At 35.4% G+C, this 144,179-nt stretch overlaps 4 protein-coding genes across 4 annotated transcripts; 2 read left to right on the top strand and 2 right to left on the bottom strand.

The window, feature by feature from the left end:
* The first annotated feature begins 10,830 nt into the window (after positions 1 to 10,830).
* On the top strand, positions 10,831 to 14,013 carry LOC150035575 (uncharacterized). The gene is made up of 7 exons (XM_090314359.1): positions 10,831 to 10,986; positions 11,040 to 11,224; positions 11,400 to 11,813; positions 12,576 to 12,923; positions 13,033 to 13,154; positions 13,347 to 13,533; positions 13,884 to 14,013. Exons 1-7 carry the CDS (start codon positions 10,831 to 10,833, stop codon positions 14,011 to 14,013), a joined length of 1,542 nt encoding a protein of 513 aa, XP_090170485.1.
* Positions 14,014 to 39,268: 25,255 nt separating this feature from the next.
* On the bottom strand, positions 39,269 to 99,838 carry ILA (putative protein kinase regulator ILITHYIA). Its single transcript, XM_039035178.2, has 60 exons — positions 99,559 to 99,838; positions 92,418 to 92,794; positions 92,190 to 92,321; positions 91,691 to 92,072; positions 91,262 to 91,408; positions 90,898 to 91,082; positions 90,665 to 90,791; positions 87,630 to 87,703; positions 87,445 to 87,521; positions 87,313 to 87,349; positions 87,064 to 87,230; positions 86,662 to 86,845; positions 84,868 to 84,945; positions 82,883 to 83,002; positions 82,732 to 82,791; positions 74,361 to 74,450; positions 74,163 to 74,262; positions 73,824 to 73,993; positions 69,442 to 69,744; positions 69,243 to 69,359; positions 69,063 to 69,164; positions 68,836 to 68,985; positions 66,629 to 66,793; positions 66,374 to 66,550; positions 65,411 to 65,533; positions 65,182 to 65,262; positions 64,978 to 65,094; positions 64,032 to 64,204; positions 61,685 to 61,762; positions 61,458 to 61,605; positions 57,323 to 57,445; positions 57,155 to 57,211; positions 56,958 to 57,068; positions 56,658 to 56,849; positions 56,406 to 56,579; positions 52,946 to 53,056; positions 51,908 to 51,977; positions 51,735 to 51,813; positions 51,286 to 51,388; positions 51,049 to 51,219; positions 50,826 to 50,948; positions 50,639 to 50,752; positions 49,899 to 50,005; positions 49,767 to 49,818; positions 49,582 to 49,688; positions 47,594 to 47,653; positions 47,387 to 47,501; positions 47,165 to 47,275; positions 46,942 to 47,079; positions 46,739 to 46,861; positions 46,586 to 46,657; positions 43,633 to 43,745; positions 42,702 to 42,860; positions 42,301 to 42,397; positions 42,047 to 42,229; positions 40,648 to 40,839; positions 40,401 to 40,571; positions 40,166 to 40,298; positions 39,883 to 39,961; positions 39,269 to 39,632 (listed from the first exon to the last, which is right to left on the bottom strand). The coding sequence occupies exons 1-60, from the start codon at positions 99,671 to 99,673 to the stop codon at positions 39,590 to 39,592; spliced, it is 7,839 nt and encodes a 2,612-aa protein (XP_038891106.1). The 5' UTR covers positions 99,674 to 99,838; the 3' UTR covers positions 39,269 to 39,589.
* Positions 99,839 to 119,948: 20,110 nt separating this feature from the next.
* Positions 119,949 to 124,497, top strand: LOC120079191 (GDSL esterase/lipase At1g29670-like). The gene is made up of 5 exons (XM_039033356.2): positions 119,949 to 120,201; positions 120,677 to 120,801; positions 122,630 to 122,875; positions 123,211 to 123,457; positions 124,280 to 124,497. Exons 1-5 carry the CDS (start codon positions 119,949 to 119,951, stop codon positions 124,495 to 124,497), a joined length of 1,089 nt encoding a protein of 362 aa, XP_038889284.1.
* An 8,192-nt stretch (positions 124,498 to 132,689) lies between these two features.
* Positions 132,690 to 134,464, bottom strand: LOC120079342 (photosystem I reaction center subunit IV, chloroplastic-like). The gene is made up of 3 exons (XM_039033505.2): positions 134,151 to 134,464; positions 133,930 to 133,995; positions 132,690 to 132,885 (listed from the first exon to the last, which is right to left on the bottom strand). Exons 1-3 carry the CDS (start codon positions 134,412 to 134,414, stop codon positions 132,781 to 132,783), a joined length of 435 nt encoding a protein of 144 aa, XP_038889433.1. The 5' UTR covers positions 134,415 to 134,464; the 3' UTR covers positions 132,690 to 132,780.
* Between the last annotated feature and the right edge of the window lie 9,715 nt (positions 134,465 to 144,179).

The following is a 144,179-nucleotide window of genomic DNA, read 5'->3' as shown; positions in this document are numbered from 1 at the left end:
CTCGTAGTTTGTAAATTAATAAACATATTCTATTTTGTTTTTCGATAAAGTTGTTATTGAAATTATAAACTTGAATCCAATAAACTAAGGTCCTGAGGCTATTTAATATAGTTTGAACTTTATGTAGTGACATAAATGTGAATCAAGTTCAAATATATAGCCAAAATGGTCTATAGTATATGAATAAGGCTGAGCACCTTATTCTGGGGACACTATAGATGCAGCCCACTTTGTAGTTAGTACAAATGATGTGATCCTAAGTCATTCATATAGAGATATGTGAGTGAGGCTTCCTATGCAATGAGTTTGCATAAGACTGAACCATGAAATAGTCACTTTTTATATTCTAAATGTCGTTTTATGTATAAAACTGACTATTTCGTTAATTGATGACCTAGGTAACTTAATCTTAATCCTGAGCTAACTATGAACTCTTGTTCACTCGGAATTATCCTTAGATCTGCATAGGTGAGGGCAGCTCAATATCGCTGGCCCAATAAGCCTCCCATTTCAGGGGTAAGATCGGGTGGATAGCTGGGAATATAGGGTGCAAGACGGAATTCACTCCTACCCGTTATACGGATAGTAGATAGGTTGTTCCCTCAGTACTAAATCCAGGTCTTGAACAAGGGGCTTCACACCCTCCTTGGCCCGAGAGGGATTCGGTTTATAGGTTAGACCTTAAACCAATTGTTCATTAGAGGATCAGTGGAACTTAAGGAACAAGATGTAGTCTTGGGGGTAAAACGGTTTTTATGACCCAGCCGAGATTACAAACAACCTGTGAAGGATTAGCTTACTAATCATGGTTATATCAAATGGATACAAATATAACTATAGTTAGGGGAGTGCAACTACGGGACTATAGTGGAATGACTCGTTAGTTAATGAATGTTGATCAGCTCCATCTAAAGAGTTTAGCCAGCTAATCTCGAATCGTTGGAGTCTATGATCTATAGGTTCATTAGGTTCTCCTACTAGCTCATATGGAATAAACTTAGAACAGTATGATAGAATGATTCGAATTGTTCGAATTAGGTGAAGAGAGAGAAACCGATAAGTATATGTGATATAGTGGTTGGGTTTTTCAGTTTAGAGATACAGCTTTAATATTTAAATGTGATTTAAATATCAAGAATATGAATACGTTCATATTCGAAAGCTCGAAAATAATGGAAATGGTCAAAGATGTAAAAAGTCAAAAAATTGACTTTTGACTTTGAAAAGTCAAACTTTGACTGACCTTATATTCGAATGTGATTTGAATTTCGAGAAAATGAATGCGGATTCATGCTCGGGAGGTCAAAATTAGTCAACATGGAAAAAATCATAAAAAGTCAAAATGTTGACTTTTTGGTCAAAGTTTGACTTTGACAAAATGACTATTTTGCCATTTGAATAAAGTTAGTGGGAAAATCCAAACTTTTGTTGGATAATTCCAATAACAAAATAGTGGGCTAGGTGTTGGCTTATAGTGAAGACATTAAACCCACTTAGATAGTGGATTCTAGGTGTTGGGTTTTTATGGATTTGTTTCATGCAAATATTGCATGGTTTTTCTATAAAATGGGCTTTCAATTATGGATGAAAGACTTTTGGCCATTTTTCCACAATTGTATTCAAAATTGTGCTGGAAAAGAAAAAACCCAAACCCAAATTCATTCTTATTTTCCATCTCTTTCTCTCTCTCAGTTTTCTTCATTTATCGGGTCCCACAACCCGGTTCTGAGTCCAGAGGATAGTAGGTCCATTCTAGTGGTGGTTCGGAAGAGTTCGGGTCGAAATTCAGCGAGAAAAAGTATTTTTCGGGAGCTACAAAAGTTGTATTCCATCCCTTTTATTTACTGTTTTTTCCTTCATTTTACATGCTAATTTCCTTTTGATTAAAAGCAATTAGAGTGTAATTAGATCCTTATTCCGCTGCGTATGTCTCGTGTTTCATCACTATGTTCATCCAAGGATGCAAGAGTCTTATATAGACAGAATGAGCCATCCAATGATGAAGTTTATGGTTATGTAGATACAGATTATGCAGGGGATTTAGACTGAAGACGATCTCTATCAGGCTATGTTTTCCTATGGGGGAACAATTTGATGAGCTGGAAAGCAAGTTTGCAGCCTGTTTGTGGCCCTTTCCACAACAGAGGCTAAGTTCATCGCACTATCTAAGGCTGTGAAAGAAGGTTTGTGGCTAAAAGATTTACTAAAAGATTTCGGCATAACACACATAAAGGTCAAAATCTATTGTGATAACCAAAGCACAATATACCTATCTAAGAACGAACAGTTTCATAGCAGAACCAAGCACATTGATATTAAATATCATTTCATCATATAGGAGATTGATAAAGGGGAAGTCGAGGTAGTGAAGATTCATACCTCAGATAATACAGCTGATATGCTAACCAAAACTGTTCCATTAAACAAGCTTGGCTGATGCTTAGCCTTCTCGTGTTCGAGCTACCTGAAAAAGGTTAGCTCAAGTCAGCTCAATAAGCAAAGAGGAAAAGGTACTCTAGATGCTTACAAAGGTGGAGATTGTTACAGAAAAACTCGAAATCAAGAAGAACATCGTTTTAGGCAGTTGAACCGTTATCGACATCTTTCTGTTATGTGTTGTAACCACCAGAGCTTCATCGTTGACTATATCGCCTGCATATAAAAGGAAAATAAATGTAAGATTACTGTAAGAAGAAGAAGAAGAAGAAGAAGAAAAGGAATAAAAGAGAATAAGAAAACGAGAGAGAGTAAGGCATTCGTTTTGTAATACTTTGAAGAAGTAATAAAAGAAAACCTCCCGATTTGCACAGTGGACATAGGCCTTTCGCCGAAACACTTAAACTCCTATGTCCTTTCTTCTTATCTCTACGTTCGTTTATAATTTATTAAAGTATCATTTACACGATCGTGTAGTTCCTCTCGCATCGTGTACTCGATCGTTTAGTTTCGTGTCCAATCGTCTATACGATTGTTTAGTTCTCCAACTGTCATCTATACGATTGTTTAGCTCCAATCAACTATCGTCTACACGATCGTCTAGCGCTTCATCCTATCATTTACATAATTGACTTATCGTTTAGTTCTTGGAGTTTCGTCTATACTATTGAGCTGCCATTTGGTAAACAATAGAAGATCTTCAAGCCTCAGCATACTACCTCCCCTGACTCTTGAATTGTTATTGACCGTTAAATCTAAGTGATTTGTGATTGTGAACGTGAAGATCATATTCATCTGGGACAACATGCAGCGTGTGGAAGAAGGAGGGGAAAATATTGGGTTAGGCGGCTAGAGATGAAAAAATAAGGAGTGGGAAATTAGGGTTTTAAATCATCCTATCGCGGTGCTTTACATGGCATCGGGAGTAGTTGGTTCTCCCGACGATAGTGTAAACTACTGTCAGGATAGCCATAAAAAATAATATCAATTTTTTAAAACTCCCACCGGTTCCCGTCCATCATCGAGATAAATAATTTCTCTCAACATCTAGACCATACCATCGGAAGAGGTCTACAAAATACTTTTACGCCATTTTTTAGGTTCTGGTCTAAAAAATACTGTCAGGAATACTCGTTTTTCTCGACGCCATTTAAATTACCGTTGGCAAAGCTCATTTTTCCATACACCTGAAAAACCGTCGTGAAAAATTGATTTTCCCGAAGGTCTTTTTGGCGTCAAGAAAAAATTCATCGAGAATAACCTAATTTCTTGTAGTGATTTGATACCTAGAATTTCCAAATAGTACACTTATACCTAAGAATTATTATACACTACAAAAAATCTGAGCTTTGATGTCGATTGGAAAAACTTAAAATGGATGTACAATGTCGGTTTCTTAAAGAAAAAAAAAGTAGATCTTTAATGTCAGTTTTAAACCGACATTGTAGTCATACCTATAGTGTTGGTTTAAAAATGACATTATAGGTGATCTTCTAAAAAAAAAAAAATATATCTTTATTTTTTATTTTCCTCCTCCCTTTTCCATTTCCCTCTCAAATTTATTTCCTTTTAAATTTGGTTTTTGTTTTTTTAAAAGAAAAGAAAGGAAAAATAAAAAGGAAAAGTTAAACAAACCCTAGCCTCTCTCTCCTTTTTCCCTCTCTCACTCTTCCTCCCTCTCTCGCCACCGCAAAACAGCCCATTCCCCTCTCCTCCTCCCTCACCGTTCTCGCCGCTCAGTTTGTCTTCCGGCACCATTCCACCTATGATCTCGCCATTATAGCCCATGATCTCGCTGTTCTAGTGTATCTTCCAGCACCGTTACCCGTAGATCCTTGGCAGCACGAGCTCTAGTTCTACGGTGACAACGACCGCTTACAACTGATCCACACAATCCTGACGCGTCTTGTAGCGCAAGACGGCAGCAACCTCAACGTTTAGTTCCAAAGACGCTACTTTCTGGTTAGAGTTCCCTTTGCTCTTTGGCGCGAGCAGCTTCCATGCACGAACAGCAACGACCTTAAGCTCGCCAACTCCATGCATTTATTGGCTGGGTAGCGACTTTCAGCAACAACCCACTCCTTAATCTACTTCGATTCGGTTTGCCCGTATTCCGTAGGAGTCACATTGGTGACTTTCAACTCGATCACGTTCCAGCATAGATTCGAGTCCTTTTGGTAAAGTTTCATGGTTAAGTTTGCTCTAATTTGTTTTGTATTGAATTCATATGTTTGGTCAAGCTTGCTAGCATGTTATTTGGGTTGTTCAAATTCTTATTCAACAATTTATTTTATTGGTCATTTATTTTAAGCTTCTATCGTGATGATGTATTTAGATTGATTGTTGTGGGCTTCTTTTTCTTGTAGCTTGAAGTGTTTATTTACACTGTTCAGATTGAATTCAAAAGAACGCAATGGATGTGGGTCCTGTTTTGGTAAGTCTTAGTTATTGAAAACTCTTTTTAGACTCTTTTGGTTCTGTAAATTAGTCATTAATTCATGGATATGCTTTAATTATAGTTTAGACTTAGTTCTAGGTGTATGAATTGATGTTTAAAGTTGTTTTGGGTAAGATTACCCATTCCGAATACTTTTTGAGTCTTTGAATCAGGTTTCGAACTAAGTTCTAATATTGGTACTATGACTTTATTATTTTATGAGCCTTTTGATTATTTTAGAAGTGCTTTTTAGGTAAGTAGAATTCTAGACTACTCAACACATTCTAAGGTGTTCTTAGAATACTTTAATTGGTACTTTTCTTAGAAGGGTTTATAGGAAAAATTTTCACATAAAACAATACTTGTAAGTCATTTTAAACTCATTCTTAATTACTCTAAGGCTCATTTGTATTTTATATGCTTAAAATTCATAAGATTTCGATATTTATTTTACATTATCGTCATAGTTTATGTTTGGCAAGTTTGCATTTATTTGTTATCTCACTAGGTCTTATATTACTCTTCACTAAGGGTGATATTATGTTTTGCTTTTACTTATTTGTTCAAATTGTTGTTTTATCTACTTTGTAGGTAGGAGAATAGTCTCTAGGTTCCAAAAATTGACATCAGAGAAACTTTGGAAAACATAGTTGAACACTTTATTTATCTTCCACTTATTTTTAGTCATTTTAACCATTTTGTAATTCATTTATTTTGAACTCTATTCTTGTGTACAACTTGGCATGTATACTCTATTGTTCAATGTAGAATATATATGTATACTTCGTGGTTGATACGTAGGAATTTTCTGTCAAAATCATATGGAGTTTATTTGGATGAGAAATAGATTTTATCCTAGTTTTGGAGTTAAATTCTCATCCAGTTTTTCTTTTGTAACTTATTAGGGATTTATGAAAGCAATTAAGATTTTATTTTGTGCATGTAAAGGTAAAAGAGAAATATTATTGACCTCAACGTGCGTAAGAAAATAATATATATTATTTTTTTCAATGACAAAACGATGATAGATATTTAATATCGAACAATTACGGATGAAAAGTAGGTGAAAAATCGACATTGAAATCTTGGTAATCTATAATGTCGGTTTAAAACCGACATTAAAGACAACCAACATTAAAGATCTTTTATAATACAATTTTTTTTATGTCGGTTTTCAACCGATACTATATCCCTATAATGTCAGTTTTAAACCAACATTAAAACTTGATTTTGTAATAGTGTATAATACCATATTGTGTTATGGGACACTATTATGTTAGTCTGTTCTTCTAGGATAATTGTGTTGTCAAGTTTAAAAATCTGTGTAGGTAAATTCATTGCTATGTATATCTTCTGTACAATGTTTGGGTTCGAATTATGCTAATAAATCTATATAATTGAAAACATATAAAAGATGTTAGTTTAGAGTTGTTATCTCATTCAATAATAAATAACGGCTAGAAATATAATTAAAACTATCATCATGACTTCTGAGGCTAGGCCAAGGGAAGATGTCGTTTCATAATTGTCATCGATTCATGCATACATTGTCAATTTAAAACTGACTTATCATTGTCATTGTATATATGATGAGAATGCTAAACCATCCATCGTTGCAAATTGTCGTCGTCATAGTTATTATTCCAAACTTTAGAACTAACATGTGACTTTTAAACTGACATCGTAGCTAATCATCATCGTATATATGATGACAACTATTTTTAATGGTGATTTTGAATTGGCATTGGTGTACAATTATCATCATACTCTACAATGACACTTAGAGATATGGTAAGTTTTAAGACGATCATAATATATAGATAGAATAATGATGTAAAAATGAAATTGTAGGCCGAAACTGTCGTAGTGAACTTCATTAGTACTCAATTTTGCTCTTTGACGTTACTTTTAAATTAATTTAATTCAAAATAATTATAACGGGTGAATATTTTTAATTAATTTTAGTAGTGACGAAAAAGCAATAGAAACTAATTAAAGTAACATAAATAACTAAAAGTTAGTTTTATTGGACATTCTAAAGTAAAACTTATAAATCTTGAAACTTAAGACCAAATAAAAGTTAAATCTAAAAATCAAGGATAAAAATGTAACAAAATTAGGAACTAAATCAAAGCTGAGCTCATTGTTGAGTCTATTGTTGGTGGAATGAGGTGGATACGGCTTCAATATCTTTGTAATTGCTTGTTAATTGGTTTTCAACCAAATAAAAAATTAAGTTCAAAAGTCAAAGGTACAAGTATACTATTTTGAAATCTATAAATTAATTTAAATACAAATCATACAAAAAGTACATGGACAAAAAATATGATTTTTTAATTATAATCGGTATCACTTGAGACTAATAATTAGGTTATAAATACAGCAAAATCTATCCGTGATAGATTTTATCACTATAGACTACTATTAGCGATATAGTTTATCATTGATAGACTCAGAGAGCTTGATTTAAATTTTGTTACATTTATAATTTTTTACATTGTGATATATTTATAAATACTAAAAAAAAAACAAACAAATACCCATTGACTTTACACTCTTTTTAATCTTAATCTCTTTTGCATTTTCGTCCCTAAAACTCGGTCGATCACAATCTTCTTTTTCAATGAAATATGAATACTAATAAGTGAATCGTTGAGAGGTAAAGAATCCAACAAATTTATATTCTCTCTCATGGTTTCCATGTTGCCACTTCTTTGATCCATATTTTTTTTTTCTCACTCTTATTTTCTATTAGTTTAAGCACGAAGAAGAATAGACGACCATAATCTCTATTATTGCAAAAGTGAGGAATGTAACACAATTTATATAATATTTTCACCACGTTAAATAAGTCAAATAGGGGATATTCATCTATGAAAGAGATCAAGAATCAATATATTTTAAATATAGTTTGAAAATGATTTATGAAATATATGTAATCTTTAATCAAACATCATGTCTTTAGTATGATATTGACATCTTAATGGTAGTGGATGCAAGCATGGGAGAGATGGTTTGAAGAGAGAAAAAAAATAAAACAATTTGAAACTAGTTACATGAGTTGGTTGTCTTTGTTACAAGCAACATGTTGGACAGGTTTATTCCTTGGTTTGTCAAGAACATTATTATCGTTTGAGCGATCTTTGTCTGAAAAGATTTTTCATTCTTTGTCTGCCCAATTCGGAGCTGCTTTCCCTTCCTTTTGTCGATAAAGATTTTTTCCCTTCTGAAGTTAACTTCATGCTACTTCTATATATAAGATTGTTTACCTTCTTTTAGGGTTAGCCCCTTTCTTGTCTACATGTGAACGTGGTGTGAGAGTGTTATTGAAAAGAACTACCTTTGTGTGAACATCTCTGAGGGTGTTGCTAAATGTCTTGTCTTGGAGATTTGGCTGAAGATTTTTGTTCGAGTTGATTACTTCTTTGAGGAAGTTTGAAACTATTCATATTTAGAGGAGTCTAAGTTTCGTAATTTTGAGAGAACCTCATATTGAAGGTTGTTTCAAATAAGAAGTTGAAATAATGTTGGCGTAACTGGAGAGGGGGTTTCAAGATTAGGGGAAGCCTAGTTATTCACTAAGAGTAGGTTATATGAGAGTCATTGTTGAATCTCTAACATATCAACACTACCCCCATAAGTAGGGTGATATTGCACCAAATTGGGTTACAAATATTTGTGTCTTTATTTTTCTATTTTTGTTTCTCAATTGGCTTCTTTTCATTTTTATTGTTACAACATTGTGCATAACTTGTGTTGTTCCATATTAGACTCATCTATCTATTTTCCAATTTGTATTAAAGCAGACTCCTACCATTTTGACGTGTTTCGATCTCAAGTCTATCTCTCAGTCGAAGATTAACATGATCAAAGAAGGTGAATCTACTACTCGTCCTCCAATCTTGGATGGAACCAATTAAATGATGTCAACATTCCAACACTAGAAAAGACAGGATACAAAAAGAGAAGATGAAGCATCTCTAGGGAACTCATATGCTCTGAATGTTATATTCAATGATGTTGACAAAAATGTATTTCGTTTGATAAATACTTGAATTTTAGCCAAAGAAGCATTGGATATTCTATAAGTGACACATGAAATTACTTCAAAGGTAAATATGTTGAGGCTTCAACTGCTTACAATGAAATTTGAAAACCTTAGGATGCTCGAGGATGAAATCATAACTAAGTTTATTGTGTGTGGGTGCTTCATTGCTAACAAGAAAATCACTCTAGAATAAAAATTATATGAAGAAAAACATGTTAAAAAAATTCTTAGATCTCTATCTAAGAGGTTTGATATAAAAGTAACTGTTATAAAAGAAGCTTATGACATTGTCAAGATGAAAGTTGATGAACTCAATGGGTCTTTGCTTACTTTTGAAATGACTCTTGATGATAGACCTGAAAAGAAAACAAGGGCATTGGTCTATGATCGACCAAACATGTATATGAATGATGAAAATGTAATTTAAAGTGGTCCTAGTGAAAGCATACACTGTCAATTAGTAATAAATTGTCAATTAGTAATAAACTTGTCAGTATTCCAACTACCATATCTCATGAGACTAAGTGTTGGATGCGAATGCGATCAAAGTCCCACATTGGCTAAATAAGGGGATGATCATGGGTTTATAAGAGAGGACAACTATCTCCAATATTATGACCTTTTAGGGTGGTTCCAAAAGCAAAGCCATGAGGGTTTATACCCAAAGTGGACAATATCCTACCAATTTGTTAGAGATGAAGAAGTCATGCCTTATCAGTAAAATCCCTCAGATTTCGAACAAGATGTAGTCATGTTCAAAGTATCCTTTTGTGATTGAGCCCTTAGATGGGCAGTGTGCTCAAATGTAAAAATGGATTACTACTTCGTGGTTGTCGCATTTGGGCAGCGACAGCCCTCCACCTGCCTACATAAGCACTGAAACTTTCATCACCTTTCTGAATTAGAGCCTCAAGATCAGATCTTTTTGGTTTGACATCTAAGTTGTAGGAGTACTGATCGATGAACATTTGAGATAATTGCTCAAACGAGGCTAACTTAGAATGAGCTAGTGACGTAAACCATTTCAGTGCAGGGCCCGTAAGACTCTTCTGGAACAATCAACACAGAGATTAGATGACTGTTTGAAGGAATGCTTGGTAATCCTTTGTTCAAGGGGAGGATTGTTGGGTGGGAATGTGATCAAAGCCCCACATTGGTTAAATAAGGGATGATCATGGGTTTATAAGGGAGGACAAATATCTCCAATAGTATGAGGCCTTTTAGGGTGGTTCCAAAAGTAAAGCCATTTATACCTAAAGTAGACATATCATACTATTGTGGAGATATCTGGAGTTCCTTCGTCCCTAACAAACTGGTATCAGAGCCTTGTTAGGGTTTTTTTTTTCAAAATTTCGCATTTGTTCGAAAATTAAAGATGTATAGCTGAACGTAAAAATCGACAAATTTGCCAGGAGGGAAGTTTCGATTATGGTAGATCAAGATGCAATCCCTGCTAAAGCAGTAGGGCCTATGGGTGCCCTTGACTGATAAGTCAAAGAAGGTTGTCATGGATGATGAAGAATGGCAGACTCTTTAGAAGAAGGCTCATTTGATGATCATGCTATGTTTGGCTGATGATGTCATCATCAAGGTCGCAGATGAAGAAACTGTCGTTGGTCTTTAGTTGAAGTTAGATAGTCTTTACATGAAGAAATCTTTAACCAAGAAGTTATTTCTGAAGAAACATTTGTATCATCTACATATACAGGAAGGTACGTCTCTATGAGAATATCTTGATCAATTAAATAAAATCTTATTAGATCTGCGTAATGTAGAGGTTAAGGTTGAGAATGAGGATGTTTCCCTAATTTTTTTGACGTCTTTACCCCTATCGTATGAGACTTTCGTTAACTCGTATATTGGAGGGAAAGAAACTCTGACCTTAGAAGATACAAAGTCCACGTTGCTTATGAGAGAGGACCGTCAGAATGCAGGACATTCAGGTATAGAAAGTCAGGCATCTGGGTTAGCTGCAATAGGGAGCAAGGGACATAGGAATTCTGGTAAACAGAAGTCGAACCAGAATAATAAGTCTTTGAAGTCAAAGGGTTCTAGGTCAAATGATGTTTGTCCATATTGTAAAGAAAATCGAATGTCCTAAGATAAAAAAGGTATCAGGAAAAGAAGGAAAATAGTGACAAAAAGAAAGCATCTGCTTCTGTTGCACAAGTTGAGATTGATCCTGAAGAAGTCGAGATTGATTCTTCAAGAGATCTAGCTTTAGTTGTGAATGAGCATTCATATTCTGATGATGTGTGGGTTCTTGATTCTGGGGCATCTTATCATATGTGCCCAAATAGAGAGTAGTTATTAACGTATCAGGAAATAGACTTAGGGAATGTTAGTATGGTTAATGGTGCTGTGTGCAAGATAGTTGGAATCGGCTCAATCAAGATATGAACACATAATGGTGTCTTCTACACTTTGAAACGAGGTTAGGCATGTTCCATTAATGATGAAAAGTTTGATCTCCTTTAGTGTAGTCGATGGCAAGGGTTACAGTTTTAAAGGTAAATGCGGAGCAATGTATGTCTACAAGGATTATGAGGTAGATTTGAAAGTTATAAAATGTGGAACACTGTATTTCCTATCAAGTTCCACAATAACAAGTTATGTTGTTGTTGCATCGTCTGTCGTTCACAAGGATGATATGACTAAGTTATGGCATATGAGACTTGGTCATATGAGTGAAAAAGGGATGCAAATTCTATCAAAAAGAGATCTTCTATGTGGGCACAAGGTGCAGGATTTTAAATTCTATGAACATTGTGTATTTGGGAAGCTTCATCGTAGCAAGTTTCCAAGAGGTGATCATCATACAAAAGGGACATTCGATTATATTCATTTAGATTGTTGGGGATCTTCCAGAGTTGAACCTATTGAAGGCAGCAAGTATTTTATGTCTATAATTGATGATTACTCAAGAATGACTTGGGTTTTTATGATGAAACATAAAAGTGAAGCCTTCAAAAATTTCAAGTAGTGGAAGACATTGATTGAAAATCAAACTGGGAAGAAGATCAAAAGGTTGCGAAGTGATAATGGTTTGGAATTCTATGGATCTAAATTTAATGAGTTCTGTAAAGCTGAGGGGATTGTTCGCCTCACACTGTCAAGGATACTCCATAGCAAAATGGGTTTCAAAACGTATGAATCAGACGTTGTTGCAAAGAGCAAGATGCATGCTCTCTAATCCAGGGTTGGCCAGAAGGTTTTAGGTAGAAGCAGTAAATACATCATGTTATCTTATCAATCGTGGACCTCACACAGCTATTGATTGTAAAACACCTTACGAGGTGTGGTCTGGTAATCCTGCAAATTATTCTTTACTAAGAGTTTTTTGTTATACTATCTACTATCATGTTAACAAGGGTAAATTAGAACCAAGGGCTAAAAATGGTTTATTTGTGGGTTTTGAGGACAAAGTTAAGGGATATAGAGTCTGGTCACCTTCTGAGAATAGAGTTATACTTAGTAGGAATGTGATATGGCAGAAAGTAGTAGTGTTGCTAAATAGGTGGAGATGCAATTCACTTCAATTGTGAATGAATTACAACATCAATGTGGAGAAGTTCAACACTTACCTCAGAAACTTATGTGTAACCAGAAACTAATGTGCCTGAAACATCAGAAGTTGTTTCCTTGACATTCTAGCTCACAAGTAAATCAACCGAGTATAACTCGTGACAAAGCTAGAAGAGTTGGTGTTGAACCTTCTGTGAGGTATGGTTTTGAAGATATGATTACTTTTGCACTGCAGGCTGCTGAAGAGGTGGATCTTCATGAGCCATCTACCTATAGAGAAGCTATGTCATGTAGTGAGACTGCTCAATGGCTTACTGCTATGGTGGATGAAATGGAATTTCTTGACAAAAATTGGATTTGGGAATTAGTTAAACAATCTAAGGAGAGAATATTATCACTTGTAAATGGGTCTTCAAGAAAAATGAGGGAATATTACTCTCAGAGAGTATTAAATATAAAGTTTGAGTTGCTGCTAGAGTTAATTATAATGAGATCTTCTCACTAGTAGTCAGACATACTTCTATCAGAGGGATGGAGTTAATTATAATGAGATCTTCTCACTAGTAGTCTGACATACTTCTATCAGGGTGTTACTAGCTATAGTAGCACATCAGAATTTGGAACTTGAGCAACTAGATGTGAAGACAGCTTTCTTACATGGAGAGTTTAAGGGAGAGATTTATATGGCCCAGCTAGATGGGTTCCAGGGTCCAAATAAAGAAGATTATGTTTACAAGTTGAAGAAATTTTTGTATGGGTTAAAGTAGTCTCCAAGGTAGTGGTACAAACAATTTGACAACTATATGGTTGGACTTGGCTATAACAGAAGTCCGTATGATTATTGTGTAAATCACAACAAAGTTGTTGATGGTTCAATGATTTTTCTACTTTTATATGTAGATGATATGCTCATAGCTGCAAGGTCCAAGTCTGACATTCTGAAATTGAAGATTCTTCTCAATGCTAAGTTTGATATGAAGGATTTGGGTGCTGCTCAGAAAATTTTGGGTATGGAAATTTACATGGACAGAGATAAGAATAAGCTCTTCTTGTCACAGAAAAGTTATATTCATAAAATATTGTCCAGGTTTGGTATGTCATCAACTAAGCCTATAGATACTCTCAGTGCTACAAATGCTCATTTGTCATATGTGTTTTCACCACAGTTTGAAATTGAGAAGGAGTACATGTCTCGAGTTCCTTATGCTAGTGCAGTGAGAAGTTTGATGTATGTTATGGTATATACTAGGCCTAATCTTTCCCATGTTAATGTTGTTAGCAAGTTCATGAGTCAACCTGGGAAAGAGCATTAGCAAGCTGTTAAAAGGATTTTTCATTACCTTAGAGACACGTCTGGTGTTGGTCTTATTTATGGGAATGATAAAAATGTTTGGTGATCGGTTATTTTGATTCTAATTATGCTTGAGATGTTGACAGTAGAAGGTTTGTGACTGGCTATGTGTTCACTCTAGGTGGTTCTATTGTTAGTTGGAAGGCTACCTTACATCCTACAGTTACTTTGTCTATTACTGAAGCAAAGTACATTGCCTTGACAGAAGCTGCTTAAGAGGGAATATGGCCGAGGGGGATAGTTGGTAATCTTGGTTTGCATCATGACCAAGCTATTGTATATTGTGATAGTTTGAGTGCAATATGTGAAGGAAATCAAGCATGAGGATTTCCATGAGCAACAGAAGGGATTGTTCTAAATTCCATTAGAATTGAACATAAATAATTACAGTACAAGGGAAACTAACAAGCCATGCACAACAAGAAATTACAGCATGCTTCAATAGAATCAAGAGATAAAGTATGCATACCTTTTAAGAAACATTCTTCACGAATCCCTCGATCAGTCCAAAGCGTCCACAGCAACATAGCCCTCGAACGCAACATTCGGTACACAACACGAACAACACGAACAACCAACAGCTCCCCGAATCTAATCGAGTCTAACTCAATCCACGAATTGAGTGAGGACACCACCATAATGGTTACCTTGGTATTCTCGATGTGAGAATCCAGGAGATATGGGCTCTGTATGATCTTGGCTTGAGGAAGAGACTGGAGAACAACGATCGAGTAGACGATCCAGCAAGTGGGAGATATGACACTGTCTATCGTATAGACGATGTGCCCGATCGTTTAGTAAACAGCAACCTATCGTATAGACTTAGCCACTCGATCGTTTAGCTATGATCAACTGAACTACTATCGTATAGTCAAAGTTGCACGATCGTTTAGTCTCTCAACAGCTATCGCTTAGTGAAACTCTTTCACTTGATAGCTTATCCGTGAGTTCTTTCTGAATCAGTCAATTCTCCAAAAAAAATAGGAAAACATTTTTCTTTTTATCTCACGGTTACAATAAAACCACCAATAACCTCCCGCTCAATTGGTTATTAGAGAAAAAAAAGTTAATTATCACATAATTAATTTATTATAAATATATATGATAACCAACTTACCATATTATATTTATAATCTGTAGTTTTTAATATTTCATCTCATGAAATATATAAACCATAGTTCTTTTTCTATTTTATGGTACTTAATGTAAATCTCATTTATATTAATCCTCCACTTGATGTATGTCATACATCATACCAATTATATCATATATAATTGAATTTTCTCGTGTTAATTTGAACACTTCAAACTAACCCCAAGAACTGATTCTCAACTTGATCCATTGAGCTACTAAGGGGACCTTATGGACTTGTAGCTTGAAGCTCCAATGGTACGTGAATAACTGACTAAACTTTTTAGTCACGATATCCACCATCCGTTAACTGCCTGGCACTCCACTAAAGACCGATAACTGCACTCTTCTCATTAAAAATATATTTATGTTTTCATATTAACCAATCAATAGTGTGATAACCCTTCACAAATCGCTCATAAGTACAGCTAGGCCAATTTACCGTTTTGCCCCTATAGTTACATCTAACTCCTTAAGTACCACTAATTCTTCTAATGAACAATAAGTCATAGTCGTACTATGACTGGGTCCTCTCTTCCAAAGAGAGGATGTGGCCACTATGTTTAAGACCTGGAATCAGCCCTTAAGGGAGTAATCTATTACTTACCCCTACTTCGAGGAAGGAGTGAATTTCATCTTGTGTAACTGAGTTCTCAGCTCCCCAATCAGACGAATTCCCAAAAGGTAGGCTTTAAAGTTGGTAATCTGGCCACTCTAACCCATACTAATCAAACGATCGCCCTCATAGACAAGAGTTCCCAAAACACACAGGATTCAGGTCATGTCACCTATGGTTGTTATAGTGAGATGTAAGTCTCAATTATCAATGGCGTTATACAAAGAGATGAATCATCTCGTGGTCCAGTCTTATATAAACTCTTTGTATAGGACACCTCCGCTCGCATGTCTCTACATGAATGGTCAGGATCAGACCATCTGTAGTAGTTCATAACACCTGTAAACCTCTACAAAGCGGGTCGTATTCGTAGTGTCACTAGGATAAGATATCCCTCCTTAATCCGTATACAACAGACCTTTTAGGTTATTACTTAAGACATGATCCACTTGTATATCACATATACATGCTTAAGTTTATATAAAATAACCACGAATCTTTGTTTATTGGATATGAGTAAATGCAAATAAAATAATTCTTATTTTATTAACGACAATGTGTACAAAGTTTGAACTACGAGACTCCGAGAGAATTAGGACACCAATCCCAACAATCACCCACTTATCCTAATGCCTCGGGAGACAAATGTACAACACATGAAAAAACAAGTATAATATACAATAAACTAGGGCATACTCTATACCCCAGTATCATCTCTCATTTTCCCTAGACAAGATGTCGCATGTCCTGTAGACCCAAACTCTCCAGATGACCCTTAAACCTTTAGCCGTGAAAGCCTTTGTAAACGGATCAGCAACGTTGTGCTCCAACGCAATCTTCGTGACTATCACATCACCGTGATACACAATCTCCTTGATCAAATGATACTTCGTTCAATATGCTTGCCTCTACGATGACTCCGAGGTTCCTTTGAATTTGCCACAGCCTCGTTGTTATCACAATAGAGAGTGATCTGCAAAGACATATTTGGAACAACTTCCAAATCTGTAAGGAACTTCTTAAGCCAAACAGCCTCTTTAGCAGCTTCACAAGCAGCTACATATTCGGCTTCCATAGTGGAGTCCGTAATGCATCCTTGTTTGATGCTTCGCCAAACAACAGTCCCTTCATTCAAAGTGAACACTGACCTTGATGTCGATTTCCGAGAATCTCTATCAGTCTGAAAGCTAGAGTCTATGTATCCTGTAAGGATCAAATCCTTATCTCCATACACGAGCATGTAGTCCCTCATTCTCCGAAGATACTTGAGGATCATCATGACTGTCGTCCAGTGATCTAATCCTGGATTAGACTGATAATGACTGACAATCCCTACTGCATAGCAAATGTCATGTCTAGTACATAAAATTGCATACATTAAGCTTTCAACATTCGAAGCATAGAGAATCTGTCACATCTTCTCAACCTCTTGAGGTGTCTTAGGACATTGATCCTTAAATAAAAAAAAAATTCCATGCCTGAAGGGTAATAAACCCCTCTTGGAATCCTGCATCCTGTACCTGAGCAACATTTGATCAATGTACGATGCCTGAGACAAGGCCAACCTCTTGTTCTTACGATCCTGAATGATCTGAATCCCTAGAACATACTACGCCTCTCCCAAATATTTCATTTAGAATTGGGTGACTAGCCACTTTTTAGTGTCAGTCAGAAAGCCTACATCATTTCCAATGAGTAGGATATCATCCACATACTGTACCAAGAAAGCTATTGAGCTGTTAATGATTTTCTTGTAAACACAGGGCTCATCAGCATTTTTATCAAAGCCAAACGATTTGATCGCACTATCAAATCTAATGTTCCACGATCTAGACGCTTGTTTCAGCCCATAAATGGACCTATTAAACTTGCAAACTCTTTGCTCTTGATCTGGAATAGTGAATCCCTCTGGTTGAGCCATGTAGATGGTCTCCTCAAAGTACCATATCAGAAAAGTAGTCTTAACGTCTATTTGCTATATCTCATAATCATCAAATGTGGCTATGGACAGGAGTATCCTGATAGACTTTAACATGACAACAGGTGAGAAAATTTCTTCATAGTTCACTCCCTCAATCTGGGTATAACCCTTTGCCACAGGTTTAGCCTTAAAGGTCTGCACCTTTCCATCTACACCTCGTTTTCGCTTGTAGATCAATTTACACCCTATAGGTTTTACCCTATCAGGTAGATCCACAAGCTTCCATACATTATTGAAGTATATAGACTCCATTTTCTGGTTCATGGCTTTAATCCATTCATCTTTGTCAACATTCTCCATTGCTTGCTTATAAGACAATGGATCCTTGACCCCATCATCAAATATGATGTTTTGGGCTTCAGTCAAACCCAGTAGCGATCTGGTGGGTTCATAATCCTCCCACTACGTAGAGGACATCTCAACTCTTGAGATGGTTGACTAGATGAACCGATGTCAACAACTCTTGTTGATCTATCATTCTGTTCAATAACTCTTATTAAACCCTTAGTAGTCTCATTAGAAATCTCATGTAAAACAAGCTTGCTTTGTGGTTTATGATCCCTTATGTGGTCTTCTTCCAAGAAGATAACATTTGTCCATACAAACACTTTATTATCACTCGGATCATAGAAGTATCCACACCTCGTTTCCTTGAGGTAGCCTATAAAGAGGCAAACTTTTGAATGCGGTTCCAACTTCGGACATCCCCAAATCCTGAAGTGGCGTAAACTACCTTTACAGCCTATCCACAACTCAAAAGGTTTTTCAGATACACTTTTCGAGGGAACTTTATTCAAAATGTAACATGCAGTCTCCACTGCAAATTCCGAAAACGAGTCTAGAAGATGAGTATAACTCATCAAAGACTGAACCATGTCAAACAAGGTACTGTTTCTCCTTTATGATATACCATTCTGTTGAGGTGTACCTAGGGCCGAGAGTTGGGACATAATTGCATGTTCTATCATATAGTTCTGGAATTCGAGGTCTATATACTCTCCACCACGATCAGATCATGGTGTTTTTATCTTCTCACGATCAGATCATAGTGTTTTTATCTTCTTACCTAACAAGTTTTCAACTTCAGCCTTATACTCCTTGAACTTGTCAAAAGCTTTAGACTTACGTTGTATTAGGTATAGATACTTGTACCTTGAATAATCATCTATGAAAGAGCTGAAATATTCCTACCCACCTCGAGCTCTAACACTCATCGGACCAGAGAGTTCTGAATGTATAAGCTCCAAGGCTTCCTCAGCTCTATAACCTTTTCCAGTAAAAGGTCGTTTGGTCATCTTGCCTTCAAGGCATAATTCACATACCGGTAAGGAGTTTTCTTCTAAACTCTTTAGAAGTCCACATTTCACCAACTTCTCAATCCTATTGAGGTTGATGTGACCTAATCTTGATGCCAAAGATGATCATTTTCCTTAGGAGAAACCTTTAGTCTTTTGGCTGTTGTCACCGTACTGAAGATTTCAGTATTAAGTAAGGCTTTTATGACTAACGGCCTTAATACATACAAGTTATTTTCCATTGAACCAAAACCAATCTCCATACCATTCTTGAAAATAAAAACTTTACTCTCAGAAAAGGAGACGGTATAACCTTGTTCAATGAGACAAGAAACCGAGATTAAGTTCCTCTTGATATGAGGAACTACAAAAACATTATCCAGTAACAGATAGCGTATCTTATCCAAAAATAACTTCAGCCTACCCATAGTAACAACTGAAATAACCTTACCAATACTAATTCGAAGAGTCAACTCTCCCTGTGGCAACATTTGCCAGGAACTAAATCCTTGGTAAGAAGAACTAACGTGGTTAGTAGCACCTGAATCAAGTACCCAAGCAGAATCATCATTCTTTACTAAATACGTCTTCAAGACAAATAAATCACATTTACTGTCTTTTGACTTTTTCCTCTTTTCGAGAGTAGTGAGATCATTATTATAACCTAAATAAGCTCTAAGTTCCATTTCAGAGAACACTTCTCGTCGATGAACTTCATTAGAGTGAGCAACATTTGCTTTCTCTAACTGGATGTTATCTTGGAAACTGGCACTACTGGTTTCTTTTTCATCCATCCCTTTGTGCTCAAAAGTAAGAACAGGCGTTCAAACAATTCTTGCAATGAGTCCATGGTCTCATGTGTAATGACCATGTTCTCAATCGTTTTGGCCAAAGAATCAGGTATGCTAGCCAAAATGTGAAGTCGGTCTAATGAATTAGCTTTCATCCACACCTCATATGCAATATGAATATTTCACGATGCATCAAAGGTTGGGACTTGAGGACACTCCTCAACTATGACAAACTCGAGGTCATTTACCACGAAATATGTTTTAACGAACTCTTTCCACTGTATGTAGCCAGTCAAACTAGAGGCAATTAACGAAAAATAATTCAAGTTGCTAAAAAAAAAACATATTGACCTACATTAGGTTTTAGAAAATACTCGTTGAAAAAACAACATCTAATACGGTTTAGCAAAACTAAAATGAACCACGTATGACATTTAGTTTCGCAATGACACTTTAAAGGTTTAGGACAAAAGCCACCGAAGGGTAGTCAATTTATCCCTCCTCTGAATTGAGACATTCTCAATCAATCATTAATACCATAACAACTCTTGCTCCTATAACGACTAGCCATTATTGATTTGGTTAAGAAATCATTAACTTGCTTAACAATTTTCCGTAAGTGTGACCCTTTATTTTAGGCCTTAGAGTTCCGCCCCAAGCAGCCAATCTAATGGGAAAAAATCTTATTAGAGCAAAAACTAAAGTGACCCTATTCATTTCTAGAGTTCACCTTGATATTGACCAACTGCACAAAACCCATCCAAAGGGGGACGTTCCCAAGGCGCCACGAGGGAGTACAAGAAGATCTCACGGTGCAAACTAATGAAGGAGACCGTAGGACGTGTTAACACACACCCTTCACCCACTTACTATAAATACGTTCTCCGTCCACCTTGATATTAACTCATGCAAACACCTTCCGAAGGGAGATCCTCCCAGGGCACCACGAGACCAAGCATGAATCTCACGACGTGAACATTTAGGGAGAAACATGAGTGGAATCATTAACATATCATATATATCTCTTCCTCCCACTGAGTATTTTATAACCTAGGGTTTAGTTTACTTAGAAAAAACACGGCTAAGGATTTTAACTAAATGACTTTTTAGGTTTTCCAAAAAGTAACATTTACTTTGGAAAGTTGAACAACTTTTGATCATCATTCATTAAACTCTTTAACGAAGTCTTTGACCAACTGTCGCATGCTTGCAGAAAATTTATCTAATTCACCTTTCCAGATAGGTTCCTAGGTAGGGGTATTCCATTTCCGTCAGCTTAATTACCCCAGCCTAAACAGAACCCGCCTTAGACAAAAGGTCCCTTATAGATAGACTTTATATAAATTTAATCTTTTATGCCAATCAATTTAATCCTATTAAACCGATTCAAAATATTAAACTTAGGTATTTAATCGCATTAGAACCTTGAACTTAGGTCTATCTCAATCCAATTTTAAAACCCTTTTAAAACATGAGTTCACCTAAGTCCACATGCAACTCTTTCTTATCGATTTTAGTTCTAATTTCCATTATAACACTTATAACAAGAAACAACCAAAACCATACACAATGCGAAGCTACACATACAAGGCATTTATAACTCTTATAAACAAGCCTAAGTGTCATGTTTCTTGCATTGTTCATTTATTGCTACTTTTATATAACACTTATACAACCAAGCAATGAACCAAGCAAACATGCTTCAATTCACCCTTATACTATAACTCTTATAATATAAAGATGATGCGTGAATATGCTTAATGCATGCATAAATATAACTCTTATATTTCATGATGCATGCGCATGCTCTCATGTAATTTCATCATGCCAAAGACTATATTATAACTCTTATAATATATGATACATGAATTATTGCATAACCTAAGGTGTGTTTTAAAACTATATGTCATACACTATGGCATATAAACAAAATACATCTCATGTACATTAAATAAAAGTTGATGAACCAGGATAATTAGCCTTAAATCCTTAAAAAACCAAAGCTAACTATTAGAAAGCACAATGAGTCTCCGGTTCAAACAGGTGAACTGAGTCTTGAACCATCCAGGCGAAGAAATGCGTCTCCTTGATCGTGTACTAAATCCTTGCGATCGCCTACACAAAAGAGTAAACTCTTTACTCAATCGTTCATGAACACTTCCTATGCTTAAACGATCGTTTAGCAATGATCATGTACCTTTGACTATTCGATGAAGCATGAAGGCATGCGATCGTACAACACGCAACATGCAACGCAAGCCTTAAGCGATTAAATAAACGATAACGATGCGATGAAGCATAATCGTCTAAATGATTGCTGAGCAAGCGCCCAGGTATCGCACACCGAGTGATCGTGTAGTCAGTGATGAAGCACACTAACTACACGATCGTTTAGTCTGCGCGCCTTTTATTAAACGATGAGCATCAAATGCTCTATGCAATCGTTCCTTCAACATCCACGCGATCGAGCAAATAATGCTACGTGATAGAGTAAACGCTTTACCTCATCATTTAGCATTAGGCAAACAATCGTTTAGTAAATACTACAAGATCGCGCAGAACTTTTCTACACGATCGTTTAGCCAAATCTCAACAATCATTTACTTTAGGCTACACGATACGACCAACCGTTGGTCTTCTTACTTGATGAGAACCGCATCTCCATGCTTCGAAACTTCATCACGAACAACTCAAGAAACTCAAACACTTTGAATTACAGATCGATTGCTTGTTAATTATGCCGAAAAACGCAGGGGCCATTACAAATTAACACTTAGTAAACAAAAGAAAGCTTTAAATAGAAACAATTATTCCATAAACATTCATCAACATATCCACAAATGCATTTAACTCTTAAACGCAATGCAGAAACCTTAAAACCCACCACGACTATAAAAGAAGTTCAAAACCGAAGTGGTATGTGTTATATCAGAACAACTTAGCTTTGATACCAATTGAAGGAAATCAAGCATGAGGATTTCCATGAGCAACAGAAGGGATTGTTCCAAATTCCATTTGAATTGAACATAAATAATTACAGTACAAGAACGGAAACTAACAAATCATGCACAAAAAGAAATTAAAGCATGCTTCAATAGAATCAAGAGATAGAGTATGCATACCTTTGAAGAAACATTCTTCACGGATCCCTCGATCAGTCCAAAGCATCCACAACACTACAACCCTCGAACACAACGTCCGATACATAACACGAATAACACGAATAGGCAACAGTTCCTTGAACCCAATCAAGTCTAACTCGATCCACGAACTGAGTGAGGACACCATCACAATGGTTACCTTTGTATTCTCGGTGTGAAAATCCAGAAGATGTGGGATCTGTATGATCTTGGCTTCAAGAAGAGACTGAAGGACAACGATCGAGCAAGTGAAAGATATGACACTTTCTATCGTATAAACGATGTGCCCAATCATTTAGTAAACGGCAACCTATCGTATAGACTTAGCCACTCGATCGTTTAGCTACGATCAACTGAACGACTATCGTATAGTCAAAGCTACACAATCGTTTAGTCTCTCAACAGCTATCGCTTAGTGAAACTCTTTCACTTGATAGCTTATCCGTGAGTCCTTTCCGAATGAAGCAACTCTCCAAAAAATTAGGAAAACATTTTTCCTTTTATCTCACGACTACCATAAAACCACCAATAACCTCCCACTCAATTGGTTATTAGAGAAAAATAAGTTAATTATCACATAATTAATTTATTATAAAAAAATATGATAACCAACTTACTCTATTATATTTATAACCTATAGTTTTTAATATTTCATCTCATGAAACATATAAACCATAGTTCTTTTTCTATTTTATGGTACTTAATGTAAATCATATTTACATTAATTCCTCCACCTGATGTATCTAATATGTCATACCAATTATATCATATATAATTGAATTTTCTCGTGTTAATTTGAATACTTCAAACTAACCCCAAGAACTGATTCTCAAACTGAATCCATTGAGCTACCAAGGGGGCCTTATGGACCTGTAGCTTGAGCTCCAACGGTACATGAATAGCTGACTAAACTCTTTAGTCATAGCATCCACCATCCGTTAACTGTCGGGCACTCCACTAAAGACTGACAACTGCACTCTTCTCACAACAGATACATTTTTGTGTCTATATTAACATTCAACAGTGTGATAATACTTCACAGATCGCTCGTAAGTACAGCTGGGCCAATTTACCGCTTTGCCCTTGTAGTTACATCTACCTCCTTAAGTACCACTGATTTCTCTAATGAACAATAAGTCATAGTCCTACTATGATTGGGTTCTCTCTTCCAAAGAGAGGATATGGCCACTATGTTCAAGACTCGAAATCAGCCCTTAAGGGAGCAATCTATCTACTTACCCCTGCTTCGGGGAAGGAGTGAATTCCATCTTGTGTAACTGAGTTCCCAGCTCACAATTAAACAAATCTCCAAAAAGGTAGGCTTATTGAGTTTGCAATCTGGCCACTCTCACCTATACTAATCAAAAGACCACCTTCATAGGCTGGAGTTCTCAAAACACTTAGGATTAAGGTCATGTCACCTATGGTCGTTATAGTGAGATGTAAGTCTTAATTATCAACAGCGTTATACAAAGAGCCAAATCATCTCGTGGTCCGGTCTTATACAAACTCCTTGTATAGAACACCCCTACTCGCATGTCTCTACATGAATGGTTAGGATCGAACCATCTTTAGCAGTTCACAACACCTGTAAACCTCTACAAAGCGAGTCGTATCCGTAATGTCACCAGGATAAGGTTCCCTCATCAATTCTTATATTACAAACCTTTTAGGTTATTACTTAAGGCATGATCCACTTGTGTATCTCATATACATGCTTAAGTTTACATAAAATAACCACGAATCTTTATTTATTGGATATGAGCAAATGCAAATAAAATAACTCATATTTTATTAATAACAATGTGTACAAAGTTTACAAACTACGAGACTCCGGGAGAATTAGGACACCAATCCCAATAATATGCCTAGCCAAGGATCAAGTTCGTCATGAAAGAACTAAGCACATCGATATAAGATATCACTTCTCAGGAGGTGAGTAGAGAGTTAAAGTGATGAAAATTGGTATTGCTGATAACCCAGCTGATATGTTCACGAAACTGATTCCATAAGGCAAGTTCTAACATTGTTTGGTCTTGCTGAATGTTTTCAATTGTTAGTAGTCCCCTTTGTGGGACGTTTTTAGGCATGAGGGAGAAGTCTGGGTACATCTGACAATGTTGATTTATGTTGCATCTAGTACATCTGTTATTTGGGAGAGAATTCAAGTCAAGGTGGAGATTTTTTGGAATGCCTTGAATTTGTTTGTTAGTGCTTCGAACAACCAAGTACGGGGGTCTCGCTATATAAACTCTCTAACCTATTTAGAATTCGTATTTAGCATATTTATTTATTCGTAATTATTTACGATTATGACTCTAGGGTTTAGAGTAGTGTGCTATATAAACTCTCTAACCCTTAGAGACGTCGTTTGGTGTATTCAGAAAATATTCTCTCTAATAATATTGTTCTCTCTCTATTCCCTAGCTGTAGCTAACACACCGTTAGTGAACCACATATATCTATATGTTGATTCGTTTTCATTTTTTGTATTATTTAATTGTCGATTTCATAACACTAAGTGCAATTCAAATTTTCTTTAAACAATACTAATATTGCAAATGGAAGGTATAAACTGGGGGTGTTTGGCCGTTTAAGTAGAGTTGGGTTGGTGGGAAAAAAAAGCCAACCAAACGTTTGTCCCACTAATAATAAAAAATAGTGGGTTCAATAACCCACCAGTTTATCATCTCCCAAAATGTCGCATATTCACATTACTCCTCTCACCCATTTTCTCTCCGCTCATTTACTCCCCTCATACATTTCAACCATGGTGTTTCTCTCTCTCACACGTCTCTTCACATTACTCCTCTCACCTTCTCCCTAAAGAAAATCGAACATGAGGATTTCCATGAGCAGCAGAAGGATCTTCCCAAATTTCAAACGTATATGAACTTTACAATTACAATCACAAACGAAAACATACGGTTATGTGAAATACAGAAATTATAGCATGCTATATAAAAGATCAAGGGAATAATCAACAAACCTTTGTAGACTCATCTTCTAGTTCCTTGATCATGAACGCTTGATCACAGCAGCACAGCAACACATGAATGTTCGTCCAACACAACTGCTCCACTGCATGAACACCGCGCACTCAGGCGATCGCCAAGGTCACGACCACCCCTAACTCTGCGAACGGCCTCCATAGAACCTCGACAGTGTTGAGTTGAGTATGACACCACCAAGAAGGTTACCTTGGTATTCTCGGTGTGAGAATCAAGAGGGTGGGCTTTGTGTGAACTTGATTTCAGGAAGAAAATAGGAGGAAACACAATCGTGTAAACGATTGAGCAAGTGGGAGATGGAACAATCTACCATATAGGTCGATGCCCAATCGTTTAGGAAAAGCTATGCGATCGTCTAGCTCATCGCGTAACTGAGTGTCTATTGCGTAAGAACACTCCAAGCTCTCGCTTAGTAAATCTAATTTACTTGACAACTTTACCGTGAGAATTTTTCGAGAATGGAAATCTCAAGAACACAAATTCTTTTCTTATTAAAGTTAGGAAAACATTTTTCCTTTTATCTCACTATTACCATGAAACCACCAATAACCTCCCACTCAATTGCTTATTAGAGAAAAATAGATAATTATCCAATAATTAATATTATTATAAATATAAATGATAACTAACTTACCATAATATATTTATAACCTATAGTTTTAATATTTCATCTCATTAAACATATAAACCATAACTCTTTTTCTATTCCATGGCTCTTAATGTAAATCTCATTTACATTAATCCTCCACTTGATGTACCTCATACACCATACCAATCATATCATATATAATCTAATTACCTCTTGTAAATTTGAATATTTCAAATCAACACCAAGAACTGATCCTCAACTTGAATCCATTGAGCTACCAAGTGGACCTTATGGACCTGTAGCTCAAAGCTCCAATGGTACGTGAATAGCTAACTAAACTCTTTAGTCACAAGATCCACTATTCATTAACTTCCAGGCACTTCACTAAAGACCGACAGTTGAACTCTTCTTAGCACAGATATATTATGTGTTCATCTTAACCAATCAACAGTGCGACAACCCTTCACAAATGGCTCGTAAGTACAGCTCGGCCAATAACCGTTATGCCTCTATAGCTACATCTAACTCCTTAAGTACCACTGATCCCTCTAATGAACATAAATCATAGTCCTGCTATGATGAGTCCTCTCTTCCAAAGAGAAGTTGTGGCCACTATGTTCAAGCTCCAGAAATAGCCCTTAAGGGAGCAATCTATCTACTTACTTCTGCTTCGAGGAATGAGTGAATTACATCTATTGTAAGTGAGTTCCCAGCTCCCAGATCAGACAAATCCCTAAAAAGGGGCATGATGAGTTGGCAATTTGGCCACTCTCACCCATACTAATCAAAGAACTGCCCTCAAAGGCAGGAGTTCCCAAAACACCAAGATTGAAGTTGTGTCACCTATGGTCATTTTAGGTGAGATGTAAGTCTCCAGTATTAACGACATTATATACAGAGTCTAGTTATCTTGTGGTCCGATATTATACAAACTCTTTGTATAGGACACCCTCGCTCACATGTCTTCACATGAATGCTCAAGATCTACCATATGTAGTAGTTTACAACACTTACAAACCTCTACAAAGCGGGTCATATCCGTAGTGTCATAAGGATGAGGTATCCCACCTTAATCCTTATACTACAGACCTATCTAGGTTATCACTTAAGGCATGATCCACTTGTATATCACATATACATGCTTAAGTTTACATAAGATAACCATGGAACTTTGTTTATTGGATATGAGTAAATGCCAAAATGAAATAACAGTTATTTTATTCATAAAACAATGTGTATAATTACAAACAATGAGACTCCGGGAGAATTAGGACACCAATCCCAACAATCTCCCATTTGTCATAATGCCTTAGGAGACTAATGTACAATACAATATAAAACATGTACAATATACAATAAACTAGGGCATACCCCAGTATCATCTCCCACTTACCTTAGACAAGGTGTCGCATATCCCGCAGATCCAGACTCTCCAGGTGACCCTTGAACACTCTAGCCGTGAGAGCCTTTGTAAAGGGATCAACAACATTGTGCTCCGACACGATCTTCGTGACTATCACATCACCGCGATGCACAATCTCCCTAATCAAGTGGTATTTTCGCTCTATATGCTTACCTTGTCGATTATTCCAAGGCTACTTCGAATTTGTCACAGCCCCGTTGTTATCACAATAAAGAGTGATAGGCAAATCCATATTTGAAACAACTTCCAAATCTGAAATGAATTTCCTCAGTCAAAAAGCTTCCTTAGCTGCTTCACAAGCAACTACGTAATCGACTTCCATAGTGGAGTCCGCGATGCATCCTTGCTTGATACTTCGCCACACTACAACCCCTTCATTCAGAGTGAATACTGACCTTGATGTCAATTTATGAGAATCTCTATCGGTCTCAAAGTCAGAGTCTGTGTATCCTGTAAGAATCAGATCCTTATTTTCATACACGAACATGTAGTCTCTCGTTCTCTGGAGATACTTGAGGATTGTTTTGACCGCTGTCCAGTGATCAAATCTCGGATTGGACTGATACCGACTGACAATCCCTACTGCATAGCAAATGTCGGGTCTGGTACACAACATTGCATACATTAAGCTCCCTACAACTGAAGCATAGGGAATCTGTCTCATCTCCTCAACCTCTTGAGGTGTCTTAGGACAATTGTCCTTAGACAAAACGATTTCATGCCTGAAGGATAACAAACCCCTCTTGAAATCCTACATCCTGTACCTGATCAACATTTGATCGATTTACGATGCCTGAAACAAGGCTAACCGTTTGTTCTTACGATCCCGAATGATCTGGATCCCTAGAACATACTATGCCTCACCCAAATCTTTCATTTGAAATTGGGCAGCTAGCCATTTCTTAATGTCAGTAAGATACCATATATCGTTCCCAATGAGTAGGATATCATCCACATACAATACTAGGAAAGCTACTTAGTCGTTGATGATCTTCTTGTAGAAACAAGGCTCATAAACATTCTGATCAAAGCCAAACGACTTGACCACAGTGTCAAATCTGATATTCCATGATCTAGATGCTTGTTTCAGCACATAAATGGACCTATTAAGCTTGCAAACTTTTTGCTCTTGATCTGGAACTATGAACCCCTATGGTTGAGTCATATAGATGGTCTCCTCAAGATTACCATTAAGAAAAACAGTCTTAACGTCCATTTACCATATTTCATAATCATAAAATGTGGCTATGGACAAGAGTATCTTGATAGACTTGAGCATGACAACAGGTGAGAAAGTTTCCTCATAGTCAACTCCCTCAACTTGGGTATAACCCTTTACCACGAGTCGAGCCTTAAAGGTTTGCACCTTTCCATCTACACCTCTCTTTTGCTTATAGATCCACTTACACCCAATAGGTCTTACCCCATCAGACGGATCAACAACCTCCCAGACATTATTGAAGTACATAGACTCCATTTCCTTGTTCATGGCTTTAACTCATTCATCTTTGTCAACATCCTCCATCGCTTTCTTAAAAGACAATGGATCCTTGACCCCATCATTTGAAATGCAGTTTTAGGCTTTAGTCAAACCCATGTAGCGATCCGGTGGATTCATAACCCTCCCACTACGTCGAGGCAATCTCAACTCTTGAGCTGGTTGACTAGATGTTCCAACCTCAACAACTCTTGTTGATCTGTCAGCCTATTCAACAACTCTTGTTGAACCCTTAGTAGTCTCAGTCTCACTAGAAATCTCACGCAAAAAAGGTTTACTTCGTGGCTTATGATCCCAGATGTAGTTTTCTTCCAAGAAGATAGAATTTTTAGAAACAAACACTTTATTCTCACTCGGATCATAGAAGTATCCACCTCTCGTTTCCTTGGGGTAGCCTACAAAGAGGCAAACCTTTGAACGCGGTTCCAACTTCTTTGGCTTAGTCACTAGCACATGTGCCGGATAGCCCCAAATCCTGAAGTAGCGTAAACTACCTTTATGGCCTCTTCACAACTCAAAAGGTGTTTTAGAAATAATTTTCGAGGCAACGTTATTCAGGATATAGCATGCAATCTCCACTACAAAACCCCAAAAAGAGTCTGGAAGATGAGCATAACTTATCATAGATCAAACCATGTCCAACAAGGTTTTGTTTCTCCTTTTTGATACACCATTCTACTGAGGTGTACCAGGGGCCGAGAGTTGGGACGCAATCCCATGTTCTATCATATAGTTCTGGAATTGAAGGTCCATATACTCTCCACCATGATTAGATCGTAGTGTTTTTATCTTCTTACCTAATGAGTTTTCAACTTCAGCCTTATACTCCTTGAACTTGTCAAAGGTTTCAGACTTACGTTATATTAGGTAGAGATACCCGAATCTTGAATAATCATCTATGAAAGAGATGAAATATTCATACCCACCCCGAGCTCTAACATTCATTGGACCACAAAGGTCTGAATGTACAAGCTCCAAGGCTTCCTTGGCTTTGTAACCTTTTCCAGTAAAAGATCGTTTGGTCATCTTGCCTTCGAGGCATGATTCATACACCGGTAAGGAGTTTTCTTCTAAACTCTTTAGAAGTCCACTTTTCACCAACTTCTCAATCCTATTGAGGTTGATGTGGCCTAACCTTAGATGCCAAAGATGGGAGTTTTGCTTAGGAGAAACCTTTGGTCTTTTAACTATTGTTGTCGTGCTAAACATTTCAGTGTTAAACAGGAATTTTATGACTAACGGCCTTAGTACATATAAGTTAATTTCCATTGAACCATAACCAATCTCCATTCTATTCTTGAAAATAAACACTTTATTCTCAGAAAAGAAGACGGTATACCCTTGTTCAGTGAGACAAGAAACAGAGATTAAGTTCCTCTTAATATGAGGAACTACAAAAACATTATCCAGTAATAGATAACATTTCTTGTCAACAAATCACTTCAGCCTACCTACAGCTATAGTTGAAACAACCTCACCAGTGCCGACTTATAGAGTCATCTCTCCCTGTGACAACGTTTGCCAGGAACTGAATCCTTGGTAAGAGGAACTGACATGATTGGTAGCACCTGAATCTAAGATCAAGGCAAAATCATCATTCTCTACCAAACACGTCTCTAAGACCAATAATCAGATTTACTGTCTTTCCTCCTCTTTTTTAGAGTAGTGGGATTATTGTCAGAACAACTAACACTACTGGTTTCTTCATGTATCCCTTTATGCTTGAAAAGTAAGAATTGATGTTCAAACAAATCTTGCAACGAGTCCATGATCTCGCGTGCAATGACCATGTTCTCAACCCTTTTGGCCAAAACATCAGGTATGTTAACCAAAATGTGAAGTTAGGCCAACGAATTAGCCTTCATCCACAACTCATATGCATTGTGAACACTTCGTGGTGTATCAAAGGTCAGGACTTGAGAACATTCCTCAACCATGACAAATTTGAGGTCATTTGCCACAAAATATGTTTTACACAATTCTTTCCACTGTATGTAATCGGTCATATTAAAAGCACTAAATGGAAGTTGCTGAAAAGAAAAACACATTGACCTACGTTAAGTTTTAAGCAAATACCCGTAGTAAAACAAACAACATCCAATAAGGTTTTAGCAAAACTAATATGAACCCTGTGTGACATCTAGTTTTGCAATGACGCTTCAAAGGTTTAGGACAAAACCTGTCGAAGGGAGGTCAATTATCCCTCCTCTAAATTGAGAAGTTCTCAACCAGCCATTAATACTAGAACAACTCTTGCTCCTATAGGGGCAGTTTGGTTAGAGGGAAAAGGAGGTGGGAATGGGAATGGGTTTACAAAGCCCATGTTTGGTTGGTGGGATTTGTTTATTTATCCCCATACAAATAAAGGAATTGCATACCCATTGAAAAGTGTGGGTTTTCATTTCTTCTTCCGCTTCCTACCACGATTTTCCTTCCTTCCATCCATGAAATCATATAGCATTTTGTTACTCAGCGATCGTGTAGCATTTGGTAAGCGATCGTGTAGCATTTGATAAGTGATCGTATAGCATTTGGTAGGCAATCGTATAGCATTTGGTAGGCGATCATATAGAATTTTGTTACTCAATGATCGTGTAGCATTTGGTAAGCGATCACATAGCATTTGGTAGACGATCGTATAGTATTGGGTAGGTGATCGTTAGCATTTTGTTACTCAACGATCGTGTAGCATTTTGTAAGCGATCGTGTAGCATTTGGTAAGCGATCGTATAGCATTGGGTAGGTGATCGTATAGCATTGGGTAGGTGATCGTATAGCATTTTATTACTCAATGATCGTCTAGCAGAGCTCAGCGATCGTGTAGCAAAGCTAAGCGATCGTGTAGCCGAGCTCAGCGATTGTGAAGCATTTGGTAAGCGATCGTATAGCATTGGGTAGGCGATTGTATAGCATTTTGTTACTCAACAATCATGTAGCAGAGCTAAGTAATCGTGTAGCCGAGCTCAATGATCGTGTAGCATTTGGTAAGCGATCGTATAGCATTTGGTAGGCGATCGTATAGCATTGGGTAGGCGATCGTATAGCATTTTGTTACTCGACGATTGTGTAGCGGAGCTCAGCGATCGTATAGTATTTTGTAAACGATTGTGTAGCGGAGCTCAGCGATCGTGTAGATAATTTAAGTGATCGTATTGTTAGGAAATCGACATTAAAGAACACAAAAAAAAAAGGAATGTAGAGATGGAGAAGATCGATACACAGATATACGTGGTTCACTAACAGTGTGTTAGCTACGTCCATGGACAAAGGGAGAACAGTATTATTAAAGAGAATGTTTTCAGAAAATTACATCATAACGGGCAGAGCGAGACACCCGTACTTGGTTGTTCGGAGCACCAATAAACAGATTCAAGGCATTTCAACAAATGCTTGATAGGGACAAGACTCTCAAACTATATCCATAATGGTATGATATTGTCCACTTTGGGCATAAACCCTCATGGACTTGTTTTCACAGTCTCAATTTTTTTTTAATTCCCACATACTATTCCCACACATTGTTTTCCCATGCATAACCAAACATAGTCATCCTTGATTCCCAGTAATTTTATTCCCAAACATCCTTAATTCCTGGGCATTGAGAAAACCTCAGTCCAAATGGCCCTATAATGACTAGCCATCATTGATTTGGCCAAGAGATCATTAACTTACTTAACAATCTCCTGAAAGTGTGACCCGCCATTTTAGGCCCTAAAGATTAGCCCCAAGCAGCCAATCCGAAGGAAAAAAATCCAATTGGGGCAAAACCTAAAGCGACCCTATCCATTTATGGAGTTCACCTTGATCTTGACCAACTGCACAAAACCATTCGAAGGGGGACGCTCCCAGGGGCCATGAGGGAGTATAGAATGATCTCACGGTGTGAACCAATGACAGAGACCATAAGATGTGTGGACACACACCCTTCACCCACTTACTATAAACACTCTCTCTGTCCATCTTGATATTGACTCATGCAAACACCATCCGAAGGGGGATGCATCCAGGGTACCACGAGGCCAAGCATGAATCTCACGGTGTGAACAAATAGTGAGAAACGTGAGTAGAATCATAGACTTATCAGATACATCTCTTCCTCCCATTGAGTATTTTATAACCTAGAGTTTAGTTTACTTAGAAAAAAACATGGCTAAGGATTTTAAGTGACTTTTAGGTTTGCCCAAGAGTAACTTTTACCTTGGATAGTTAAACAACTTGTGGTCATCATCCATTAAACTCTTTAACGGAGTCTTTGATCAATTGTTGCATGTTTGTAGAAAATTTATCTAATTCACTTTTCCAGATAGGATCCTAGGTAGGGGTGTTCCATTTCCATCAGCTTAAGAACCCCAGCCTAGACAAAACCTGCCTTTGACAAAAGGTCCCTTATAGATAGATTTAAAATAAATTTAATCTTTTATGCCAATCAATTTAATCCTATTAAATCGATTTAAAAAGATTAATCTAGATTACTAAACTCTTTAGAACCATTTGAACTTAGGTCTATCTCAATCCAATTTTAAAACCCTTTTAAAAAACTTGAGTTCACCCTAAGGCCGCATGCAACTCTTTCTTATTGATTTTAGTTCTAATTTCCTTTATAACACTTATAAACAGAAACAACCAAAACCACAATGCTAAACTAACACAGACAAGGCTTTCATAACGATTATAAACAACCTAAGTATCATGCTCAATGCATTGTTCATTCATTGCTATTTCTTTTATATAATGCTTATACAAAACAGCAATGAAACAAGTAGAACATCCTTCCATTCACCCTTAGACTATAACACTTATAATAAAAGAAAGATGCATGATAATACTTACTGTATGAAAAATATAACTCTTATATTTCATGATGCATGCACATGCTTCCATGTAATTTCTTCATGCTAGATTATAACATTTATAATACAGGATGCATGAATAATTGCGTAACCTAAGGTGGGTTTTTAAACTATATGTCAAACACTTTGTCATATAAACACCATACATCTCATGTATAATAAACTATATGTCGAAGCTCCAATGGTACGTGAATAACTGACTAAACTCTTTAGTCACGGGATCCATCATCTGTTAACTGCCAGGCACTCCACGAAAGATTGAAACTCTCTTTACCACAAATATATATGTGTCCATCTTAACGAATCAACAGTGCGACAATCCTTCACAGATCACTCGTAAGTACAACTCGGCCAATAACCGTTATGTCCCTGTAGTTACATCTAACTTCTTATCTACCATTGAATCCTTTTATAAGTCATAGTCCTACTATGACTGAGTCCTCTCTTCCAAAGAGAAGTTATGGGCATTATGTTCAAGCCCCGGAAACAGCCCTTAAAGGAGTAATCTATCTACTTACCCCTGCTTCAGGAAAGGAGTGAATTCTATCTTGTGTAAGTGAGTTTCCAGCTCCCAAATCAGACAAGTTCCCAAAAAAGTAAGCATGTTGAGTTGGCAATCTGGCCACTCTTACCCATACTAATCAAAGAACCACCCTTAAAGGTAGGAGTTCCCAAAACACTCAGATTGAGGTCGTGTCACCTATAGTCGGTTTAGGTAAGATGTAGGTCTCCAGTATCAACAGCGTTATATACAGAGTCTAGTCATCTTGTGGTCCGGTCTTATACAAACTCTTTTTATAGGACATCCCCGCTCGCATGTCTCCACATGAATGGTCAGGATCTACCATCTATAGTAGTTTACAACACTTGCAAACCTCTACAAAGCGGGTCGTATCTGTAATGTCACCAGGATCAAGTATCTCACCTTAATCCTTATACTACAGACCTATCTAGGTTATCACTTAAGGCATGATCCACTTGTATATCATATATACATGCTTAAGTTTACATAAGATAACCATGGAGCTTTATTTATTAGATATGAATAAATGTCAGAATGAAATAACAGTTATTTTATTCATAATACAATGTGTATAATTACAAACAACAAGACTCCAGAAGAATTAGGACACCAATCCCAACCCTCCCATCTTCTCTCTTCTTTCACTCATCTGGTTCGTATTCCTTCATCCCCTCCAATTTCTTTTTCTCAGATTCTATCTTCTCTCTCGCTCTCTAGGCTATTAATTATGTTTTATTTTCTTGTTATCCATTGGAAATCTCTCTTTTCTCTAGTGTTATGGTGATTTTTTTGTGTTATTTGTTTTAGATCATTAGATATGTTATTGTTTTGTATATCTAAATATTTTTCCTCTTCCCCTTTTGTTTTGTTTGTTTAGATCTAAATTTTTTGCAGTTTCTATTGTATGTTTGGATCCACCTTCTATCATTTGGCTCCCTAATAAAAAAATGTTTGAACAAAAATATGGTTACAGAAAATGAGTTTGCACAAATATATATCCTTTCATTATATTAGTGTAAATGGTAAAGAATCAAATGTTTGCACAAAAAAAAAAAAAAAGAAAAGAAAAGAAAAGAAAAAAACCAATAACCAAAAAGATTATAATCCATATTTCACAAATAGGGAAAGAAACAAGATAAAAATTGGTTTTGAATTCAAAATTTGTGTTTAGTATATGAATATTTTGTAGGAATTTGTTATGTTTAGAGAAGGGGAAAAAATAAGCATCTCTTAGTGTTAAAAAAATTTGGAAAATGTGAGTATCGTTATAAATATTTTATTAAAAAATAGTAAGATAACATATATTTCATGACAAAATCAATTTCATTTGGAAAAACTACACTAGATACTCAAACTCAACTCAAGTCAACACCCCAAAGACAGACATTCCAACTCAATTCAACTCAACAAATAATTTAACTCCACAAATAATTCTTTGTACAACAAACACAGACAATTTAACTCCACAGATAATTTAACTTCCCAGATAATAGTTACTAACTCAACGCTACATGCCTAACTCCCCCTTCAAAGATGGTAATTTTGGAATGATTGAATGTGTGGAATTGAGCTTAACAATTAAAATTGATTTTTATTCAAGTACTAGAATCTAATTCAAAGTTTGTGGAAAGCTACAAAGGAGATTGTTTGCTTAGATTAATATTTGGACTCAACTTTGAGGTAAGTAATTTTACTACTGGAACTGTCTTTGTGCCGGACATAAAAATTAAAAGATAATTTGTTGGATCTAAGTTTGAAACGTAATGCATGGTTAGGAAGGATATATGAGCATGTGACCTTTCTATTCTAAGTATGTTATAAGGTTGAGCATGATCTTGTTTGATAATTTAGATTATAAAATTGTATAAGTATGATCTAGATGTTATTTGGAATGTTTGTGAATGTATGAGCAAAATTGCTATGCTTTAGGTGTGGGACCATACAACATGTACATGAGTTATATTGAGAAGTTATTGATACTAGGATAGATGACACGTGATGATAGTGTCAGATGCTCTCCTAACACAATTATATGATAGCACCTATATGACAGTTTCGTGAACTGATGAGTTCACAATTATATGACAGCTCTGTGAACCAACGAGTTCACAATCATATGATAGTTCCTATATGACAGCTCAGTGAACTGACGAGTTCACAATTATATGACAATTCTGTGAACTGACGAGTTCACAACTACATGACAGTTCTGTGAACTAACGAATTCACAACTATGTTACAGCTTCGTGGACTGACAGGTTCACAACCATGTTACAACTCTGTGTTCGGATGGGTTAAACCGATCACTAGACAACCATCTGTGGGTGGTTATTCATTATGTGTGTGTCCCACCTACATGTCTTTAGACTAGCGAGTGACAAATGAGACTGTGACAAAGCCATATAGGGACAAAAGGAATCGATTCCGCTCAGTTCATGTCTTTAGTCATTTGAATGTTTTGTGATTTTGAAATTTATTGTCGGACATAATATTTTGATGTTTCGAATATTTTTCTGTGAATATTTTTTTTTTTGGGACTCTGATTAAAAAATTTTACTTATTTATTTATTTATTTTCTAGTTTAATTTGGAAATTGTCTTTATTATTTTAACAAATTTTATGCTCAAAATATTTGGGGTTTATATGAGTAACGACCCTTGTCAGAGTACTCGAAAGGTCGGGTCATTACAATTACAGTGTTGGTTATACACTCCAAAACACTCGAAAAATGGATTCTTATCTATGTCAATCGCATGTGAAAGTTTTGATTTATATCCAGAATGCGTGCAAAAGTCAAATTCTCATTCCTTCCTCTCACTTCAGCTTTCTTCTTTTCGTTCTTCATCAGCACAGCTTCAATTTTTTTTTTTTTTTGATTTTTCCTTCATTTGAATTCTTCCCCTTGCTCGTTCATTTTAGATTTTCCTTCATTCGGCATTTCTTGGTATGTTTTTTTCATTTTGATTTTCCCTCCCACTTTCCTTCTCTCCCACTTTCCTTCTCCATTTCTTTCCACCGTAACACCATCATATCCTCTACCGTCCACACCTTCCAGAAACCTCGCAGCTTCCTTCCTTCTAGGCCTCTCCCTGATGCCCTCCCCGTCTCCCACACCGACTCCAGTGTTGCCCAAATCCTCTGGCGCTGATCTTCATAGAAATGTGCCCTTCCCTTTTCCCAACACAGTGTGGGTGTTTAAATAATAGACCCAGCTTTTTATCTTGTGGAGGTTTATGATTTACAACACTTCAACCCTGGAGAAATGGAGAATTCCAAAGACATAATTGTACAATAGACTCATTATCAAACTTTAAAATGGTTTTTGTTCCACTTTTTGAACGGATAACTCAAATTTTGGGAGAGAAATGAAATTTGTGCCGCTTTTTGAAAACGAGGTTTTTTTTACCCTTTGCCAATGTTAAATTCAGACGAAATTACCAGAATGAACTCACGTATGCAAAAAAGCCTATCTCGCTCTCGCCCTTCCTTTCTTTACTCACAGATCACTCTCCCCTCTCTCACTCTTTCACTCTATTCCTTTCCTATTCACAGATCCTCTCCTCTCACGCAAGTTCTTTTTTACTCTTTCGTTCCGACGTCGTCAAAGTTTGTCAGAGCTACTCTCTTCTCTCACAACCAGAGCTAGTGCGTGATTTCGCGAAAGCTGGTCGCACTGGAGGAGGAAAAAGGAAAAAAACAAAGGAACAAAAGTTTTTAAAAAATTTGTGGTCGTACTAGAGAAGGAAAGAGGAAACAAGAAAGAAAGAAACTTGAAAAAAGGGATTAGTTGACATTGTTTTTAAGAGGCTAGACATTTCTCGTTTGAGCCTGTAAATTACGTCAATTGTGCAATTTTCTCAAAATTTTGTCCCCTTATATCGCTTAATATTCTTTTCCTTATGCACTTCTCAATTTTTCGTCCTCCATTCACACCAACCATTCTCCACTTTTCATTTCTCCATTGGTTATTGGTCATCGAACCATTGAAAAGGTATCATCGTTTGCCATCAAAACAACGCTCGAAAGCAAGATGCAATGAGAATGCAGACAACGGGAGGAGATCAAAGAGTGGATGAGAGAGTGAAAATGAGAGAACAATAAAGAGCAAGATAACAAGACAACGAGAGAGAGCAAAGATGAGGAAAGAGAGAGAATAAGAGGTCGAGAGAATAAGGGGTGCAAAATAATGAGACCGCGAAGAACGAGAACTCTTGTGGACAAAGTTCCATTTTAGTAATTTTATGGTATTATGACGTCAGTAAAAGGGTAAAAAAAAAAAAAACTCTATTTCAAAATGTAGGTTAAATTTCATTTTTCCTCCCAATTGTGAGTCATACAGCCACCGGACCCAAATTTTGAAAGGGCAATAATATATCTTTAAACAGGATCAATGATGAGCGTCAGATAGCAGCGACGAAGATCAAGACAGGAGAAATGAAAAGGGTTAAAAACGTAAACACTGTTTTTAGTAGAGAGTTCGTACAAAAAACTTCGTCAATATGGGGAAAAAGTTACTACATAACTCAATAGGTAATATCAATAACTTCAGCAAAATTCATACAAAACATATCGAAAACATTTCAAGAAAGTTACAGAATTCATTACACAATAGATAGGAAAATATTAATTAAAACAATTTATTCCTTCAATTGAATTTAAAGCCTCGTTGTTTCACAAAAGCTATACCGAGTAAGAATCCCCCTGTGGTATATCAGCCAAAATTCGTAAAAAAAACTTTTGATTCCTCCCCCATTTTATACACATTACAACAGTACTTTTGTATTTGAGCTAATTACATCAGCATAAACTTTCACACCCAGACGACAAAAATGGGTGTTGGCCTTTACGTATAAATAAGAAAGCTTCCATAAAAACACCATCTGCTCATTAAAATTCAGGTCAACTAATTCTGTCCAATGGTAAAAGAAAATATTCGTCGACAAATCAGCCACTAGCGGATTCAGCTTCACTGTCTTCACTATCGTCACTGTGTCCATAAACATCAGCAAATATTGTAGCCCATTAGTTAGACCCCCAAGGATCATTTTATGATAATATCACAAGAATGCAAGAAACCAAAGAGATGAAAAAGATAGAATAAGAACTAAAATTTTCTTAATACTAAACTCCTATTTATCCAAATAAAATACAATATATATGCTTGATTCTGAACTTTTCAGTTGAATTTGACATTATCTAGAAAATGTGAAACGATTGAAATGTATGACAAGGTATACCTCTGCTCTGGTAACTTTGATAATCGTCTAGCTTCAAGGCCTGTGATAAACTTTTGCGCAGCCTGAACATTTTCGCTACCTTAAGAACATAAAAAAAAAAAAAAAAAAAAAAAAAAAAAAAAAAAAAGTGTAGAATATTAGATTGTCTCCAATTGCAGTTCTTGTTTCACAACCAACTTTTAACAGGTACATAGTTGAAGATTGAGACGTTGATGGATCATGGAGGGTTCTATGTATTGGATCATAAAAAAAGGGAATTGAAAAGCACAATACAGACAAATACCCTTTGTCAGCTGGAAGCAATGCAAAGCACATCTTTCTGCAGCTAGCCTTACAGGAGTACTACCGTCTCTCAAACACTCCGCGAGTGCTGGACCAATTAGTGAGGCATGAGTCACAGTAAACGAAGGATTTTCCTGCAATACATCACCATTTATAACACGACGAATGTACTATTAAATTATCATTCACCATAACTAACAACATTTTTCCTAAGACAGTAACAAAGAGTGACATACTTTTGCGACTGCTTTGATTGCAGATAAAGCCTTCCTTCTTACTTCACTGGAATCATCTTGAAGTGCTGACACCAGGGATGTCAGAATATCAAGATTTGTTGCCGAACTTCTTTGAACTTGATAAATCAGAAGCCTCCCCAATGCTTTAGTAGAAGTTTCTCGGATTGGGAACTGTGTCAAACAGAAGATTGTCAGCTAACTATAAACTAAAATTATACATGCACAGACAATGACAGAATGGGACTACCTTCTCATCTTTCAATGCGCTTTTAAGACAACCCAAAATAGATGAGAACATAGCAAACTGACAAACGGCAGAAGGTTTGTGCCTAAGCATGGATGAAATAGTCAGCATTGACCCATGCCTAGAATGCCAGCTAGAAGAGGCCATGTTTATGAGTTCCTCAAGCAAGTCGGTCAGCTCATTGTCCTCTAAGTACTGGAACACCAACAAAATATAGAAGTCACCAAGAACAATGGTTGTCAAGAACATACGATAAACTGCATATTATTAGGCAAGCTCATAGCACTTTTTCCAAACAAACCAAACAGAAGTAATAAAGGTCAATCAGTGTTTTAACAGCCGAGAACCACTAATGCCCTATGATACAGGTTGTTTGTAAGAGAAAAGGGATCAAATCAAAGGTGTAAATAATGAGCCGCAAAATCATTGCAAGGGAAGAAATACCTCACTCATGATTCGAGTGGCACATGCACACTCAAGTTAGTTAAAGGATGTGAAAAGCAAATGCTGACAAGCGAGACTTCAGTGAACAGATAGAATAAAAGCACATTGTAAAGGCATCGAAAATTTAAGGGGAGTAGGATAGAGAGTTGGGAAGTCCCCAGAACTTTGGACACTAACATATCAGGAACCCAAAGGTTCAACAGGTTTTCAAAATACATGAGATTATCCGCGTCATAAAGTGCCCCATACCAACTGGGAAATAAGTAACCAAAACTGTAAATTACTTAGCAGTCCAACAAAGAAACTAAAATAAAATCACTATCACATGAGCCAACCCGTGAGGCTTATCGTTTGTTCCCACTCTTAAAATACAACTTGATTATCCTGAGTTTGATAATGCATAAAATATTTTATGTTACATCTTAAATCACCAATTGATCCAAAAGCTTAAGCTAGTGGGTGAAGGCGAATTTAATTATATCATTTAACACTCCCTCTCACTTGTGGACTTGAAATATGAAGAGTGCCTGACAAGTGGAAATGGATTTTAATTGGGAAGAAAACAACAATGCAGGGGCTTGAATACAGGATCTCCCTAGAGCATATGTTCTTATACCATCTTAAATCACCGATTGACCCAAAAGGTTAAGCTAGTGGGTAAAGGCAAATTAAATTATATCATTTAACATTACAAATAAAAATGAATCACATTAAATTTGAAAAAAAAAATTAAAATCTTATAAAAGTATTTAAAATGAAAAAGATAAATATTAAAATCTTAGATGTAGGAAGGACTTTTAAAAAACTGGATAAGATTTTTAAAAAAAAATTAAAAAAATTAAAAAACAAACTAAAAATTGGAATTGAAATTTAGTATTTACAAAAGATATAAATAATAATAATAATAGATAAATAAATAACAATACATGTTCTTTAGTTCTTAGAAATTGCACAATACCTGAGATAAAATACCCAAAATACTCGCAGCTGATATGCGAACTTGGTCATCTTCGTGGTGAATCAAATCCTTCAGAGAAGTATAGACACGAGTTCTCACTGCACTACTTACAGTCTTCCCAGCATGCTTCACGACACCCTTTAAGGCAGTCAAGATTGCCTCACGAATACCACCATCAGATGCCTGAACAAAAAATTAGTAAGAAAGACCAATTTCAAGATTCACAAGCAGAAAGACACGGAGACAGAAGTCACCTGTAAACTGGAAAGCAGATCACCAACTAATGGATCAATTCTCGTGCTAAGAGCACTTAGCTTTCCAAGAGCAAGTGCAGCACTAGATCGCACAGTCCTGAACAGAGATCATCTTATAACTGTAAGTAAAATAAAATACAGCAAGCAAGCAAGTTATAGAGAAAAGATTCCTCCCACAATTAATTATTAATATGAATTTTCTATATCACCCATAAGCTCCAATGTCAACAGCTATTTTAAGGTGATGGAAAAAGAAAAGGTGAAAACTGAAAAATATATGGCTACTTACATAAATTTGTTAACTTTTCAAAATACATGAATGTGTAGTCAATGACCCTTACATCATATTGGAATGGCACTAAAGATGATCAATGATGATCAATAAGAATAAGCTCACCAACCTTGTATTATCTTGCAGACACTTGATAAACGTGGTTTGTAGTTGAGGAAGAAAAGGTTTTAAAGCCATTCCACCTTTTTTAATTATAATGCTCAAAGTAGATAGAATGGCACTCTTCACCTGCCATGGAAAGCGATCGCCTATAATCCGAATAAGAGGCCTGCGAATATACAAAAACATGATGACTGAAATCAGAATTTACCTCACATAATGGAAAGGAAAAATGGCAACTAGAAGAATTTGTAAACATCAGAAACCATCTCACTCCAAATAAAAAGAAAGATCATTGCTGACAATATTTCAGATAATAGTTGAAAAGTAAAGAGTTTTACTATAAGGAAGATCAAATATGATAAAAATTGTATATCCATTAACAATGATGGGAAAAGAAACAGTGAGATATAGTTCCTAATATAACACTGACTTGCTTATTTCACAAAAGTGATATTAAGTTGTCATACAAGTCACTATAAAAAAACAACGTACTTTCCAAACAAAATTTTCAGTTTATAGAAAAATACATTACAATTAGGAATATAATAATTTCACACGCACACAGAAGGAAATAAAATGTTCATAGATGCAAGGAGGAGATACAATGAAAGTTAACAACTCAACCTTGCCTTACATAAACAAAACAAGATGACTTTCATACCAAGAACAAATAGTAATCCGTAATTAATCCATCTGAAGTTTTATTTCTACAAAAGGCCCTAGAATATCTTAACTAAAAATGATAAGTTACATTAGTTGAACACGACATATATTTCATCCTAACAGCACCAAGGAATTTTTGCAAATAATTGTCGAGGTAAATTTTGAAAATGGATGTAAACATCAATTTAACCATTGAGTGACTAATACAAGTAATTTCAAACCTGAATATATTAATGTCATGATGATGATATCAGCGAAATTTAAATTGCAATTACCCAGTTATTTGGATGACAAACTCCTTCAAGGCTTGTTCACTAGTCATTTCAATCAGCTCGCCAAGGCCCAAAGCTGCTTGCTCTCTTGTTTCAGCAGATCCACTAATTAAGCCCTATACATTAGACATGCAATACAATTGATTGTAAGAACTTCAAGCATAAGACATAAAACGTCGAACATAGCCCATTGTCCAAAAAGAGAAACACTGAGTGGCCAGAAGAAAAAAAGAAAAAAAAGAACATGGCACCAGATGACACTTTAATATTGTATACATCTCTAATGATAATCCATGCTGACCAAGTATGCAAGGACAGTCAACACCACACTCAAAGCAATAAAACAGTTGAAAAACTAGGTATAAGCATTTGATTGCAGGTGCACTTATATATATCGCTAGGATCAGAAAGAAAAAATAAGAGTCGAGGTTACTGCATTCTGACACACGAAGGTTATCTCTCCTCTTTCAACAGTCATGATATTTTTAGTTTCAGGCTTCAGCTTTTGGCAAGGTTTTTGTCTGACAAAAGAGTGGTTGTTCTTCCTGTTCGTCTGGTCTTTGGAATCCTGAAAATTTTCAGCGACTCCTTTTTAAGCATTTGCCACCTATGATGCTATGAATAAGGTGTTTTATAAAGCCTTGTGGAAGTCAAAAGTTCAAAACGAATTTTCAGCAACTCCTTTTTAAGCATTTGCCACCAATTCTTGTTGGTGGCCATTGTTTTCTTTGTTCATCTTACAATAGGTGTTTGGTGAAATGTTCAAAGACAATGTCGTGCAGCTTATGGTTGGTCTGCATTTGAAGCCTAATTCTCAATTATTATGAATAAATGCAGTGAAAGCCTTCCTTACTGTTTTTTGGTTCCAGACAAATCAAAGAGTTTTCCAAGATAAATAATTTGAATGAGTTGATTGCTTCAAATTCAATCAGATTAATGCCTCCACTAGGTGTTCTATCTCTGTGTTCTTTGATGACTTTTCCATCCATAACTTATGCTTAATTTGGATTGGCTCTCTCCCTAGTTTTTTTAAATGTTTTCTTCCTAGTTTTTTTTTTTAAATGTTTTTGTTTCTTTGTATTTTGAGCATGGTCACTTATCATTTTTTATATCCTTTTCCAAAAAAAAAGAAAAGAAAAGAAAAAGAAAAACATATGACGGGGCATACAATAGGCAAATGATACCCTGCAGCCCGAAATTATGATACATCAATGTTGGAAAATTGGTGCCATTTTCAAAGTATTTTTTAATTAGTCTCCGGACATAGCATATAAGTGGAAAAATGCGCTCTAGTTAGAAATTACTGTCAGGAGGATAACCATCTTCAAATTATGGGACCTGATTGTTGAAAGGTCAAAAACTTGCAAAATAAGAGGATTCCCCCTTCCCAAAGGTGAAAAATCACTTCTGTCAACATGATTTTAACAAGTATACCTATATATAACCTTTCCATTTATTTTATTCTACAAAGATTAGCAAAGAAGTAGAAAAACTTGATCAGGATGTTTGTTTGGGAAGGATAGAGAGGAGGTAGCCACCTAGTTAGATGGGAAAAAGTCACAGATCCGAAGAGTTTGGGAGGATTAGGAGTGGATGATCTCCTCAGAAAGAAACACAAAGCACCACTAACCAAATGGTTATTGAGATACTTAATCGAATGACTCATCATGGAAATCCATTCTAAAAGATAAATATGGCCAAGCTAATAGTGATTGTAACAGCAAACGGATAGGAAGATACTCAAATGAAGCCGCCTCTTCATGAAAATCCATTATAATTATGACCAACCTAATAGTGATTGGGTCCCAAAAAGCACAAAAAGAAAGGCACTGGAGGATCCAGGAGATTTGCCATAAAAGGGCCCTTTTGAGGAGAATGTAAGCATCAAGCTCAGAGATGGCAAGTCAATTATATTTTGAGAGGACGCTAGGGTTCCCTCTCTGCCTTGAGTTCTATTTTCCCTTCCAACTCCACAGCCTACTCAAAGGCCCTAACCATACAAGTCTGCTGGTCTGACTCAAACAGAACCTGGGATCTAAGGCTAAGAAGAGGGCGTAGGGCAGAGAAATGGAAGTTGGAAAATTTGTCTTTGGTCCTACAAGATTTCCAGCTAAAGTACGGCTGTTCATCAATTCCTCCACTGTCATTTTGCAAGAAAACACTGAAGAAACTCTGAATCAACTTTGTCTTCCGTCCTACAAGATTTCCAGTTGGTCGGTCTTGAACAGAACCTGGGATCTAAGCCAATCATATGTCTGAATTTTAGGAAAAATGAAGTAACTCTGAATCGTCAATTCCTCACTGTCATTTAGCAAGAATAAGTCAGGAAATTTATCTGGTACCCTCCAAGAACCATGAAGGCTGGCTCAACTAGATTGCCTTGCAGGTGGTGGCTCAGAGAAAGATAAGGTCCTATGGAGCAACATGGTTTCCTTTGGCAGATTTGGAAAGAGATGAATTTGAAAGTATTTTCTTGAATACTCATCCCAAGACATTTCTTGACTTTTTTGTCTGGAAATATATCAATTACTTTTCAAAAAAAGAATATGTATACACTTTGATCCAAAATTATCATTTGGGGCTCAAACACCTCTGTTACTGTTTTCTAAGATAGCTTTTGACCAGAAGATGGAGAACTGCAGAATATAGTTAGTGTCAATGTAGTCAAAAGTGTGTCCACGATATTTCTAATTCCCCTAGCAGAAGTCTCCAAATGGGAGTTTCAGATAATGTTCGTGACAACCATAGGGCAAAATAATGCACATGGATGATGCAACCCACACTGTCTAAAGAATAGAAATAGAGAAGATGGAAACGGACAACTCCAAGACTACCAACTAATATGGACGATGCATCCTTCCTTACGTAAACATTGTCTAATGGGTACACAAGGATAAAGCATGCTGACAATGACCACCAATAAATATAGACCATATAGCAAAGTGAATATGAATACCTGGAGAAATATTGGAAGCAAAGGCTGAAGAGCTTTGGGGAGACATAACCCAGGTATTAGTATAGCTCCTCCCTGCATACCCATTAAATGGAACATTATATTGGAAAAGAAATAACAAATAATGAACTTCAAATTTCATAGTCCCAACAACACCTTTCTTTTCCTTCGCTCTTTATCTCTTGATGTAGACACAGCATCCCGCACAAGTTTAATATAGGACGGAAGTATTTCCTTGGGGATGGAACTGACAATCCTTGACAAGGCTTCCCATGCAACCTGTGAAGAGGTAAAGAATAAACATAAGTCCACAACATAAAGTTGGACAAAGAAAGTAAATAAATAAATATCAGACATACCACAACGGTGGCTGAATCTGAATCACTGAGCAAGACAATCAGCGTTGATATCAAATTTGGAGCTTCATCCACCAAGTACAATTTGCTATTTTTGAAGAAGTATCCTATCAAATAAGAAGAACTTCGTCTAATAGGGGCCTGAGACAAAACTCAACAAACAATGTTAAAGAAAACAGGCACACACACAGCAGAAAAAACACATAACAGATGTTTGTTAAAGTACCTGATTATCACTGACACCTTTAAGGAGCTCAGAGATTAGAAATTCAGCACCATCTTCATCTATAACCAGCACCACCATTTCTGCAGCTTCCTTTGCCAATTTCTGAACTTCCTGATTTAAAATCAATAAAACAAGTTGAGAATAAGTAAACAATGACTACAAAGAAAATGATTCAGTTTTAACGTATAAAAGTACAATCAATTTAGATTATAAATAGCTTACTTCATCATCACCGCCCATTGCTGAGAGTAAAGCAGGAAGGACAGTACCAAGGTGGATGTACAAACTTGGGCCAGCAACTTCTGCTAAGGCTCCAAGAGCATGTGCATTGAAGGCACTGTAAATTGGTATTCAATTTGATATTTAGTTGACATATAGTCGGGCAAACATCACAAGAATAAACACTGAACTAAAGAAAAAGGGACATACGAAAGAGGAGTATGGACCAGCTTCGGCAATATATGTGGCAGAACAGCTGTAGTTCTCACACTATCAGAGGAAGAACATCATCAATTAGTCTTTCAGCAAATGGAAAAGAAAAAGGTGGCATTTAGAATGTATAAATTTCATGTGGTGGCTTGGAATATAAAATTTCTAGTCTCAGCTTTTCCTCTACATGAACTTGACATGAGGGTTCTATACTTCCTAAGTTTTCCATTTTACTGTTTCTTCCTCCCTACCTTAAGGGATTTGAATTTGCGATGGTCATTATTTAATTAATTCAATGAAAAATTCAAGTAGACCTTCCAAACTATCAGTTGACAGCAAGTTATTTTACTTGTCTACAATAAGAGACACCACACATAAGCGATTCATTTTGACCCCATCCAGCAATACTGGGGTAAATAATTAGAAGTATATTCAACATTTCACCAATTGACCCAAAAGTCTAAGTTGATGGGCGAAGGTAAATTTAATATTATATCATCTAACACTCTCCCTCACTTGTGGACTTGAAATATGTAGAAGATCCAACAAAGTAGAAATCAATATTAATAGGAGGGAAATAAAATTGCACGGATTCAAACATAAGACTTCCTAGACCACTTGCTCTGCTACCATGTTAACTCACCAATTGACTCGAAAGCTTAAGCTAATAGGTGAAGGTAAATTTAATATTATATCATCTGACACTCCTCACTTGTGGACTTGAAATATGTAGAAGACCCAACGAGTTGTTTAAAAGGCACACTCGAGCGCAAGTTGCACATATGGTGCCTCGCCTCAAAGGAGCAAGGCACATGGAAGAAGGTGCGTGCCTTTGCGGGTCTATTAGGGCTTTTTATTTTTAAAAAGAAAACCCCTAAAATGCAGAAATTCTTGCATTTTAGGATTATTATTATAATAAAAAAATATATTGTTTAAACCTAATTCTTTTGACATCATTATACGTTTGTCATTTGGTATTCCATGCGGCAGTTTATGAATGCTTTTTACAATTCTTCTTCAAGAAAACAGTGGTAAATGCTTAATCTTCTTCTTCACCTCTCCTTTTTGATTCTTCTTCTTCACCACTCCTATTCGATTCTTCTTCTTCACCTCTCCTCTTCCATTCTTCTTCTTCACCTCTCCTCTTCCATTGTTCTTCTTCACCTCTCATCTCTTCTTCGATTCTTCTTCAACAGAGGAATATCAAACTACATTCTTCTTAATCTTAACCTCTCCCCTTCGGTTCTTCTTAAAAAACAGAGGAATATTTAATCAGATGAAATTCTCCATTTCTCACCTATCATCATTCTTCTTTTATTCTTATTTCAGGACTTTAGAATTGTATTTGTGATTGTTTTTGTGTTGTTTCATGTTTTTTTTTTGTAAGGTATTCTACTGACTTCACTTAACTTGGTGTTGAATGATTAATATTTAAACCTTATCTATTTTTTATTTTTATATATTTTTCTTTGGCCGTGTAAATATATATGTGTATATATATTTTTATATTTTTTAATATATAGTGCGCCTCACGAAAAAGAAAAAAAAAAGCCCACGCCTTTTTGTGCGCCTTGCACCTATGCTCCAGAGGGCCATTGCACCTTAGTGCACCTTGGGCATTTCCAAACACTGAACTCAACAAGTAGAAATCAATATTAATTGGAGAGGAAATAACGTTGTATGGGTTCAAACACATGACCTCCTAGACCACTTGCCCTAATGCCATATTAAATCACCAATTGACCCAAAAACTTAAGCTGATGAGTAAATTTAATATTATATCATCTAACAATTTTATATTGACCCAATCTTGCAATAATTACTAGATAAAGAACAATAATTAGAAAACAATTGATTTCAGCTCTCATCTTAACACACATGCCAAATGGTGTTTTCCAAGGATATATCAACATAATGCTGAATCTACTGCATGGAGGAGGAGAAGACAAGTAAATAAGATATATATGAGGGGTAAAAAGGGCCGCCACCTCAAGATTTGTTTAAGACCATCAAGGGCAGTGTCCGATGTATCCTCATCCTCCAATGCATGAAGGAGGGTAGGAATAATTTCATCAATTGCTTGCATTCCAGCACTCTATATACAATGTTAAAATCGTTAGTATTGAAAAATCAACATTGCAGTTATCAACTATGAATGAAATATATCACGTACCTTGTAAAGAGTGCTGAATGCTAAGCCTGCAGACTCACGAACCTCAGGCATGCTGATTAAAGATATCAGATTTTAAATATGCCATGAATTATCATAAAAAGAAAAGATTGAGATTAGACGGAAAGTTCAAACCTATCACAAAGGGCTGTTCGTATGGTAGGGATAAGCTCATCCATGAAGCTCAATAATTGACTTTTACCAGCACTTGTCATCACTTCACTGAGCCCAATGCATACACCCTGTCAAATTCAATTTTTTCAATTATACAAATAATCATTGTTTTCCTTAATTACACAGTAGGAGAGAGGAAGGCATGTCAAATGTTCAATTAGAAAATCAGGTAAATGGCATAACACCCTGAGGGCAAAAAAAATATAATAATAAATAAATAAATAAAACTTTGAAGTTCATGGTTATGCAGTATATTATAAAACTCTAATTTAATATGTGGTATTAAAGAAATAAACAATATTATTTGTTTCTATACATTTTAAAGGTTACAAATTCCACCTGCAGCAAACTCTGTTGGCCACTAAAAATCTTACCTTATTCCCCATTCCATATCATGATGAATTTTTTTTAATATGTTTTAGCCACTTCTAGAACAGTATCGAGAAAAAGAAATGTGATACACCCCCATCAGGAATGCGTGTGGAAGTGAGGGAAGGGGGGCCGAGAATGTAATTAGTTAGAAGCTACTTGTAACTAGATTTTAGGCTGACGTATGGGGGTGGGTCAGGTTACTAATAGGTAGTGAGAGCTACGAATTGTAAGCTTTTGGGAGAGAGAAATCTCTTGAATTCTTCCCTGTCCTCTGTACTCTGTTGAGAAAATTTGAAATAGAAGCGATAACATCTAAGTAAAGTTCTCACTTGTCTTCTGCTAGCGTTGGGATCTTTCAGGCCTTGAGATAGTATGGGAATGATCAAAGGCAGTACTCTTTCTCCGAGCTTTCTCACAAGCTCACCCAATGCTCGTCCAGCAACCTAAATGAGAACCAAATTAGAAATATACTTTTCTGACAGTAAAATGGAGATTATATGTACATGAGCAAAAAACCTGTCGCCTTTCAGAAGATAATGAAGCTAGAGAAGATATTAGAGTATTCATTAAGACTGGCATTATTTCCTTCAGAGTCTTTGGAGTATTTGCGACTATAGTTTTCCAAACATGCAGAGCAGCCTGACGGGATGAAATTTAATACATCGTTAGACCATGTAATTTCAACAGCTACAATTACATACACACACACACATACACCCAACTTATAATCCAGTATTACCTGTCGAACTGAAATGCTCACATCAGTTCTAACCATATATAGGGCAGAAAGTATTTCATCACGCTTTTCCCGACCAAGAACTTCAATAATAGCACGTCCATGGGCTTCAGTACTAGAACCTTCATCATCACTACCACCCTCAAGCAATGCTTTTCCAGAAGTTCCAGCAACCTGCAAAACAGAAATTAAGACACATGCATACACACACACATGCCACCAGCTTTAGATGTATGGTACCTTAAATAAGAGATCACCCAACAGTTCCACTGAACTCTGTCGTATACGCCAGCTGTCATTGAAAATACCATCTTCCACAGCAGGGAGGAGAAGTGGTAAAGAACTGAAAATAATTACAATTATTATTACTATTATTCTCACTTATTTAAGAAAGAGAGTAACAAACAAAGCAGCATATTGGCAAAAGTTAAAGACTTCAAGATATAACCACTGGTTACCCAAGAATAGATAAACAAATAATTCTACAATTTATATACAAATAACAAAGTATTTCTACTAGATAAAAATTAAGACTTCCATGGCAGAGTGAAGTGTCAGTTCTATTTCTTTCAATTCTCTTATGAAAGGAGAAAATAGCAAACATTAGATCATTTAACTGTCTATATCATTACTTTTGTGTGTGTGTGTGTGTACAGTGTGCAAGGCTTTAGAATTTGAATAGTAATTACGTGGCTGCATAATGTTCAACCAGAACATGCCCAGCACCTAATGCCGCATCCCGAACAGATTCATTCTCGTCAGCAAGACCTATAATGATGTTATAGGAAACAATAAGAGACAAATGCTTTTGCAAATAGGATTTCTTATGTATTGCCATAGCTGTATACTATGTGAAACTTACCGTCAAGAATTGCAGGCAACACCTGCTGCAAATAGTTCTGGAACTGAACACCCAATGACCTTGGCAAATACTGAAACCAATTTGACATAAAATTCAAATAGTGAAAAAATGAACAAATTTGAACAACCGAAGCATAGAGACGGATGGATATAAGACGAGGATGAATATTTTCAAATAGAATTTTGTTTTAGTTCCTGATAATCATATTAGGCATCTTGTCAATACTCAAGTAGATACTTTGTGCTTCCCAGCCATGTAAGCGTGTCTTTTAGAAATTTGGAAAGAAATCAACCTTAGAATATTCAAAAATATGATTAGAGAGTCAATAAACATATGGGATTTTTTCTTTAAAAATGGTTCAGATTCTATGATCCAAACAGTGCAAATTCCAATACAGCATTTTTATGTTTTTATTGTACCAGATTTTAAATATTAAATTTTAAAATGCAGAATCATATTAGACAAAGATATAAACATTTAGAACATAGCATGTCATGTTATATAAACTCAATTCATTTTTAAAAAATTAAAAAATGCATAATGTAATATTACGAAATAATAATTATACAAAAAATTAAATAAAACACATTCATAAATAAATTAATAATAGTTTATTGTCAAACACACTGAATCCTTTCTTTTATAATTTATAAATATAGTATCAATTACATTTTAAACGATTGTTTAAATTAGAATCTAATTTCTAAATTTGCTACCAAACACATATTGAAAATATGAAATACGACTCCATTTTCATTGAATCCTTCGTTTTCAAATTTCCTACCAAACAAGCCCTTACTTTTCCTTTATATTTCTTAAGTGTCGATTGATAAAAACAAAACAAAAAGAATCAATACTAAAAAACAATTATCAAAAAAATATCTAACATGTGTCAAATTAGTGTTTAAATTCAGAGAATAATTACAACCCTACTTTATTTTTCTGATTCATGCTTAGTACGAACACACGTCCAATGAGTACATAAGCAAACATCTACAATTGAGAACAATGAAAATCTTGAAAAGAAAATTGAATTACCTTGAAAAGCGTTAAATATCCATCACGGACAGGTGCTCTCTGATGAGAACAGTTTCTAATAATATCAGGAAGCACATGATCAAAGTAATCAATTCCAAGAGCAGCTAAAACCTAGAGAAAAATCGATAACATCCAAAAACATAAATTATTGAACAAAATAATTAAGTATTAGTAAATAGAAGCAAAAAGAGTGGAAGTAGTAATAATAATTCTAAATTATAAATATTGAAAGTTGTCAAGCGTAGATCAAGCTCCTCCATTTATGCTACATGACAAGTGATTAGCTCTTTCCTTTTTGGACAATTCAATAATCTTCATGGTACGAAAGGAATTATGAAGTTGGATAAGTTAAGGTTTTTTGCCCTTGACAATTGACGATGTCTTTGTCTTTAGTTCCCACATACTTTCTTTTTGTATCCTTTAAAATGATTTTCAATTTTCAGTGGAGAAGTACAGAAAGGCCAGAACCACACTAAGAATCTATTGAAGTTAAGAATTTCATGAAATTTTTTATTTTCTTTATAAGAAACGAAAGATATATTATGCACAGAAGGACCAAAAGTATAGCTTCAACGCGAGGAGGAAGAGAACCCCCTCCCGCAGAAAAAAAAAAAAAAAAAGAAAAAGAAAAAGAAAGAAAGAAAAAGCAAAGAAACAGCCAAACTAAATGAGAGCTTTCCAGTTCATTTGGATGACAAAAGATTTCCATGATGGGATATGAGATTTTTGTACTGATGGACTATTTTGAGAGACTCAAATTAAATTTGAGCTGACTTTTGAAAACTTAATTATTCTTTTTACTTTGCTTATGTAGTGTCAAATTACCCAAATGACCAATCGAATCACACAGATCGTCACTCTCACTACTTCATCTCAATTCTCTCTCCTCTTTCAAATTTTCTTTTGAGAAACTATCGAGTGATCTTCTTACTTTTTCAATTAATTTTGAAATTTTAGAATTGAAAAAGAATAAAAAGAAAGAGAGAGAGCGAAATGAAAAGAAAAAAATCAGAGGAGAAGAAAATGGGGAAGGAAAAGAAAAAAAACACTGGGTGAAAAGGAAATCCCATGAATCACATGAGAAAAAAGCCTCTCCAATAAAAGGGAAGTGAAGGAATAAACGATCGAAAGACTCTTCGGCTGCAGAACACAAGGTACAAACCGAGGGGGAAATAGACCAATTTGTAAATACAAACCGAGGGGGAAATAGACCAATTTGCACATTTTCTTTGGAATCTCATGAGTATTCAAACTTCCATCATCCATGAGCCAAGGACCAAAGGAAGACCTTAACCTTCTGAGGAGCACATTCTTCCAATTGCAAATAATCCGCTGAAAGGTGAGAATTTGATAGAGAGATCACTTGAGCAGGCACTTATTGATATTGCTAACCCTCCTTTTGAAACGTCTCTTATTGATTTTGAAATTTCCAAGCCCCAAGGTATTAAGAAGAGGAAGGAATAGTCTTATTCAAGCATCTCCTTTGTCTTTTCTTTTTTTCTTTTTTTTTTCTTTCTTAATTTTTTCTTTTGATAATAACAACTTTCATTGAGAAAAAATGAAAGAATATAAGGGCATACAAAAAAACAAGCCCACCAAAATACCCTTACTAAAGGAAGGGGTTCCAACTAAGTAAAATGTTACCCAGAGAATAGTTACAACAAAGCTTCTAAACCGAAGTCCAAAGGGACACATGGAATCTCACTAAAACACCCCTATTTCAAGCATCTCCTCTGTCTTATTCTTGTAAACAATGAGTTTTTTTCTTCATTCCAATTTTAAGAAACTTTTTTGAATTGAGACTCAAATTCAATTGAAGAAAGGAGTAAAACGCTTTTAGCACACTCTGATCAGAATGTCGTCTTTCTACCATGGCACCACCTATTACTTACCCCAAGGCCAAAAACAATCATATTGTCTTCCCAATATAGGTTTAACAAGAGCCGGTGTTCACTCTACAAAAGACACTACAGCTCGTGGTGTACATTGAGTAGTGTGGACTTAGTCATTCTGCCAATGGATCTCAGTATGGAATGTACTTGAAGATTACTTTTCTAAACTCTTTGGCTTGCCAATTCACAATTGTTACAAGACGACTCCTATTCCTTCATCAAGACCAGCCAAATTAAGCTCCACTGATAGAAGCCTGCAGTTCTGAATTTAGTGAAATGCTACTTTGGCTTAAGAAGAAAGTTGCATCATGGTTTACCTTTGCAAAGTTTCGTTTTTTCTTCTCTGAAGTCATTGGATTGACTTGCATGAAGAGAATTTTTTTTCTTCTTTGCTGGTGATGGTTCTTCCAAAACTTCTTTTTATGGGTTAGTTGTTCTTGAAAAGTTGAGGATTCTCGTGCATATTTGGCTTGATGTCTAGGAATTTGTTGGAATTGATTTATATACCTCAGATATTTGGCAAACAAAGAATCCTAAGAAGTGTCTGATGCCATTGATGCCATCAATATGTTGTTTTTCTCTTTCGGCTGAGGAAATGCTTCTTCATATCTTTCTTGATAGATCTTTTGCTTGAGAACTTTGGTCTCTTCTGTTTACAACATTTAACTCTCATTGGGTTTTCTCGAATATCTTTAGAACGAGAGTCTCAGCTTTGCTCAACGGGTCTTTGCTACATTCAAAATCTTTCAAAACTTTGGTTGGAAAAAAATCAACACATCTTCCATGAAAGGCTGATAGAAATCTATCATTGATAGAGACTGATAAAAGTCTATCATTGATAGAAGCTGATAAAAGTCTATTAGTGTCTGTCAGTGACAAAAACTGATATAAGTCTACAATTGACACTATATTGATAGAAATTAATACAAGCTAGACGCTGATAGAAGTCTATCAGTGTCTAACGGTAAACTTTTTTACAATTTCTGTAAATAGTTCGATATTTTTTCTACCTGTGAAAATTTTTCTTTCTTTTTTTTTACTTCTTTTTTTTTAAATAAAAATAAAACGTGAAATTTAAATAGTGCATAAAAAGTACATGACTAATCTTTTTTAAAGGCCATGAAAGAAACCCAATAATGGACAAAAGCCCAACTTTTAAGACCCTAACGCAACCTTCCCTCAGTTTTCACTTCTCACATCTCCTCCCCCCCAGTTATCTCTTCTTGTTCTCTCCAGCTTATAACTCCAAAGGTTTGAGTCTTTTAGGCAGGTCGCCCCATGTCTGTGGCGTGTTCCCCATGTCCAAAACTAAATAAATAAAGAAAAAAAGGACACACAATTTTACGTGTCACAGACACTTCCCAAAAATGAAGTGTTGTGCTTCCTAGATAAGCTGAAATTAAGAAAATAAAGATGGAAAAGCATGCATCCAGAATTCACATCTTTGAATGGTAACATCTCCTCAGTTACCACTGCGGATAGGGAATCATCCAAAATTAGGAATAACTGAAATACGGCTAAAAAATAGATGATTGAAAAATGAAGATGTTAGTCGTGAGAATTTTCACCTCACTCAATCCTTGGGCAGCACCAGAACGCTCAACATTACTATTTTCAGATTTAAGTGTATCGAACAACCATGGTACTAGATCAGGGAAGTTTTCCTCTCCCATTCCTCTGATAAGGGATCCAATTGCTCGAGCAGCAACTGACCGAACTTCTGGAATTGGATCGACTAGGACCTGTTCTTGCCACAAATTTTGAAATTAGAAAAAATAATATTAATATAATCCAAGAATAAATTAAATGAGCATGACTACCTTTTTTACTTCAGGAAGTAGCAGCCCAGTGTAAGGAATCATATCTTTTGGTTCCGTTACTAAGGAACACATATTACCAGCAATTTGCGCTGCTTTCTTTTTGGTCTCAGCACTCCTCTCCCTTAACCCTCTGTGCACTATGGGAACCAATAATGCAAGGGAAGGAGCATCAATTGAATTAATAAAAGTTGTCTGCAATAAGTTAATGAACATTTAGCTGGCGAAAACAGGCGAATAACTTCACTAATGTTAACTGAAATTTTGTCCTAAAGGCTAAATCTATTCATCGATCAATCTTACTTGTAGAAGAATGTCGAGAGAATATTTAGTATAGTCGTTCGGATCAGTAAGACCCATTAGAAGCGTAGGAACAAGAGCAGATATTTCTGGATTCTTTATGACACTTCCAACCTAAAAGAAGCCAATGATGAAGAATCTGATTAGAAAATTGGAAAAATAGAAAGATCGTGTGGCTTTAAATGGCTCAAAAATATTACTTGTTGAAGGGCTGTCTGTGCTGCTGACTGGACTTTGGGATGGGTATCTGTGAGAACCTGCAGTGTTTTGGGAGAAAAATCTCAAACCTAAATAAGCTTAAATGCTTAACCTTTTTTTCAATGGTCACATAATAAATCTAGAAGAGACACACAATTTGTAGCACATACCTCTGTCAACTTTGGCACTATCTTAGGAAGGCATTGAGACAACTGTTGCGGAGCACAATATGCCATAGCACCAAGCAACTGTACACTACTTTGCTTTGTTCTCCATGCTTTATCATCAAGACCCTACACAGAAAAATAAGAATAGAAAACTTAGGCACCAAAGGGAGATTAGAGAAGTACACCCTGATATAGAGAGGGTAAGAAAAATACAGAAAAAACTCCTGATAAAGACGTTGAAAAAAAATAGAAGAAACCCTACTCTCAGCTCATCTATGGACCTGTTTCTAATCCATCTACTAGCTTTCGTAAAGATGCATATTAAACAAACAAAATCGAAACAGCGTTTATGGATCTGCATTGGTTTGAGTAATTTTGTGGAAGATTTAGGATGAAAGAAATGCAAGAATCTTCCCAAAAAAAAAATAAATAATAAATAAAGCAAGAATATAGAAGACATTATCAATTCCGCCATCTTTAATGCTTTTTTTTTGTGAAGATACCAGCATTACAGAGCTATAGTTTTCCTTTTCTCACTACAAATTGGAAACATCTATTTTTTTTATATCAATTATTTTCATTGAGAAAAAAAAAAAATGAAAGAATACAAGAACATACAAAAAATAAGCCTACAAAATCCCAACTAAAGAAAGAGTTTCCAACTAGGTAAGATATGGCCTAGAGAGTAATTACAAAAAGTCTTTGAAACCGAAGCCCAAAGAAAAATATGAAACCTCTCCAAATACCAAACCAAACTATGGTCCCTCTCCACGATTCAAAAACACTCTGTTGTTCCTCTCCCCTAAAAGATCCCACAATAATGCGCACACTCCCGCTAACCAAAGAAAACGGCCTCTCTTTGAAAGGCGGATGGAGGAGAAACTCTCTGATTATCAACTGAACATCCCTTTGTTGAGCAAGTGTAAAGTCAAACTCCTACAAGAAGCAATTCCAAATAGGTCTCACAAAGTGATACTCCCACCAAAGATGATCAGGTTTTCCTCCGTCTTCCGACAAAGGATACAACAAAAAGGACCATTAACGAAGGCATCTTTCTCAAGATCCTATTCATCGTATTCACATGACAAAGCAAAACTTGCCAGAACTTAAATTTCTTAGGAATCTTAATACTCCATAAAACATCAAAGGCCAACTCGACAGTAGGTGAAGAATCCAAAAGAATCCTAAAAAACGACTTACTAGATAAACCCTCCAACGAATAAGGACTCCAGACACGAGCGTCCCTTCTCCTAATCCTAAAGTCAAAACACTCAATCATGGAAAGAAGGGAAGCCACCTCTGTCGTTTCCATATTGGACAACGATCAATGGAAACCAAAGGAGAAAGAAGTGGAGTTCCTCAACCAAACCACAAAGTCCAACACGAAACAATTTTTCAAAGATGACAACTGATACAGCCTAAGAAACACTGATGAGAGGGGTCTATCCCCACCCAAGGATCCTCCCAAAAGTACGTCTCCTTACCATCTCCCACAGCACTAAAAACATGATGGGAAAAAGAGGGGAGCTGAAGAGAAATGTTTTAATCGATGAAATTATTTCTTATCCAAAAAAAATGAAATTGTAACGCATTCCCAAGGATCCTTATTTCTGTTCGCTATGCTATTATTAGTTCGTCATTGTCCGTCTCAAACACGAACCTATTCCCAATCTATTAATGTTGATAGAGAGTTTTTTTTTCCCTTTTTCGAGAAATCATGCTTTCTTCCAAAGAATGAAAGAGCAAGGGCATAAAAGAATCAAGCCCTAACAAAAAACAAAGGTCTAGACACTAACTGCATAAACGAAGTCCAATACAGACGGAACCCTTCAAACATCCTATGCATGCCATAGAGAGGCATTATATTTAGCCACCTTCAAACATCCTCACCCAATCTCTCAACCTCTCTAATATTGCTCTCAATCCAAATGCTTTACAAAATTGCAAAGAAACTAGCCTGCCACAAAACATTGCCCTTCTTCGAAAAGGAAGAATTCAAAGCACCAACTCAACCTGACCATCTCTATGCATGCCATGCTCAACAAACACTAAACGTAAAAAATGCACCATCGCAGGAACAAGACAAAGGAAGAAAGTCTATGAACGTGATCTACAGTGCAGACTCTCCTCTGTGAAATCTACAACATAAATACCTTAACCTTCTTTGGATTGCTAACCTTTCAGAGAGAGCCAAATACAGGACAACAGAGAAGGGACAAAGGAAAGACAAAATATGAAAGAATGAATGACAAGAAAAACCTTAGAAGGTTGAGACCAAAACCTAACATCTCTTCTCCTTGGAACCACAAATTTGTCATGAAGGAAAGAAAGAAGACCTGCTGCATTCACTGTCTCTCTTTCCTGCTGCATTCACTGTCTCTCTATTAGTCCAAAGTCTTTGGAAACCCATCAAGAAAGAAGTACTTGATGAAGGCAACACAGAGGCCACAGCATGTAGCATCTTGTTCGAGAGGTATAACCTCTAAAGCACCGACACTCCTAAGATGGCCAAGTGTCGGTGTCGGACACTGACACGCTCCGACATGCCGCCGACACGTGTCCGACAAACCAACTGGCGTGTCAGGAATTTTATTATTATTTTTTTAATTTCCGACACGGCTGCGACACGTTCAGGACACGGCATCTACAAAATTAGAATGAAAAAAACAAGGAAACTGCCATGTTTAAGCCCAAAAGCCCAGCCCAAAACCTTATAATATCAGCCCAGCCCAAAAATTAGCTTTTAGGGTTATTGTGTTTTTTCTTTCAATTTCTCAAAATCTCAAATCGGATTCCACTTCTGCCCAGCCTTCATTCCATTCCTTCAACATTCCAGCCAACAATCTCCACACCTCCCACACCCAAAAGCACTCCACGCCCAAAACCTTCATTCCTTCAACCTTCCTTCGGCCTTCCACGCCCAAACGCACTCCATGAAGTCGGCCACACCTCCACGACCACACTTCCACACCCAAAAATTATCATTTTCATGAATTGTATGGTTGTTAATGATGTCTTTAAATGGAATATTTCACAATGTGTTTATTGCATGACATATTTAATTTTTTAACAAAAAAGAACATGTCCCCGACGTGTCATATCTACTTTTTTGAAAATCGGTGCATCGGTGTCTGTGCTTCTTAGAGTATAACTACATAAACAAAGCACAAAGAGGCTCCTCCAATACCACCGATCCCAAAAATAGGGAAAAATCCCTACGAGTCCAACATAAAAATATGTGAAGGGAGCCAAATGAGATAGTTTTCAAGAGGCTTTTTCAAGGACTTCTGGGCATACATCAAAAATGTTTTAGATATGATAACATTATTTAAAATGAAATTGTAGACCTATATAGCAGTCTGTGTGTATTTTTTTTTTTATTGTTGTTGTTGGGGGGGCCCGCTTGTATCTTTATAGAGTAACGAAGTTTTTAAGTTCACATTATTTTGAATGTTGAATTCAATTTTCATATACAATTTTTATTTAAAACTAAAGTTACTTATATCTATATTTAACTAATAAATAATTCAAATTATAAGACAAGAAAAGTGAATTTTAGGCTAACACACATTATAGTTTAAGAAATTAGTATTATAAAGGGTTAACATAAAATTAAATTTTAAAAAAATATGATTTTCAAACTAATCATATTCAAAGTAATAACTCTTCCAAACTTGATAGAATAAAATTAGTTTAACATGTAACATAAATATTTAGTATTTTTCACAAAAGAGCATGTATGATGTTCATTTTGAACGACAATATTAAAACAGCATAAATATATGATATTTTAAAGAATCTTAAAGTGAATTCAATCTTTTTGTATATTTTTTTTAAACACGAAGGTTCGCTGCCTATCAAAAATATTAAAGAAAATACATCATCAAATCTATAAAGGCCATTTTGTTAAGAATGTATGAGAAAATTCACATAAATAGGCCCCTCAATATCCAAATAAGTGTTCAAACATATCAACTAGGACATCTAGAACAACAAACAATGAAATGAAATAAAATGCAACGATTCAATGCATAAGATGCTAGACAATAAACAGTCACTTTCTTTCGACTAAAACAGAAACATGTAAGAATATCATAGGTCAAATAACCAGAATGGCTACAACAGATATAATTGTCACCTTCAAAAGAGAAGGCAAGACAAGCTTCACACCCTGAGCAGTAAGTTGAGACATCATTGCACGAGCGGCACATTCAGCAGCTTCACGAACTGCGACAACTTGATCAGAGAAAGATACTAAAAGCAGTGGTAACATCAAGATCACATACCTGGAAAATCACATATCAGTTCCATGAAGAGGAAAAAAAAAATAGATAAAGATATGTGAAGTCTAGGATATCTACTCACGGTTCAAATAGTCTTCCAAGTGTTTCACAAAGACATTCAAATGCCAGTAGAGCTCCTTCACGGCATTTCGCTGAATTCCTGCGGTTCACAATTTCACTTAAACCCCACCAAAACCACGCAAAGCATTACAAATAACTCTCTTGTTCTTTTGCATCATTATCGTTATTGTTCAAAACAATTCATATTTACATTCATCCGTTGCCCCACTATATTTATTTCTTCAAAAATGTAAATTTTTACATATTACTTGTAGGTACATACAGATACTAAGTGCTAACTTCCACAGGATATAACATATGTAACAAAAGATAGATATTTGAGAAAAGGAAATGGAAATAAAAATGCTTTTCAAATAGGTAAAAGAATTGTTGAAGAGTTTAATGTTGGGGGAAGTGTAAGGGCCTCAAATATCAGAGCATCAGTTCCTAACATTTTCTTTGGATTGCTATATGGTAGTTCAAGAGCTCCTTTGTTGCATGAAGAGTGCTTTAATTTTGGCACTGGGGATGATTTTTCGGATGGATAAAAAAGAGTCCATCCCCCATTTAATGTAAGCAAAAAGTCCGTGAGATTTTGTATCCAATTAATGAGGATTCTTTAGATACTTCAAGGAATTAAAGGATTGTATTATTGCAAAATATTCAAAATATTACACAAGGAAAGATCCCTCTGCCTCTTTGGCGCCAGAGTATTTAAATTTAGATTTTATTAATAGCTGCAAGATTCAAGTAGAAAAATCATACGGCCCAACCCTTATTCCACCTTTTCCTAAGCAATATTGTTGAAAAGGTGCTTCAACTCATGTATCCAAGGAAGAAGTTAACTCTTATCTCATTGAAGAAAGTGGTATTCATGTGCAAACTTTAGTTTCATCAAAGCTTAGTCTGAACTCTTCAAAGATTCATTCTCTTCCACAAGACTTTAGGCTTTCCCCTTTCTCTCTTCCAGCTTTGAAGCCTCGATTTATTTCGGGAGTGTCTTGACTTTCCATTCAAAGAGCCCCTCAATTCTGATGATTCGATTGTTAGTGTGAGCAGCGAAGAGCTTAATGATCACATTTTGGTTTCAAATTCAGAGGAAAAGTTTACTGATGATGATCATGGAGAAGCTTTTGCTCTCTTGTTTCCAAAGGTCTAATGAAGGGATGGATGATCAGGTTCCAAACATAAGTCTTGTCCCTTGTCTCCAACTCAAATTCCTTCCAAGTTCTCTTTCATTGTTGAAGTTTGTGGTCTACATTTATGTAAAGCTAACCATTCATCTCTTATTGTAAGTTGATTTTGTAAGGATAGAAAATATCTTTTGGAGTTGGTTTTCATCTTTAATTTGTTCAATGCTAGGTGGAGGTCAAAGGTATTTGGTTCGCCTATTGTGGATTCATTTGAAAAATCAGGTGGTCTTTTGGTATTGTTAGTTAAAAGCAAACTGCCCGTTTTAGAATCTTTTTAAGGGGATACTCATTATCAATAAAATTCACGAGTCGATACAAGAAAGCTTGTTTGCAAAGATTTTTCAAAATCTTAGTTCAGGTTTGGTTTTATTTCAAGAGATAAAGGGAGAAGTCTGGTGCAAGTTTCATCACATCCTTGTGGAAGCACAAGAAAATTGGATGGTCTTTTGTGGAGTTCTTTGACAAATCAGGAGGGCTTTTAACGAGAACTAGAAGATCCTTTGATTAAGTTTTCAGTGGTAGGAACTCGTAAAGGCTTGGGCTTTGGTCAAATGAAGTTTTCTGGCATGTTTTGATTTCTTTGTCAGATTATTGTGTTGCATCTCGGTACTTTGGAGTTGTCTTTAATCCTACTCGTTACACTAGTGAGCGTTCTCCATTTGAAAGGCCTTTGAAAGGAATGAAATTTTATTTAATCTTTGCTGACTTGGTTCTTGTTTCGCTGGACCAGTGAGCGTTCTCCTTGTTCCAATCATCGATCCTTGGGCTGCAGATTTTTCTGAGTTATTAATTGGTTGTATTTGGTTGGAGTTATTAATTGGTTGTATTTGGTTGTAATGGTTGTATTTGTACTTTGACCATTAGTCTCTTTTTATTGATAGAAAGCCATGTTTCCTTAAAAAAAACAAAAAACACCAAAAAAAAATAGTCATCTGAGTATGTTGGGATAAATAAAACTGTAATAGTGGTCTGAGTATGTATTTTATTAACTGTCAATTAAAAGTATTGTTTCCTTTTCAAAAAAAAAGACTACCATGCAGCTAGCATTTCTTTAATGCTGGCAGTGGAACCCAACTACTTTAAATCTCAAAACAGGCAATGATCAAGTCAGATTAAAAACTTGGCTTTAATGCTAAACTGGAATTGATTATGAGATTGGTTCATAATGAAACAAACCTGTCTGCAAGAGCATCACGCAATACAGAAACTATTCCATACTTCTTAAGGCTTGTGATTCCAAATCCCTTAACAACTCCAGCAAGTCCAAATGCTGCTCCTCGTCGTTCCCCATATTTTTCACTCTTCATCAGCTGATCCAAAAGCCTTGAAACAAGAGCTGGAGCATCATCCTAACGAAACAAAATACCAAAATAACAGACGAGAAAAAGAGAACCTATCAAATCAATATTCAAAATTACTTCACAAAAAAGTAAAAGCAAAAAAAATATAGGAACCTACACAAACTAAGGGGGGAAAAAAGATATCAAGTGAATATTTAAGTTACCCAACACCATTAAAAGAGGATATAGTAGAAACCATTCTCTGGCAGACGAAACTCTCCAAACCAACAAGATTCGAACTTCTCTCCTTGAAGGAAGATGGCTAAATCTCAAGTGGAATTCACTAATTTCACATCCAGCTACTTGTATGTTTTGCACTTTTGATGTTTTGGATTATGAATATTAAAAAAATGTTTTACTAACCATCATGGGTTGGCCTAGTGGTAAATAAAGAGCATCGAATTTGATAAAGGGCTATAAGAGGGATATATTCAATCCATGGTAACCACCTACCTAGAATTTAATATCCTACGAATTTCCTTGACACCTAAATGTTATAGAGTCAAGCAGGTTGTCCCGTAAGATTAGTCGAAGTGTGCGTAAACTGGCCCAAACAAACATGGATATAAAATAAAAAAAAAAAAAGAAAAAAGAAAAAAAATGTTTCTCATATTGAAAAGGGTGCATACATTTCCATTACCATACAAGAGGGAAATGTGACAAACCACCAAAACCAGCCAACAACATTAGAAACATCTGATTTAACATCATTAGGGCACTAATAGTAAAGTATCAAATACGACACTTGAAAGGAAACCTATCCAGCCAGGACGGTGACCAACCTGCTTTGATTGCATTAATGGAGACAAACATGTAGATACAGCACGTTGAACAGCTTCTGACGGAGTATTCAAAACATCCAACAATTTATCCACAACGGTATTGATCTTGGGATCATTCTGTTCAATCATTAAGATATTATATTTTAAATAAAAAAATAATGGAGGCATCAATATCGGCAATTGAATATTAGGAAAAAGCAATACCATTGCCAAATGTTTCGCCAATGCTCCAGTGAATATAACAACACCCTCACGAACCAAATCATATTTCTCTTCATCTGATGCCTAGAAAATTGGGAAAACAAGAATAATAGATAGATGGAAATTTTCAGCACACACTTTCAATCAGAGCAGAAACAAGTTTTGGACCTCATAAACTTAAAGCAAAAAGAAATTTAAGGAAAAAGAATCTCTCTAACATGAAAAGGAATACCTTTTTGTTTAAGTAGTTTTCAAAGATAGGAAACAGTAAGGAAACGCTCTCTCTCCCATGCTTATCAATAATCGTAATACCAGCGTTGATCATTCTTCCCCTAACATCAGCGTTGGGGTCAGCCTGCAAAATTAATTTGTGAATCAAAAAGATCTACGTTCAATTTTTCCTTGAAACAATTCATTTAAATTCAAAATGACTAACCCGGCATATTTTCCACATTGATAGAAAACATCAGGCGTATCAATTATTATGATATTTTCTTAGTATTTCTAATTATTTCAATTATTATTCTTATTTCAACATTTAAAATTTCCGGAGAGAAAAATGATACTACTATGATACTCATGTATCGTTCCAATTTTATCAGATATCCCTAGAGGAACAATACCCCTGTGGCATATAAATTAAATAAAATTTAGAACATTCTCTTCCACATTTCCAAACAATAAATAACAATTTCAGTCATTAAAAAAGCTGCCTTTATTCTAGAATTATTACAAAGTACCATAGCAAGAAAGCTTCCATCTCTGTTCAAAATTAAAAAAATATGCACATCAATAATAATAAAAAGAGCTTCCTGTCTTCTTTTCTCGTTAAAGAACTTCAAGTCATCAGTCTCCATGCATAATATCAATTTGCTATCTCGTTTTCACAAATAAGCATTCGCTTATACATTTAGTTCTACAATACCACGAGTAATGATAACGTAGGATAGTACTAATTTAACGCCTAATCTTACAAGAAACATTGATGAGAACAATAAAAGAAGTTTATCCTAAGAGTTACAGAAACACTATTTAAATCCACATCTAAAATACTTATGAAAGAAAATGAAAATTGACAAACAGGAAGTTCTGTTTTTTCTCCTTGTTCATATATGGATGAATATTTTTAGTAATAAAATTTTCTCATCTAAAAAAGCCAGGGTAATTGTACAGGCTAACGATATTAACAACATACCAAGGCTCTTGAAATGAGAAATGTCATAACAACTGGAAGATCTTTCGTTCTCAATACATCAGCAGCAGAATATAGTGCCAATGCTATCCCTTGACGTCCAAGCCAACCAGCATCTACAGTAGTCCCTCCAGGGCTGGTATCATGGATGTACATAGAAAATAATGTAGAAAGAGATTCCTGAAATTACAACCCAAAAATAAGAAAACTGCATTTCTAGAAATTGACTAACAATTGAATTCTAAGTTGAAGAAAAACCTGTATCGTATCAGGGTATTCATCCAAAATAGCAGCAAGTGCTTCCGATGCAGCCAACCGGACATTATAATTAGCATGAGAAAGTGCTTTAAAAAGCCCAGAATAATCAGTTCCAAAGTCATATCCATAGCGATCCCAAATATCCTCCGCAATTTCAGCTACAGACTGAGAATAAACATCAAGATGTGAAAGTGAGGCAACAAAGAAAGCATGAGAAAATAATTGGAAGCTATAAGACAGAGAACGTGGGTAAAAATGGACAAGGAGGTAATTCTTTCAGAAAGGCATATTACATTATACCTATAGTAGGGCATTGAGTTTGATAAAGGGCTAAGAGGGGATGGATACAATCTATGGTGGGCACCTACTTAGAATTTAATGTCTTACGAGGTTTCTTGATACCCATATGTTGTAAGATCAAGCAGGTTATCCTGTGAGATTATTCGAGATATGCATGAAGTGGCCCAGACACTCACGGATACCAAAAATAATAATAATAATAATAAAAGTTGCACATCTTGTGTATAAGAAGCAGATATTGTAATAAAAGTAGTACATCTTTTACAGATAGGTTAAAATTTTTATGTACTTTTTCTTAAACGTTCAAACTTCATCACCGAATCTCACATATTTTCAACCTTCGATTTATGTTCTACTTAAAATATGCAGCCTCCAGCATCTGCTTCTTATACACAAGATGTACTATCTTTTATAATTTTTATGTACTTTTTCTTAAACGTTCAAACTTCATCACTGAATCTCACATATTTTCAACCTTCGATTTATGTTCTTACTCCTCATTTAAAATATGCAGCCTCCAATATCTGCTTCTTATACACAAGATGTCCTAGATTTTGTATAGATTTGAAACAAAACCATGGGTCCCAGATTTTAAACCGAAATCACAAGTACAGAATATAACTATGGACGTTGTAAGAGATCGAAAATTCAACTTTTAATTATTCTTTTAAAAGAGAAAACAAGATGATTGATTGATATTAAAAAGAAAAAAGACTTAATACTCAAAATTACAACTCTCCGCGAAGGAAAAGGACAGCGAGTGAAATACAATGAAAACAAAATACCAAACAAAATACCAAAATAAAGGCCAAGAACCTAGAGCTCTCATAAGAAAACTAAGAATGGAGAAGACAGGGAAAACTAGGGAACAAGAGTCTTCCAAACCAACAAAATAAGAACCCAGCAGACTTCAACAGGTGCATTAACTGAATAGCGAATGACAGAAAGGCACTGAAAAAGATCTTCATAACAACTTAAAAAACAATCCTCAACCTCAAAACCTCTGAAAACTCAAGATCTACCCATTTTTAGAGCACAATTAAATCTTATTTGTGCTGACTGAGGCCTACGCCTAATCCCTTTCATCTATGAACCACAAACCTCAATTAGAGGATGAAATTTGTGAGGAATTGAAGAAAACTTTCCACTGATGCTGCCGAGTGCAAAATCTCATTCAAAATTTTCCTATCATCAACTGAAAAAAGACTTTCAAAAGATTATACCTTTGTTGTAATCTAGTCATAACTTTTAATTGAAGTAATATGATCATCTCAACAGTATAAATCATACCATTTGTTGTAGATCAAGATTTACAGCACATTTGGAACGATCTAGAAGATGTGATTACCATATTCCAAAAGGGTTATTTATCCAACTTCATAATTAACAAATGATCCATCAAACATCTTGAAAATGTTAAAGACAGAAGTAAAATATGCATCAGAAACTGTGTACAAAACAGAGACCCCATACTTTTTTTTGGTGGTAATAAAACTCTTTCATTAACAAAAATGAAAGGGGAAAAACGACCGACAGAAGGCATAAAATATAAATACAAGAGCTCCAATGAAAATCCCATAAAGATTATGAAGCAATAAGGCCAAGAGCAAGTTAAAAGGACAAGATTATGGGCATCCTCCTCCCAAGCACCTTTTACACCCACAAAGACTTTTATTCCTTACAAGCAAAGTATAGAACAGGAGTGTCCAATATATCATAAAATCTCAACATCCTTCACACCTAGTGATGCACAAACTAATCATAAAAATGTATAGAAATTTCAAGTATGGAGTTAGATAAATATCCTCTTTACAGAGAAGTTCCAGAGTTTCCACTAAAGAAGGATTTTCTAACCCTCAAATTATGACCAAGAAATATAACATTTTCAGAAGGAAAGATTGAAGAACCTTTTCTGGGTCATGTAAAGCCATCCAGATACTTGTAGCAACCTCCACATTTTCAGGAAGAGACCGGCTGGCAACAGCTGGGATGCATTTTACAGCTTTCAGACAAGCAATCCTTACGTGAACATCTTTTGCAAAGACTCCATTTAGAGCCTGAAGAATAACTATTAATGATATGTGATATCCCAAACACAGTTGTTTAAAAATTAAAAGATTAGGAAAGAACATACAGATGCAATTTCATCAGGTCGAAGACCAAGACATAACTCATTCAGTGCAGGTCCAACGGATGCTTGAAAAGCTGGAACAACACCAAGAACATGATAAAGAACCTGCAACACAGAGACCCGTTATCAAGGACAAAAGAAATGCAATTTTACCCATAGCCCAAATATGGAATGAAATATTACTGATAGCATCCGCAGCCTAGGAAGAGGTAGTAAGGGATCCATGTGCAAATAAAGAACACGAAGAACATCGTCATGGAGTCCTGTCTTCTTGGAGGATAATAGAATTTTCTCCATGATCTGCAATATAGCGAGAAGAGAGAACATTTGTATACACCAAACATCACAAATAGAGAGAGCCCAGTGAAAATTATATACATACCGGGAAAATGAAGGTAAACGTGTCTATAGGAAGAGATCCTGATCTACAAGCAACAGATAGAGCAGTTACTATTCTCTCGAGAATACCCAAGGATGGTCTTCCATTAGCTTCTGCTTCACCAACCAATGGGGTCAAATCAAGAAGAAGATGGTCACCATCCGTTGCTATCATGCGTAATGCAGTGGCAATGTCAAGAGCAGAATTACATAGCGGTGGAGCAAGACATCTAGAAAGTTTTACCAAGGCTTCGTAAGCCACATCATTTACAATTGGTGACCTTAATAACGGATCAACAAATTTCACCTGATACAAGAAAAAAAAGAAAAAGAAAACTGGTTGAAAGCCAAATAAACTGAAAGTGAAGCCAACATCAACTGAAAGTATCTTCCTTATATAAGTTGTTTAAGTGCTTCAATCTAGCAAAATCAAACCAAGATCATAATTACAAAAAGACCTAGTGACAAGCACCCAAAGGGATACATTAAATCTAACCAACTCTCAAACCCTGCCAAACGACCTCTCAACTTGTCTGGAAACCCTATTATTACACTCATAAATACCCCAAATGATGGCGAAGAAGCTGGCATGGTATAAGACTCTGCCTTTATTGCAAGAACCAGAAGACAAACAAAAGGTCACCTTCTCAACTGTGGCAAAAAAGACTATTCCAGACCCAACAAAACTCAAAAGAATTCAGCCTAAGAACCCAAAGAGACTGATTGAATGACAATCCTACAACATATGTTCAAGGTCTTCAACCCGACGTTTACGAGAATGCACCATTGCAAGAAAAACATCAAGGAAGAGTGACATTTGAACACGGTCCAAAGAGTTGATTCTCTCATGTAAAATCTACCATGCACAAAAAAATTACCTTCCTACAGACTCTAATCTTCTAGAGCAAGGAGAAAGTGGAGGCAGGATGGGTGGGGAAGGGACAGATAGCTTATGGAAAAAGGAATAAAGAAGCCCATTGAAACATCAGGGAACCAAAATCTGATGTCCCTTTGCCCACAAGACACATGTTGATAATGAAGCTCCGCCACATCTAATACCAGAGAGCGAGAATCTCAAAGACCACAAAGAGGAAGGAGCAAAGGCCAGTAAGAGAAAAAAAAACACAAAATTAAACTTCTAACTCGAAATGTGATAAAACCAGGAAGATTAATGAAAAGAGACCAATGCTCATCATACAAACATAGAAATAATCATTTCGATTAGAACACTCTCTAAAATGGCTATTCATAGTCTTAAAAGAAAATAAGACAATTAACTAATTAATTCTAAAATACTAATTAAATATTAATTAATATAAATTAACAACTAAACTAAGTATTAACTAAAATATACTAACTATCCTAATTCTCCTCACCATTCAAGCCAACTTAAAAAAAAAAGGACTCGTCCTCAAGATCGAGGTGATAAAGTGAAGCTTCCTTCTCTCAACTCTTTGAGTGTGGTAGACTCCAACTGAAAAATCTCGATGCAAAATTTCTCATATCCAAATTTGAATTAAAATCATGCTCCATAAAATCTCTTCAAAATGAAATGGAAAATGGGTTTTAACCAATCTATTAAAAGACCCGAGCTTGATAGATGCCCCATTAGGCCCAATTCCTACCTCATCAGGGCTGCCTTTAACTTTAGGGTCTTTGGACAAATTACCAACTTTGTTCCCTATCTTGATTTTGGTTTCTTCCCCAGCATGAACATGTGCAGCCGCCAGCCATGATTTTCTTGCTTCTTCGATTTGCATCAGCAACTATTTTCTCTCCAACGAGTCATCGCTGATCGGTGTTTTTCTCGTAGTTGTTGAGTCCTTTGCGACGATGCTTCGGCCCTGTGCTTAGTAGCAACGTCAACACATCAAAAAACGGCAAATTGATCTCCTTCTAGTGACATCAAACTTTGACCCCCTCCAATGACATCGTGAATCTCGCCTCTCTGTCTTGCGACTATATCCTCCGACAAATCGGTCTCCAATGACGAAGCGTCTTCTTCTTCATCACCGATTTTCTCCCATTGCATCGTTTTCTTCAATTTCTTTTTTCGAAGATACAAGAGGGAGCATTTTGTGTGACGACTCTCCAACTAAACAACCTTCTCAGATGAAGGTGCAAACTCTGGGGTCACATTTCCATTTTCTGCTTCTTCTCTTGGTTCAAATTTGCGAAAATATTTTGAATTTCTTGTGAGATTTGAAGTAAACGCCCACTGATCTGATTTTGGTTCCCTATAAGGTTGGAAGTATAATAGATCATACATACAGCCACATCACCTAACTATAAGGTTGGAAGTATAAATCTCACAACACAAAATAAAACTTCTAACTCAAAATGCATCAACAAGTATAAATATCATACATACAGCCACATCACCTATAAGGTTGGAAGTATAATAGATCCATCTTTTTGGAATGATCTTTGGATCGTCAGCGGCCTCTGCCTCTAACAGAAGCCTTCCCTAGACTCTACCATCCATCACTAAAGGATGCAAATATCAAAAAATCTTGGAACATGGAAGGCGTTACATGGAACTTAAGCCTCAGAAGAAATATCAATGATGTGGAAATAGACAACTGGATCATTCTTATCATCTATTGACTTAACTGAATCAAAGGACTATTGGCCACGGAAATTTGATAAATCTGGAACTTTCTCCAAATCCCTTTAGAATAGTCTTGCTTCTAAGGGGATTAAAGGGAAAGAGGATCTTTACCATACTGTTTGGAAAGGGAGAAACCCAAAAAAGGTGAAATTCTTCCCATGGAAGCTAAGTCACTCTTGCATAGGCACACATAACCTAAGAAGCACAAATACTTTAGTTTGACTAGTATGTCCGTACACTTGGACACTCCCAATACTTGTTGGACACGTTAGTGCAACAAATGTGTTAGACATGCATAGAACACTTGTTGTGTAGACTAAAAAGACACATATATTATGACAATTATAATAACTTTTGAGAGTGAAATACATCAAGCTAAGTTTTTTAAGCATATAAATGCATCAACCCATTTACTTTGATTTTCTTTTGGTATAAAAATGATATATATTTCAAAAAATCTATATTTTAATGAATGTGTCCTTACCATATTGTGTCCTAGATAGTTAAAATAGGGTGTGTCCATGTGTCCGTATTGTGTCATATATGTGTTCGTATCCATATCTGTGCTTCTTAGCACATAATAAACTACAAAGAGAACACTCCAGATTTTTCCTCTCTCCCAGCAGCTGTTCAATGTGTAAAAGAGATGCAGAGACTCTTATCCACCTCTTTATCAACTGTTCAATGTGTAGACAAGACCTTTGATTTCACCTCTTTATCAACTGTTCCTTTGCCACTACCTTTTCGTTCAATGTTTAACAAATGTGTTTGGGTGGCCGCAATTCTTCCAGCTACTGTTGTGTGTTTTGGAAGGTAAAAAACCATCGCAGCTACCTGATAATAGGCTCTGGTCATTGGACTCATTTGGCAAATACACTATTAAATCTCTATCAAAACACCTGAACACTTCAGCTCCACTGGAAAAGGATCTGTTCAAAGCTCTATGGAAATCCAAAAGTCCCAAAAGGGTTAACATTGATTTGGGTTATGATATTTGGTCCTCAATTGCTTGGCCATCCTCCAGCAAAAGCTCCAGGACCACTACTTATCCCCAACTGTCCCTTTTGTTTAGCAAGCAGTTAAGATCTCACTTGTTTTTTGACCGTCCCTTCTCTAGAAATTGCTGGTGAAAAATTTTTCATACTTTAATGTGGTATGGGTCTTTGGTCATTCATTCTGTGATAATGTCTCCCAAGTGTTGAGAGGGCCCTCATTATCATCCAAAGCTCAAATACTACGGTTAAATGCAATTAAAGCTATGCTATCAAAACTTTGGTTCAAATGCAACCAAAAGTCTTCCACAACAAAGCCTTAGATTGGACAGACAGATTTGGGTCAGCACGCTTCTTGCTTCCTCGTGGTGCTCACAATCCAAGTTCTTCGATGATTACTCCATCCAAGACATATACTCAAATTGGAATGCTTTTATCTCTTCAGTTTACTAGCATCTTAATGTATTATGATGTATTAGTCAAAGAAATAAATTATTTGATTAGGATGTTATTTGGCGTGGATATGATGAAGGCGCTACGGTGGTGTCGACCTCGTTGAGATCGATGCACCTGTTGATCCTAGTTTTGATCTACATGTCTCATTGTATGTTTCTTTGCCCTTTGAGCTATTGCTCTTTTCATTATATCAACGAAAATTTCATTTCCATTTCTGAAAAACTCTCATATGAATTGTATATTTGTTAGTGAAAAAAGATTAAAATATTAGATAGAACGTAGAAGCTAATTTAATCATTAGAGTAGGAATATAGAAAAAGTACAAACCAATGACGATAGTTGACTGTGTGCAAATATAGTATTAGAAATGGCCAACTCTCCAAGAGCCCTCAGCATCAATGATAAGCTTTTCTGTATTTTCCGGACCTTTTCCCGTATAAATGCCTCCTCCCTAAGTAACAATTCACGTGCTTCTTCTTTTGCTGTCTTTCCTTTATCTGGGGGTAGGGGAAAACATACAAGGAGCATCATCAACAAATAATAAATAATATTTTTAAATTAAAAAAACAATATTATTTTAGGTTAACCGCCAAAAATTAACAAATAATTTTAAAAATAAAACAGAAACAAATTAAATTGCAAAGAAAAAGCACAGAAGTGACGTGCCAGGCTTTTTTGCAAACTTTCCAGCATCCTTCTTGCCCAGGCCAGAAGATTCTCTACTAGCTGGTTCCCTTCTAATTGAGTTATTAGAACTTGAATTTTTCTGACAAAATGATAGACACAAGTTAAAAGTTATTTTCAGGTTATAATAACTACACATAACTAAACAAATAGACGTGTGAAAATAGAAATTAAAACTACCTTGGATTCTTTAGGGATGCTTGAAGGAATAGACTCTGCCACATAAACACCTTGCTCACCGGACAACATCCCTTCTGGAGTATGAAAAATCTGAAGTAACAGGAAGAAGGAATATATACAAGAACATGCCATGCCAAAAATCAGAATAATAATTCATAATTTTCCAAAGAATATTCTTCTAACATATTGCAGAGAAAAAAAATAGAGGATCTTCTATTTCACATTAGAAATTAAAAGCCAGAAACAAGTGTAACTTATAAATTATCACACATTGTAACACCAAGTAAGAAGAAAAAGAGTTCTTGACATACTCTGTTTCAAACTTCTATAGGTAGGCATACAAATTAATTACTGTTTAATTGATTGATAGACTTGAAAACTGTTCATCTATATATACCCAGAGAATGTCGGCCAGCTTATGACTAGTGACCACATCCACTAATTCCATGGGGCATTTGAATTCATCTACAACATTTGGTTCAAGAAAATATTCAAATTTTAATATCATAATCAGGTTGCTAAGAATTTTTCAAACTCCTTTGGGTCTAAGTTATCTCAAGGTTTACACTTTTGCCAAATGAAAGATGTTAGTTCCGTTCCTATCCCCACCACTAAGTCAAAGACGATCTTGAAGCCAAAGCCAAAGTCAGAGTTGAAGGAGAAACTCTTGTGAGCTTCGATACTCCTAGTGTTGCAGCCGCTCCCAAGCCAAAAATCAAAAGGGAAATGACTCGACTAATATTTTGAAGGCTGCTTCTTGGGTGCATTGGAGGCTTCTCACATTATCGTCGTCAAGGAGATTTGGTCCTACATCAAGCTCCATAACCTTCAGGATTCTAGCTTCTTTCAACTACTATCTCTGTATTCAATCACATAGACTATTGTGTAGGTGAGAACCATTGTGGTTTCTAGGGCATTGGGTTCTTTCAACTATTATCTCTGTATTCAATCACATAGACTATTGTGTAGGTGAGAACCATTGTGGTTTCTAGGGCATTGGGTGTTGTCTACGATATTTGTTGAATCCCTTGTTCGTTCTATTGATTTTGGAGTCCGTATGAAGAGAAATTTTATCACAGTGAAGAAACTACTTTCCTCGACTGGTGCTTCCTTTTTCTTTTTCCATCCATTGCAAGTAAATTTAGGTTTTGTTTCGTAGAAAATCTAGATTTTGTTTTATGTTTTCAGATTCACTAAAATTCAACAAATATATGTTTGGTAGACAACTCGAATTTTATTTCTGAAAATTATTTCCGGATTCAGTGATCCAAACAGTGCAAATTCTGAAAACAACATTTTTTATGTTTTCATTGTATCAAGATTTTGAATTTTAAATTTTAAAATTCATAATCATATTAAATAAAAATAAAAACATTTAGAAATACAATATGTCAGGTTATAAACTCAATTCATGTTTTAAAAAATATAATATGTACTATGTAATGTATTAAAAACTATATAATATTACAAAATAATAATTATATAATTTTTTTTTTAAATAAATCATATTAAAAATGAATTAATAATAGTTTATTGTCAACTATATATTAGTGGGTAACTACAACTAGTTTTATGATGTATAAATATATCCTATCAAACACATTTTAAACAATTGTTTAAATTAGAATTCAATTTCTGAATTTGCTACCAAACACATATCTGCAAACATGAAACACAACTTTGTTTCCATTGAATCCCCCTTGTTTCCAAATTTCTGCTTCTAAAATCTCTACCAAACAGGCTCTTAGGAACTCGTATACTGTATGGAAAATGGGTTTCTGCCTTGTCCTAGTTTCTTAGAAATGAGGAAGATTATAGCTAATGAACCAGAAAATGTTTAGTGGCATAGAAAAATGGCCACTTAAATAGGCTTACAAATTATAATGCACGGCCGATTTAGAAAGTAACTGCATCTCTCAATGGACACTATTACCTACAAAAAGAGATGGAATCTTCATGGGAAATACTGCATCTCCAATTTAATTAGATGTCTTGCACCGAAAAGCTTGAAGAAAAAGTTAAAAGGTGACTCTATTAGGTGTAATGATAATTTGATAACGACCTTTTCAATCTTAGTTTAAGTAAAAAATTAAAGGAGATGAAATTGTACTCTATTTTTTTTTTTTTATTGAAACAACGGATTTCATTGAGAAAAAATGAAATACAAGGACATATAAAAAACCAAGCCCACGAAAACCCCACTAAAGAAAGGGTTTCCAACTAGGAAAAATAAGGCCTAAAGTGTAATTACAAAATGCCTTCGAAACCGAAGCCCAAAGAGAAACATGAAATCTCACTAACGACCAAACATCACTAATTCCTCCCCACTCCCCAGAACACTTTTGTTCCTCTTCCCCCAAATATCTCACAATAAAGCACACACCCCAGTAGACCAAAGAAACATTTTCTGGATTTGCATAATGATCTTTATGTTTATGAGTTCATGGATTTGCATTCGGTTGAAAATAGTTAATTTAACCTAGGGGTATTTTTGTACTTTATCACACCCCTAGGGTTTCTTACTGTCTATTTATTTTTGCCTTCTCCTTGTATTCTGTGTATCAATCAATAATAAAAAATCAGTCTCCATTGTGGTTTTTTCTCCCTGGTCTAGGGTTTTCCACGTAAACTTTGGGTTCTTTTCCTTCTCTCTTTTTCATCATGGTATCAGAGCATGGCGACGAAACCTTAACCGTCATCGATGAGAATAGACTAGAGTCTCCATTAGCAACCTAAATTGGAATTGGTGGAGCCGTAAATGCCGATATCACCGCGGCAATACGAGAAGCCATTGAACATTATCTCCAAGCCGCACTACCCCAAATTCTTCAATCAGTGTCGGATCTCAACCCTAACCATCCTATCTCCAGTCACTCGGCCCCAGTCGAATCAACCCAGCAGGCATTGGCGTTTCAGAGGCAACCAGCAGCAGTTCCGATGCAGCAATCGGCAGAGATCCCAACGTAGCAGTTGACCCAATCCGTGGCACTTCAGTCGGTCGAGCCGTCCCGCATGCAAATGGCGCAGCTCCTGAATTCGGTCGATCCTCGCGCACGGGACTCCTTCCCGAATGCGCAGCCAGCCGAATCTGCACAAACAACTCAACGAACCTTCATAACCGATCCTCGTGCGCTGGTTTCCTTCCCGAATGCGCAATCGGCCGAATCTGCGCAGACAGCTCAGCAATCCTTCATATCCTCGCACGATGATGAGCTCTCCTCCAATGGTGCAGCCGACCAATTCGGCTTTCAACCCAACAGCCGGCTTCGGTTCCATAAATCTGGGCCGAGGGTCCATGGACGATCAAGGTATTCCAACCACTACAATGGCTCATGGCCCTAACGATCTCCAACGACGTTTTGTCCATCTCCACTAGCAGATTGCAGATTTCGGAACAGTTCTTGGGACAAATTCTCAACCAGTCCAACCAAAATTCTCTGCCAACCTACCAATATATTCTAAGAACCCGGTAAATTCTTTCCCTATTTTACCCAATACAAATATTCTGTCTGGATCCATGGGAAATTTTGCAGGATTTCTTACTAGAGAAAAGCTGAATGGCCAGAACTATTTTTCCTGGTCTCAATCAATCAGAATGGCCTTGGAAGGACGCCATAAATTTGGGTACTTGACGGGAGAGATACCTAAGCCTAAACCAAGAGACCCTCAGGAACGTATCTGAAAAGGGGAAGATTCGTTGTTGAGATTTGTTCTGATTAATAGTATGGAATCCCAAATTGGTAGACTGTTACTCTATGTTGCAACTGCCAAAAATATTTGAGATGCTGTGCAAAACCTTTATTCAAAGAGGCAAAATGCGTCCCGGCTCTATACATTACGAAAGCAGGCCCATGAATGTAAGCAGGGAACTATGGACGTAACGTCCTATTTCAATAAAATGTCTCTTCTATGGCAAGAGATGGATCTGTGTAGGGAAATAGTCCAGAAGTGTGCGCATCATGGAGCTCGGTATGCAAAGATTGAGGAAGTTGATCGTGTCTATGACTTCCTTGCTGGGCTAAATTCGAAGTTCGATGCCGTTCGGAGTCGAGTTTTGAGGCAACGTCCTATACCCTCTCTCACGGAAGTTTGCTCAGAAATACGTTTGGAAGAGGACAAGTCAAGTGCAATGAATAATCCAATAATTATCTCTACTGATGTTGCTGCCTTTGCCACTAAGTCCTCTGGGTCTGATGGCGATAAGAAATCACCCCCGATTTGTGAACACTGCAAAAAACCATGGCATACAAAAGACCAGTGCTGGAAGCTCCATGGGAAACCTCCCAATAGCAAACGACGTCAGTCACATGACAAATCAACCTCTGAACGTGCTTTGGTGAGTGAGTCAACAAGCAAGAATCCCAGCAACAATCTCCAGCAGATAGTAAGAATAATCTGAGTGTAATTAGGGTCAGTGCTATTGTGCAGTCAGGTTCACCTCAGTCTTTTGGCCTTATTAGTGTTAATGGTAAAAAACCATGTGGATTGTTGACTCAAGGGCTACAGATCATCTTACAGGCTCATCTGACTAGTTTATTTCCTACTGTTCGAATGCTGGTAATGAACGGATTAGAATTACAGATGGATCGTTTGCCTCTATTGCTGGAAAAGGGCACCTCTCTTCGTTCGAGGGTTTGGTGCTGCGTGATATGTTGCATGTCCCGAAGATTTCATATAATTTGTTGTCTATCAATAAAATTGATAGAGATCTGAGTTGTTAGGCGGTTTTCCAACCCGACTCTGTTTTGTTTCAAGATCTGAGCTCAGGGACGACGATTGGCACTGCCCGCACGATAAGGGGCTCTACTTCCTGACTGATGATACTTCCTCTAGGGGTGATTATAGGACCAGTTTTATTTCTTTAAATATTTCTACTTCTAAGAATGACTTTATGTTATGGCACTTTCGCTTAGGGCATCCGAATTTTCAATACATGAAATATTTATTTCCTCATTTGTTTCGCAATATTAATATATCTTCGTTAAATTGTGATGTTTGTATTCGGGTCAAACAAAGTCGTGTCTCCTTTCATTCTCAACCTTACAAACCGTCCAAACCCTTTAGCCTCATTCATAGTGATGTCTGGGGTCCCTCACCAACCACCACCTCCACAGGTAAACGCTAGTTTGTCACGTTTATAAACGACCACACTCGGCTTACATGGGTGTTTCTTCTCACTGATAAGTCCAAGGTGTCGTCCGTATCCCAGCAATTCTATACTATGGAAACTTAATTTAATGCGAAAACTGGAATTCTAAGAAGTGACAATGGGCGAGAGTTTTTTAATAGCTCCTTCCGAGACTTCCTTGCGTCTAAGGGGATTATCCACCAAAGCTCTTATGCCTATACCCTTCAACAGAATGGAGTAGCCGAGCAGAAAATTCGGCATTTGGTGGAAGTCGCCCGCTCCCTGATGTTGTCCACTTCTCTTCCATCCTACCTATTGGGGGATGTTATTCTTACTGTCGCCCACCTAATCAATCGCATGCCTTCTCGTGTCCTCAATTTTCAAAACCCTTTAGACTGCTTTAAAGAGTCATATCCAACCACCCGCTTGATCTTAGATGTACCTCTCCGGGTGTTTGGTTGTGTTTCCTTTGTTCATTCCCACGGTCCAAATCGCACAAAATTTACACCTCGTGCCCAAAAGTGTGTCTTCGTCGGATATCTACTTCACCAACGTGGATACAAGTGTTACCACTCGTCTTCTCGTAAATATTTCATTTTCATGGATATCACCATTCTTGAGGATCAACCGTTCTTCCCCATTAGTCATCTTTAGGAGGAGAATCCAAGTGAAGAGACTAACTGGTCCACATATGTTGTTCCTTAGAGTCAACTCCTACTCCTGAGCATGTCAGTCCTGTTCTTCCTACCAACCAAGTCTCGTGGATAACATACTATAGGAAGAAAACAGTGTTGCCTATCGTATCTCCGACTCCGGTCCATGATTCGGACCCAACATTAGATCCAGGTACGTGTGTTCCTGAAATTAATGATATTGAAACTGGTGTTGAGACTGACACTTGCAAGAAAGAAAAGGGCGAAAGGCGGTGACAATACCGCCAAGGAAACTATGGCAGATGGGGAGACAGTTGAAAATGATAATGGTGAAAAAACAGTTCCACAGAAAGAGAAGGATACTAGAGAAGAGGATGATGTGGAAGGTACCTCTGAAGTTGCACCCCCGGCTGAGCAAACGTCCAATTACAGTGGGAAACTTGACAGGATGGAGAGTTATGATGCTTCGCTTAATCTCCCTATAGCCTTGAGAAAAGGCACTCGGTCATGTACAAAGTACCCCATGCACAGTTACATGATGTACAATAACTTATCAATTGAGTTCAAGGCTCTTACCACGAGCCTAGATACAGTGATGATACCGAGCAGCATACATGTTGCAATGGAAACTCCTAAATGGAAGGCTGCAGTTAGGGAAGAAATGAGGGCCCTTGAGAAAAACGAGACATGGGACCAGGTTGTTCTTCCTAAAGAGCACAAGACGGTTGGGTGCAAATGGATTTTTACCATAAAGTACAAGACTGATGGAACAATTGACTGATACAAGGCCAGACTAGTTGCCAAAGGCTTTACTCAGACCTTTGGAGTGAATTACTCTAAGACGTTCTCTTCTATAGCCAAGCTTAATACTATCCGGGTGGTGTTGTCAGTGGCAGTGAACAGAGATTGGCCCCTTCACTAACTGGATGTAAAAAATGCATTCAATGAGGAACTTGAAGAGGAAGTTTATATGAGTCCCCCGGGTTTCGAAAGTCAGTTCAAACACCGGGTATGCGGACTAAAGAAGTCTCTATATGGGTTAAAACAGTCCCCGAGGGCTTGGTTTGATAGATTCACCACCTTTGTCAAAGCACAAGGGTATAATCAAGGGCACTCAGATCACACATTGTTTACAAAGAAGTCAATTTCAGGAAAGATTGCAGTCCTAATTGTTTATGTCGATGATATTGTACTATCTGCTGATGATGATGCTGAGATGGTGAGACTTAAGATAAAAATGGCAGAAGAGTTCGAGATTAAAGACCTTGGGAAGCTGAGATATTTCCTCGGGATGGAAGTGGCCCAGTCAAAAGAAGGTATTTCAGTGTCTCAACGGAAGTACACTCTGGACTTACTCAAAGGAACAAATATGACTGGGTGTAAACCCGTTGAGTATAATTCAAAGCTTGATAATACAGATAACAAGGTTCCTATCAACAAAGAAAAATATCAGCGATTGGTTGGGAAGTTAATCTACTTATCTCACATGAGACCTGATATATCCTATGCGGTAAGTGTTGTCAGTCAGTTTATGCAGGCTCCCTATGAGGAGCATATGACAGCTGTTGAGCGGATTCTACGATACTTGAAGGAAACTCCTGATAAAGGCTTGATGTTAAAAGGTGCATTGAAGCTTACACTGATTCTGGCTGGGCAAGTACTGTGGTTGATAGGAAGTCGACATCTGAGTACTGCACGTTTGTCTAGGGTAATCTGGTTACTTTGAGAAGTAAAAAACAGGGAGTTGTAGCCAGAAGCAGCACGGAAGTTGAGTACAAGGCTATGAGTTTAGGGATATGCGAAGAGATTTGGTTGAAGAAAGTGTTGTCAGACCTTCACCAAGACAATGAGCTTCCAATGAAACTATTTTGTGACAATAAAGCAACAAATAATCCAGTTCAGCATGATAGAACGAAACATGTAGAGATTGACAGACATTTCATCAAGGAGAGACTGGATAATGGAAGCATATGCATTCCCTATATTCCATCAAATTAGCAAGTTGTAAATGTGCTCACAAAAGGATTGCTCAGACAAAGTTTTGATTATTGTATCAACAAGTGGGCCTGATTGATATTTATGCCCCAACTTGAAGGGGAATGTTGAAAATAGTTAATTTAACCAGGGCATTTTTGTACTTTACCACACCCTTAGGGTTTCCTACTACCTATTTATTTGTGCCTTCTCCTTGTATTTTGTGTATCAATCAATAATAAAAAATTAGTCTCTATCGTAGTTTTTTCTCCATGATCTAGGGTTTTCCACGTAAACTTTGGGTTCTTTTCCTTCTCTCTTTTTCATCACATTCTAATCAACATTTTCTGATGCTTAAGGTTTTTCTCATTGCCTTTTAAATAATAATAATGATAACATAGGTTTAAGAAGAAAAAGAAGAAAGAATTAACATCAACGACAGCTGCACTTAAGGCCACCTTTTTGGCCTTCTAAAATATTGCACCACACCTCCTAACGAGTAAAAGTTAAAAGCCATAAAGTGATTGAATCCAAACTGTCAGTTAAGCTTTCTTCAAACAAGTTAACATGAAGTAACATTATCAGTCGCCTAAATATAATTGGGCCAGGTATGTACCTGAATGTCATTTTCTGAAAGCATATCGTGTGAATGACGGTCTGACATATTCTCAAAGTGCTGGCATGGTGAACATATTCCAGTTAGCACTAAATGAATGTGAAATAATCAAGCTAGAAACTCAGTAATAATAACATCAAGAATAATAAACCTTCTCAAATTCTGTGTAAACTTCTTTTGGAGCAATAGTCATCAAAGTGGACAATGAATAAATTGCTGCTTCCCGTCTATCAGTCGCAGTGTTCATCAATCCTTGTGGTCCGAGGATGCCCTGAAGAAAATATTCATGCTTTAAAAAGCTAAAAAATATATACAAGTCTAAGAAAAGCCAGCATTTCGTATCAGTAAAAAAATAAATAAACAAATAAATAAGGGAGGTAGAAGATCTCCGAACTAAACTATTGAAATTCTTTTTACATATATATATTCCATAGATGACATATACAAAAAGAAGGAAACGAACCCCAACCAACAGAAAGTTACGTAAAAGCCTCCAATAAGCCAAAACATCAACCAAACTGTAATTCCTTTAACTGGGGGAAAAACACACACACATGACACAATGCATGCAACTTCATAAAACTGATAGAACACCACTATGTAGCATCAAACAGGGCATATTAAGTTATATTAGCTTTTAATTTATAAGGCTATATAATCAGCCACTAAATTGGAATGAATTAGTTTCCTACTAATTAGTCATATTTAGTTACTGTTGTAACTCAAAAGATTGGACATGTTGAGCACTTGTTCTAGCTCATTCCAAAAAGTCATTCATGATTCTAGTGGACGTATCCAGAATACCAATTCCCAAAAAATTGTTCATGATTCAAGTGGGTGCATACAGAATGGGTGTACTAGTACGGTACCCAACCAAAAGATGAACCTATAAAACTTCCAAAAAGAACAAAGGAGAAAAAAATAGGTGTAGAGCATATGTGACGAGGAGGGAGGTATACATAAGCTTGAAATTAAAACAACATACAGATGCTACTTAAATGGATGGAGCACTATGTAAATTGACCTCATATCTTTGGGATGCCTAAACTCCCAAAAGATCAACTCTGAGATGCATGCTTGTTATCTCTCTTAAATCTACCCATGAAAACATAAAGTGGGAGCACCAAAAGAGTAGCAAATTTGTTAAGGAAACAAGGCCTTCCTGACTAAATGCTTGCAGAGTTTTCCTCGTGAGTCCCATACCTTATGGTATAAGGTCAACGTGAGCAAGTATGGGCAACTTAGTGGATCTAAAGCAGGGTAAAGGGCCTCCATAAACCCTCAAAAGATATTTTCAGTGAGCTTTCCTTTTTTTCTCATTTGTTCCATGTTTGGTAGGCAACGGAGTAGATACCTACTTTTGGGTGGACAAATGGTCCGGGGATAGACCCTCTACTCTTTGTTTCACCATTTTTAACATCTTTTCTCTTTTAGAAATAATTTAGTGGAAGTTGTCCTTTTTAGTTCCGGGAACACATTTGCCCCTTCTCTTAGCTTCTGCAATACTTTGTCCGAAAGAAAAACGAAAAGTATCATGACTTATTATTCTTGATCGGGACTTTTGTTCTAGTCCAACAAGAAGGGATACTAATATCTGTCATCCTAGTCCTATTCATCCATGGAATCCTAGTCCTTCTAAAGGTTTTTCGTGAAGTTCCTTTTCTCGATGTCTAGCGATCCTCCTCAATCCTCCATTTCATGAGGGGAGGTTTTTCTGACAAGTATTTGGTTGTGCAATTTTGATGAAGTTTGTGAAGGTGACAAATAATAGGACCATTAGATAGCTTGATGGGGATTCAAGTGATGTTTTGAACACGCGACAACTTTTCATTGATGACTTGGTGTAAATGTTGTACTTTTTATAGATCTTATTCTCTCACCTCACCTTGACCAATTGGAGAAATCTTGTCTAACTCTTTCGGTTTGGGCATGAGCCCTTCTTTTGTAAATTCCATACATTTATATATTGTCATCTTCGAAAAAACCTACCTGCTAGAAACTAAAATTGCATCATGGATAACAATATTGCAGAAATACAACATTCAAAAATAAACAAAAACAGAAAAAAAGAAAAGAGAAGGGAAAAAATAACATCCTGCATATTCCAAAATTCAAATCAACAGAGATATCACTTACTTTGCACAAATTTTCTACATTAGCAGCAATAATTCCAGTGAAGCTTAATCCATGAGCCTGCAAGCATTTATTGACCCGCTGAAGAGTAAACAAAAAGATAAATGAGTTAAAATCATCCCAAATTATTCTATTAAAGGAAACAACCAAGAGCACACACCAACTAGCAACATCTATAGAACATTGTTAACTTCTAAAAGAGCTCTTGGGATCAGAAACACAGATTGGAAAATAATTACAGAAAGGAGATAAGGAGACTAGAAACTATGCATCCAACCCACAAATCTCGAGGATATGGATATGCCTATGGAGGTAAAAACACGCCTGGGCAAAGAGTAAAATAAACTGCTGGACATGGATTAAGCTTGGGTCCATTTTACAGTTAGTGTTGAGATCCATTTTTGTGGGTTTGTTTTTTGTATGCCTTGTCCATTCTTTCATTTTTCTCAATGAAAGTTCAGTTTCTTAAAAATAAAACATAAATAATGAAAAAGGTGATTAGTGTAGTTCATAGGGGGAAATGACAAGGATATGTGATAGCAAGTAATCAAAATCTAAGTGGCAGCCCAATAAGCACGCCCTCTCTTTTTTTCTTTTTTTTCCCTTTCCTTTGGGACAAAAGTGAATTTTTCATTGATGTAATGGAAAATTACAAACAAGAAAGGTCTAAGATGGAAATTTCTTCAACCAGCCCATTAGGTTTAGAACCTTATTTAAGTATATTAAATCAATTATTGGATGCTTATGAACAGGTCCCAAGAGTTCCTATCCAATTGGAGTTTGTATCCCAGATTGAAGTTTGTCGATCATTTTATTTTGTTTCTTCTTTCACTCTTTTCTTATAAGAAACTTCACGCTAACTCTTTTTTGCAGTTTATTTATATCTCTGGAGCATTAATATCATTTTACTTTCCATTGAGATATTTTGTTCTTTTTTTAAAAAAGGAAACAAGATCTTTTCATTGATTAAATGAAAAGAGACTAGCGCTCAAAATACAAAGAAACAGAAAAAAAGAAAATATTGCAATTACAACCAATGCGGACAAATACAACAAAAAAGAGAAGACAACACTAATTGATCTCAAACTAAAAATCAAAAGAGCAACTAATCTTGAAAGATTCAAATGGTTCTTCGAATGCAAAAATCCTCAAAGTAAACAAACACCACCAGTGGACAAAACAACTGAGGGAAAAACTTCTAAAGAGCCCAACCAAACTGGAAACTGTAGGCCTTAAACGAGCTAACGAAAACCCCTGAGAGTGATGAAAAGAGAAACAATGCCCAATACTATAGCATCCACCCAAATCCTCAATTAAGTCTTAATTTGTGGTGACTAAGGTTTGATTTCTATCTGTAAACCACACACCTCAATTAAGGAATGAAAATTGGAAGGGATCGAGGAGAGTTATTTTGTTTCTTATTAAGAAAACAAAAAAAAAAAAAAAAAAAAAAAAAAAATTATCCAATTATGTAACACAAACTTTTCATTTGACATTTATCATTCGCTAAGTATGAACACTAACAATATTACCGTGTGAATGTTGAAACCAAAAAAAAATTAAAGAGCGATACTTAGGCGCATCCTTGTTGCACCCATTTCTTTTGCAGCTCACTCCAACCACATAGCAGAAAAAACTAAAAAAAATATGTTAAAAAAAAAAAGAAAAGAAAAAGAAAAGAAAAAGAAAAAAGAGTTTGCCACGTGGAAAATTGTGGTTAGACTATTGAGCTGGGTTGTAAATAATGGGTGCAGCCTAGGCATAGGATGCATGCAAGTATTTCCAAAATAAAATTACCTTCCAAATATTATCTCGTTTTACAGTGCCGACTAAGCTCGGATGATGTGAGCATAACATTATTAAGAAAGAATCCCTAGAAGTAGTAGTTGTGGCCGCTCTTGAGATCACGAACAATGACTTAACCAGAACCTCGGTAGATAGAAGGTGTGGAATTTGAGAGTCCAATGAATACTCTATGTCACTGCAGACAAAAAGATTGCATCACCTCAGTATAAAAATCGGGGAAAAAAATTAGGAACAAAAAGTACTAACTGGACCACAATAATTGATTATGATGGAAGAAAATAATTACAAAATGTTTTGACCAGTAATTACAATAGATTGCAGAAACAGTATCAACTATCATATGACTGCATCCATTAATCAAATCACTCATAAAACTGTAAATAATAGACCGACCTTATCTTTGAAAAATGAAGTTTCTCTCCTACTAAAGAAAGGAAATTTGCAAATTCAAGTAAAAGAGCTTCACTCAGCTCTGGAGCACCAGTAACAAGCTTTCCAATAGCACTGCAAGCGAAACTTCGAACTTCCCAACTTGGATGGCACAAAAAGAACAATAATGGCTGCAAGAGTTTAACTACTCAGTGGCCAAAAACTTATATTGTTGGAAGACTGAAATGATAATTTATTTTGTAAAGAAGTCACCTGCGAGAGCAATTTGACTGAAAAGGTGTCTACCACTCTACAAAAAAAAAAACACAGAGCAGCTGTGGAAATTAGTATTATTATTTCAATCAATTCAAGAATTGTTGATGATATCGCTAATCAGAATATGACCTGCGTGAGTGTTCCACAAGAAGCACCTCAAGAAGATCAAGACATGCAACGCAATCTTCAATTGACAGTTTGGACGCCTGTGCACAGCAATAGAAAAAATTGCCCACATAAATAGTAAGTTGTCTTTTGCTAATTAACTTACAGAGACTTAAATGGGCAGCAAAAACAGGGTTCCAAAAAGCTACCATTGAAACTGGTACGATTGAAGGTTCATTTTGAGATACCAAAGACCAGATCTTTTCCTTGCTAACAATCTCCTCTGAAAACATAGGATATTATTACTATAAATTTAGCAATAAGCCCAACAGAGGACATCAGAGATTTTTGGGATAACTTTTCTGAACAAGAAACAACTTTTTTTAAAAACAAAAAAACTTCTTATTGATATAATGAAAAGAAATAAATCTTCGGGGGATTTTTTGAATAAGAAAAAACACCCTTTGCAACTAAAGTATGCAAACAAAATAAGAAAGGATAATTTCATTAAAAAAATAATAAGAAAGGGGAAAACATAAAAGGCACCAAAGAGCAAAGGAGATAACAAAAGAACCTCAGTCAGCAGCAATTAAAAAAGAGAAAAAAGATTGGTTGCAAGATTGTTTAAGCCTTTTAAGGTTGGTTCGAAAGAAGTAGCCTTGTCTCATCTTTAGTTTGTTGATGATACGATGTTGATCTACTTTGGCAATGATAATTGTAACCAGGATAAGCTTAAGAGATGAGCAGAGGTGATTGATTGCGAGGTTGGTTTCTATCCCTCTTCCTACCTTGGCCTTCCTCTAGGTGGAAACCTGAGGCAATGTCTTTTTGGAACCCCATTTTTTAAATGACTTGCAAAAGGTTGGCCTTGTGGAAGAAAGGCTTTTTTCTCCAAAGCTAATAAACTTACTCTGATCAGACCAATGTTGAGCGGTATCCCCATCTGTTACTTCTCTTTGTTTCGTGCTCCTAGTCTGATTTGCAAGAGCCTCGAGAAGTATATGAAAGACTTTCTTTTGGGAAGGGGTGGATGAGGGGAAGGGTTCTCATCTCGTTAGCTGGGAGGCTGTTGGGCGTTCCGTAACAAAGCTCTGTTGGCTAAGTGGCTTTGGCATCTTTCCTTGAACCTGAATCTTTATGGCATTGGATCATTGAGAGTAAGCATGGCACCCATCCCTTTGATTGGGCAGCTAAGGAAGGCACACACCGAAATCCTTGGAAAGATATCGCTTGAGCTTCCCTCTTTTTCCCTTTTGGTCTGTTCCATTATGGGGATGGTAGGGATATGTTCTGAGAAGATCAATGGGTAAGGGATAGACCTCCCTGCTCTGTGTTTCCTCATCCTTACCACCTGTCTTCCTTAAGAAATCATCTGATCTCCATTTGTTGGTCTGGTCAAGAAGCTCTGACCTTTTCTTTCGAGTTTCGTCATCATTTATCTAATATGGAAACGACGGAGATTGTCTCTCTTCTTTCTCTGTTGGAAGAGTGCAGTTTTAAGGTAGGGAGAAGGAATGTTTGTGTCTGGAGCTCTGACCCTTTGGAAGGAGTTGCAAGTCTTTCTTTAGGTTGATGGTGGACCTTGCCCTTGTAAGTGAGTTGGTCTTTTATGTGGTCTGGAGGATTAAGATTTCAAAGAAATTCAAGTTCTTTACTTGTCAAGTTTTGCTAGGTCATATGAACATTTTGGATAGACTTGCTAGGAAGATGACCTCGTTAATGGGTCCTTTCTGGTGTATTTTGTGCGAGAAGGCGGAGGAAGACCTGGATCACCTTCTTTGGAATTGTGAGGTCTGTGTGGAGTTGCTTCCTATAGGAGTTTGATGTTCAGATAGCCGGGCAGAGGGAAATTAGTGTGACAATCGGGGAGTTCCTTCTCATCCCCCTTTCAAGGAGAAAGTCAATTTTTTGTGGTCTGTTAGGATATGTGTTGTGCTGTGGGATATTTGGGGAGAAAGAAACATTAGTGTTCAGAGGCATAGATAGGGACCCTAGTGAGGTTTGGCCTTTAATGAGGGGCTTTGGTATCGAAGCTTTTTTGTAATTATTCTCTAGGTAACATCTTACTTAATTGGAATCCCTTTCTTTAGAGAAAATGTTACGTGGGCTTATTATGCTCTATGCCCTTGGATTCTTTCATTTTTTTCTCAATGGAAGTTTTTCTATAAGAATTTCTAGATGAAAGTTGTTGATTCTAAAAAAGAAAAAGAAAAAGAAAAAGAACACCCATAAAGAGAGTTTTCATCTAGAAAGCAGAAAACAAGTTCAACGGCAAGTGCTAGATGAACATGTCTAGTCTTAGCATAAATCTCTTATTGCTAACTAAAAATACATCCACAATCTTCATTGCATCTCTTGCCTTTTTGTAATTTCATACTATCAATGAAATTGTGTTGGAAAGTTTCTTATGAAAAAAAAGGAAAAAAAATGCTATTCCTAGAATAAAAAGTTCTCATATTCCCTCCAGACAAAAATTCTAACATTTTTTTTTTTTTTTTTGAAAAGGAAACAAGGCTTTTCATCAATGAAATGAAAATAGTCTAATGTTCTATATACAAATAAACAAAATAAGCAAAATAACGAACATACAATGAAGCTAGGGTTGTTTCAAATGTAGGAAAATGAGTCAACTTATTTACAAATATAGCAAAATGTCATTGTTTATCACTAATAGACATTTATTAGAGACACTAATATATATCTATAAGTGTCTATCACTGTCTATCACTGATAAACAGTGACATTTTACTTTATTTGAAAATATTTCCAACAGTTTTATCATTTAAAACAATAATCTATGAAGTTAACTGGACAAAGCCATAAAAGAAAAGCAAATACAACCAAATACATCCCATATCATAATAAATTGTCTCTTGAACGAAAACCACCAAATCCAACAAAAATTCTCAACTCATAGCAGAGATCACAAAACACCAGAAAGCCTTAGCTTTACAGGTGAAAACATAACCCCTAAAAAGTAAGATATGCAGAAAGATTAACACTGACTTACACTATCACACGTACATATTAAAAACCCCAAACACATGATAATCAATATTAAATGAAAGCTGACAAGTACGAAAGAAAGTATTTTTTTTCATTTATCAATGGAAAGTTTGATTCTTGTTTATAAAAAAAAAAAATGAAAGCTGACAAGTAAAAAGAGGGTGTTTTGTATAATCTGGCAAACATGATGATTCAAATCTCATATATAATAGAAAACATGATTAATTGTGATAAACACCTGCTTTAATATCGACAGCCATAATCTTTCCAACTAAAAGCAAAGCATATATTCCATCCAACCGCTGCACTGCTTTTGTAAAACCAGTTTTCACAAGTTGGATAAGAGGCACCAAAAGACCTGATATCTGCAATTGATTTTTCACAAGAAACAAAATTATATGAATTCAATATGATGAAACTTAAAACCAAATGGAGGGAGGGAAGAAAATCCACAAAATTCAGCATTCTAACCCTTGCAATCACATCAGGATTTTTAGAGATAACACGTAGACAACGAAGGTGTCCCCTCCTTAATGTTTCCTTCTCCTTGAGGCCAGATGCAAAAAGTGAAAGAAGCTCTGGTTGAATGGAATCAGAAGATCTTGCAGCCCAAGCAGCTAGAGCGGACAAAATTGCAAGTTTTACCTCTTCATTCCCTACAATTAGTACAATAAATAATTAGCGTCAATGTGGAGATCAAAAAGGAAGATGAAACCATTTAAACAACATAAACTTAACTTGGGGATTTGATAGAGCCGTTGAAAATAACCCAAGAGAAAGTAACTTATGCCGACTTTAAAACAATTATCAGGACCAACAATAGATAGACTGTTACCTTCACTCCTATAACATGACAAAAGAAAGCTGCATATTAATTGTGAAAGACTGCAAATACTTTTTCCTTCTGGAGCATGAGCCAACTCTTGCACCATGTTGAACATACCAATCCGCTGGTAAGGGAATGCCAGTCTTCCTTCTGAGCCTGCAAGAATGGAACCACATAGCCCAGAAGTTAGGCAGAAGAATAATCACCAATACCTTAAAATTCAGAACATATCACCCTTGGTTAACAGGCATCAAAACAAACAACTTGGTCCAATGGGGTGTATAAAATAGCAAAAAGAAGCAGCGAAGCACCAATCACTTTTTTTGTACAAGAAACTAAGTGTATTAATGATCTCCTAAAGGAAATACATAAACAACATAAGGTTCATTAGCTCAACCAATTAAAAATATAAACATAATAAAAAACATAAAGGCAAACCTCCAATAACAGCTTTAATATTATTGAACATTGCTTCCAGAGTATCAGGATTACTTGATTTCCCAGTCAAACATCTAACGATAGCCAATGCTCCAATCCTTCTATTTTCATCTGTGTGTCGAGCCTGTGGTGATACCACTGAAAGAATTTCTATTGCATACTTACTTAAATCAAGGGTGACCGATTGCAAACAGAATGACACTGAATCCAACACAATCTCAGGGTTGCGTTTAAGCATTTTGACAGAAGACGGCACCACAACACTCTGGAGATCATCATGTAACATATGTCCAAAAAGAGGACGAAACGCTTCACTAAGATTCTTCGTAGGCTTTTCCCTGGCATTTAAAACTGACTTGACATAGAGATCAAGAAATGTTGGCTGTACAACACACACACACACAATCAAAGATGCTAAGTGAGAACATGATCAAATCAAACTTAACAATAAGAAGATCTCCAACATTGTGCAAATTCAAAAAAAAAATTAACTACTGACCTTGAATTTTTCAAATAAGGGAGGCAGAGTATTTGAAAACTCCAATAACAGAGTCAATAACTCCGGAGCGTCTTTGTATGGTATGCGTGCATCATTTAGTTCGTCAATGTACATTCTGCAAATGTCTGCTGACTGCACAAGTAGAACAAAAATTTGCAAAAATAATCAAAATTGAGTTAATAACATGTAGCGTCTCATTATTTATGAAAAAGGGTACACAGAGTAAACCTGAGATAATAAATTAAAAAATGTTTGCTTGCAAGCCCTTCGCTCTCGGAAAGACCCCTCCATAAGAATGTGGATTAAATTCGCTTGAGCTGATGCTAATCTAGAAAAGGCATTCTTTGAAATGGTGGAAAACTGACTATAAACAAGAAGAAGACATGACCACTTGAGAAGTCTATAGCACCCTACACATGTGTGAAACTTTGACTGCTTTTCCATGGACTGTACAAGGGCTGCTGCAAAACTTTTCATGAATGTTATCTCATCTAAAGCTTTTATAATTACATTATCCACAGCTTCCCTTGATCCACGATCGTCATAAATAAATAGTGTACTAAATATTATGTCAACCAACTGCAAAGCGAATTCCTCATATGCCTCTGCATAGTTAAAAGAGTGTTGATATTCAGATCAGCCTAAACATGAGAGGTTGCTAAAAGAAATCAATCAAAACAAAATCCTGTTTGCAAAAAACCAGAGCAACTGACAAGGGAAAAACATCTGGATCTAAAACATAGCTGGTGTCGTACATATTCCATAAGTAATATGTCCATATAATTCCGAAAATAGAACAGCTTTCATTGAGAAAAAATTAAAGAATACAGGAGTGATCATCAAAAACACACCCACCAAAAAAAACCCCACCTAAAGGGGTTCCAACTAAGTAAAATGTTTCCTATAGAATAGTTACAAAATAGCTTCAAAACCAAAACCCAAAGGGACACATGAAATCTCACCAAAGACCACACCTCACAAAGTTCCATGTCCCTCACTCTAAACATTCTATCATTCCTCTCCCCCCAAACATCCCAAACAACCGCACACACCCCAACAAGCCACAAAAAACAGTTTTTCTCCGTAAAGACAGATGGAGGAGGAACTCCTCGATCATCATACAAACGTCTATCTAACCAGCAATGCTCAAATCAAACTCCTGCAAAAAGAAACTCCATATAGTCCTCACATACTGGCAGTCCCAAAGGAGATGATCCAGATCTTCCTCCACCTTCCGACAAAGGATACAGCAAAAGGGTCCCACAAGCGAAGTTCTTCTCCTAACTATCGAAAGTGTTTACATGACCAAGCAAGACTTGCCAAATAAAGAACCTGACTTTCTTAGGTATCTAAATCCTCCAAATCACATCGAACATAGACACTCCACCTCGCTAACATACCCTCTTAACCTAGCCACGAGAGATAAAAAAAAATCTTCTAATTCCATCTAAACATTTCCCCGTGAGAAACATTGCAAACTTTCTCCATTCAAACAACCATTATTATAACTTTCAGCTCATATGATGTAGTAGGATTAGTGATAATCTAGTTGTTTTGGTTTTAGATTGTTTGTCTGTCTATTTGACTTTTTATATTTCATCACATCAATCAAATATCTTTTCTCACCCAAAAATAATAATAATAATTAAATGTACTAATTAAAGTTACATAGACAACCATTCCGAGATGGGAAAAACAACAACAGAATTCCAAAAAGGATAAAAATAAAATGTCACTATCTAATCCAAATGCTACAACTTAAACAAAAACAAAAACAAAAAAGAGCTTTCCAATGTAACCGGAAAGAAGCCATCTAAAATGTGGAACACCTTCAGCAGCATAGGAGTTTCTTCTAAAAAGAAAGGTCAAACTACAATTTCATTCTTGAACTTTCAAGTTTGTGTCAAATAGGTCCCAACTCTTGAGAGTAATAGGTTCCTAAACTTTTAAAGAAATGTATAATAAGTCTCTAAACATATAAGTCCTTGAGGTTCATGTCTAATAGGCCCTTTAACACATTTGAAAATTTTTTTAATTAATGAATTTATTGGACACAAAATTGAAAATTGAAGGTTTATTAGACACAAAATTCAATCCTTTTTTAAGTGAGAAACTGAGCATTACTCTTGTATTTTTGTTTGTCTCATGACTTCTTTTGAATATTTTGTTTCCTTGTATTTTGAGGACTAGTCTCTTTTCATGAAATTAATGAAAGATTTCTTTTAAAAAAAAAAAAAAAAGAAACTGAACTTTTTTTAAAAGAAAGATATAAAACTTTTCATTAAGAGAATGAAAATAGACTAATGCTCTTAGAAACTGAACATTTATTGAAAAAAAATTTGAAAGAATACAAAGGATACAAAAATAGAGAAGCCCACAAAAAAGCCCCAAACGACCAATTTACAAAAAGGGGCTCCAATCCCAGAAAAAAGGACCTAACAAGAAATCACGAAAAGATTTAATCACCGACGTCTAGATAAACATAAAACCTAACAAGGGATGAAACTTCGATAAAATACATCTATTGCCCCCGAAAGATTCTATTGTTTCTCTCACAGCAAAGACCCCACAAAATGAACCAAACCCTAGTCTACCACAAAAACAACCTCTTTCCTTGAAAAGAACGATAAAAAAATGTGGAATAGGACCCTATTAGTCTACTGCCCTATAGAATAGATTTGTTGGTTTTAAAGTTGTGTTGAATATGTTGCTAAGACCTATTAGATACAACATTGAAAGTTCATGACCTACTTAACATTTTTAAAGTTCAACAACATATTAGACATAAGTTTGGAAGTTCAATGACTTTAACTTTTAACATTAAATTTTCGATAAATAGTTAAAGGAAATCCCCTCTCCCTAAAAATTTCAACTCTCCCCAACCATTAGCCTCCATCAATCATCGACCCTTAGCCTCTCTCCACCCTCCTGTTTGTCGAACATTTGGTTTGCGTCCATTGTCGCTCGTTAGCCTTCTTCATCATGCCCATTTTCAACGGCTTGTCCACCACTCATCTGCGACCCAATCATTTGAGCCTATGGAGGTTGATTCATGATTTAGGGTTGAAATACAAAGGAAAGTCTCTTCAAGAAGCTCCCTGACTTTTTCCCTCTCCTCTCCAAGCACTTGACTTCCTTCGTCCAACCTCAAATTACCACCTCTGTCTCTTAAATGTGGAATGCTCCTCGTCAGTTCCATTGCTAAAAACCCCTAAAGTTGGATTTTTCAGCTTTTTCACTCTTTTTTTGCCTCTCTTCTCCACACGTTCATTTCAAAATCTTTTGCCTCCATAGATATGAGAAAGTTGATGCGTTCGGAATATTTTCTTCAATATTTGGGGTGGAAAACAGGAAGTAATCATCACGTTTTCACTTTCAGTTCCTCTACTCCATTGGTTTAAATGTGCCATGGTTGAATTACTGCAAAATCCAGTTCATCCATTCTTTTGTAAGAAATTAAGGATGATTTCGAGGTAATCTGTTTATCTAAATTCATATCATATTTTGGTTGACATTTTGAAATGTTCTGTTATGCCTTTCTCAAGGGGAAGAAATATTGTGCAAGTTCCACGTTGGATTGAGATTGATAAAAAAAGGATTGATGGTCTTCTGGGAAATGGTAAATGATTTCCAACTTTTGAGAATAAGATACAATCATAGTACGAAATTTCTCTTCAGCAAATGGTAGTAGGAAATTCTCAAGATGGATTGATTACTCACAAGAAATTTTCAAGAAGTTATGTGGTAGTGATCAAGCATAATTCAAGTTATTTCTAGAATCATAACTCGTCAAACCTAACAACCAAAGTTCACTACACTAAGGTTTCTTTTTTTGGGTAAGGAAGTGGTGGAATTGAAATTTAACTCCATTTTGGTGGTATATCCATTTTGAAAAGAAAAGGAAGTAGTGGACCTGAAAATTTAACTCCATTTGGTGGTATCTCGGTTGCTTGCACACTACTCTTGGAAGGAAGTTCAAAATTCCTTAAAGGATTATCTTCAGTCCAAAGATTCGACTAATCCTTTAATCGAGGCTGAGTGAAGATTGATGAAGATTTTTTAGAATTAATTTTCGATGGTAATTGGAGGCTTTTCAATGACCTTCATTTGAAACTTGAGCATTAATCTAATAAGAATCACTCTCGTCTGGAGTTTACTAAAAGTTATGGAGGTTGGATAGCAATTAAAAACTTGCCTTTGGAATACTGGAAACTATAAGGCAAAATTTAGGTGGTCTGGTCAGCATTACTTATCAAACCCTTAATTTCATTGATTGTTTCGTTGCCCTATTTGAAGTTGAGAAGAACATTTGTGGCTTCATTCCAGCAAAAATTGTTGTTAAGGGCGGTAATAATAGAAGTTTCTCTTAGATTTGATTATATAGTTTCGGTTGACACTTCAAGTTAAGTATTTTACTTCATGGTGATTTCATCGTTCAAAGACTTCTCAAATTCAGTGGATTTTTAAGTAGGATAAAAAAGGTTGTGGAAGATGGAAATTTTATTGTGTCAAATGAAGATGAGTTGAATGATGTAGTTGTTTGTTATCTGTTTCTTAATATGATATACTTTGATGTTTTTGTTAATCATGATGGTATTACTGTTCGATCATGTCTTCTATTGGTGATACTTTCCCACAAAAAAAGCCAAAAGAAGAAAATAAGCAGTCGAGGACTCTTCTGAATTTTTCATCTTTTATAACTACAATGGGTACAAATGAGGTGAAGCCAAGATTTCTCAGAGGTTCCTCTTTTCATTATTTTTCTAAAAAAGAAGCCCTTGTTATCTGCAAACACTCAAAGATTAATTTTGATACTGTAGAGGAATTTTGTACTTGTTTATTGATTTCCTCTTCATATTTGATAGGCTGTCATCTATGAACAACATATACTTCAAGGGAGGAGGATAGGAATCGATTTTTCTCTCCTTGAGAAAACCTATCCCTGAGGAGGGGAAAAAAATAGCTGCCTTCCTTCTAACACTGGACCATCATCATTTCTCAGTCCAGCCTCCGACCACCATCATCAGTCACAGAAGCCTCTGGTCACCTACCGCCACCACCCTTGGCCGTCGATCCTTGTCATCAATTGATGGTTTTTACCTTCTTTTAGGTCATCATCTTCCTCTTTTCTTCATTCTTTCAGTGGGCATTGCTCTGCATTCCACCGTAGCCTCCACCGACAGCTACAAACATCTTTGACCACCTACCCCCAACACCCTAGTCGTTTTTCTATCGTCAATCATTATGCCCAAAACCCTAGATCCCCTTCAAGTCTTTTTTCTTATGGAAGGTGATGTAATAGGTTTGGGATACTTTGATAAAATCAAGTTAATCTTGGTTAATCATTAATTACATTTCAATTACCAAATTAGTTTTCAACCTCTTTTAGTTATCTTTTTAGGACACCTGAGGACATTTGTAATTCACTATAAATAGAGTCTCCCCCCTTGTATTTGATATCTTCTCATTCATAATAAAGACTTTGTTGGTTCTTGGAGATTTCTCCCCTTTTAGTATTTACGCTACATCAATTTGGTATCAAAGCATCCGTCTGAGCCAAGCTAACTGCTGCCGGTGGAAGTCCGAGAAACTCTTGGCGATACTGATTGCAAGAGGGAGCTTTATGACTTGTGCTCGTTGCCGAACAACACACACCTAACTAGGAGGAACCCTTTAAATTCAAGAAAATTGAGAAGAAATTTGGAGAGTCATCCAAGAATGACATTTTAGAGAAGTTTTAATGCATTTTGGGACAGAAATGATCATTTGTGCTATGAAGAACGACCAAAAAAGATCAAAACACGTTCGAGAAAAATTCAAGAATCGGTCCTACAACAATTGTGATGAAGAAACCCTTAAAAAAAAAAATACTTCAAACTATGCTTAGAATTGGTATCTGATACAAATTTGTCCGGATATGTGGCAAATACATGAATTAAAATATCTGAATTTTTATTAGATATGTTTGCCCCCTTCCAAACGCGAAGGGAACATGTTGCTTAATTTTTATTGGATATGTTTGCCCCCTTCCAAACGCGAAGGGAACATGTTGCAATAATTTTTTTTTTGAAAATTTAAGCCCAACCGCAGCCACCCTTTATCCCACTAGCTTATTTGTTTTAAAGACCCTTAAACTTGGCAGCCCAAGACAAAATCAACTAAAAGTAATAGAAAAAAAAAGGATAGGATCATAGGATTAAAAGAAAAAACCTATAAATTCTGAATTGATAATCAGATACTATCTCATTCTCAACTAAGCTCTATGATTTTCAATTTGCAATTCACAGTTCCCTCAATTCATCTTCTACTTCTTCATTCCCCTACCATTCACGCCCAAACACCACTCCTCAACCTCATCACCGCCAACCAACCACAGCCACAACTCCTAATGAAAATATAGAAATTATCAATTCATTAAAGAGACTTCGTCTTCTACATCATTTATAGAAATTATCATACCTGTATCACATTATTCGTGTTTGTGCTTCTTAACCCATTAAATATACTACACCTATCAATTCATTAAAGAGACTTCATTTTACCATGCTTTCAACTTCTGATGGTCCAAACTCCAAGCATAATTCCCAACTCCTCACTCTTACAAATTATAACATGAACCCTTTTAACCTCTCTACAGCTCAGGCGGTCCACGATGCCTCAATATCGTGACAGTATTTTCTACTTAGGAGAATGGAGCCACTTAAGTAGGAAACTAATCATAATCCTAATTAACAAAGAAAATGATCATAGTCCTAATTAACTAAGAAAATAATGCTAATTCTAATTCTAATTAATTAAGAAAACTAATCCTAATCCTAATCCTAATCTTTACTAATTAAGAAAACTAATCCTAATCCTAATCAATTAAAAATTTGACCAAGATACTCCATTTTACCTTATCCTATTACATCAAGAAGAGCTGTCACTTCGAATAGCTGTCACTTCGAATGTGTTTTTGCTCCCTCGATAATTCACAAAATGTAAAATGTATTTAACCATGAAAAATACTAAATTAAGTACTAATAGAGGTGGTGGAATGTGGAGTATAGTGCAACGTAAATACACGATTACATAAAGCATGGCTTTTTAACAAAAATATATAGACATATACACTTATAGAATAAAGATAAACCCAGCAAAAGAAACTTAAAATCACATGAAAAACAAAATTCCTAGAGAAATACCACAACATGAACGCTAAAACATAGGGCAATGCTCGTAATCCATAAGAAGAGAGAGTGTGAAACCCATAACCAAAATCCAACAAGATGTTGACAATGATTGAATTACACACAAGCATCGATGTCCCAAAAGGGAAAAAACCAAAAAAGAATAATATAAACAATGACTGAAGAAAAACCAAGCTAACCAGAATTCTCGAAAATGGCAGGGATTTGGCTTCGGAAGATCTGGATCCGTTTCTTGGTGGATGGAGTGGACACCAACCCAGAAATTGAGTTGAGAAGGTCCAATGAATCCGCCATTGGTAGAAACGAATATCTTCCGATTGGGAATTCGCGGCCTCAAATACGTAAGTTGAAAATGGTGAGACGAAGAGCCTGACGCTGCTGCATATAAGAAGAGCTTTGCAGAGGTTTCAACCTTAGTTTTAGGGTTTTAGGAACTACAAGAAGAATGGATGGACACTCATTCTTTAAATACAAATTATTTACCTTTTTAACTTTGAATTTAGCATAAGTGAATGTCTTCTTATTTTTTCGTCTATGCCTCAATAGTTCTCCAATTTTGTTTCTACGTGTTTGCCATGTGGTATGTAAAGATAAATACTTTGTAGTATTTAAAAATGCTACAGAAATGTACTAGTATTCTCACAATCAATGCGTGGAGAAAAAAAAAACTATCGTTGTAATTGCTAGTTTGATCATCTTTAGTATTAGGAAATCGAAAATCTCTATCCTTCATTTATAGAGTTCCTTTTGGCCTCTCGTTTTGATTGTTGTCTTAGTCTGTCTCTTATTATGGGTAGACTACTATCCATCCGAGGAGTATGTCCACTAGGACTTTGTCTTATATAGGTCAATTACAGCTTTATTCAATCTGTTCTACAGAGTTTTCAAGTATATTGAGCTAACATGTTTGTTCTGACGACAAAAGTTGTTCAAGACTTACATCGCTTACTTGGCTCCTATCTTTGGAGAGGGAAGCTAGACAGTGTTGATGAGGATAAATTTGTTTAGCTGATGTATGTTCTCTGTGTTATGATGATGGTTTTGGAATCTGTCATCTTGTTTCTTGAAATGTTGTTGTTGTCGTGAAGTTGTTGTTTCCTATCTTGATCCCTTGTGGGTTGTCTAGGTAGATACTTATAGTTTACACGATTGGAGTATCGATCGTTACTTTAATTCTTTGTGTTTGGTGTTGGTGGACTATCATTCATGTTTGGGATAGTTTGCAGCCCCTTGGTTTTTTTTTTTTTTTTTTTTTACTGGAGATAGACATTGTTGTTTGGTTTGATTTGACTATTGATTAGAAGGGACCCTATCTTTAACAACAGTTTAGTACAACAACTATTTTAAATATGAATAGTTCCCTTCAAGCTACTCCTTCATCTGTATGGGAATTTGAGTCTGGCCCTCTAATTTTAAAGACCTAGTGGAACTCTTGTAGCAAGTACAATCAATAGTGGTTAAGGTTGGAGGCAGTCAAACCACTTGTAACAAGTACAATCAACAATTGTCGAACCACACTTGTTTAAAAGTTGTTCTTCAATCTTTACAAGATCTTAGAAGTTGTTCTTGAACCATTTTTCAATATTTAGTAGGTTAGGTCATCTATGCATCACTTCAAAACACACGCAACCTTAAGATGCCTTTTAAACTTATTTTTGTCCATAAAAAAATATCCTTGAGTTTATGGAGAAAATTAATCTAACTAACTATTTTGTAAAAAATTTTACATGATTGAACTCTATTCATTATCTGCTATGTAGCTTCTTGGGTTTTTGTCTCCTCTAGCATCGGTTTTAGGTCACTTTTAGCTCGTTTTGACCTCTTTCGTGCCTAAGGACTATTTTTCCCTTCCTGAGGCTTTTTTCATCAAATTATCTTCAAATCTCTTCATATTTGCTCATTCGATTCCAATAATTCAATATAGAATAAGTACCAGAGAACACATTTTCCATATAAAAACCAACAAAAACCTAAGCCAAAGAAATCGCCTTTTTAGTGATTTTCATAAAACGTTCTAAAGTAGAGTCTCAACGTTATCTGCATAAATCTTCTAGCTTAATAAGCATCGTCAGTAGCATTCCAATGCTTCTAATAAGGTTGAGACGTTGTTCTTTCGGGTCAAATGACTTAGACTTCATCTATCCTTCTTTGAAGGGTTCTTTAAGTTGGCCTAGACATGGACTGAGACCGAGCATCATGGCACGAGCTTAAGCCCATAACACTTTCTTTTCTTAGGGCTTACTTTGCTTTAAGCTTTTCTCGTTTGATATTTTGCTAGGGTCAGCTGAAGCCCAAGTCGAGGTCAAACACTTTATCTTGGCCATATTCTAGGCCTAAGATGATCCTTAGGTCAGGGCATGTACAAGACATGCCCCATTAGGTATTTTGTGAGGCTTGTGGTCCGACTTGTGGTGGAACGTACAAGACATGCCCCATTAGTTTACGTCACTTCTGCTTTGGGGTTGTCCTGCACATGTGCTTGAGGCTAATCCCAAAAAATTGGAACCACGATCGAGTTTATGCCTCTTTGTAGGCTGCCCCAAAGGTACATGAGGGGGTTATTTTTATGATCCAACGGAAAATAGGGTGTTTATTTTAACGAACGCTACTTTCCTAGAGGAGGATCATATAAGGGAGCACAGTCCACGAAGTAAAGTCGTATTGCGTGAGCTTTCCAATGAAACTACTGAAATTTCAACAAGGGTTGTTGAAGAGCCTGCTACATCAACAAGAGTTGTTGATGGGAGTTCATCTAATAGGTCAGTTCCATTTCAAGAATTGAGGGAACCTCGACGTAGTGGGAGGGTTGCGAACCCACCCGTTCGCTATCTGGGTTTCACGGAAATCCTTGTTATGGTAGCAAATGGCGACGTTGAGGATCCGTTGTCTTATCAAAAGGCAATGGAGGATGTTGACTGAGATGAATGGGTCAAGGCTATGGATCTTTAGATGGAGTCGATGTACTTCAACTCAATATGAGATTTTGTAGATCAGCCTGATGGGGTAAGACCTATAGCTTGTAAATAGATCTACAAGCGCAAACGGGGTGCTGATGGGAAGGTACAGACCTTCAAGGCTTGACTTGTGGCAAAGGGTTATACCCAGGTAGAGGGAGTCGACTATGAGGAGACTTTCTTGCCTGTTTCCATGTTAAAGTCGATCCGCATCCTTCTGTCTATTGCAGCTTATTATAATTATGAGATCTGGCAAATGGACGTCAAAACGGCCTTTCTGAATGGCAATCTTGAGGAGACCATTTACATGGTGCAACTCAAGGGATTCATAGCCCAAGGTCAAGAGCAAAAGGTTTACAAACTGAATCGGTTCATTTATGGACTGAAACAGGCGTCTCGATCTTAGAACATACGGTTTGATACTACGATCAAGTCGTATGGCTTTGACCAAAACATTTATGAACCTTGTGTCTACAAGAAGATCATCAACGTTGTAGTAGTCTTCTTAGTGTTGTACGTAGATGATATCCTACTCATTGGGAATGATGTAGGTCTACTGACTGTAGTTAAGAACTGGCTAGCGACCCAATTCCAAATGAAAGATTTGGGAGAGGCTCAGTTTGTTCTAGGTATACAAATCTTTCGGGATCGTAAGAATAAAGTGCTAGCACTGTCTCAGACATCGTACATTGGCAAGATGTTGCTCAAGTACTCGATGCAGGACTCCAAGAGGGGCATACTATCATTCAGGCATGGAGTCACTTTGTCTAAGGACATGTGTCCTAAGACACCTCAAGAGGTTGAGAAGATGAGACGAGTCTCATGCGTCTGCCGTTGGCAATTTGATGTACGCTATACTCTGTACTCGTTCAGAAATCTGCTACGCTGTGGGCATAGTCAGTAGGAATAAGTCTAACCCAGGCCAGGGTCACTGGACCACAGTGAAGAATATCCTCAAGTAAATTCGGAAAACGAGGAACTACATGCTCGTGTATGGATTTAGGGATTTGATCCTTACTAGATACACAGATTCTGACTTTCAGACTGATAAGGACTCTCGAAAGTCCACATCAGGGTCAGTCTTTACTCTTAACGGGGGAGCTATAGTGTGGCGAAGCACTAAGCAAGGGTGCATCGCCGACTCCACTATGGAGGCGGAGTACGTAGCGACTTGCGAAGCTGCTAAAGAGGTTGTCTGGCTTAAGAAGTTCTTGACAGAACTAGAAGTTGTTCCAAATATGTCTAGGCCCATTACCCTATATTGTGATAATAGTGGGGCATTGGCGAACTCCAAGGAGCCTAGAAGTCACAGGTGTGACAAACACATAGAACGGAAGTATCACCTGATTCGCGAGATAGTGCATCGAGGAGACGTGATTGTCACGAAGATCGCTTTGGAGCACAATGTTGCTGACACGTTTACGAAGGCACTCACGGCTACGATGTGGTCACCTTCAGAGCATGGGTCTACAGGATCACCCACAACTAAACTAGGGTAAGTGGGATATTTTATTGTACTGGGCTTTTATGTCATAGTTTATTGTTTTGTACTAGTTTTATGTACACCCCACTTCCCTTTAGGACAAGTGGGAGATTGTTAGGATTGATGCCCTAAAGTCTCGTATCCTGTAGTTTGTAAACAGTTTGTACGAACGCTTGTGTTGTATAATATATGATATTTATTTCACATCTTGTTTTTGCTCAGTTGTATGTTTTATTTGCTTTACCACAAACCAATAAACATAAAATCCCTGGTTATTTGTATGTAACTCAAGCATATATGTGGTGACATACAAGTGGATCATGTCTTGAGTGATAACCCAAATTGTCTGTAGTATATGGATATAGGAGGGAAACCTTATCCTAGTAACGCTACGGATGCGACCCGCTTTGTGGAATGGTCATAAGTGTTATGACTTGTTAATGTTTGGTTTTATGATGTGGAATTATGGATGAAATGCAATGATGGAATTGTATTGAGCACTCAAGTTTTCTCAGTGGAATCCAAGCGTAAATCCCACTGAGTTCCTGGTAAGTTCAGGGTCGAACTTAGGGACTTGTGAAAATAGGTTGCGGTGGTAATTTTTAGAAAACTTTGCGTTAACTGGTAACTCAATTAATTGTTGCTTTGTTTGTTGATTGTGGTAATGAAAAATAAATAAATGCAGCGGATTTGAGAAAAGTCTGATTGTGTGATAGATGCACTGAGTATGTGGATGAACGGGTTGAGAAGGTCTCTAGCTAGCGTTACATGGGAATGCGTCAAACTATACGATCATGTTACAACCATGCACAGCAAGTCATTTTCCAATGCAAATGCGATGCTTCTAAGTCTAGGACGCATGTGTTTAATGCAAAAGTGTCCATAGAGCTTATTCCTAAGTCTTTGCTCTTTTTCTATGCGATGATGCAAGATGCACAAAGGCAAGGTGACCGCACACAATCATATCCTATCTCTAGGATGCATGCGATGTGTTAATAGCAAACAATGCTTATTCTTAAGCTCTTATCTCTTGATTATGCATTCTAATCTGACTCTTCCGAGCCTAGATTTTAATCTGACCTTCCTAAGCCTAGATCCTATCCTTAGACTATCCTCCCGAGTATCTCTAATGGACGAATGAAGCATACATAATACAAGATAATCGCACAGAATGAAGATCCCCAGTTAAGCTAGCTAAGTGCTTTTCAACCCGTTCAACAAATTTAGCTACTCATGCGTGAATAAGAAGAGTGAACAGATATAGAGAAGTAAATTCCATTTTTATAAATAAGTTTGAATACAAAATAACAATGGAAGTTAAAGGTAGAGAGCTTGGTAGCAATCCCTTGCTGCCCAAGGCTTTTACACTAGCAACTTTATTCGGTTTAAAAGATATCCCTACTTCCGTAGAAGTCGGCCTTCTCTCTGATCTTGAAGCTTCCGGCGCTCTCCCAAGCTTATCGAAACGATCTGTCGGCACAACCTCCTTCTCTTCCCTCCGCCTTAAAGTAAAAGAAAATCTAAGAATAAAGCTAAACTATGAACAGAACTTGTGAACTCGTCAACCTCTTTCCTGAAGAATGCCTTCGGTATTTATAGAGCTTTCAGGATGAAAGGTGGCTTCTCTCTTATGATTGCACAGATGGGATGACTTTAATTCCCTGACTGATGTGCCGAATATTTGTCACCGAAAAGCTGAATGTACTTGTTATCGTTAGCGGTTGTCAATTTAATTCAGATTCGACTGTCATCAACTTTCTGTCCCATCGTGATTAATTATGCCTTTCACCAAGATGTGCCCACCAAGTTGCGCCAACCAAGTTGCGGCAATCCTTCTTGAGCAAATGTTTGCAAACACAATCACCGTAAAGCCTTGCTTGTGGTGATGCTGCGCTCGACCAATGATTTGCTATGATTGCAATTTCTACCTTGCGTCAACACATATTCTGCATAAAAAAAACAAAAATCAATTGTTCCTATGCGATGAACGCATGCGACCGCAATATTATAGATTTGATGCTTTTTGGACGCAATCTAACATATTTTATCAACGCAAGCCAGCATTGTTTAAGAACTTAGCACTATGATAACGTGCATTTATGCCCGTTATCACTTATCACAGATGGTCTGATCCTGATCATTTATGTAGGGGACGTACAAGCGGGGGCGTCCTATACAAAGAGTTTGTATAAGACTTGACCACGAAGTGTTAACGTCTCATTATATAACACCGTCCATGAAAAAGACTTCACTTCACTAGGATGACCATAGGTAACATGACCTCAATCCTGAATGAGTTAGGAACTCCTACCATTGAGGGCGGTTCTTTGATTTTTATGGGTGCGAGTGGCTAGATCGCCGATTCAAACCTACCATTTTGGGGATTCTTCTGATTTGGGAGCTGGGAACTCAGCTACACAAGATGGAATTCACTCCTTCCCCGAGGTAGGGGTAAGTAGATAGATAACTCTCTTAAGGGCTGATTTCAGAGCTTGAACGATGTGACACCACACACCTTCTCTTGGTCCGAGAGGTGTTCACGCATAGTTGGACTATGTTGGATTGTTCATTAGAGGAATCAGTGGTACTTAAGGAGTGAGATGTAACTATAAGGGTAAAACGGTAAATTGGCTCAGCTGTACTTACGAGCATCTGTGAAGGGTCATCATACTGATGATTGGTTATATCCGATGGACACAAAAATATATTTGTGGTAAGAAGAGTTCATTTGTTGGTCTTTAGTGGAATGCTTGGCAGTTAACGGATGGTGGATCTCGTGGTTAAAGAGTTTAGTCAGCTATTCACGTACCATTAGAGCTTCGAGCCACAGGTCCATTAGGTCCCTAGGTAGCTTGGATAAAGTCGAGAATCAGTATTTGGGTCAGTTTGAAATGTTCAAATTGACAAGAGGGAGTTCGATTATATAGGATATAATTGAACTGGTTAATTATATATGATATAATTGCCTAAATGTATGAGATACATTATTTTGGAGGAAATTATATATAAATATGATTTATATCAAGTGGAGGAGAAATTACTATAGTAGATATATGATATCAAACTATAGGGTAAGAATATAATATGATTATATTCATTTATTATTAAATTGGTTAATTATGAGTTAATTGGCCGAATTATTCTTCTCAATCGTGTGTTAGTGGGAGTAGTTGTGTTCGGATATGGTAACTGAAGAATAAAATGAAAATTTGTTTCATTTGGCAAAGAAGTTTGAAAAAAATCGCAATCGGTGTGAAAACATCTTGATCGCTTACCCGAGAGCCTATACGATAGAGTATCGTCGTCTAAACGATCGCACACGTCGCGTCTAAACGATCGCATGCCTTTCCCTAAACAATTGCTTAGCTTTCCTTAACAATCGCCTAGCGTGCCGCGTTTTCTAAACGATTGTATACCTTTTACTAGACGATCGCTTAGTAAAACCTACACGATCGTGTAGCTTTGTATAAACGATAAGCACTTTGCTATACGATAGTTGTCTCTCCCACTTGCTTATCGTCTACCCGATCAGTTTTTTCTCCTACCTCTACCAAATTCAACAAAGATCACACTTTGGATTCTCGAGAATACCAAGGGTCCCATTGGTGGTGTCGTCCCCACTTCTTACTTGTTCGTGCTTGTTTTTGTTGCTGCCATTCATGTAGACGACCGTGCTGTGGCAACTGACTGATTTGCTGAGCGATAGAGTGCGTAGAAGTTCTTCCGCTGCATTTGAGTTCGAGTTTGAAGAGATTCTTGAAATGGTATGAGAACTCATTCCCTTATATTTAATTTATCAAAGCATGTCGTTAATTAGTGTTGAATTGCATAACTGTCTGTTAGAATGTATGTGTTGTATTTCGGTCACAATGAAATCGAAAAGATCTGAACGCGCTCATGGATGCTCTTTGTTAAGAGTTCCTTCAATTGGGAGTATGTCCCTGATTTTCATTACACTTTAGTGGGCATATGAATGCATTATTTTTATGTTGTACCTACTTTGCTAGTGTTGGTATAAACCATATTGAACTTGACTCTTCTGAGATCATTCTCGGATCATTGGCCATTCTAGGAATTTCCTTAAGCCCATTAAAAATCCTTGATCTTTGATTTTTGAAGTATTTTCTTATAATTGTCGTGTTTATTGAAGAAAAACGGTGCAAATTTTAGAATTGTAATTTATAATGCAATTTCATAACAAAGTAGCTAGGTAGATCTTTAGAAAAGAAAATAATATCAAAAGTGTAGTAGTTGCAGAAAGAATTCTTTAACGAATGATGTCCCAATTTTCTAAAATTTTATTCTAAAAAATATCTGAACAAACCTGGCATGGAGGCTATAACAAGGGCATGAAATTTAGGATTCAAGACATGAATCACGACGAATAATTCCTCGTTTTTTCTTTGCATTCAGATTTCTATTTTCCCAACATTTTTTGATTCTTTTGTCTTTGTAATCTTTTTTAGTTCTTTCTACTCTTTAGTCAGTCCACCATCATCAAAAGATTTAAAGCGTTGAGGCCCAACTGTTATGAAATACTAGCATGCATCGAAAGCAAACAACATGAATAAGCACTCTAATTACATTTAATTTGAGTTCTAAACGCATGCTTAAACAGAAACCTCAGAAGAGGGTTTCTAAACTACATACCTTTGATGAATTCTCCCAATTTCAAGTTGCTCTTCACGTGATTCTAGCTTCAATTAAACAGTAAACCACTAAGAGATCTTCTCTACTATTCTCGGTCTTGAATTTAAGTGGTGGAACTAAAAAATGGAGTGAACTTGTGAAGGGAATCAGATGAGTTTTCAAGTGAAGATGAAAGTTGCAGCAGAAACCATTTCCAGTAACCTTAACTTCTCTTCAACAAAATTGGAGAGCTTTTTATCAACTCCCTATATGCAAGCATTGATGGACCATCTGAATGCCAGCACTGAAGTTGATTGTTCAAGTGGATAGGTGGTGTGATTAGAATGAAACAACTTATCCAAATTGATTTTATGGGAAAATCTCACTAAACCATTCATTTCCAATTTTGTTTTTCAAAATCAAATTTTAATTAATTTCAAAATTAACCAAAATTTAATTTAATTAATTCATAATTAATTAGATTTAAAACATAAAAATTCAATTTCTCAAATTGAATTGAAATTGAAAATTAATTTGATTTTTAATGAATTAAATAACAATTTAATATCAAATATTAAATTAATCACACATCTAATTTAATTAAATAACAATTTAATATCAAATATTAAATTAATCACACATCTAATTTTAAACATGAATCCTATTCATGTAATTAATATTTAAATATTATAAACTCTCCAATTTCGTTTAATTTCAATAAATTAAATATTAATTAATTATATCAAATATATATAATTATGCAAACCCTAATTTGAATTTTGAACTATTTAAATTCAAATCCTAATTTCAATTTGAACATTTTCAAACTGAAATTCAATTTGAACACTTCAAATTGATATCATTCTAAATTCACTCAATTCATTAATTCAAGGTGTTCATGTTTTACGAGCAAGTAGAGGGACCTTATAGACCTACAGATCATGAACTTAAACGATTTGGGATTAATTGGCTAAAACTCTTTAGACCAAATTAATCAGTATTCATTAACTATCAAGTCACACCACTATAGCTTGATAGTTGCACTCTCTTCACTGTAGATATATTTGTATCCACTTGATTTAACCATAATCAGTAAGTCGATCCTTCATAGGTTGTTCGTAATAACAACCCGGTCAATATGTTGTTTTACCCCCAATATTACATCTTGCTCATTAAGTTCCACTGATCCTCTAATGAACAATTGGTTTGTGATCCAATCACTAAATCGGGTCCCTCTCGGGCCAATGAGAGGGTTAGGCCTTTTGTTCAAGACCAGGATTCAGTACTTAAGAGAACAACCTTTCTTCTATCCCTAAATTGAGTAGGCGTGAATTCCTTTTTATACCCTATGTCCCCCAACTATCTACATGGTCTTACCCTTAAAATGAGAGGCTTATTGAGCAGACGCTGTTGAACCAATCCTTACCTATGCAAATCTAAGAATAATCCCGAATAAACAAGAGTTCATAGTTTGATCAGAATTAAGATCGAGTTACCTAGGTCATCTAAGCAAAATAGTCAGTCTTAAACAGTAAACAACATTATAAAGTAAAAGTGACTTCTTGGTCCGATCTTACGCAAACTCGTTGCATAGGACGCCCCCACTTCTCATGTCAATACATGAACGAATCAGGATCACTTCATCTGTAGCACCTTTACAACAACTTATAACAACTACAGAGTGAGCCGCATCCGATAATGTTACCACAATAAGGCACTCAACATTATTCGTATACTATAGATCATTTTGACTATTTACTTGAACTTGATCCACTTTTATGTCTTCACATAAAATTCAAGAATTTATATAATAGTCATGGATCTTATTTTATTGGATTTAGACTTTATAAGTGCAATTTATAGATTCAATAATAACTTTACTAAAGTAATGTCGAATGACATCTTTATTGATAATAGAATATGTTTAACTTTACAAATGGTGAGTTTTAGAACATACAACCCAACATCAACTATCCTTGAAAAAGGAATGGTAGTAACCTTTTCGAAAGTGCTCTTTGCTTTCAATTGTAATTTTAATTCTTACACATTATGATTCCAACACTGTTTTAAATCAAGTATTTCATATTTCACTTCACATTTTCTTTACAGAATTACTAAATTTCTCTCCAGAACAAGTTCTTTACTTTCTTTTCATTAATTTAATACAAGTTCATCATTGATTTTTTCATTCTTTCCAGTCTTTCTTTTAATATGTTCTCCTATTCAATTACTGTTTTTCTTTTTTTCATTATGAGATAAACTCTCCCTTGGAATCAAACATATAAATACCCCACGGAAGAAAAACAAATCTCTTGTGCACAAAAAATAACTTTGCTCATTAAATAACATGGTTTGCTTTTATTGAGCTTATCTCCATTCATAATCTAGATTGGTCACCTGAATTAGTATATACAAGTTGAATTTAATATTGAAAGGGTTGAATAAAACTTGGTTTTCACAAAAGCAATCTAGGAAAAGAACTTAAACATAAGACTTTGTTTTTTTACCCTAAACATAGAGCAAAATTTTTAAAATATTGGATAATGTTTTATTTATCTAAATTCTAATTAACCATAGACATATAGGTTTAATGCATTTCCCTCTTAAAGATACTTCATAAAAGGTCGAATAGGTGTTGAATCCGATTCACCATGCTAAATTCTGAATCATATTTACAATTGCATGAAAGGCGACATTCTCAAACCAAATGGTATACACATATTTAAGTCCCTCTTTTATTATTGTCATTTCTAATATGTTTTCACACAACATACCATTTCCCAACAATTTTTGCAGGTTTCATTGCATTTGCATTTTTAGGAAAGTTTTGTTCACTTTAGACTTTTGTTACATCTATTCCCTTAAGTTCGTCATCTCTGCCTAGAATCATGCTTCCAATGGAGGCTTTTAACGAACTCTAAAAAAACCTATGAAACCCAACCTCCAAAATGACGGTAGAAAAACTTGAACTTATAAAAATCAGGATAGCATTGTAACATTGTCTAAAAAACAAGCGGTCTCCGTCAAAGAATTTCCATAACACCACGGTGTTGCTCCCCTGTTTCATACATTCTATCTGCAGCACTGTCCATGCCTCCTATCCACATTCTTTCACCCCTTTTGACCTATTTTCTTATCTCCTCTTGCCCTAGGTCAAAGTTTGACCCACTCTAAGGGTATTTTCATCATTATGCACTCGAGTTAGCTTGTTTCGATCTAAATGCTCGATTTCCTACAATTAGAAATAAAAAGCATCAATGAACACAAATTAAGCAATAAAACTAACTAAATTTTAAGCTCAAGAAAGTACTTTTTGACATGTTTTTCACTACCTCATACTTAAAACTTTGCTAGTCCCAAGCAAAGAAAGAACAAGACTATAGGAAAATTCCAACAAGCATGCAACTGACTCAAAATCTCATTATTTAAAATAAACATATTAGATCCATTAGCAGAAACTTTCAAGCATATCCTAACATTAAAAGATTTAAGGGCCAAATCTTATCATCCCTTGCGTGTGTTTGTGCAAGCATTTTCAATTAAGTCTTAACTAGCTCGTCAGATTTTAAACGAACATCTCTAGGTTTCCCTCTACTCTAGTTCGGTGAAACTTATCAGAATTTTCTTTAATCAATTGTGTAGCAAAAAGACAACTATATTGGTAATTTATTTTTTCAGACAAAAGAACTTCTCAAGACACACCACTTTTGTTTTGGCTTTACCCACATGGATTTCATGAATGACACCCAACTACGAGCATAGTCTCTTATCAAAGTGCCTAAACTTACTCACTTCCTAAGTATAAAAAGGAAGGATGAGTAATCTTCTTCAAAACTTATTTCCATCTTTTTGTTTTTCGTTCTTTTCCACTCAATCTAATAAATAGATCAACACAACCTATAGAGGATTTCCTAGCTCATTTAGGGCCTTTCAAGGTGACAACCTGATTATCAAGTAAACACATGCTTTACTAACAAGAAATCTAAAAGAAAATAGCTACATGCTCAAATATGCAAGAGACTCTAAAAGAGACTTAAAATGACTTAATTCAGGAATATGTTGTCCTATTTCTACTGCAGATCATCTTGTCTTATTTCTACTGCAGATCATCTAACATGCATATTTATAACAACTCATAGGCAATCATAATCATTACATACTCACAAAATTTCTCACTTAAAAGCACAATACCAAAATTTCTATAAAAAAATCAGAAAAAAATTCTCCAAAATTTTTCCACTAAAAAATATCCATTCAATTAACATGCATAAAGTCAATATCTTCCTAATTTGAAGGTTCTGGCAGAACAGAGAGTCAAAATATATAAGATCGAACACCATAAGAGCTTAACTAAAATAAAAATAAATAATTGAAATAACTGAAAGCAAGTAAAACTTGGGTTGCCTCCCAAGAAGCACTGGGTTTAACGTCTTGAGCTAGATAACAAGGGAGATTATACGTCAAGACACATAAAAGTTCTCCCATTTTTTATGCCTCTTCTTGCATGAATTAATGTAACCTACAAAATCTTGTAGGCTCAACCTCTTTTCATGGACACCTAAAATCAAAAAATGTTTTTGGTATTTTTATTATTTGGAAAATTAAAAGACATAAAATTAAATTCAGACTCATATTTCAAGGCTCACAAGAAAGAGAAAATTCAAGAATAGGAGGACTCTCGAGAGATAAAAAACAAAGTTCGTCAACCTCAACCTTAATCACTTAGTTTTATTATCTAGATTAAGTACACTTTCTCAATCTCACAAACTTGCTCTTGGTGTGACTTTAATGCTTCTACTCACCTTCACCATCAGAATCTAAAATAACCGACCTCCCTACCTCAGTGGCATAAAAATATTCTCCTCATGCAAGTCTCTAAATGCATAAACTATCATGCTAAATTGGTCTTCTATACATTTAAAGCTGCCTCATTCTCTATCACTTGAGCTTTTATCCTATCCAACATTTTTATCTTAGAGATATGAAACTTTCTAAGCTTGGATTCTAAGATATATTCTCTCAACTCATCTTCTAGAGAAGGTTTTTTCTCTACCTAAATTGGATGGACAAAATAACTCCTATGGTCATGGGAAGGATAATTCACAGGATAAAGTAAAGGTTGAAAGGCATTGGTGGTAGTGATGTTGGACCTAAGTTGGGTTGGTAAAACCCATAGGCCACCCAAAATTATAGTAAGACATAATTAATCATGCAACCACCACAAAGAATCAACAAAAAAAGACTCAAACAAAAGAATATAATGAAAGTAAAAAAAATAAATAAAACTAATTTACACCATGAATTAAGATTAATAAAATCTCTTAAATATTAAAAGCAATCAAAACACAACTCCCTAGCAATAACGTCAAAAACTTAATATGCGCAAGTGCAAACGTCGAGTACACTGAGTATCGTCCTAAATAAAATTAAAAGGATCTTTAAATAGCTAGAAGAATAAAACCAATTTTTCAGATTACGAACCTCAGTTTCTTGACCATTTTATTATATTATTACTCGACGCGTGCGCTTGCTCGTATCAACTACACATCACAAGGCTATGTCTTGGTCACGTTCATCAATGAGTAACACTAACAGTATACAATTGGTATCAGAGCCTAATTATAGGTTCTAAAGACTTTAGTTTTGCCTCCTTGCTAAACAACATGCCTTGTTTGTGGAAAGAAAATGTTTTGGAAAAAAAATATTTGTGTTATGGAATATATTGACTTTGTCATGTATGCAATCCTATAGTTGTGACTCGATATGTTGCCTAGTCATAAGGGATTATGGTTGTTCTTTGTGCGATCGCTTTCTGGGAAGTTTACAAAGAGATTCTTTTTTTAGTGCAGTGATTAGCAAAGATGCCTCGTTGTAGAAGGAGAATAGGTGGGAGAAGGCATGAGAAGGGGGGAGGGGGATGGAGAGATCCACTAGAACTCAAGAGGATCTAGTGGTAGACCCACCCCTTAAGCAACCGACTAAGTAAAACTAGGAATTGCCAGTTAGTCAGCCATGAGAACTATCGACTTCGTTGAAAATAAGTAACTCTGCAATCAATAGTGCAGACTGTTAGAGTTGATGTCCTAAATCTCGTAGGGTCCTGTAGTTTGTAAACACTTGTATGAACAAACACTTTGTGATTTATAATATATGATATTTTATTCACTTCAGTCTATGAAATATTTGATATTTTGGTTGCATTAACCACAAACCAATAAACTAAGATCCATGGTTATCGTTGTAACTTAAATGTGTATGTGGAGACATACAAGTGGATCGTGTTTTAAGTGATAATCTAAATGGTCTGTAGTATATGGATTAAGGAGGGATACCTTATCCTGGTGACACTATGAGTGTGACCCGCTTTGTAAGTATTACAAATGTTGGAAAGTGCTACAAATGATCGATCCTGATTATTAATGTATTAGACATGTGAGCGGAGATATTTTACACAAAGGAGTTTGTGTAAGACTGGATCACGAAATGTTTAGTCTTGTTATATAACGCTGATTGAGACTTTCATTTCACTAGGATGACCATAGGTAACATGACCTTAATCCTGAGTGAGTTGTGAACTCCTGTCTATGAGGGCGGTTCTTTGATTTGCATGGGTGAGAGTGGCCAGATTATCGACTCAACAAGCCTACCATTTTGGGAATTCGTCTGATTAGGGAGCTGGGAACTCAGCTACACAAGATGGAATTCACTCATTCCTCGAAGCAGGGGTAAGTAGATAAATTGCTCCCTTAAGGACTAATTCCGGGGCTTAAACAATGTGGCGCCATACCTTCTCTTTGTCCAATAAGGGTTTAGTCATAATAGGACTATGGTTTATTGTTCATTAGAGGGATCAGTGGTACTTAAAGAGTTAGATGTAACTACAGGGATAAGGCGGTAAATTGGCCCAACTGTACTTACGAGCGATTTGTGAAGGGTCATCGTATCCAATGGACATAGAAATATATCTAAAGTGTGAAGAGCGCAGTTGTCGGTCTTTAATGGAGTGTTGGACAATTAACGGATAGTGGATAATGTGATTAAAGAGTTTAGTCGCTTATTCACGTACTGTTGGAGCTTCAAGCTACAGGTCCATAAGATCCTCTTGGTAGCTCAATGGATTCAAGTTGAGAATCAGTTTTTGGGTTAGTTTGAAATATTCAAATTAGCAAGAGGAAATTTGATTATATATGATATAATTGATATAATATATTTGATACATTATTATTTAAATGGAGGAATTAATATAAATATGATTTATATTAAATGCCATAAAATAGAAAAAGAACTATTGTTTATATGTTGCATAAGATGCAATATTAAAACAATAAATTATAAATATGATACGTTAGTTATTGTGTTCAGTTAAAATTTATTAATTATATAATAATTGATATTTCTTTTTCTCAATAACCAACTTTAGTGGGTGGTTACACCGTTTTATGGCAACTGTAAAATAAAAGGAAATTGGATTTCAAAATCTTAAAAGATATCACAACTGATCAGATTTTCTATCGAGTGACTACACGATAGAGATCGAGTTTACCATATGATAATATTCTTTTCTAAACGACCGAGTATCGAATCTATGCGATAAGCTTCCTTCTTCTACACGATAATATATTTAGTATGATTGTAAATGTTTGAATTATTTCACAATGGAGTTTAGAACGATTCGCTTTCGCTTAAAGGTCCTCTATATTTAGAGTTCCTTCACAGACTACTAAGGTTGAGAAAGTGGCAAAATTGACAGATACCAATAGAAGTGCCATTATAAAGAGAAGGTACTTAAAGGATTTCAAGAAATAGGATTTTTTTTTTTTTTAAAGTCATTTGACGACTCATTGGAAGCAAAGCTTGGTTATCCAGAGGATCACAAGGTGTGATGCATGTGATGCGATATGCTCATGTTTTAAGGATATGCATATCTATGGTGGAAAACTATTGAGCAGACAATGGATACTATGAACGAGACCATTATTTGGACCTGATTTAAAGAAACTGTCATTATAAAGTATCTCACACTTGTTACTCAAAATTTGAAGTTATGGAATTTTTAATCCCCAAGTAAGGTTATCAGTCCGGGCAGCTTATGAAAGGGAGTTTATCTATCTCTCTCGTTTTACCTCAAGGATTAGTATGTGGATGAAAAGAAAATGGATTTCTTTGTTAGGGGTCTTAGGGGTCTAAGACCAAAGAATTAAAGTGCAGTAACTACTTATATGCAACCAAATTATACTACAACCATACAATTGACAAAGTTACTTGATAGTTGGATGTTGCATGAGCCAAAAGCATCCACAGGAGTTGGTATGTCCATTATCAAAAGAGGAAGTTCGACCCGATAAAATTAAGCACTGAAAGGATTTTACGTACCTAAGACAAGTTGAGCCAACATGGCAATGATAGTGAAAGGCCTTTAAACAAGAATTGTGTGAGGTGACACTTGGGGTGATACCAGTTGAGAAGCAAAAGTTTTGTAACTCTTGGGAAAAGAAGGGACAACTTGTTAGAACTGCAAATTGCCATGAGAAGGGCATATCTGTAGTCATCCAACAATGGCTCAACAAACTTCTAGGGTTAAGCCATCTCTGTAGTTGGGAAAGATATTTGCCACCACTCACAAGGACGTAGAGGACACTAATGTTGTGGTGACATGTACAATACTTATTATTGGGCATTATGCCTTGGTGTTATTTGATTCTAGTTTTACAGTCTTTCATTTCCACCTCTCTTATGAATCAAGCAAAGTTAGAGCTAGAGGCGTTAAGTTCTGTCTTGTCTATGGTGGAAGTGGCCTCAATACCCATGGTGTAATAGTTCACAAATGTGTTCCTTGTACACCTTTCAAGATTATCCTAACGTATGGGGTGGATTTTAGTATCGAGCATGAACTAGGGACAACCATTGTATCCAAGGCCTTGTATAGAATAGCCTCAAAAGAGTTGGAAGAGCTTAAAGTGCAATTACAAACATTGTTGGATAAGGGATTTATATACCCGAGTGTGTCACATTAGGATGCACATGTGTCATTTGCAAGAAGAAGATACGTTTATGCTCCTGTGTATAGACTATAGGGAGATATATAAGGACAATGTTGTTGGTTATACCATAGAGATTGAGTCGCCATGGATTTTTGCACTTTTACCTTGTTAATTCTATTGACAAACCGTTTAGGTTTTCAAAGACTAGCTCTGGATAAGATAAATACTTTTCATCCAAGCTTTACTTTGTTTTCTTTATTGATTTATTGTGTTGCGAAATTGATAATTAAAGAACACAAAAGGAACGTAAAGATAGAGAAGATCAACACACAGATATACGTGGTTCACTAACAGTGTATTAGCTACGTCCACGGGTAGAGGGAGAACAATATTATTAGAGAGAATGTTTTCAGAATTACATAAAAAAACGGTGCCTCTAGGTTATAGAGTTTATATATCGCACTGCTCTAAACCCTAGGGCCAAAATCGTAAATAACTGCAAATAACCCCTGTACTAGGTTGTTCAAAACGTCAGCAAATAGATTCAAGGTATTTCAACATATTGGATTCCAAAATTTAAATGTTTCTTTGGTTGACAAATAAAGTGATTTGATTGGTTTTCCCCATTTAAAGCTTTTATTGTTATTGTTCATCAAGCTTTGAAATTTGCATGCATGAGTAATGTTTACGGTCTGTCCATAGAAATAAGTCGAGTCATTACATCAGGGTCTTTTCTATAATTTAGCCTTAATTATATATATTATTGTAAAATAAATAATTAATGATATAATTTTTTAACATAAAAAATATTCATAAATTAATTAATAATATAACTAGAGATGTTCAATTTTTCCATGGGGAAAAAATTTCCCGTAAGCTAAACGGAGATGGAGACGGGGAATGCATTGCCCATCCCCGCCCCCGCCCCCGCCCTCGGCCCGTTCCCGTCCCCGCGCCGATTAGCTTCTACATATTTATTTAGTATAGTTATCTAATGTTATGTTATTATTATTATTATTATATAAATATTAAATGTAAATTTCAAATTTGATTATTCAAAGGGAAAGATAATGAATATGTTTAAATTGAATATTTAAATTTAGATTATATATATATATATATATATATAATTTGATTTATATTTATTTTTTCTACTAAAAATTAATTATTTTTTTGGCCAAATTTTGAGTAATTTATCTTTAAATTCAAATTGTCATGTAAAACTAACCTTCCCGTATTTCAAATACTTCGTACAGTGCCAAATAAGTTATTGGGTGTTCTTTTAATGGTTTCCGTACCGGCGGGATTATTAACTGTACTGTTTTTGGAGAATGTCAATAAATTCCAAAATCCATTTCGTCGTCCAGTAGCGACAACCGTCTTTTTGATTGGTACCGCAGTAGCCCTTTGGTTGGGTATTGGAACAACATTACCGATTGATAAATCCCTAACTTTAGGTCTTTTTTAAATTGATTCAATTGTGAACATGATCTGCCATAATCTCTTCGATCCCTTTATTTATGTGTCTGAATAAAGAGAGATTTGGTAATAAACAATTTAGTGATAAAGTTAATTATTTAATTAAAATTTGTTCACATTAGTGATTTAAATTAATTGGTTTTTTACAAAAAGAAAAAAGGTAACGGAAAAAATTCCCCACAGGAAATTCTCGCCCCGATCCTTGTGGGAAATTTCACGGGGATGGAGAGTGAAATGGGGAGCGGGGACGGGGATGGGGGATGACATCCCTGATCCTGCCCTGTGGACATCTCTAAATATAATTCATTCAACTTAATATTTAGTAGGAAACTACGCACTTTGAACAATTATTTAAATCGAGATCCAATTTTTTAATCTTCTACTAAACACAATATCTGAAACACATGAAATATGTACCCTTATGTTTTTCTTGAATTCCTTGTTTTAAAATTCGTTTTCAAATTTTTGTTTTTAGATCGACCAAATAGGACCTAAGAATTCGGCTTTAGTGAAAAGTTTACAAGAAACTTCAACCTTTGGTTCACAATTGTACTTTCAAACTACCTTTGTTTTCTTTTGAGCAAAGATATCCCTATTTAAAGAACTCCCATGGAATTGATGAAACTAGATAATCTCATCCTATGAATTTACATGAATCTATTATTAATCCATTCTAAAAAAAAAATAACTATATACATGAATATACTCAAATAAAGTACAAGTTATTTTTTTTAATATAGAAAATTAAATACTAGTTCATGTATATGTGCATATAATTAAAAATTTTATTTGTTTTGAAACCACTCTTGAGTTTACATACATGGTATATAGAAAAACCATTTTTTGACAATGTATAGAAAAAACCTTTTAAAGGCACTCATTCAAATCCAAGTTGTTTATTTAACTTTCAACCTCAAATATCTTGGCAAAAAAAGATAAAAGAATTAACCAACATATTCCCTATTTAGTTTATCCTTTGCTGATCAAAGAATTATTTAGCTTTAAACCACAAATTCTTAGCTAGCTTATTCAATTCAAGAACCATGAAACTCCATGGAGAGGTTATGTTGATGCTAATTTATTTGTTTTTAGCAATTGAAAGTTATTGGGTGGATGGAGCATCCTCCAAAGTGCCTTGTTATTTCATTTTTGGTGATTCTTTGGTTGACAATGGAAACAACAACAACAACAAAGGGGTTGCTAGAGCTGATTACAAACCTTATGGAATTGATTTTTCAAAGGATATGATACCAACTGGAAGATTTACCAATGGTCGAAACATGGCCGATTTCATCGGTTTGCCTTCTCATTTTGCTATTCGATTATATGTTCTTAAAATTATGTTAAATTGTAAAACTGGTCTCCATAGTTCGAAAAATTTATAATTTAGTCTTTACCGGTTTGATAAAACGTCATAAATAGTTCATCTCTATTGAAGATCCCACCTTGAAAAAATTGGACTACCGACCCTTTCATTGTCAATTAGTTTTGAGATGAACCTCATGTTATTTAATACGATATAAGAGCTCATAAAGCTCGAAGTGTTCGGTCAAAAACTCGTTTGATAAAATTCTAATGGAGCTTTTATCAAACCACCTTTTTTTTTTAATTATAATAAAATTCTGCTGCTTTCGAGTCACTTGCATTTATATTTATGATTTAAAGAACTATTTATTTTCTTGATTAAGAGTATTCATGTGTTTTATTAGAATAAATTTTGTATTATGATGGGATAAATTACAATAACACACTTTTCATTTTCCATTTCCAGCTGAGTTCCTGGGTTATGACAATTACATCCCACCATTTAAGAACACGAGAGGTTGGAACATTCTCAAAGGAGTAAATTATGCATCTGGAGCAGCAGGGATTCGTGATGAAACCGGAATGGCACAGGTATTTCGTCGCCGGTCTTAATTTAGAAAGTTAATCTAAACAGGTCTTAAGTTTCTTCATAGTCTACAAAATTTTAAAAAATGTGTTGCAATGCGTTTTTGAAAGATTAAGGATGTTTTCTCACGTTATTTTTTCTTTTTTTCGCTCAAGGTTTGTAGTGACATTGTTTTTTTGTCTTCTAAGAGATTTCCTTTTTTTGTCGCAAAATGTTCTATTTATAGTAATGTATCAATAATATATTACTTAGTTGCTAATATGAGCACAACATAATTGACGTAAATTTGTACTATTAATCTCAAAGTTTGAGGTTCAATCTCCCTATCTTATATCGTTAAAAAAAAATTATTATGTAGTTCTCAATCTTTTAGTTTAGTATATTAAAGCTAAAATTGGGAGTAAAACTAAAAGGGTGTTCATGGATTGAGTTGGATTTGGTTGAAAGACTTTTTAGACCCAACCTAATTGTTTGGATCGTAAATTTTTTCAACCCAAATAACCCTTATTAAAAAATGAACCAAACTCAACCCAACCATAAAATATTTGGGTTGGGTTGGGTTGGTTCGAGTTAATTAGGTCATTTATTTAAAATTTTGTTATAAAAAGAAGCAAAATGTAAATATGTAAAAATCTAATTTAATTATTTTCATATATTGAATTAAAATTAACAACTCAATTTCAATTTATATAGTGAAAATTTCTTTTTAAAGTGTAAAAACACTACTTTTAAGAGTTGTTGAAGAATAAATTATTCAAAAAATATTGAAATTAAATAAAATTAAAATCAATATATGTATAAATAATTGTGTTATAAGTAATAAAAATTATATTTTATAAAGTTAATAATAAATTCGGGTTGGTTCGGGTTATATTAGGTGAACTCATGAACCAACCTAACACACAAAATTTTCATTTATTTGAACCCAACTCAACCCAAATGAGTTGATAACCCAACCCAAACCGTATGGGTTGGGTTGGGTTGATCGGTTTTTTTGGGTCATTAGGTTTTTGAACACCTCTAACTAAAACCTTTTCCATTATAACAAAAAAAGGTCTAAAAGATATGTATTTATTTAATGTCTCAATGATGACATGATGGTCAGTTCAATATAGTAAAATATGTGGGTGTATCTTGGACTGAACTTATCTTTTGTGTAACTCACTCAAGTGTTCAATCATAAATTACCACGTGATTATTTATTATTTATTTTTCTTGTGATTAAAAGAGAGAGAATGTTTTTTTTTTTAATATTTTTCACACAATTAGATGTATGAGACTAGATTTTAAAATTTTCGAACATTATATATATGATGAGTTCATCTCTTGTCTAGTCCTTGTATAAAGACGTAGTATGACTCTTTATGATCATTTAATAATAGAAAACGTTAATGTGAATAAATATTTGAAGTTACATAAAGAAACTAAAGGGTTAGAATTGCAATTCAAAACATATATAATTCTTATTACAAAAGTTGAAGGGAAAATTAAAACAATGGATTAAAAAAATTAAAAAGGATAAAGAATTCAATCATTACACCATGATGCTGACTAACTAATAACTAAATATAAGGAGAATTTATATTATGGGTTTTGTGTTTACAGGGAACCATCAAACGTCTATCAAATGTCTATCAATGTTTAAGAGTGATAACTCTTACCAATTTCTATTATTTTCTATTATTTTAAACACCGATAGACTTCTATTAACCTCTATCAATCTCTATTAAAGAAGATTAAAATTTTATTATTTTAATTTGTATAAATAATTGATCTTATTTTTTTATATATGAAAATCCCCTTTATTTAATATTATGGATTTTGTGTTCATAGGGAGAAAGATCAAGCTTCAACCAGCAATTGGGACACCATAATGAAATAATTTCAAAAATCAATGAGTTATTGGGAAACAAAAGCAAAGTTGAAAATCATCTTAATAGTTGCTTATACATGGTTAATATTGGTGGGAATGATTATCTTAATAATTATTTTATGCCGCTTTACTACAAAACAAGTGCCCAATTTACTCCACAACAATATGCCATTGCTCTAAACAAACAGCTCTCCAACCAATTCAAGGTAATTAGGCTCTCCTCTACAAAATCACAACTTCATTTTTCACTTTATGCTAAAATGTCTTTTTACTCATGTACAAAATATAAATGAAACTATTTTTTTTTTCAAATATAGTAAAATATCACAGTCTATCAGTGATCAGACACCGATAGACATCTACTAGTATCTATCAGTGATAGATGATAGTAGTCTATCATATCGTCTAATACTAATAGACAGTGATATTTTACTATATTTATAAATATTTTGATTCACTCTACCATTTTTACATAAAATATATGTTTTTTTAAATATAAATTGAAATAATATTATTGGTGAAAAATAAAATATTATTGTAGGCACTATATGAGAATGGAGCTAGAAAAATAGCAATTTTTGGATCAGGGTTGGTAGGATGTACTCCATATGCAATGGCTCACTTTGATCACAAAGGATCTCCATGTGTTGACAAAATCAACAATGCCATTCAACTTTTTAATATTGGCCTCAAGTCCCTTGTTAATGAATTTAATACCAATTTTGGTACTGCCAAGTTTATCTTCATTGATGCCTTCAACATTGCTCTTCATGATACTTCCAACCTAGGTAACATTCTTCTTCCACTTTCTTTTAATGACCTACCAATTATCATCTCAAAATTCGATGATTTGATCATTTATTCTTGTAGTTATTAAATTTATTAATTAATTAATTTTAAAAATTAAAAAAATTGATTAATTAAGTTCTACTATTTTTTTCATCATAATATTGCACATTTTCACTTCAGAATTATTTTAATTTAATTAATAGTAGACATTAACTCTTAAGACTAAAGTGAGTATTTAGTAAAGAAAGTGAGGTTAAAAGTGTACATATTGAAACGTAGAGACAAAATTAAAGCAAAATTCAAATCTCAAGGGTAAAACTGTAACATTTTGATATTGAGGGAATAAACTGAAACTAAGTTCAAAACTTTAAAAGTGTAACATTATGAAAACTATGAATTTTGGAAAATTAGAAAAAAAAAAAAAAAAAACTTAAGGGATAAAAAATGTAATTTTTCTATATTTTAGGTAAAATATTTATATTTTTCTACTAAAAGAAAAGCTAAAAAAATGAACTAACCCATGATGAAAGATAATGTCTTTTGGTTATTAGGAGGTTTCTTCTATATGTTTTTTTTTTTTTTTTTTTTTTGAAAGGTTTCTTCTATATGTTGTCTTCTAGCTAGTTAATGATTTGATATCAATCTCAAAATTTCAAATTTAATGACATGTATTATTTTTACTTTCCATCTATGTTATATATCTTGTTATTAACATTATAGATAATTTTTCTAAAGTTATCGATTAAACTTTTATATGGTTGTCGAATTCTTTGATTTATAGATATATCGATAGATATTTTAATTATGGATAAAGTTGACAGGTCAAATAATTAAAGATACTCCTTGTTGCGAAATTCGAAGTGATGGGCTGCAATGTGCTCTTCTTGGCAAAGTTTGTGGTAATAGAAGTGAATATGTGTTTTGGGATGGAGTTCACCCAACTGAGATTGGCATGAGGACACTAGCCAGCAGAGCTTTCAATGCCCAACATCCTAATGATACTTACCCCTTTGATATTAACCATTTAGCTCAACTATAATCATGTATATATATATATATATACCCCAATAGAGGATCACATATAAATTATATACACAAGTTCTAATACAAAACTTCTTTATAGGCTGTCATTGTGCCCAAAAAGTTACGTAAAAATCCATTATTATCTGGTTTATAATTTATGTGTTTTATTCTTTTCTAATTCTTCGATTGTTTTTCGTTTGCAATTTACATAATCCATCGTATGAAAAATTTAAGGTTATTAATGATGTAATCTTAACTTGATGTAGTTGACAGAGGATATAAGTATTCAAGTTACTTAGGGGTTGTTCGGGATCCTAAGTTAATTTTTATAGTTTGTGTATTTGGGGTGTAAACTATTTTAGTTTGAATTTGAGATGAAAGTTATTTTAGTTTAGAGTTTAGGTCTTTTTCTATTTTTTTTTAATTATACAAGGAATGGTACTTAAATATCATATTTTGTTAACCACATAAATTTACCGAACTTATTTCTTAATTTGTGCATAGCTAAATTGATTAAAACATATATTTAGGACACGTAAACTTATACAATTATTAAACTTTGGACCAAAACTTGCAAATTTATAGAATTTTGCCCTTTAAATGTTTATTTAGTTACATAGTTGTTAAAATGACTAGATTTTTTTTTTTTTTTTTAATATTTAAAATTTTTGTTTGTATGAGAATCCATTTTTTCTTCCATAGAACTAGATAAAAATTTTAAAAACAATCATTTTGGGTCTAGTTTCCATTTGGCCTCTATATTTCAAAATGTTGCACAAGTTGGTCTCAAAGTGTATTTATACACAAGTTTGTTTGATTTTCTACATTCAAAGTATTTCTATTAATGTCAAATTACTATAAAAAAAGATTATTAAACACTATAAATGTCTTGTTGGGTGCTTGTGACAAAACCTACACGTCTAGGGTTCTCCCCAAGATCGATTCAACCTTTCTCAAAGTGAATCTCACTCTACAGTCTGTTCTCTCAGTTAAGGATAGACCAATGAGAACACTATCTTTAGGAACTCTCGTGCTTGAAGACGATGAAAGATTCTTCAACTCTAGTGTGGGTTTCAAATTCAAGGCAAGGATCTCTCATTCTCTTGATGATTCCAGTGCTTTGTATAGGCTATATTGTTGGGGTTTATATCCTAAAGTCGTGTACTTTTATTAGATGATTAATTTAGATATTAATTATGCAATATTCACTATTGCCTTGTAATTATGCAATATTGTTTGGTGGCCCTTCAGATGTGGGCTACTTACTAGTATAAGTGTGTACTGATCCCTCACTAGATTTTATAGGTACTGATGGACATTGTGACCTTGGTGATGCTAAGAAAGGAGCTTGAGAAAGATCAAAGTTTAGGCTTATGTTCTTGTTTACTTCCTTTTTGTTATGAATTTAATTCATTTGGAATTTTTGAATTTTAAAACTTTGGTTTATGTTCGAGTTGGGTTCTGGTCGATTTGAGTCGAGAACTTGTAAAACTAAAAGGTTTTATTTAGTTTATTATGTTTGAATTCCATATCTGTTTAAGTTTGTTCAGTTTTTTGTTGAATATGATGTAGAAAATATTGTTAGTACTAGTTTCTAGAAACTCTGAAGTTCTGTTGAGAGGAGTATGATGTTTGTTTGTCATTGGGAGTTGCTTTCTTTGAAACATGTGTTAAGAGTAAATTTTGGTTTCGTTACGCTTATGTCATTATGCTGCCAAAATTTTTTTCAAAGTGTAAGAGTTTATAAGTTAGTTTAGGTTAAATTTTGGTAACGATTCCTAGTTTAGTATTGAAATTTGGGGTCATTAAACTCCCACCCACCAATCACTTCCTTCTTCAATCTCCATCTTTCTTTCTTTCTTCTTCTCTCTCCTAGCCTGTAGCTAGCTGCACGTCTACCGTCCGTCGTGCTCTCCATCTTCCGTCATTCTCTCATGCTGCCACTATCGTGTTGCAGTCATTGATTAAGGTATTTTTTCTTCGTGCCTTGAATATCTATAGATCTAGTATGTTGTCCAAATGTATGAGTGAAAATCTAGAGTTTTGAATTAGGTTTGTTGAAAATTTGGAAGATCTATTGTGTAAAGTTTATTTTGTCTAATATTTAGTATTTTTTAGCTGTTAGATTAGATTTGAAATTTTGTTGTGATTGGAGGTTTTGTGCTTGTCCAAGACTCATGGGATGTTTAAAATTACTAGACTTGAAAGGGAGCACTCATATTTGTACTCAGAATTGACACATGATCATTCATAGCATTTGATTTGAATTTTATGAGTATCAATATTCAACATATGATTAGAACTGATCATGGGGTTCCTGTGGTCTTACTCCAAGAAGCAATTAAAAAAATATGGATATAATGTTAATTATAGACGTGTGTGGAAAGCAAAGACAAAAACAATGATTGTTGTGTTTGGTGATTGAGAGAAATCATATTCAAAGCTCCCGTATTGGTTGAGTACTGTTATGCATTACAATCCTGGAACACAATTGGATTGGTATTTCCTTATGTTTGATGTGCTAGGTACGACTATTTTTTATCGAGTTTTCTGGTCCTTTAGTCCTGCAAGAGAAAGGTTCAAATATTGTAGGTCATTAATTCAGAAGGATGGAACTAATCTCTACGGGAAAATTATTGATTGCTTTGTCTATTGATGTGAATAGGCATATATTTTTCCTTGCTTTTGCTATTATTGAAGGAGAAAAATGGTCCAGTTGGTCATAGTTTTTGTGGGCATTGCGCGAATATGTTATCGAACGAGATAATATTTGTTGGATTTCTGATAAATATAAAGGCATTCTTGCTACAATTAACAATGAGGAAATTGGTTGGAGTGAATCTAGAGCGTACCACCGATATTGTCTTCGTCATGTTGCTAGTAATTTGAATACGAAATACAAATCAAATCAACTGAAAGATTTGGTGTTTAAGGTAGGAAATTAACACCAAAGGTGCATGTTCATTAGGTGCATGAAAGAGTTGAAGCAATTAAATCCTGAGTGCCTTGAATATTTTTGATATTGACTTAGAAAAAAAATTGAACCATGAGTGCCTTGAATATTTTTTTGATATTGACTTGGAAAAATGGACACAATCACATGATAATGGGTACCACTATGGGTGGATAACAAGCATAGTTGAATGCATGAATGCGGTTTTCAAAGGAGTTAGAATGTTATTGATTACTTCTTTGGTTAGGCTAACATTCTATTGCATAATATTATATTTTGAACATCAGAAACAAGAGATAGGCGAAGCACTCGATCGTGGGGACACATATATAGAATATTCCATGAGAAAGCTTAAGAGGTGGGAAAAATGAGCATTTGCATATACAGTGACATCTATTGATAGGGAAACCCAAACTTTTGAAGTACAAACTGGCAAAGCTATGATTTCTCCCTATAAGGGTGAACACACATAAGCTGTGAGCTTGAAAGAAAGGACTTGTTCTTGTAACAAATGACAGTCATTCAAGATTCCATGCTCTCATGTAATTGCACTTTGTAATTATATGCATTTGACATAGTTACCTTTATTGACGAATGCTACAAATTTTTCCATTTCAAGCAATGTTATGAAGGTTGCTTCCATCCAATACAACACCCAAATTATTGACCAGAATTATCGTTTACAGAAGTTCGTCCAAATGCTGAATTACTAAGAGAGCATGGTCGACCAAAAAGTACACGAATTCATAATGAAATGGACTGATGAGAGGTTAGCCAAAAAGTTTGATGTGCAATTTGTAAGGGAGAAGGACATAACAAGCGTATTTATCCACAACGTACATTAGGTACTTCCTCTTCGGGCCATTGATAACTTTGTTATGTAACTGACTTTGTTATGTAATTGAATTTGTTATGTAATGGATTTTGTTATGTAATTGACTTTATTCATATGTGATATTGTAATTGGTTTTATATATATTTTTTAAATTATTGTAATAGACTTTATTATGTAATTGAATGGAATTTGTTATGTAATGGATTTTTTTTAATATGTGTTATTGTAATTGTTTTTTCAAATTATTGTAATAGACTTTGTTATTTAATTTTGCTTATATTATTTTAGTAGTTGTGCATTATGGATCCTAGTCCTTCTAATCCTGTGCAACTATATCAATAAAATACCCACCTTTCACCATCGATATGAGATAGTTCTTCTATTATAGTTTTGGGCTACCGAAAAAGGAGGGCATCTGCATAACGTACTATCCCGTTCGATCCACGTATCATGCCTTAGTACAACAGACTAGTTTTCTTGGGGTTGCACAGATTGGATTTATCCAACTGGATCGGTACCTCATTACTGTTTTAGTAGAACGTTGGAGACCATAAATCCACATATTTCATATACCTTGTGAAGAATGCACGATTATGTTGCAGGACATTTCAATTCAGTTTGGATTACGAGTGGATGGAGAACCTGTGATGGGTTCATCATAATATGATTGGAAACAAGTTTGTGACGATCTTTTGGACGTTTGACTAGATGATTTGAAAGGTTCAAGATTGAGTATCCCGTAGTTAGCGTCCCATTTTATAGAGTTGTCCCATGATGTCAATGAAATCATAGTACAGAGATATGCACGAGTATATATTATGCAGCTTATTGAATGATTTTTATTCACTGACAAGTTGAACACTTTGGTACACCTTATGATTTTTCCACTACTGGCCAATTTTGAGCCTGCTGGTACATACTCGTGAGGTGGTGCTTGTCTTGCATGGCTTTATAGAGAATTATGTCGAGCTAGTAATGCACAGGCTTTAGAAATAGCATGACCACTGATATTACTACAAGTATGGACTTATGATAGATTTAACATTGTAGCACCTCAAGTTTAGTTACATGCCTAAAATCTTCATCCACTTAGTGTCCAGTATTATTTTATTTATATATTTATTATGTTATCATTTTATTTAATAACATAAGTTAATTGTATTTTTTTTTAATGTTAGATGGCGTGGTGTATTAGTTGCCTTTGAATAGTCAACAAATATGCTGCTAGTATACCGACTAATATTTGACTGAATGATGTAAAATTAGGTAACAAATGAATATTACATACTTTTTGGGTGTCTAATTATTCTCGTTTTTTTGGATTAATTGGACGTTATGCACACAAGATATTTGGTTATTACTGCCTGATTATTATCGTGATGGTCAAGACATTTGGTTGACTATTAGCCCTTTTATATGCTTCTATATCGTAGAGTGGCATCAACCAAATCGTGTGTTGAGATAGTTTGGTCTGCTACAAAAGGTATCGTCATTGTGCCAAACACTCCCGGCACTACACCAAATTGATTTGAGAGGTAAGCACGACCAAGACTAGAGTCAAATTCTTATAGAATATCTATTGTTCTGGTGTGCACATCATGATCATTGTGTACAAGGATAAATAACAAATGGGCCAGCTGTATCAGATGACTACTTTTCCTGATACGATTGAATTGATTTATCACACCTGATGACACTTACTATTATTGCATGGTAAGAGTTTTATTATCTTATGTTTTTCAAATGTATGATATGAACATTATTTATACTAATTTTTTTCATCTTACGGAATAATTTGTCTAAGATAGAAGTATTCGTGGGTTGAGTTGGGTTGGGTTGAAGGACTTTTTAGACCCAACCCAATTTTTTTAGTTGTAAATTTCTCCAACTCAAATAACTCTCGTTAAAAAATGAACCCAACCCAACCCAACCATAAAACATTTAGGTTGGATTGCTTCGGGTTAATCGGGTCATTTATTTAAATTTTTATTTTGGAAAGCGAAGTAAAATGTTAATACATGAAAAATTGATTAATTATTTTCATATATTAAATTAAGAATAACAACTCGATTTCAATTTCTTTCCAAAGTGCTAAAAAATTATTTTTTTTAGGATTTTTTAGATAATGAATTATCCAGAAAATAATGAAATTAAGTAAAACTAAAAGAATATGTATATATGTAATTGTATTATATGTAAAAGAAATATAAATGTTAAAGTTATTAATAAGTTCGGGTTGGTTCATGTTGGTTTGGGTTATTTTAAGTGAACCCATAAACCAATCCAACCCATAAAATTTCATTTATTTGAACCCAAACCAACCCAAATGAATTGATAACTCAACCCAAACCGCGTGGGTTGGGTTGAGTTAATTGGTCTTTTCAGGTCATCGGGTTTTTTGAACACTTCTAGTCCAAGATGTACACTAGTATTCAGTACAACACAATTTACCACAATTGAGTTCAATGCGTAACCAAAACTTGGTAAATGTAAAAAATATTATTTAGCAGACAAGACGACTCAATGTTGCTGATACTGATTGAAGACATATTTCGTAGACGACAACGACAACAAGGCGAAACTAATCTCGAAGCACTCGAAGACGACCACCATGTGGAAAATTGAGTGACTTGTAATTCAAACTTTTAGCTTCATGTGAATTTCTATCTTGAAATAAAAGAACTAACGAAATTACATTTTATCTTGAGACACTAAATCTAATAAATGAGTATGATATAAAAGAACAAGCATAAAACAAGTAAGAAGAAAATTACTAATTAATTTTTTTAAAAAAATCTAAATAGAAAAAAAATACAAAAATTGTGAATGGAGTCCACGAGTTTGGTCTTCCTTCATTGACCAAGTCCATGCATACGCTGACTTGGCAGCCATCTAGGTCACAACGGTGATGACTTGGATTAATAAAAATCGTGTACCAGTACACAATTTTGGTACCCTAACTTTGTCAATATTTTTCCCTTCAACTCTATTTTTGAAATTTCTTTCTTATGCACCCTATTTTTGTTATTACTTTCAAAAAATACATTATTCTTGAACTTAACTCTCAGTTTTGAGATATCAAAGAAGATGCGATAGTATATATTAAGAAAAAAAGGAATCCTGCAAAAAAACAAAATAATAAAAAAAAAAAAAATAAAGAGATGCAACCACTATGTCATTGCATGCGACCACTATGCGAATTGTGCACCCTCGAGGTGAATGTTATCCCTGGTCGAGGTCGAGGTCGACTTTTCATGGGCCTCAACTCCTAGTTCGCCTGGCCTACGGCCCATTTGAACCTTGAGTTGAGTATTTCAATCTCAATTTTTTCCTTTGATCTCATTTGAGCCCAATATAATTGGTGAATTTGACCTAAACCTTCTTGAGTCCAAATTCTCCTATAACACTATTGGTTAGATAAGTCATGGAACTCTTCCACTTTCCTTTAGAAAAAAAAAAAAAAAAGACTTATGTTCCATTGAATTTAGGAAAATTTTCATAAATAGAAAAAATGTCAAACTATTTATAGAAATAACAAAAAAAAAAAAAAAAATTAATAGACACTGATAAACTTATATCAGCGTCTATCCCATTGTATCAATAATAGACTTTTATCAGTTTCTATCACTGATAGGTTTCTGTCAGCTTCTATCGGTCTCTATAAAAAAAAAAAAAAAAAGTAAATTTTGCTATTTTGGGTAAATAATTTCCCTTAATTTCTATTTTTGAAAACCCCTTGAATTTATGCTATTTTTTTTAAAAAAATATTCAATTTATTAATAAATTTTAGGAAAAATTTCCCCTGCTTTTTGGATGGTGTCCATTAAAACCATAATTATTTTCTTTAATCAATTTAAACCAGAACTTTTGTAAATTTATAAATTTATACCATTCATTATGCTTTGTTTCGATAAACATCACGTGAAACATATAATTTTATTAATTAAATCTCTAACTTCCATTGTGGATTAATTTTGACTCTCATAAAAGATTTCATTTAGAAATCGACGATGCATCAATTCTAATAATTCATTTTGTTAATTCGATATTTGAAGAAGTCTACACAAGTGTAAGAATTGTGCATATACTAACAATGAGCAATGACAATCTTGAGAGCCTATATTTCAATGTAGTTTCTCATTAGAGGGTTTTTTTTTTCTTCTCAAAATTCAGTTTAAAATGATATTTTTAGATATAAAGAAACTATCTAAAAGTTCATATCGTTTTAAAATATCCAAAAAAAAAGAAGAAAATTACACAATTCAAACTTGTACCATATTTCCCCTTTTTCTAATTTTGAAGGAAAATCTTACAAAAATTATTTTCATCTCCCAACAAAGCATAATAAAATCTCATTCTTTTGAACTATATAAGTAAAAGGGAAGAGAAATTATGGTTAGAAATACTAAACACACACTCATGGAAAGAGGAGAGATAGATTGAAATTGGAAGTATTATACAAACATTTTAACTCAAAAATACACAATCACATTAAAAAAAAAGAAAAAAGCTTAAGCAACTTCTTCAATCTCATCAAGTGCATAGTTGTTTGTTGATACACTTGCATAATTTACTTTGCTAAATCTAACCACAACTGGATATCGAGTGTTCGGGTCCTGCAAAATATCATTTACCCATTAATTAAGCATTAGTATACTTACATTTTCTTTTAGAAAAATCAGCTGTGATATAAATTTCATTCGCATTTACACTTTAAAAACCAATCTAAAATAGAAATTTCGAAAAATTCATTAGAGGAAGTATTGGATTTTTCGAGAAATCAATCTCAACCGCTATTATTACGAGTCCTAACTCCATCAAGAAACTAATTAATTTTTGGTTTCTAGTTTTTAAAAATCAAACCTTCAAACTTCTTTTTCACCTCTAATTTTTTTTTGTTTTATTATAACTTTTTACCGATGTTTTTTAAAAACAAAACTATACTTTGAAAATTAGAAAAAAAAAGAGTACATTTTAAACCTTTGTATTTGTTTTTGGAATTTGACTAAAAATTCAACTATTTTACATAAGAAAGATGCAAATCGTGGTAAGAAATTGGAAGAAAATTAACTTAATTTTAGAAAACAAAAGACTAAAAATCAATGTCCTGTTTAATAAACATTTGGTTTTTGTTTTTGAAAATCAAACCTATTCCATCTACATTTTTTATAATGATTGACATCTTCATTAAGCACAATGGTTACATTCTTAGTCAAATTCTAAAAAAAAAAAAAATTTGAAAGTTAATTTTTTTTTTTAAATTCTCAAGGTTCGGCTTGGTTTTTTAAACCATTGGTGAAAAGTAGATAACAAAAGAAGAAATTTGAAGGTAAAATTAGTGTCTATAGACTTAATTTTTAAAATAAAATAGTTATCAAAACGAGTCAAATGATTACTAATCAAGATTTTACTACTACAATTTTTTTTTTTATTATCCTTTTGAAAACATTTCCATAATCTCAATCCCAAAACAGAGCAGCCTTAACCCCTAAACAGGACTTAATTGGTTCCCCTCAGAAATCTTAGCCACTTGATTTTTGTCAATTTCATTCTAAAATGAAAGAATATGAAAAACTAATATAACCAAAATGTTTCTATTTGCATACACACCCAGAAACAAAAATGTATAAAAAGTGAGTAAGAATTCAAAAGGTTCTAACCTGGTCAACTGTTACAACAGATCCAACATCCTTGTACCAGTAAGATTCTTTCCTTAGAATCTTCACCTGTTCAAATAATCAAACATCAACAACAACAATTTCTACTAAAAGGGCTCATAATTACCTCCCTCAATTTCTGAACCTACCTACTTAAAAATTAGAAATTAGAGGTTCGAATCGTCATCTCGATTCGAACTAAATAAAAAAAAGATCTCACACACCTTGGCACCTCTTTTGGGACCAATAGGGGCAGGTTTAGGCTTGGGCTCTTCCGCGGTGGCGGCAGCAGGAGCGGCAGCCGGGGGCGGGGGAGCGGCCTCGTCGGAGGCAGCGGCACGGATAACCAACCTAGATGATCTAGAAATAGAGTTGGAATTCTTGGGGAAGAAGGCCAAAGAAGATAACCTAGAAGAGGAAGATGAGATGGTAGTTGAAGAGGGAATGACCACTCCAGAAGCAATGCAAGAAAGGTTAGAGGCAGCCATTGCCTTTGTCTTTGAATCTCTCTTCTTCTATGCCTTAAGTGATGGAAAGCAGGTTTGGGAGTTTGAATATGTTAGTGCTTTGAATAATAAGAGATGTGATAAACCCAATGAAATAATGATAACCACATATTGAAAGAGAAAGAATCAGTTGTTTTATGGGGTAATAATTTCTTTGTGGAATTTTCTCAGCCTATGGAAAAGTTGAATGTTGAGTTTCAACCAATTGAATGTTGCCATGTAGACACCATATCCATATCTTAAGGATAGGGTCATCCTTTTCTGTTTGGGATATTCTTCTCTCTCTTTCTTTCCCTTTTTCTTAATTTTGCTTCTTCTCAGCTTGTTTGTTTTAGTAATTGTGTTTCTTAGTAAAAGTTGAAATTCAATTCTTTAGTGTTTGTATTACCCTGTTTTATTTTATTTATGGTCATCATGCATATGTTGATTGACAATGTTTATCAATTTGATTTTGAGTATATTTTTATTTCAAAATGTTACTTTTTTTTTACTCTTAATTTTGTAGTTTAGTTTTCATTTCGTCTCAAGTTTCATGATATTTTAAATTTCTATCATTGAGTTTTCACAAAAATTCATGATTTGTTGAAACTTTCAACGACTAAATGAAATTTATAATACCGATCTAAAGAACTAAATGTTTGTAGTATTTAGCAATGGATTAAGTCGAATTATAGGTAATCGGACTTGATTTCTCTAAGCTAAATTTGAATATGAAAAACAATTAATTAACAATCTAAATAAAGGAAGAAACATTTAATTATATAGTTTGTCATGAGATTGTCATAATGCTTCTTGTAACATTGTGGCACTGCCAAGAAAAAAGCGCTAGCGCTCGTTGTGTCGAGAAAAAACCTCGCCACATTGCCACTCAAGAGTGTTATGATGGTTGCCTTTTATCTACAAATGGTTTGGAGCCTTAATCTTAGCGTTACTAACACTTCTAAGCAAGGGCGATTTGGTCATTTTGCTTCCTTCGAGCCTTAATTGCTAAAAAAAAAAGCTTCTAATTGCTTCAATTTAATCTCGATTTGCCATAAATGCTCCATAATCCTCCTTATGCTCCACTTATTGTAAATAAACCATTTAACATATAAAAGGATTTATCGCCCACTCTTAGCCATTTACTACTTAATTAAAAAAATAGTTTTTTTTAATACGTTCACATCTTAATTATATTAAATTAATGGACTAAAGGTTAACACACACATCGATGAAAACTCAAATGAAAAATAAAGTGGTTTGACACATAATACAAAAGTCAAGCATGATGTTATTACAAACATAATAACTTAAATATAAAACAATAGGCTCAAATTGGTAATCCAGTTCAGTGCAACATTACCTATTTTAGGAAGTTGTGTGCCACGTGGAAAAAAACTTCATTATTATAAAGAGTTTAGTAATTATAATGAAATACTTATTTGATAGACTTCCTCTCTAATGATTCACTTACAAGTTACCGTTCAACTTCAATTTAGGCTTCTCATAAGTTTGAGTTGATCCCTCACCTTCACAAATAAGCTTTTTCCAAACTTAGTATGAGATCCTTTCAATGCAATGAAACTTTTGCTCTTCTAAGAATGGATAAAATATTTTTCACTCACAGTGACAAACAACCGATGATTACGCTCCAACCTAGATGACAATCGTCAACACCCTCGACAGCGGGTATACAAAGTTTTTTTTTTTTCTTTTTCCTTTGCAAACTGGCTTTTGTTTTTTAAACCACACTGATTGTTTGCTGGGATGAGAAATAAGGCGGGGAGAAGGTTTGCTGAGTTTGTTATTATGGTTTGTTTTGTTTTTCTTTATTTCTTTTTTATTGGAATTCTTAATTCAATTCATTATATCTCATTTGATAAAAATTTAGGCCTCATTGGTTAATTATTTGACTTTTTATTTTTTATTTTTAAATTAAGTCTATTTTATTTACATTTCTTAGAATGACTTGAATTTTTCTTAAGTAAAATGGTTGAATTCTTTAACCAAATTTTAAAAACAAAACAACTTTTGGAAAACTACTTTTTTTAGTTCTCAAAACTTGATTTGGTTTTTTAAACCATTGATGAAAAGTAGATAACAAAGAAAGAAATTTATAAGTGAAAATAGTGTTTGTAAACTTAATTTTAAAAAACAAAAACAAAAAACGAAATAGTTACCAAACGGAGCCTTAGATTTTGATTTTTGAAAAATTAGTTTCGGTGTTTAGTTTTTAAAAGATAAAAACCATATATATTTGGTAGCTGTCTTTAGTTTTATGTTTTTAGAAAACAAAAACATGTTTGGTAATTGGTTTTTGCTTTTTTAAAAAAATGAAAAATCAAAAGCATGTTTGATAATTATGTTTTTGCTTGTCTGTTTTTAAAAATTTAAAATAGGTTTTAATAACTTTTTCAGTATTATATTTTTTTTTTATAAAAATAAAATCGATTTTTTTAAAAATATTTTTCCATATGGTATACATAATTGTTGAAAGAGAAATAACAATTATAAATTGTCACATCATTTCTCAATTGTGAATATACAAAGATTACAATAAGTACATTTGAGGATTTTACTTTGAACAAACCCTAAAACCTAACACCTACATTCTCTGAATAAATGAGCTAATCCTAAAATATAAATAAGATCATAGTATATGGCTCACCTTAAAAAGATTTTCTTTTTCAAAATATTCTTTGCAAGAATAGGGAAGTAGGCGACCAAATTTGCACTACACACTGGCAAATGAGGGGAAAAAAAAATCATGCACAACTCGCACAACACAAAACATGTTATTGACATAATACAAGATATGTTACAAAATATATTGTAAAATTTTGTTTGTAATAAAATCAGTCAATTATATAGTAATAGGATTAAAGTTATATGTAGAACATCTTCAAATATAGATACAATTGGAAACTAAACTAAAACTCAAAATAAAATTATAGAAATATAACATTTTGAAAGGTAAGAAAAGCTAATAAAAACTAAATTAAAAAAGCAAAGATTAAAAGGTATCATTTTGGAACCCAAAACAAAATAGAAACTGCAATCCTGAGTTGGAATGCGAGAATAATATGAAGGTTAGATTTCAAAAGTCAAAGTTCGAAAATCGGAAATCTATGAATGTTCGGAATTGCAATAATCAAATTCCTCTGGTTGGTATTGAGTAATTAACTTTATGAAACTTCCTTTCGCCTCTAAATTTATTTTATTTTATTTTTAAAAATAAACTCAGATTTAAAAATTTAAAAAATAGTTTTTAAAAATTTAGTTTTATTTTGGAAATTTAACTAACAATTAAATTCTTTTTACTAAAAAAAAAAGGTAAAAATTATGATAAAAAATTGAGAGAAAATATGCTTAATTTTTAACAAAAAATCAAAACCTCATTTGGTAACTAATTGGATTTTAATTTTTAGTTTTTGAAAATTATGCTTACAAACATTCCTTTCAACTCCAAATTTCTTGTTTTGATATCTACTTTTTACCCACGTTTTCAAAAACCAAATTAATTTTTGAAAACTAAAAAAAAGTTTTTAAAAGTTTGTTTTTATTTTTTAAATTTGACTAAGAATTCAATTCTTCTATCTAAGATTGATACAATCATGGTAGAAAATGAAATGGAATAGATTTAATTTTTAAAAATAAAAAACGAAATAATTACCCAATGGAACCCACATGATTACCAAATGAATCATTGATTGGTTTTTTGTTTTAGTTTTTCAAGAGCAATCTTTTCCGATAATCAATTATTTTTTGCTTTTAAAACTTTTTAATTTTTTTTTTTTGAATTATGAAGAAAATTTGAAACAAAAAGTTTTTTTTTTTTCTCTCTCCCCACAAACTGGCTTTTGTTTAAAACCACACTGATCGTTTGCTGGGATGAGATAGACTTATCATCGTTTGCTGGGATGATAAGTCTTCTTAAGGTGCAACTTTACTAACTTCGTTATTCAAGTGTTGTTTGTTTTTCTTTTCTTATTGGAATTCTTAATTCAATCCATTAGACCCTATTTAGTACCCATTTATACCTTATTTGATGATCATTTAGTCCCCATTTAGTAACTATTTTGTTTTTAAAAATGAAGTCCATATTATCTATATTTCTTACTATGATTTACATCTTTCTTAATTACAATGGTTGAATTTTTAGTTAAATTTCAAAAACAAATTTTTGAAATCTACTTTTTCTAGTTCTCAAAATTTATCTTGGTTTTTTAAACCATTGGTGAAAAGTAGATAACAAAAGAAGATACTTTGAAGTCGAAGTATTGCCTATAAACTTAATTTTCAAAAACAAAAAATAAAAACAAAATGGTTACCAAACAAAACATTAGTTTTTTGTTTTTGTTTTTGAAAATTAAGTTTATTTCATCCACATTTCTTACAATGATTTTACATATTTCTTAAGTACAATGGTTGAAGTCTTAGTTAATTTCCAAAAATAAAAACGACTTTTTGAAAGCTACTTTTTTTAGTTCTCAAAATTTAACTTGGGTTTTTAAATCATTGGTGAAAAGTAGCTGACAAAGGAAGAAATCTAGAAGTGAAAGTAGTGTCTATAGACTTAATTTTTAAAACAAAAACAAAAAACAAAATGATTACCAAACGAGATTTTTTATTTTTGTTTTTAAAAATTAAGCCTATTTCATCCATTTCTTACCATTATTTGCGTAGTACAATGTTTGAATTCTTAGCTAAATTCCAAAATAAAAAACTTTTTGAAAGCTACTTTTTTTAGTTCTCAAAATTTGACTTGGTTTTTTAAACTATTGGTAAAAAGTAAACAACAAAAGAAGAATTTTGGGGTGAAAATAGTGTTCATAAGCTTAATTTTTTTTTTTTTTAAAAAAAACAAAATGATTATCAAACCAGATGTTAGTGTTTTTTTTTTTTTACATATATTTGCATTCTTAACTTACCACTTTTCTTTAGTTATTGCAATATTATAATATGTTATTTATTTTAAATTTTCTAAAATTATAATATTTTATTTTAAGTTAAAAAATTACATCTTTTTAACCAAAAGATAATAGTATTTATTTTATATTATAAATATAAGTATTTTATATATAAATTTAAAATTTGACCTTTTTAAGTTAAAAAATTACATCTTTTTAACCAAAAGATAATAATATTTATTTTATATTATAAATATAAGTATTTTATATATAAATTTAAAATTTGACCTTTTGTTCGAGGATTAAATCTTTAATTCAATTTTTAAAAATACATTGACTGAAAGTTATTTTATTTTATAGATGAAAATTTTCGGGAGTTTTTTTTTTGTCAATAGAGTTCGTTTACGCACGTCGCCGCTTGCTGTAGACCTAAGTGGGCCGCCACTTGTTGTCTATGCACGCCGTTCGTCTTCACCGTGGGTAGGCACCGTTCGTGCAGGTCTCGCTAGGCTGAGGCATCTATTGTTCGTGCAAGGGAGCTTATGTTCGTGTTGCTCGGCTGAGGCCGTCTTTTCGTGATAGGTCGTCTTCACCGGCCGTCTTTATTCAGCCCATTGGTTCTTCACCGACCGACCGAGGTTTTGTGCCGAGGTTTCGAGGTTTGTAGCAGACGAGGTATTCAGGTGTTGTTCGTGGGGTTTTTTTTTTTGGATTTGGAGTATTCTACTGTTGTGTGGTATTGTGGTGTGGGTTTAACCACGGTGAGAGATGGTGACAATGGTGCGTAAGCGGCCGCCTTTAAGATTAAAGGAGAAGAATGGAGGTCGAGTTGCTCGGCAACCCTTTCGTCTGCTTAGATCGGAGATCGAATCGGGTTTGGGTGCTCGTCCTTTAGAGGTGAAGGATTTTGGGATGTCTGATAGTCGTTCTAAGGAGGGTGAAGGGTCTGGTACGAGGAGTGTTGCCAGTGTTGGGCTGAGGAGGTTGACGGTGGGTGATCCAGTGGCACTCGAAGGATTGAAGAAGCCCCTGTCGTCTAACCTAGATTCGGTTGATCCGGGTGGGATGGGTTTTAGGTTAGTTGATGGGCAGAGGAGTTTGGGTTCAAGTGGAGGTGGGGACTAGGTTAGTTGATGGGCAGAGGAGTTTGGGTTCAAGTGGAGGTGGGGACTAGGTTGTGAGAGGTGTGTCTGGGAGCCTTGAGGATGTTGGGGGCCTGGATGAAACTGGGTTATGAGGGGTGTTGAGGGAGTTGGGGTGAGCAGGCCTGTTGGGAGTGGGCTGAAGATGAGTGAAGGGAGTGGTCTGGTGTAGGGGGAGCTGGGGAAAGATTCAAAAGGTGTGGGGGCTTTGGTGGGTGGGCCGTATGGTGCTAGGCCGGAGATGGGAGGCTCGGGGAGGGGGGGGGGGACGCAGAAGTTAGGCCATGAGGAGGTTTCACTCGCTGGGCCTTTTGGAATCGAGGGATGTTCGGTAAACGGGCGGGATTTTTGTGAGCGGGAGGAGTCGTTTCTCAAAACCGGTTCAGCTAGGGGGTTTGGTCCAAAGTTAGAACGGTTGGAGGAGCGGTGTAGTTCTGGTTCCGGCATGAAAGGGGGAAATTCGTGGGCGGCCCTTTTTAGGTCCAATTTGAGGGAAAATTTAGAGTTTATCCCCCCATTGGTTGAAAACGATAAAGTTATTGTTGAATCTTGTGAGGAGATTATTGATGCCGATGTTTGTTTGTGGGAGAAATATTTGGTCGGTTAGTTTGTGGATGCCAAACTCCTGTATTCTGTTATTTGTCGACTTATTCAGAGAATTTGGGGTCGCGTGGAGATGCCAACTATTACCCTACTGGAGAACGGTTTGATTACCTTTAAATTTCAAAAGGTAGAGTCATGGGGGGTGCTGGAGAATGGTCCATGGCACTTGGGTGGCAAGCCCATCTTATTACGACAGTGGTGTGAAACCCGGATTTTCATTTTTTCTACTTAAGCAGGTGATTATGGAAATTAACTAAGTGAAAGTTAAATCCTATGTTGAAGTGAAGGAAATTTCTAAGTGTTGAATATATTTTCCTTGAGTAGTTTTGAGTTAATCTTTAATTGATGAAAATTGGCTAAGTGTAAGGTCAAAAGGACCCATACATTAAGAGTTAGGAGACACTAACGCATAGGCTGAAAAGGCAACCATGCGTTTGTAAGGTTGGACATATGATTGGCCAAAATATTGGCAAGAGGCATTGCCAAAAGTTGTCATGCGTTGGAAGCCAAGGAGAAAAATGGCCAAGTGTTGGACAATGCGTTAATGTGGTGCCATGCGTTGGCTATAAAGTTTTGAGAGGTTACTTGGGCATGGAGAGAGATTGAAGTAGGGCCAAGAATAACGCATGCGGCAGCCACTACTTTTAGAGGTTGGATCAACGCATGGGGTGCGATGGATGCATTGGACACGATGGTATGCGTCTAGCAGCTGAAGGCATACGGCCGAAGGAGATGCATTGGTAGGTTAAGGTGGTGCGAGGGCATGCAGTGATGTGAGGGCATGCGATGACGTAGTGTGAGGCATGCGTCGATAGATGGCATGCGGCGATGGAGGCGGACGTGATGGATGCATTGGACGCGAGAGTATGCGGCTGATGGGATGCGTTGATGACATGCGCGCGGTGTTATGCGTTGATGTCATTTGACGGAGCTATGTGTTGATGACATGCGACGGTGCTATGCATTGATGCCATGCGACAGTGCTATGCGTTGGTGGTCTGCGGCAGCCTTGCTACGCGAGAGTGTGCGGCCGAGGGCGTGCGGTGATGCGGCCTACGGTATGTGGTTGATGGTGTGCATGTACGCGACCAAAGGATTGCGTTGGTAGAATGCGATGGAGGCATGCGGCCGAAGGAATGCGTTGGTAGTATGCGATGGAGGCATGCGGCGATGGATGCAATGAATATGATGGATGCGGTGGCCTTGCTAAGGTATAAGCTATGCGATGTAACGAGCTAAGGTGGACGCATAGTGATTTTCCCTTGCGTTGTTAAGGCTTGCGGTAACAAGGTTAATGAGGTGGGTTGCGTTGGTCATAAGAGATGTGTTAGCAAGAACCTAGGTGATGGTGAGCTATGCCTTGAGGTGTTGAGTTAAGAACCAAGTCGACTCAAAGGTTACTATGCGTTGGTGATGTGTTATGCGTTGGACATCCGAGGGCATGTGGGTGCATAGGACAAGGCTAATAGTATGCGTTGAAAGGGTGTTGGTCATTATCTTAGTTGAACGCATATGAAGTTGGGTGGACACATATGAGGGATGAATGCATATGAAGGATGGACGCATTCAAGGACGTCATCCAGACATGTGGCTTGATAGGAAGGAGTCTTAACCCTTAAGCAAATGAGGTGGATGCATAAGAAGACATGCAAAATCGAGGGCTATGCATTGGTAAAAGGGGAGCAAGACACCTTAGGTTGTGCTGATGCAAGATTGCGGTAATAGTGTAAGGAAGAGACACTTGGACATGCGACCAAGTAGAAGGTGCGGCCTTAGAGCAATCTTGGACGCCTATAAATAGGGCCAAGGACTTCAAATGAGAACTTAAATTCTCTTCAAAGGATATAAAGAATAGTGTATTGGGAGGAGACGATGCGTTGGTAGCGAGACCATGTGTTGGTCAAGAGGTTCCAAGAGGGGAGATGCTGTCGGACAGAAAGGACAGGAAGTAACATCAACTTGGGATGAGAAGTTCTCCCAGAATACTCATGCGTTTGAAGTGATTCCAAATCCATCTGAAAGCTAGAAGAGTCTAGTTTTCAGGGTAGGGCTGTCGGAGAAGAAGCTTCAAGTATTCGGGCTGGAGAATGAGGAACAGACAGAGGGGTCGAGCTGTCGGATAAGCTGGGCCAGTCTTGATTTTTTGATGATTCCTGCCAAACCACGAGAAGTTCTGAGCTAATATTTTATGATAAGCTTCCTGAGACATTTTAGAACATGTTTGCAGAAGGAAGTATCTTAAAATAAGGTCTGGAACTCTGAATAATCTAAGTTGATAATTGAATCTGGAATTTAGGATTCAAAAGGGAAACCAAGGAAACCTAAGGAACTTCGGAAAGGAAAGTTCCTAACCAACCAAGGTGAGTGGTTATTGTGTTTTTGTATTGTTGATATAATTTCTATATATAGGTAAATATGTATAGGGGATAATGTTAAATTGGCGTGATCAGGGATATATGTTTGTCTTGTTAAGATATTGCTTGTATGTTTGTGTTGGAAACTAAAATTGTACCTGGGATATATAGTTAGCATGCTTGAAAAGGTACTTGATAGGAAAATATAGTTGGCTTCGGCTGGCGAAAAAATATAGTCGGCTTCGATCGGTGGGAAATTATAGTCGGTGACTACCGACGAGAAATATATAGTTAAGTTACCTAAGCATAGCTAGCAGGAAAATAGTCGATGTGCACGTTGGCGGGATAATAAGGTACAAGGAAAGTTTCCACAGGAATTGTTGATACATTGCTTTAATATACGTGTGAAAGTGCTGGGGAAAAATGTGTGATCATGCCAAGGATAATCAGCGGTAAAGCTGGGGATGTTCATATTATGTAATAACTAGCGGTCAAGCTGGGGTTGATTGTTTTAACCAGCAGTTGAGCTGGGGATAATCCAGCGGTCTGAGTGGAGAAATAATATTGAACTTATGGTAATGTTCTTGTTGACTATGCACTGATTTTCAAAAAGTATATCTCTGTAGTCAAAGTTATTTGTTTATCTAAAGGCACCACTCACTGGCCTTCATAGCTCATGCTTTCCAAATATTTTTCTTTCCCCCCCAGGTAGCGAAAAGGTGAGGAGTTCCAGGGTGCTGTTAAGGTCAAGTTTTGCCA

This window comes from Benincasa hispida, chromosome 6 (genome assembly GCF_027475165.1).
Source record: "Benincasa hispida cultivar pf3 chromosome 6, pf3_genome.v1.1, whole genome shotgun sequence".
NCBI lineage: Eukaryota > Viridiplantae > Streptophyta > Magnoliopsida > Cucurbitales > Cucurbitaceae > Benincasa > Benincasa hispida.
Note: the sequence above shows the minus strand (reverse complement) of the source record. Positions and strands in the feature narration are given on the sequence as shown.

Bases quoted from the DNA above. Each gene is read 5' to 3' on its own strand.
- LOC150035575 (XM_090314359.1), top strand. From the start codon at position 10,831: ATGAGAGAGGACCGTCAGAATGCAGGACATTCAGGTATAGAAAGTCAG. The intron at 12,924-13,032 runs GTTAATTATAAT...TACTTCTATCAG, and splicing joins AAGTTTGAGTTGCTGCTAGA to GGTGTTACTAGCTATAGTAG. The intron at 13,534-13,883 runs GTTTGGTATGTC...AGATGTTGACAG, and splicing joins ATTCATAAAATATTGTCCAG to TAGAAGGTTTGTGACTGGCT.
- ILA (XM_039035178.2), bottom strand. From the start codon at position 99,673: ATGGCGGATTCATTGGACCTTCTCAACTCAATTTCTGGGTTGGTGTCC. The intron at 49,819-49,898 runs GTTTGAACTTTC...ATCTTTAATCAG, and splicing joins CGAACAGCCCTTTGTGATAG to CATGCCTGAGGTTCGTGAGT. The intron at 47,080-47,164 runs GTACTTTAACAA...GTTTTGTCTCAG, and splicing joins AAGGTGTCAGTGATAATCAG to GCCCCTATTAGACGAAGTTC.
- LOC120079191 (XM_039033356.2), top strand. From the start codon at position 119,949: ATGAAACTCCATGGAGAGGTTATGTTGATGCTAATTTATTTGTTTTTA. The intron at 120,202-120,676 runs GTTTGCCTTCTC...TTCCATTTCCAG, and splicing joins AAACATGGCCGATTTCATCG to CTGAGTTCCTGGGTTATGAC. The intron at 123,458-124,279 runs GTAACATTCTTC...TAAAGTTGACAG, and splicing joins TCATGATACTTCCAACCTAG to GTCAAATAATTAAAGATACT.
- LOC120079342 (XM_039033505.2), bottom strand. From the start codon at position 134,414: ATGGCTGCCTCTAACCTTTCTTGCATTGCTTCTGGAGTGGTCATTCCC. The intron at 133,996-134,150 runs GTGTGTGAGATC...TTATTTGAACAG, and splicing joins GTCCCAAAAGAGGTGCCAAG to GTGAAGATTCTAAGGAAAGA. The intron at 132,886-133,929 runs GTTAGAACCTTT...GATATTTTGCAG, and splicing joins CTGTTGTAACAGTTGACCAG to GACCCGAACACTCGATATCC.